We start from the raw sequence: 133420 nt of genomic DNA, 5'->3' as shown, positions 1-133420 counted from the left end.
CTGGAATTGTCCCTTGTCCCCTCACAGGTCAATGGGAACAAGCCCCACACACACCACTGGGGATCATTAAGGGGATTGACCCTCCCAGGCTTGATGGGGTTTTAATTAAAGGCTTTTAAAGGTTTATTGGAGCCTTGGAGGATCCGCATTCACTCCAGGAAGGATCTGCTGGAGTGGAAAACCCATGGTGGGTTTGGTCTGTGTGCTCTGGGTCAGAGTTTGGGAATGTAGGAGCTGTTCTCCCACCCTCACCTGGAGGCCAAAATGCTCCTTCACCATAAATCCTCCCTTAATCCATACAATGGCACAGAATTGCAGCTTCTGGTGCTCCTCTCCCACTTTTCCATGGCCTCCAGGAGCCCAAGCAAAGCTGGAGATCCAGTGGAAAACCAATTCCAGCCTGGCAGAGCTCCCAGCTGTTTGTTTTATTGGGAATTTAACAAATAAATAACAAAAAAACTCATTAAAGAAAAATCCATTTTTCCCATTACTGCTCACTGAGCAAACCAGAATCAGGAGTGAAATTGGCAACTCCCAAGGAATCCATGTGGAAATAGGGATGGAAACAGGGAATGTTCCTGTGCTGCCTCCAGCTGGAACGACCAAACAGCAGCTGGAACTCACCTGGGGCTGCAGGAGCTGGGGGGGCACTGGGCTTCCCTCACTCCTGTGGCTGCTCCAGGGGGCAAATCCTGGAGATTTCCTGGGATGCTGAAGCAGGATTGGGCTCCAGGAGTTCCTGCAGTGCCTCCCTGAGGAGGGGAATTAGCAGGACAGGAGAGCCAAGGACCAGTGTGGGGCTTTTGGTTTGTTATTGCAGAGGTTCCAGTCCTGGAATGGTTTGAGTTAAAATCCTGGAATGGTTTGGGATGGGAAGGACCTTAAAGCCCACCTGTCATGGCAGGGACAACTTCCACTGTCCCAGGTTGCTCCAAGCCCTGTCTAACCTGGCCTTGGGCACTTCAAGGGATCCAGGGGCAGCCACAGCTGCTCTGGGAATTCCATCCCAGCCCCTCCCCACCCCCACAGGGAACAATTCTCTTCCCAAAATCCCACCTAAATCCATCCATCTGTTTTGCACATGGCTGAATCCCAACTTTATCTGCCTTATTTTCCATGAGCAGAACCATCCCAGAGCTCTCCATATGGAATGTGAATTATTGAAGCCTCTAAAGAGACAAGAAATTTACAAATTGGGGCAAACCCAACTGGGGCACAAAGGAGAAAATTCCAAAGAGCTCAAACACCTGAGCAAGGGCTGCCTTGCTCATCCCTGGCTCCCAAAAATCATCTCCCACATGGAGAACCCAAGGAATGTCTCACCAGGGAATCTAAACCCTAAATCAGCCTTAGGGATCATCATTCCCAGGGAATGGTCATGGCCCCAAGACTTGGATAACGCTCCCAGGCCAGGGTGGGATTGTTGAGGTGTCTGGGCAGGGCCAGGATTGGGAATGGTTGATCCCTGGGGATCCCTCCCAGCCCTGGATATTCCCTGATCCTCCTCTCAGCCCCACTCAGTGGAGCTCAGCCCTGAGCTTTGGTGGAAAGCACAGATCCATGTCCGAGTCTTCCATGGTCACTTTGCCACCAGCCAGACATCTTGAGGCTCCACAAAGATTCCCACGTGTCTTGGGAGGGATTTGGGATTTTGGGAGGGATTTGCCCCTGGAGAAGGCTCTCCATGGATGGCCCAGGGCAGAGGAGGAGGGAAAGGATTTAATTCGTTATCCAGGAGGGCAGGAAAGGGCAGCAAAGGCAAGTGAGGGCTGGGAGTGTTGGGAAGGGGGAAGAAGCTCCTGAGGACAACCAGATTCCATCTCTCAGTGGAGGTGACCTCTGGAACTATCTGGGGACAAGAAACCCCCTGAGCTTTCCCAGGGTTCCCAAAGCAGAGGCACAGTTGAGGCACAGAGTGAAATCCTGGGCCAGGTTTGGGATCCCAGCCCTGCTTCCATGGCCAAGGAGGCTCCAAACATTCCACAGCCAAGGCCACCTCAGGCCAGCTGATCCAGATGTCACCCGTGCCACCAGTGCCACTGGTGACAGCTCTGCCAAGCCCAGCAGCCTCAGCTCCTCCTCTTCTTCCTCACCCCAGAGCAGCTCCTTGGCTTGGGAAGATCCTACAAAACTCAGCAGGGCATAAATCCCCCGTTCCCCTCCCAGGGCATCCCAAATCCCCTCTGCTCCACCTCCCTAAAAACCCTTTCCCACCTATTTTTCACTGCCTTAAACATTTCGCTTGCTTTCCCTTTTGCCACTAAAAGCGCTGGAGAAGCCCCTCAGGGATCATTTCCTCAGCTGAGAAAGGTTGGGATGAATCCAGCAGGAGGTCCCCTGCCCTCAGCTCCATTGGAATCCCACCAGGGAATGGTTTCATCCCAAACTCCCTCCAAATTTAATGGACGAGGTCTCCAGCCTTCGGGCCATGGATGGGCTGGGCTGCAGCAAGCAGAGGATGGGAGACAAACTGTGCCAGGAGCCACAATTCCAGCCTTTCCTTCATGGAAACTTCCAGATTAGGAGGGGTTTTCATAGGCTTGCGTTGGAAGGGCCTTAAGGATCATCCCAAAATTAGGGATAATTCCCTCGTGGTTCTTACAGCTCTCAGGAAAGCCTGAAGGATGCAATAAAGGAACAACGTCTTTCCTTCTGGGGTTGTCCAAAAAGTTTGGGAGGGGCACAGCAGAGATTCTGGCATCCATGGCAATGGATGGTCCTGGGTGGTGTCCAGTCATTCCTTGGGCACTGCCAGGGATCCGGGGGCAGCCACAGCTGCTCTGGGATCTGCGCCAGGGCCTGCCCACCCTCCAGGATGGGATGTGAGGGAAATGATCCCACAGAGGGACGGGACAGCGTGGAGTGGTGGAAGTGGCCATGAAAGAGAAGTGGGAGAGTCCAAAGGAAGGGCTTGGGTTAGGTGGGATATTGGGAAGGAATTCCCAGAGCAGCTGTGGTGCCCCTGGATCCCTGGCAGTGCCCAAGGCCAGGTTGGACGGGGCTTGGAGCAGCCTGGGACAGTGGGAGGTGTCCCTGCCATGGCAGGGGTGGGACTGGGTAGATTTAAGGTCCCTCCCAACCCAAATAATTTTGGAATTCTCTGAATCCCTATTCCCAGACAATTTCTGCCTTTTGAGAACATTGCCTCTGTATTCCAAACCTGCAATCCCACAACCACCACCTTCAACTCCCCATGGGAGGTTGTTCCAACCATCCCTGCAAACACCCTATAATAAAATAAAAACATAAAACATTTTTATTTCCCTCTAAGAACTCTGAGAAAGCTCATTCCACAACATTCCCACCCCTTTCTTCTCTTTCTTTCTATTGGCATGGCAGGAATAAAATCCACATTGAGTGGTTTAATTTGTTTATTATCAAACCAAACCCTGAGCTTTTGCTCTTGGATCATTTTTTCCTTCAGGAAGGTTCACCCCAAGAGGTAAAATCCTGCCAGCAGCTGCCTGGGATACATTTTTCCAGACCAAAGGAATATTAAGATGATGGAAGGAGGGATTTCCTTTACCCCAGAGCTGGAGCAGGAAGAGCAGAACCTGGGGTGAAGCTCGGAGGCCCCCAACAGAGGAGTTCAAACAGAACTGAGCTGATTTTAAAGAGCTGCTTCATTTTCTCTTTTACTTTATAAAGCAGAAAAAAAGTCTCTGCTCCCTTCAAAGGTGCTGCAGAACAGGGAGAGCCACATTCCCACTTTAATACCATGAATCCCATTAATTCCATGAATATAATCGATGTCCAGACTGCCCCAAGACCCAAAGTTCTGCCTCCAGAACCTGCTACAAAGCAACCTGCTCCAGGGAATTCCCTCCTCCCTGTTTTCTGGAATTGTTTATATTGGAAAACTCCTTTAAAGCTGAGTCCAGCCAGCCCCAGAACTGCCAGGGCCATCACTGATCCCTGTCCCCAGGTGCCACATCCACATGGATATTAAATCCCACCAGGAACGGGGACTCCAGCCCTGCCCTGGGCAGCCTTTCCCCATTCCATGGAGAAATTCTCCCTGGAATGAACCCTAAACCTGCCCTGGGGAGGTTTCCTCTTGTCTTGTCTCTTATTCTGGGGGGAAGGAGCCTGATCCCCCCTGGATTCACCTCCCAAAGTTTTACAGATTTGCTCCCCAATGGACGCTCAGCACAAACACAGGGTTGGTTTGGGGCAGAGGAATAAAAGGAAGGAGCAGAGGGATAAAAGGCAGGAAAAAAGGAGTAAAAAGAAAGAAGAGAGGACAATCTGCCTTCCCAGGATGCAGCTAGACCCTTGGAAATGCTTTTCCTTATCCACCAGTTAAGGCCTCCCTTGCATCCTCTATCCAGAGCTGCTGAAATTCCAGGCCCAGAGCATGGGGGTATTTATCCAACATTAAATACTGATGGGGGGGAAAAATGGCTCCTCCCATCCTGGAGAAAGGATTTTCTTGGCAGTGGGTGATGAATGAATCCCAGGAACAGGACAGGCCCAGGATCACTCTGCTCTGCAGGTGCCAGCAAAATTCTGGGCATTGAAAGAAAGATCTGAAGAAACAATGAAATGTTCAATATTCCAAGCCTGATTTCAGTTTTTACTCAGGATGGAGGAGAACAGAGGGGAGGAAGAGGAGTTTGTAAAATATTTAAAAGCCAGCCAGGAGCAGCAATCCAGACTTGCTAGGACTCTTTGATAAAGAGCAGAAAGCCTGAAAAAACCTCACAGAACCTTCCAGGAGTTTCTGGGGGATTGTGGTTCCAGAGAAAATGAGTGCCAAGGGCTGAAAATCCAGGAATGGCAAAACAGGGAGAGCTGAGGAGCTGGAAAGGGGCAGAACTCCTTTGTGGTTCAGAGGTGAATTCAGCACTGGGAACCTGTGCAGGATACCCAGGGCAGAGTTTGGGGTATCCCTAGATACCCCAAACCTCAACTCACCATCCCGGGATTCTCCAGCATCGGGATGGGACTCCATGTCCAGCTGGCAGGGTGAGTTCTTCTCTGGAGGGGTGGCAGGAGATGGGATCTTCCCCCTGCTGCTGCTCTGCTTAGCAAAAAGCACCTGAACATCCCTGGATCCAAGAGAAATCCTGCCCTGACGCCCCTGGGAGCTTCCTCACCAAGGAGAAAGAATTCCAGGATGGACTGGCTTGGAAGGGACCTTAAACCCCACCCAGTGCCACCCCTGCCATAGTAGGGACACCTCTCACTGTCCCAGGCTGCTCCAACCTGCACTGCCAGGGATCCAGGGGCAGCCACAGCTGCTCTGGGCACCCTGTGCCAGGGCCTGCCCACCCTCCCAGGGAACAATTCCCGATTCCCAATCTCCCATCCATCCCTGCCCTCTGGCAGTGGGAGCCATTCCCTGGGTCCTGTCCCTCCATCCCTTGTCCCCAGTCCCTCTCCAGCTCTCCTGGAGCCCCTTTGGGCCCTGCAAAGGGCTCTGAGCTCTCCCTGGAGCTTCTCCTCTCCAGGTGAACATTCCCAGTTGTCCAATCTGTAAATCAGCACCACAGGGAGCCTCCCCCAGAATGGGCTGGGATGGCCGAGGTAGGGAAAGGAAGCAGGAGCGTATCCACATGGGATGAGGCAGGAATGTCCTTCTGGATCACCGCACTCCGTCTAAACCAGCTCAATCGCAGCCTCTCAGCAGCGCCATCGGTGCGGCCTTCCCTGCCCCGCTGGGGGATGCTCCCAGGAATTCCCTCTGGGGAAAGCTCAGGGAATTCCCTCTGGGAATGCTCCCGGCCATTCCCGCTGGCTCCGTACCCCCAGGGACAGGAGGGGCCGCGACCCCGGCCCGCTCCCAGCAGGCTGGCACTGGGATCTGGCTGCCCTTTCCCGCAGAGAGCTGATCCCAGATGGAGCAGGAGGAGCAGAGCAGCCATTTCCCGTGTCCTGGGGAAGCGCCGGCTCCCATCCCGGCAGGGACGGAGCGGTGACACCACTGTGCTCTCTCCTCCCGGCTGCTTCCACCTGCATGCCACCAGCTTGTCCAATTCAAAGGGATTTGGCTGAGGAAGTGCAAAGGATTGGAGAGATCCTGACAAAAAAAAAAAGTAGGGAAATAAATGCTCAAACATTCCCTCCTCCTCCAGCGTGCCCAGCTTTCATACTGGATCCGTTCTGGATCTGTTTCCTGTTGTTTTCCATAAAAATTGTCCCTTTTGGGGACCCCCTTTGGGTGTTTATGCCCCACCAGCCCGCTGTGCTGAATGTGTTAATTTCCTGATTGTTCCCTCATCCCAGGGTTTGTCTTCACATCCTCACGTGGGGCACGAATCCCAGAATCCCAGAATGGGATGGAAGGGACTTTAAAGCCCACCCAGTGGCCCGGGCAGGGTGCTCCAGCCTGGCCTTTGGGACACCCCAGCACCAGCAGCAGCACCAAGAACATTCCCACCCCTTTCATCCATGCCATGATCCCACTCCTCCCAAGGCCATCCCTGAATCCCTGCAGTGACATTTCCCAGGGATTTGCACTTAGCCCAGATGAGCACTTGACTAAAATCAGGAGCTATGAACATCTCCAGCCCCTAATTTAGCAATTCCATCAAAAATGTCATTAAGTTTGTCCAGCCTGATTTACTCCTCATAAACCCAAGCTCTGTTCTGCTCCTGGTGCTCAGAGCCATCAGTATTAGCCCAGCAATTTTGCTGGGATTTGAACAAAGATTCCCAGGAAGTCTTATCCATTATCTAATTAACAAACAACACTAATCCAAGAGAGCAGTCAGTGAGCAGTGCCCGGCTTTTGCAGGGAATTAATTCTGCCTCCAGTCCCTGCCTCTCCCTCTAGTTCCGTGGGAATGCTGGCAGGGAGGCTCTGGCTTGGTCCTCGAACCAAGAAGGGATGGAAAATTGTGGAAAACTGGGATATCCTGAGGTGGAAGTGACCCACGGGGATCCTCCAGTGCCACTCCTGGCCCTGCACAGACACCCCAACAATCCCTGCAGGAGAGCTGTCCAAATATTCCTGCCTTGGGCTGTGACCATTCCCTGGGATCCTCAGGTCAGAGGCACCTCAGACCAATATCCCCGTGTCCCCATGTCCCCATGTCCCCCTGTCCCCATATCCCTGTCTCCATGTCCCCATGTCCCCATGTCCCTGTGTCCCTGTGTCCCCCTGTCCCCATGTTGCCATGTCTCCATGTCCCTGTGTCCCTATGTCCCCCGTTCCCATGTCCCCCTGTCCCCATGTCCCTGTGTCTCCATGCCTCCATGTCCCCATGTCCTCATGTCCCCATGTTCCCATGTCCCTGTGTCCCCGTGTCCCCCTGTCCCTGTGTCCCCGTGTGCCCCTGATCCCATGTCCCTGTGTCCCCATGACCCCCTGTCCCTATGTCTCCATGTCCCTGTGTCCCCCTGTCCCCATGTCCCCATGTCCCTGTGTCCCCGTGTCCCCCTGTCCCTGTGTCCCCGTGTGCCCCTGATCCCATGTCCCTGTGTCCCCATGACCCCCTGTCCCTATGTCTCCATGTCCCTGTGTCCCCCTGTCCCCATGTCCCCATGTCCCTGTGTCCCCCTGTCCCCCTGTCCCCCTGTCCCCCTGTCCCCCTGTCCCCCTGTCCCCATGTCTCCATGTCCCCATATCCCCATGTCCCTATGTACCCCATCCCCATGTCCCTGTGTCCCCATATCCCCATATCCCCATGTTCCCATGTCCCTGTGTCTCCATGTCCCCATGTCCCTGTGTCCCATGTCCCTGTGTCCCCATGTCCCTGTGTCTCTCTGCCCCCATGTCCCCATATCCCCATGTCCCTGTGTCTCCCTGCCCCCATGTCCCCATATCCCCATGTCCCCATGTCCCTGTGTCTCCATGTCCCCATGTCCCCCTGTCCCCATATCCCCATGTCCCTGTGTCCCCGTGTCCCTAGTTCCCATGGTCCATGGTTGTCTGGGGAGGAGGAGCAGATGGAGAATGTCCCCAGCTGTCCCCTCCCGGCTCCAGATGTCCCCTGGGGCTGTTGGTGCTTTGGGGACATCCCGAGCCAGCCTCCCACCTTGTCCTGCCCACATTCTGCTCCGAGATCCCACCTCCTGCTCAGACCAGGAGTGTTCCTGCTCTTCCCCCTGCTGGATTCCAGCCCCTCCTAACCCTTATGTTCTCCCTGGAAGGGAATTAACACCTCCACAGGATTGTTAAAGATTTGGGGACACCAAACTGCCCCGAGTGCTTTCTGGGAGAGCACCAGGAAACCAAACTTCCTGTGGATCCGTGTCTGTTTTCTATCCCATATCCCACACTAGACCTTGATCCCACATCCTGCATTTCCAGGTTTTCTCCTGCACATCCAGAACTTCCGGGTCCCACCCAGAGCATCCAGGTCCCTCCATCTCCTCCCCCACAAAGGACTCTCCTTGGACCCCTCTTGCAGCAGCAGAAGGTTCCCAGCTCCTTTGGAGATCGATTTCCCAGGAATTCAGCCCCATGGATGGCTAATTTGTCCATGCAAACCGTGACTCGGTAACAGATTAAATAAATGTCACCCAGGTCACCGCGTGCTGGGAGAGCAGGTGACACGAGCCAGCTGCCCCCTTCACCCCTGCACAGCTCTGATCACACCTTGGAATATCTCCAGGGAAACACAGGCAAGGACAGCTGGAAATAGAAATCAAGGCAAGGGAGGGCTACAAATTAAGTTTTTGATGGGAATTTGGCATTTCAGCAGGAGGAAAACATGCACAGAAACAGCGAAGAATAAGAATAAGAATAAGAATAAGAATAAGAATAAGAATAAGAATAAGAATAAGAATAAGAATAAGAATAATAGCAATAATAACACTAAGAATCCAATAATAAATCCAGGAGAAGGTCATGGTTTTTTGGAAGTTATTTTATTTTTTCTTCCAGATCAAAGCCCACATTTCCTGGAGAAACCCTGCAGCTCCAGTCTGGTGCTGGCCAGAGGCTCCAGACATTCCATCCTGGGATGGGAAGGAGATGCTGAGCCCAGCCTGGAATCAGGGATGGCTCCAGATGGAGGGAACAATGGACAGCCCCAGAGCCAGTCTGGGATCCCAAGGGATCCAGAGGGCTGCAGCAGAGGGCAACACGCGGAAAAAACTTCTGGGATACAGCAGGATTGAAGTGGGAGGACAAGCAGGGACATTCACATCCCACCAGGAGAATGGGGAAAATCCCTCCTCTTGGAAAATCCCTTCCCTTTCTCTTGGAATATCTGAATTTAGGGATTGATTCATGGATGAGCAGCTCTAGGAGTGAGATTATCCCACTGAGGGACCAGGAGGATCCTGGACAGTGAGGGGCTGGAGCGTGTCCAGGGCAGGGAACGGATCTGGGAAGGGGCTGGAACCCCAGGAGTGGCTGAGGGAGCTGGGAAGGGGCTCAGCCTGGAGTAAAGGAGGCTCAGGGGGGCCCTTCTGGCTCTGCACAACTCCTGACAGGAGGGGACAGCCGGGGTGGTCGGGCTGTGCTGCCAGGGAACAGGGACAGGAGGAGAGGGAACGGCCTCAGGCTGGGCCAGGGGAGGTCAGGGTGGACAGCAGCAGGAATTTCCCCATGGAAAGGGGGCTCAGACCTTGGCAGGGGCTGCCCAGGGAGGTTTGGAGTGCCCATCCCTGGAGGTGTCCAAGGAAGGCCTGGATGTGGCACTCAGGGCTCTGGGCTGGGGACAAGGTGGGGATCAGGCACAGCTGGGACTCGGTGATCCTGGAGGGCCTTTCCAACCTCAGTGATCCTGGGATTCTGTGAGCTGCTCAGCAAAATTCATATATTTTGGGGATCTGAGCCAAAATTCCCCCACAACTGCTCCACAGCCCCTTCCTCATCCCCTGGAGCTGGTGCTGGAGGATCCTGTGCCCTGCTCCCTGCTCCCTATTCCCTGTTGCCTCTTCTCTGTTTCCCATTTGATATTCCCTGTCCCTGTTCCCTATTCCCTGCCCCTGTTCCCTATTCCCTGTTCCTTATTCCATGTTCCCTATTCCCTGTTTCCTATTCTCGTCCCTGTCCCTGTTCCCTGTCCCTGTTCCCTGTTCCCTGTTTCCTATTCCCTGTCCCTGTTCCCTATTCCCCATTCCCTATTCCATGTTCCTTGTCCCTGTTCCCGATTTCCTATTCCCTGTTCCCTCTCCCTGTTTCCTATTCCCAATTCCCTGTTCCCTGTTTCCTATTCCCAATTCCCTGTTCCCTATTCCCTATTCCCTGTTCCCATTCCCTGTCTGTTTTCCCTGCTCCCTGCTCTCCCCCTCCCATCCCTCCGCACTCCAATGAATTTAAAGGAGCATTTATATCCCAAAGTCCATGTTTACAATTTCTAATGGAGTTCCAATTATGGGCTGGGGCAGCAGCTGCAATGGAGCCTGTCTCCAGAATTTATGGGCAGTGCAATCCCAACCCAACGGATCCCTCTCGGGAAGAACAGGAACATTTGTCTCCGGAGCCCCGGCAGCAATTCCTCATGCTAATAGAGTCTGTGATCCAAGGGAAATAATCCTGCCCAGGGACAGCAGCATCCCGAGGGATCTAGAGGGCTGGAGCAGAGGGCAACAGGCTGCAAAAGCTTCTGGGATACACCAGGATTGAGGTGGGAGGACGAGCAGGGGCATCCACGTCCCACCAGGAGAATGGAAAAAATCCCTCCTCTTGGAAAATCCCTTCCCTGCCTCTTGGAATATCTGAATTTAGGGATGGGCTCGTGCCCCTGTGACAGCCCAGTTTTCTCCAGGCTGTTTCTCCAAGGGGAACCAGGCCAGCAGGGACTTGGACATGGGGCCTGGTGGCCTTTAGGACACCTGAAATTCAGATCTGCCGCGGCTGCCCTTTCCAGGCTGGATGAACCCAAGGCTCCCAACTCCTCCTGCAGAGTCCCAGGAGCGGAATCCCAAAGCCGGCAGATCTCAGGAACATTTTGGGAGTAGAAACCTTGTCCTGATGTGTCCCTGCCATGGCAGGGACACCTCCCACTGCCCCAGGCTGCTCCAAACTCTGTCCAACCCTGAACAATTCCAGGGATCCAGGGGCAGCCACATCTGCTCTGGGCACCCTGCCAGGTCCTCCCCATCCTCACAGCCAGGAATTCCTTCCCAATATCCCATCGAAACCCTCAGTATCTCAATTTGAAGGATATCATTTATATTAAAAAGACATTTTTGGCTCAATAGGGCCCATGAGGAGCAAGATTCCCAAATAAACCCTCCCCACTCTCCTCCAATCTCTCCCCCCAGGGCTCTGCCAGGTTGAAGAAGAGCAGCAGCGCTGGGACATCATCTCCATCTCCATCTTGATGACCTTGATTTTGCATGACAAGCTGCATATTAATTAATTAAAGAACAAGCCCAGCGTTCCTTGGAAAGGGCCATTCTTTTAATCCTGACAGGTAATTACAGCAGCAGAAATGATAAATCTTCCCAGGCACTGTTTGTCTTTAGGAGAGGCTTTAATTATGGAGGTTTAAAGGCTGGAGGGAGCTGGGGATGTGTCAGGGGATGAAGGAAGGCTCAGGACCACCTGGAGTGCAACTCCTTGATCCAGCCCCATCCCTGCCTTTCTTCCCAATCCGTGGGAGGAATGCTCTGCTGAAGGAAGCAGGAGGGAGCAGGCAAATAAAATCCACTGGAGAAATTCCTAAGAGCAGGACAGAGCTCCGGAAGTCATTGCCATCATCTGTCACCTGGCAGGGTCTGAGGAGGGATCTCCCTTTCATGGGGATAATGGGAAAATCCATATTTATAGAAAAGAGGGAAAAAGAAAACCAAGATATTCTGTGAGGAGTGGAAATCACTGCCTGGTTTCTCATGCACTGCTGTGACCTTAAAACATCCCACAGGAATTCCAGCTCCTCTTGGTGTCCTCCAGAAGGAAAGGAAACCCCCAGCTCACTCAAGCCACCACCAAAGTCTTGGGCAAGGAAGGAATTTGGGGCTTTCTTTATCCAGCCAAGAATCTCCATAAAGCTGGAGGATCTCTAGCAGCCCATCGGGGTCTGCAGGATCTCCACCAGCCATGGACAGGGACCAGGCCCTGCTGTCCTTGAATCCCATATCCCAGGGCATCCCAAAATCCTAGGTGACTTTTTAAGCTGCCATGGCCAAGTTCTTCCTTGTTTCTCACATACCCCTGCTCAGCTCTGAGAGGGAATTCACACTGGGAAGTGACAAATCCAAGTCCTCAAAGCACCGGGATCAGCCAGGAAAGGGCTTTGGCTCCTAGTTGGCCTGGGAAGAGCAGCTCCAAGGGCTCCAGTGGGCTCCAGGTGAGGAGCCAAAGCAGACACCAACACACAGAAAACGTGGGCATGTCCAATTAAAGGCTCATTAAAGGTCCATTGGTATCTTCTGAGGAATATTTACCTGTCCCATCCCTGGAAGAGTCCAAGGCCAGGCTGGATGGGGCTTGGAGCAGCCAGGGATAGTGGGAGGTGTCCCAGTGAGCGGCAGTGGATGGGCTTTAAGTTCCCTTCCAACCCAAACAATTCCACATTGAACATTGCCCCTTCCTGGAAAATATTAAATCCACAGAGTTCCCTCTCGTTTTCTCTCCCATCTTTGCAATGATCACACACCAGAAATGGAATCATTCCCTCCATGTGCTGCTCCAAGGGGCTCCCATGTGCCAGGACTCGCTGGAATTCCAAACCCACGGGAAGAGCCCAGCCCGTATCCAGACAGGAGGTGCTGCGGGATGGAGCAGGAGTTGGTGGGATGCAGGAACAGCCTCTGGAAAACACCCGGCCGAGGAGATGGTGCTGTCACGATGATGGTCCCGTCCCGACCCTTCGACTCCAGGCATTCCCCGCCTGGCTGTCGGGACAAGCCAAGGCAGCCGGAGGAGTCATTAGCAAGGCAATTAGCGCTCGCTCGGCTCGGAACCCTCATTGAGAGCTCAATCAATCAATCAGAGCTGAGGGGACATCAAAGCCAGGCCTCCCGCGGAGGTGACAGCCGGGACAGCCCGCCATGGGGCCATTCCTGGTTTTTACAGTTTAAAATTGGGATTAAACTAAAGGATTGAGGAGCCTGTGATCAGTCAGTGCCAGAGCCCCGAGTGCTCCGGGAAGTGTTGGCGCAGGGATCAGGATCCAGCACCATCCCAGCTCCATCTGCGCTCACCGGGAGGGTTTATCTCATCCCGGAAAAAGCCGGATTCGGCTGCGGGAAAAGCCAGTTTTCCCAGGCTGGCAGCGCGTGGAATCGCAGAGTAACGGAATGTTTTGGCTGGAAGGGACCTTAAATATCACCCAGTTCCATGGGCGGGGACACCTTCCAAGGGATCCAGGCTGATCCAGGGAGGGGCCGGTGGGGTCAGATCCTGTGGAATCCACAAGATCCCCACTGTGCATTCCTGCAACTCCATTCCCGTGGAGGGCTCTTCCCTGGTTACCAATCCTAGATCCTGAATTCTGCCGGATCCTAATTCGTGCCAGATCCTGATCCCTGCTGGATCCTGATCCCAGCTAGAGGTTGATCCCTGCTGGATCCTGATTCCTGCTAGATGCTGATTCCTGCTGGATCCTGGCTTCTGCTGGATTCTGAGCTCCCCACCCCCTGGAGGCGCTGCCCTCCGGCCCCTCCCCATGCTCTATGGCAGTGCAGGACCCCTCCCTTTTCTATCCACAATTTCCAGACACAACATTGACACATCCCAGGAAAATCCCGAATTCCCTGCAAACCACCGGGAGGGTTTCCACATGGCCCAGAGGAGCCCATCCTGATGTCCCCTGGGGCCATGTCCTGCCCTTGGGCATTGTCCCACCCACGAATGTGCCAAGGGAAGCATCCCTGGGTATTTCTCCTGAGCCATAATCCCCCTGGAGCCACTTCAGTTCTCTTGGAACAGAAACAAAGGATAAATCCAAACTGGGAACCCTCTCTATCCCTCCCTGTCCCCAGGCACAGGGAGGAGGGATGAGGTGTCACCAACCACGGGGATGTCCCCGTGAAACCCAGCTGGGGCTGAGCAAGGATGAGCCACCAGCCGTGGACACTCCTGGCCTGGGCTTTTGTCCCCAGCCAGGATGACCACACCAAGATTTGAGGCTTTCAGGGGGTTTTGGTGGCCACTTCACTTGGAGTTTCTGTCCTGAGGAGGAGGGGACAGCAGTGCTCCTGTGCAGGGACATTCCAGGGATGAAAGTGGTCCAGTGAGCCTGGAGCTGGTGAGACATTGCCATGGAAACAGGAGCTCCAGCATCTGAGCAGCCCTGGAGGAGAAGGTGGAGGGAGCAGAGAGGGGCAGGAGAACAGGGGAGATGCTCCAACCTCAGCCAGGCAGGAGGAGGAGGGAGGAAAACTGGGAAGAGAGGAAGCAAAGGAGATGGAAAAGGGAGGAGAGCTCCACTGGGAGGGACAGAGGGACATGGGGCCACCTGCAGCTCCTGTGTGACTTCATGGCTAGGAAAGAGAGAAGTGGCTGTCCCTTGAGGAGGTGATGTCCCCATGCTCATCTCCTGCAGAGCAAATCCCACCAGCCCAGCAGCGTGTCCAGGGAAGGATGGACTGAGATCCAGAGGCACCCTGGAGGAAGGTCTGGCCTGTCCCTGGTGTGAGGACAATCATGCCGGGCAGACACATCCCCAGGATCTGCAGTCTCCTGGTGCCCACCCTTCTCCTCATCCCAGGGATGTTCACCCTTGAGACCTTCCCAGCACCACTCCCATAAATCCTGTGGGAATGAAGGCGCTCCCAAACCCTCTGGGCTCAGCAGGAAATCCCATCTCTTCCTTCAGATGTGTTGAACCTCCCCCTGCTGGAATGACCTCGTTCCTCCCCCCATTCCCTCCCAGCCACCACTCCACCTTGCTCCTTATCCCGCTGGATGTTCAGCTCTTCCAGGGATGCACCCACTGGAATACGAACACCTCCCAGTCTTCTTTTTGAGGAGCTGAACAGTTCAAACTCTTTTTTCCCCCCATCAGATCCTTTCTCCTTTTCCCCCATCAGATCCTTTCTCCTTTCCCCTCATCCCTAAAAATAGAAAATAAAGGGATTTATTCTCCTTCTTCCCAAGCCCTGATCTTTGTAAAGTTGTTTTTTATTTCTCACCTGCACGAAAATTGCTCCCACAGGTGTTTGAGGGCTCAGAAAAGCAACTTTATCATTTAAGCATTGAAGGATTTCAAATCTCTCAATTATCCCCAATTCTGAGTGGATTGAAGGAGCCAAGGAGCAGCAGCTCCATAACAATCAACACAAAAGCAGCTTCCAAGTGTCTCTTTAATGTGGTTTTGTCCATGATTGTGGCAGGACGATAAATTCTGGAATTTATTCCCTCTAATCCAGGCAGGCAGCAATTGATGGGTTTTTAGGAGGGTGAAAATGGCTGTGGGATGTTCCAATGTTTATGGGCTGCTAAATTTGATTTATAGGGAATTATCAGAGCTGCCATTGGGAAGAGTCCAGGGAGCTTAATATGATTTGCATTGATGAGATTAATAGCAATTAACAGCTGCCAGGTTTGTGGAGCGCAGCTGAGGCCTGATTCCCAACGGCTCCAGCTCCTGATTCCCAACGGCTCCAGCCCCTGATTCCCAATGGCTCCAGCTCCTGATTCCCAACGGCTCCAGCCCCTGATTCCCAATGGCTCCAGCTCCTGATTCCCAACGGCTCCAGCTCCTGATTCCCAATGGCTCCAGCCCCTGATTCCCAATGGCTCCAGCTCCTGATTCCCAACGGCTCCAGCCCCTGATTCCCAATGGATCCAGCTCCTGATTCCCAATGGCTCCAGCTCCTGATTCCCAATGGCTCCAGCCCCTGATTCCCAATGGCTCCAGCTCCTGATTCCCAATGGATCCAGCTCCTGATTCCCAATGGCTCCAGTTCCTGATTTCCGATGGCTCCAACCCCTTATTCCCAATGGCTCCAGCCCCTGATTCCCGATAGATCCAGCTCCTGATTTCTGATGGCTCCAGCCCCTGATTCCCAATGGCTCCAGTTCCTGATTCCCAATGGATCCAGCTCCTGATTCCCAATGGCTCCAACCCTGGCAGGGTTGGGAGTGAAGGGGATTTTGCTCTGCAGATGTTTGACCTCACCCCCACAAATCCCGAGGGGTTTGATTGGTTTTCTCTGGTCCCAGCCCCAGAAATCCCAGCTGTGCTCGTGCTCCCCTCATTTAAGGGGATGCAATTCCAGGGAAGGGCCCGGGATGGACACGGATTCCATGGGGTGGGGCAGGGGCAGTCTCGGGATATGTCTGCTCCACTCTGAGCCCAGAGGAAGGGGCAGAAGGGACTTTGGAGCTCCCAACCATTGTGGTGTTTCAGGGCCCTCTTGTGCCCAAATTTACGGGGGCACTGAGCCCAGAATGCATCTCCTCAATGGTTTTGGGAAAAGGGAAGAAGATTTTCCATTGGGACCAACCCCTTTAGTGTGATCCCGAAACTCTGAAGATATAAAACCCCAGAAAAATTTGGTTTAATGCTTTAAACACCGGGAGCTCTGAGCCACGAAGGGTCCCCCATGGCTGAGAGGGAAGAGGGGACTTGTGGTGCCTCCCAGTGACAATCCGGGTGTGAGAGGAAGCAGCAGGGCTGGAATTGGTGCCAGGGATGTGCCAGGAGACCCAGCTGCCCTGGCAGAGTGGGTGCAGCTTCCTGGCACGGGGTACCCAGGATTTGGGCCATTAGCAGGTGATTGAAGGTTCTGCTTCTTTTCCCTTCAGAATCTCTTGGCTCAGCAGGAAAATCCATCCCAGTCCTGTTCCATGGCACCAAACATTACCCACCCCAAGCCCTGACCCACGGGACGGAGGGGACAGGGAGGGGCTGTCCCCCCTCTCCAGGCAACACAACCCATCCCGAGCCCAGCACACACGGATGGAGTCTGGGAGGCTCCAGAGCCACTCTGGAGGCTTCCAGGGCCCAAGGACAGCCCTGTGGGGAAAAGACAAAGTCAGAGGGATTCAAGAGATGAATTCCCAACATCCCTTTGATTCTCCCTGACAGAAAGACCTTCCCTGCCCAGGAGAATCATTTAAAACCGGAGTTACCAGGGTGGCAACCCAAAGTTTTATCGTGTGCCTTGTGTGAGAGCTGTGTCCCAGCTTGGACCAGCTGCAGCTGGGATAGACTGGGATAGGCTGGGATAGGCAAGGGCTCGTGGTTGGATGGAGATTGTGCAGCAGCCAAGCTGGGGATGGATGAAAAGCAGGGAATTTCCTTCCCAAATGAGGAGCACACATGCCCAGGTGAGGGGAGTGTAAGAGTCCGTCTGAAGCCCCTCATTTTCCATTCTGCCTTCCGATTGCCACGAGAAAGAATCCCTTCCCCCACTGCAGTTCCGGCTTAGAACAGGACACAGTGCAGGTGCAACCACTGAACCGTCATGCTAGCTGTTCCGAACAAGGCCTGGCAAGAACTTGGCAAGGACTTGGCAAGGACTTGGCAAAGACCTGACGTGGACCCAGCACGGGACAGCCTGATGCGCGGCCTGCTTCTAATCTCCGTTCTTAAGCCAAATGAACTTTTGGGGTGACTCCTATGGTCCTTCATTGAAGACCCTTCACCTGCCTCGTTACCACTGTGACAAACAAAGAATGAGAACCCTCCTCCCAAGGACTGAGACTGAGACCCCTGCTATAGGGAGGAGGGGAAATTGGTGGTCTGACCACTAATGACATGACCTGTTTCCCTTCAGTGATTCAAATGGACTTATTCTTCATTGTATTCGTCTTGCTTTGGTGGTTTCTGTGGACTCACCTGTTCCCTCGGGGCGATTACAATGGACTTTCATTGTTACACTTGTTCCCCCCTCTTTCCTCTGTGGACTATAATTGGACCCCGAGTTGACCAGAACTTCGAAGACTTCCCCGACACGACAGACGGATCCCCATCGTCCGGACCACTGAGGATCTCGCCTGTGTTGGTAGCTATTCCCATACCCCTCTTCTCTCTCTCTCTCTATCCTTCTATCTCCTTTCTGATCCCCACTATCGCATTTACTGTTTTGGCCCCTAATAAAGGTGCATTTGTTGTGATTAACTGATAGTCCCTTGTTGTTTGCCTTGGTTGCACTTTTGGGATCGGTGAAAAGAACCATCACGACACCCCGCAATAAGCGGATTGTGACAGGGAGTGACATGCTCTGAGCTTGGAATCTGCTCCACACTGCTGGGAGAAGGGAATGGTTTGGGCTGGGAGAGCTTGAAACCCAATAAGTACCACCAGGGACACCTCCCACTGTCCCAGGCTGCTCCAAGCCCTGTCCACTTTGGCCTGGGACACTTCCAGGGATCCAGGGGCAGCCACAGCTGCTCTGGGAATTCCATCCCAGCCGCTTCCCACTTCTCTCATGGAGAGACATCCAAGGCTTGCACCCATCCAGCTGCTCCAAGAAATGAAGCCTGCCATGGAATCTGCAGAGCCCAGGCTGTGGTGGTGGTCCCACAGTGTCCCTCAGTCCTCCCTCTGGAGCACAGCTTTGTCTGGAATCTCTGCAGGGCTCCGGGCCCTTCCTTGGCAGGACCATCACCAAACCATCGTGCTCCTGCTGCTTTCCTCCTCCACCACCTGGGGCAGTTTTCCAGCCCTAGGAGTGTTTTTGTGGAATATCCCCTTCCATCCCCAAGGTACGGAGTGGCCATGGGCACGGATTTGGAATAACCTCAAAGAGGGAGTTTTAAATGAAAAATGTGCACAGGATGTTCCTGATTTTCCATCCAGAGGGGAAGATTCCCTGGTCCCTGCAGACAGCCAGGAACAAGCACCTTCCCAGGCAAGCACTGAGCCTCACCTAGGCTAATTAACAGGGTCTGGTTAATTGGGCTTCAGCCTAATAATAGAGGAGAAGGCAGAGTAATCACCTTTAACCACCACAGAAATGATCCTTTAATCAGCATCCTCTGGGTTTATCCTGAGCTGGCACCTGCTGGCTGCTAGGAAAGTTCCTCATTTCCAGAGGAATTCCAGCAAAGCCATTCATTGCTGGGGTCTCCATGTCTTGGAAAATGTCCCAGGAGGAAGGGACTGAAACCAGCACCTGAGGAAGGGAGAGGACGGAGCCTGGAGGAGCTCCAGGGAGGGAAAACAGGAAGGAGGCTTTTCCAAAGCGCCTGATGAGCCCTGGAAGTGGAGTGGAGCAGGAAGGTGCTGCAGGCAGCACAGCAAAGACACCCTGCTGAGGACTGGGAATACTTCCAGAGGTGTTTTTCTGCCGGGAAAATTGAGCTGTGGTTCTTTGAGAGCCTTTGCCCCAGGCAGGGGAAGCTCCTGCTGGCAGCAGCACTTTGGGATGGAGCAGTTCCCACTCCAGCAGGGGCAGGAACACTGAGGAGAGAGGGAAAAAGGTGGGGAAAGCAACTTCCTGAAGGTCATTCAGCCAGGCAGGGATGGGAGGAGGACCCGATGTCCTGGGGTGTCCCCAAGCCCTGGGACTTTCCATGGCCTCAGGTAAGACAACAGGAATGACAACAGAGCTGGAAAAGTAATAAAGCCCTAATCCTCACAATCCCTGCCTGATTTCCCTGCAGCCCCATCCCTTCTGCATCCCAGAGGGATGGCTGGGACCTGCCTGGAGAGAGAGAAATCAGGCTCAGCTCAAGCCTTGTCCTTGCCCACCTGGTTTCCAGCTTATTTTGCTTTGGAAGCATAGCCTCCATTTCAGTAAAAGCAAAAAATCCATCAGGAGAGGCTTCTCCAGTTCAGATTTTTTCTTACCTACGAGTGGGAAAAGGAGCTCTAGATCCTGGAGAATTGTTTTCCTATGGGAAAGGGAAAGAGTGCCCAGCACAGCCCTCTCTGAAGGAAGCAGGAAAATCATCTCAGTGACTGAAGAGCAGAGCCCTGGGTGTCCCCCAGGGAATAAACCCTTGTCCCCACTGCTGTCCCACGGAGCCACCAGGAACGAGACGGACAAATCCCACTGAGGGCTTGAGCCCTGTAAGGGGAAAAGGAGCCTTTTCCAACCTTTAACACACAGGAGTTCTGCTCAGAGGAGGGTCTTCAGTGACACCCACGATGTGAGGAGGCTCAGCTGTCACCTGCGCCCTGTGCCTGGGGTGTTGTGGTGAAGCCACTGCAGGGGATAGTCACTGTCACTTTTCCTGACCATCCTTGTTCCTGGACATACAGGGACTAGGCAAGACACAAACTGCCCCAAAATCCTGGAAACCTCCCCAAAACCATGGGGCTGGGATGAAAGTCATCAACTACACCTGCAGTGAGAGTGTGATGCCAGCCTAGGATAGACTCAGCAGGTGAGGAATTCCTGGGCACGGGGCGGGCTCTGGGCATCTCTGAGTGCCCTGTGGCAGCATCCAGAAGTTCCAGCCTTTCCCGGGATTTCCCTGAGGGTCACCAGCGGCTCAGATCGCCCCGGGACAGGGTTTGGTTGCCTCTATTGAGGTGTCAGCCCTTCCGAAGGGTTTTAGTGATGGTTCAAGCGCGCTGTGGGAGCGTCCAGGTGCGGCTGCAGAGCAGGAGGGTTTGGAAACACAGCCCTGAACCCCCGTGGTATGCCCGGACTGAGGGATTTTCCGGGAATTTTGGGAATTTCGGGGCTTTTGCTCCGACCCGACCGCGGAGCGCATCCCTGCGGCGCCCCCTGGCGGCCGCGCTGCGGAACAGCCGCGACCCCCGGGACCACCGGGAACAGCGGGAACAGCGGGAACAGCGGGAACACTGAGAACACCGGGAACACTGAGAACACCGGGAACAGCGGGAACACTGGGAACACCGGGAACAGCGGGAACACCGGGAACACTGAGAACACTGGGAACACTCCGAACAGCGGGAACAGCGGGAACACTGAGAACACCTGGAACAGCAGGAACACCAGGAACACTGAGAACACCGGGAACAACGGGAACACTGAGAACAGTGGGAACAGCGGGAACACTGAGAACAGCGGGAACAGCGGGAACACCGGGAACACTGAGAACACTGGGAACACTGCGAACAGCGGGAACAGCGGGAACACTGAGAACACCGGGAACAGCGGGAACACCAGGAACACTGAGAACACCGGGAACAACGGGAACACTGAGAACAGTGGGAACAGCGGGAACACTGAGAACAGCGGGAACAGCGGGAACACCGGGAACACTGAGAACACTGGGAACACTGCGAACAGCGGGAACAGCGGGAACACTGAGAACACCGGGAACAGCGGGAACACCAGGAACACTGAGAACACCGGGAACAACGGGAACACTGAGAACAGTGGGAACAGCGGGAACACCGGGAACACTGAGAACACCAGGAACAGCAGGAACACTGAGAACACTGAGAACACCGAGAACACTGAGAACACCGGGTACAGCGGGAACACTGAGAACACCGGGAACACTGAGAACACCGGGAACAGCGGGAACACTGAGAACACTAGGAACAGCGGGAACAGTGGGAACACCGGAACTGCTGAGAACACCGAGAACACTGGGAACACCCCGAACACCAGGAACAGTGGGAACAACGAGAACACTGAGAACACCGGGACCGCTGAGAACACCGAGAACACTGGGAACACCAGGACAACCGAGAACAGCGGGAACAGTGGGAACAACGAGAACACCGAGAACACCGGGACCGCCGAGAACAGCGGGAACACTGGGAACAGAGGGAACACCAGGACCGCCGAGAACACTGGGACCACTGGGACCGCTGAGAACAGCGGAACCACCGGGACCCCTGAGAACACCGAGACCCCTGGGACCCCTGAGAACACTGAGACCACCGGGATCCCCAGGTCCACCAGGACCACTGGGACCCCAGAGAACATCGAGACACCCATGGCCTCCTGACTCTCAGGACCACCACGACCCCCGAGACCCCCACGACCCCGGGGCCCCCGAGACACTCCGACCTCCGCGTGGGCCTGAGACCCCTGTGATCACCGCGAGCCCCGCGATCCCCGGGACCGCTTAGACCCCAGGGACCCCCACGATCACAGAGACTCCCGGGACCCCCAAGATTCCCGCAGGTGCCGCGCACCCCGCAGCCCTCCCCAGGTGTGTGCGTGACCCCCCGGCTCCTCACACACACAGCCGAGCTCTGCCCGTGCCGCGGTGACCCCCGTGTCCCCCTGTCCCGCACCTGCACACACGCGTGTGCAAACACTTGAGGCGCGAACACACGGGCCCTCACACCCGTTAGGTGTGCAAACACCCCCGTGCATCTGTGTCACTCACACGGGTCACTCACAGCCGTGCCACACACACATCTGTGTCAGACCTACACCTGTGTCACTCACACACCTGCACAGACATACCTGTGTCACACACACACCTGTAGCAATGCACACACACACCTCCTGTTGGACTCGTGCTGCACACACACATATGTTCACACACAGGTGCTCACACACACAGGTGTTCACACACACACACAGGTGTTCACACACACACACACAGGTGTTCACACACAGGTGTTCACAGACACACACACACACATATGTTCACACACAGGTGCTCACACACACAGGTGTTCACACACACACACCCCCTCACGTGCACACAAGTGCACACATGTGTACATGGCACATGCCACACACGTTGACGTCACTCACGCTACGTCACACGCACGGGCTGGGGGTGGAGCCTCTGCCGGAGTGGGCGGAACTCCCGGATGTGCGCGCGGCGCCGCGGGCGTGGCACTGCGGGGCGGGGCCTGAGGCGGGATGTGGGCGGGGCTATGCCGGGGCGGGGCTAAGCAGGGGCGGGGCATGAGGCGCTGTGGGGGCGGGGCCTGAGGCGGCGGGCGCGGAGTCGTTCCCGTTCCCCTTCCCCTTCCTTCCCGTTCCGCCGGCGCCGCCGCCGGGGCCTCCCCGCCCCGTCCCGTCCCGTCCCGTCCGCTGCGGCCCCGCCATGGCCGGGCGCGGCGCCTTCCCGCTCAGCCCGCTGCCCCCCTCCGCCGCCCCGCCGGCCCCGGGGCCCGGCACCGCCCTGCTGCGCGGCCCCAGCCCCGCGCCCGCCGCCGCCCCGGGCTACCGCGCCATGGGCCCGGCCGCCGCGCAGTACCAGGTGAGAGAGAGCCCCGGGGCGGCGGGAGGGCCGCGGGGGGCACCCAGGGGCCCGGGCCAGCGCCGGGGTGGCCGGGCGGGCCGGCGGGGCCTTCCCGGGGCAGCGCGGCCGGGCCTGGCTGGCATCGCCCGGAGCGGGCCCGGCCGCCCCGGTGGGGCCGTTCTGCTGCCCCTTTCAGTCGGGACTCCTCCCTCTTCCCCGCTCCCACTTTGCACCCTCAAAGTCCGGTGGAAGTTGGGCCGGGCCCGTCCCCGTCCCCTCCCGCAGCGGGTGAGCCGGGCCCGGGCCCGGGCCGGGGTCGCTGCCGCGGGCCCCGAGCCCGGTCCGTCTCCGCAGCCATCCCGGCCCTGCCCGGGCCCTGCCCCGCCACGGACCCGCCGAGAGCACGCTTATGTCCTTGTCAAAGGCGGCGGTAACGCGTGGTGTGCAGATGTAACCTCGGAGTATCCTCGGAGTGTCCTCCGGAAGGACCGGGGCTTGCTTAGTGGTGGGAGAGGAGAGCAGGCGCTCGGCAATATTGGGGAAAGTAAATCGGAACAACGAGCAGCCCTCCAAGAGCACGTGAAATCACTCGTTTTTCAGCCTGGCATCTTTTACAAGTAAATTCAGGAAGTAAGAACTGTGTTTACAAGTGCCTGGAGGGACAAGCACAGGGAATGGCTCCCACTGCCAGAGGGCAGGGATGGATGGGATATCGGGAATTGGGAATTGTTCCCTGGGAGGGTGGGCAGGCCCTGGCACAGGGTGCCCAGAGCAGCTGTGGCTGCCCCTGGACCCCTGGCGGTGCCCAAGGCCAGGCTGGACAGTGCTTGGAGCAGCCTGGGACAGTGGGAGGTGTCCCTGCCATCGCAGGGGTGGCACTGGGTGGATTTAAGGTCCCTTCCCACCCAAATCACTCCATGTTTCTATACTATTCCAGCAGTAAGAAGTATATCCTGACACACATTCCTGCTCCCCCTTGGACACTTGCCTTCTCAGTTCACTCCCAAGCTTGTGCTGATTATTTTGGGAATGAGTTTTCAGATGTAAAGCTCAGTTTTCCAGGCAGGCTGGAAATGGAGGCACCCAGTTGTGCAACACATTCTCCTGGGCCACCGCTGCCTCCTCCAGAGCTGTGCCTGATTGGCATGATTTAAAACTCAGGAAATAAACCAAGCTCAGGGAAAATCTGGCTCCTTAACACAGGAGAAGGAAACAACTTCCTTCTGCAGCCTTCAAAACGCCAGAAAATGGTGTTGGAAGCTGAGCTGGCCGGGTGTGAGCTGCTGGTAACTCGAGGCGGGGGCACTGCCTGACCTTCCATGTGCAGGGTGCAAAATCCAGCTGGGAGGCTGGAGCCAGCTGGGAGCAGCCGGGTAAACAGGCTGGCAGATGCTGCTTCCCCCACGGCTGGGCTGGCAGCAGGTGTCAGGAGCAGGGGGTGATGTCCCCGTGGTGATGTCCCCGTGGTGATGTCCCCACGGTGCAGGCACAGCGGGATCAGCCCCCGGGCTGGTGTTGAGTGGCCTCTCCCTGAGCCTGGGAGAGGATCCAGAGGGTCTGCCCTTTGTTTTGCAATTCCCAGGCTGAGCAAAACAGCCCCTCCCATCTCTGCCATCCCCCCAGGGCTTGGTTCTGTCCCAGTTTTAGGAAGGGCTGCGTTGTTTGGGTACCAGGAGACAGAAGAGGCCCTGGCCAGGCCAGCAAGGGCTTAGGAGCTCTAATCTTGGGATTATTAAACATATGCTCGTCCTTCGGATATCCTTGTGTGCCTGCTGGGGATTTCCTGGCAGCCCAGGCAAGGAATCCAGGGGGCTCCTCTGGTGGGAGCTGATGTTTCCAGAGCAGCCAGGGGCCGGTGCCATGCCTGGAGCAGGAAGGAGAGGAGCAGGAACATCAGGCGTGGTGGGGGGTGTGGGCAGATCTCCCAACCTGATCCCTCTTTCTGCCGCTGGAGCAGCCAGGATACCCAGGCTGAGCCCCAGCAGCCAGGTTCCGTGGAAGTTCAGCAGGAAGGAGCCTTCCTGGTTTTTCGGGTGCTGGTTTCAGGTTTAGGAGAGTTTTTCCCAAGTTTTGGGATTAACGCCGTGGCCTGGAGTAGCGTGGAGTTGTGTGGGATGAGACCTTGGAATTCAGCGCTCTGGCCTTGCTGATGCTTCCCTGGTGCAGAATTAGGTCCCCATTAAATGGATTTTATTGGCACGTGTTGGGAAGGCAGAGCCTGGATTCCCTGGCCAGGAGGCTGCTGCAGGCCAACAGCTCCCAAGCCTGGAAGCAGCTCTGTGATCCTGTCCCTGGGCAGATGGCAGTGGGAAGGAAAGTTGTGCTTCATGGAGAAATCCATGGAGGAGCTGAAGAAGCATGGAATGTTGTGCCAGTTGAAACTAGGGAGGCCTGGACATGCTGGAGAGGGAGAAATCCACCCCTTGGGGAGCAGGGAGAGCAGTGTTCCTGCTCATGCAGTGGTGGGGACTGGCTTGGAGGGAGCCAGGGGCCGACAGCCAGGGCTAGAGCTGTTCCAGAAGGCTCGTGCTGGATAACCCCACCCTTCCCCAGGGAGAGGCTTTCCAAGGCAGGTTTCATCAGAGCCCGAGCCTGGAGCTGCTTCCAGCCTGATCCAAAGCAGATGGACACTGTCCTTTGGAGCAGGGGAGGAGGGCAGAGCAGGGCCCAGGCACGCTCTGCTGCTCCTGGGAAACGTGACAGAGAAAGGGGAGCAGCAGCACCTCCAGCCCTGCTGCTCCCTGTGCTTCCACAGCGCCTTCCTGGGAGCCCTCCAGAAAGTTTGGCCCCGCAGGAACACCACAGGCAGGGTTTGTGCCAGGCCCATCTCCCCAGGAGGATCCAACACCTTTGTTCCTTGTTCCTGCTGCTGTTCCTGCCCCTGTGGCATGTGAATCCCTGTGACCTCTCCTTTCCCTGCCCTGGAACATTCAGGGCTCCAGCTACGGGGCTGTGGACAGGCAGGTTTGTCCAGCCCAGACAGCTCTGCTGCTGCTGGAGACATTCCAGGATGTGTCCTGGATCTGCTGGGGGCTGTGTCTGTGCTGTGCCCTTTTCCCTTTGATTTACTACTTCCTCATGTCAACTTTACAGCCGAGATCAGGCTCCTGGAGCTCCTCCTATGTCAAACACAGAGGTTTTCCAAGTGTGGGGAATTTGGGGGCTTGCAGGGAGCTGCAGCAGAGTTTGCAGCAGCAGCATCTCCATCCCAGCAGCACCTCCCAGCTGAAGGTCTGTGCCAGCACCAGCCCAGGCTCTCCCTGGCACCCTCCCAAGAGGGATTTGCTCACAGATAAAGAGGAACAAAGGAGAAAATCACTCTTTTGGGTGTGCAGGCGGCTCATGATCCCAATCCACGCAAAGCCCTGGGCAGCAGAGCTCTCCTGGAGCCCAGCCCGATGTGGAGCTGGAACCTTGTTTGAACAGGGATTGTTTCTGTATCCCGGTGGGAAGTGCTGCTGCCTGGGCACGAGGGGAAGAACTTGCAGGAAGAGCTCTTGGTGCTGGGCCAGGCTCTGCTCCAGAGCCCTGGGTGAGGATGGATGTGGGCTCTGGCTCCCTGGTTCCCTGTCAGTGTGCAGAGCTGGATCCTGGAGCAGGACAGGAGGGGGTGTGGGGAGGTGCAGGGAAGAGCCAGGATCCTGGAAGGGACATGAAGAGGCTCTGGAGCTGTTTGCAGAATTCCTGCTTTGCCTCAAGTTCTCTCTCCAGCCCAGCTTCTTCGTGCAGATCCATCCTGGGATTTATTGCTTCTCCTTTCTGCTACCAGCCCCGGATTTCTGGGCTGCCCTTCCTCGAGAAGGGGCCTTTGGCAGGCTCAGAGGCTCCTGCCATGCCAGCAAACATCCCTCAGGAGCCCTCCCAGGCTCCTGTTGGATTCAGCCAGAGCCGGTTCCGGGCAGAGCTACCCCAGGCCCATGGGCTGAGCGGTGCCCTGGGATGAACCCCGAGCACAGCCCCGTCCCTGTCCCTGGCAGCGAGCAGACACGGGCTGTTCACTGTCCCATTTCCAGAGGCTCCGCAGGGAGTGCTGGATGGGATCCAGGCTGTTCCTCCCGCTGAGCTTGCAGGGTTTGCCCTTTGTCTGCCCCTCCGAGGGGAGGGGATGGGGCGGGCCCTGGGGGTGGCACAGGGACTGGGGGTGCTGGGCAGGAATGAGCTCCTGCTTGGAGCTGGTTTAATCAAATTTCCTGAGTTTAAGCCCTCTGCATCCTGGGAATTTCCTGGCTTTCCAAGAGGGGCTGGAGACAGGCTTCACCCTGGGGCTGTGGTGTTGCTTTCTGACTCTGGTTTTAGGCTGGGCTTGTGTGAGAAGGGTTTGGGAGCCTTTGGGGCAAGTCTGCCTCAGGCACTGGTGACTGGTTGAGCCAAGAGGCTTCTCTGTTGCAAATTTGAAAATCCTGAGAGTAAACTGAGAGGAAAATTCCATGTGGAGGATTCTGCCCTCCCCTTTTTGCTCAGCCAGGCAATCCAGTGTGGGTCCTTGGTGGGCTGGAAGTCGCTCCCTGGCAGCTGAGCTGTGGCTGATGGTTCTCAGATGGTTTGGGAGGTGATGGTGAAGTTAAGGTGTGACAAATCTGTTTATCCATGTGCTGAACCTCTCCCTGCTGATGGAATTGTCTCAATGGAGCCTTGGAAAGAGCAGCTGGACACACAAGAGACCTTGCCCAGGACGTGGAGCTGTCAAAGACTCTCTGAAGCCTCCAAATCTCTCACTGCAGGGATAGATCTGAAATGTGCTCCATGGAGTGGCAGAGGGTGGGAGGAGAGACCTCAGGGCTGCTCTGACCAAAGGACAGGAGCTCGGCATGGCTGGGTCAGCTCCAAGCAAGCTCCTGACAGCATTGCCAGGGCAGGGAATGTCTCTGGAGCTGTGGAACCTCCCTGGCCTTCCAGGCACTGAAAAACACCAGGGGCAGGGTTTCCCTGGGAGCCATTTCCTGCTCCTGGTGGCTCCAGGGAATGCAGGCTCTGCTTCCAGCCTGGGCTCTGCGCTCAGCTGCTCTGGGGGCCCAGGAATTTCAAAGTAAAAGTTTCCCAGCTCTTTCTGGGAGTTTCTCTGCTTTTCTGTGTGTCAGCACAGGCTTGGGTTCCACAGGGGTTCCACAGTCCTGCTGGAACTGAACTGCAGAACAACATTTACTGTGGTTTGTCGTGTTACACAGGCTGTGGGTCCACCCGGCCCTGCCACAACGGATTTCTTGATAAACCCAAAGAAACTGGGGCCTGGCCTTGTGGTTTTGGCACAGAGAGGTGCTGCTGGCCCTGCTCACCCCCGGTGCTGCTGCCGGAGTCACGAGGAGCTGCACAAATGGGGCTGAGCAGGAGGAGAGGAACATCTGGGAGGAGGAAAAAGGAGCCTCCTGCCCTGGGGAAGGGAGGGTCAGAGCCCGGGCTCTGGGCTTGCTGCTTCAAAGGCTCTGGAGCCTGTGTGGTTGTGTTTGTTGTATAACAGGCTCAGCCTGGGCCTGGGGGGGTTTGAGCTTCCATGTGCAGCGCTAATCCTGGGGCCTTGCTGCTGCCCTGACCCTGCCTGGAACACTTCTCCTCTTGGGATCTGGCACTGGCAGAGGCACCTGGGGCAGCTCAAAACTCTTGGCTTTGTGTCTATCAGCTTTTCACGGAGGTGGGGGTGTTTTTTAGGGTTTTTTTGGCTGCAGCTCCATCAAACCAAGCCCTGCTACAGCTCTGAGCTGTGGAGGGCAGGCCGGCTGCATCCCATATTCCGAACCCCGCATCCAGGGTTTGCTCCCAGATGTGTCCCTGTGTGCAGGGAATGAGGTGTTTCCTTGGCTCCCTGCCCTGCAGGGCTGTGGGGATGTCCTGACATGTCAGGAACCTGGGGCAGGGCAGAAATGTTGCTCTGCTGGCTCTCCCAGCCTCCTACCTTGGCAGGGGGAACTGAGGATCAGAGGATCCTGGGAAGCTGCTGGATCAGCCCCAGGGTGGAGCAGGGAGGAGCAGGAGAGGTGGCTGCTGAGTCCTGGGGGGCTGGGAGCGATTGTCCCCAGGGGGACAACCTGGTGGCACCTGAGGCACCAGTGGTGCTGCCAAATCAGTACTCTGAGGGTGCAGAGGGGCTGCCAGGGCTGGCACCCCTCGGGGTTTTGTTGTGGCTCCCAAATTCCCTGTGTGTGTCCTTGGAAGGGGAAGGACGGGAGCTGGCTGCTGACAGGGAGGAGCTGCTGCTTCCTCCATCCCTCACCTCCTTCTTGCCTGGGGGAGGAAGTGGGATTGCCCTGCTCACCCCTCCTGTGCTGCTTTCCAGAGAGGAACCCACGAGGTCCCCAGGATGGGGACATTGCTGGCAGTGTCCTCGTGCTGCTGCAGCTCGGGGGTGGCGGCACAGGGCCACCAGCCTGGCTTTGGCTCCACTGCTGCCAGGCCAGGCTTCCCTGCACTCCTCAGCTTCTCCTGTTCCTGCTTTCCCATCGCTTCCTGCAGCTCCTGCTGGCATTTCCTGAGGCCTGCCCTGGCCCAGGATGCACCCTCAGGAAGAGGTGGCAGCCAGGGTGGATGGCACCATGGCCAGGGCCCCGTTTAACCCGTCCCTGTTGTCCAGCAGCGCCCCGGGATGCCCCCTGGGGGCAGGATGCCCATGGCAGGGCTGCAGGTGGGACCCCCGGGAGCCCCCCCGTACGGAGCAGCGACCCCGCTGAGGCCCGGCCTGCCCCAGGCCATGATGGATCCCTTCCGGAAGCGCCTGCTGACCCCCCAGGCACAGCCACCCATGGCCACCCCGAGGAGAGGGTAAGGCTGGGATGTCCCGTCCTGGAGGGATCCCCACGGGAGGACGGGGGGGTCTTGCTGGGTCCTGGTTGCACTTTGTAAAATCACAGAGTGGGTGGGGTAGAAGGACCTCAAAGCCCATCCAGTCCCACCCCAGGGTGCTCCAAGCTCCTTGAACATTCCCAGCACTACCACACTAATCCTTGCTGACAGGGAGCTGCCTCCCTGCTTCTCAGTGCATCCAGGTTGTGTTTCACCTCCTGTTTTCCATCTGAACTGAGCTGGGAGCTGCTTGCTTCAAACCAGGCACAATAATTCATTCCCAACAGGATCTTCTGCTGGGAAACTTCTCCAGAGCACAGCAGAGCCCTGTTCTGGAAATACCTATATAAAGAGAAATAATACCTAATATCAATGAGATGTCACTGCAGATACAGAGCTGTAAAAAGATGGATATAATTTCATTCAGGACAGGGATCCCAGGGCTGTGTTCAGTCAGTGTTTGACTCTCTTCGAGACCCCAAAGCCTCTCCAGGTCTCCATTCAAGTGTCACCTCATGCAGGGTGCCACAGCTCCTGTCCTGCTGCAGAGGGGGGGGACCAGCAGGGTTTTCCTCCAGCCTGGCACCTACCAGAGCTTGGGAGTGGGATGTTTTGGGATGGAGGCAGAGATTCCTCAGTTTGCAGCTTCCTCTCACTCTGACCTCCACACCAGGAACCAAAGAGCCTCGTGGGGTCCCCAGCAGCAGCTCCTGGGGGTCTTCTTTGTCCTCCCAGGGGTCCCTGATGGCTCTGGCAGGCACAGATGTGGCTGGAAGTATGGGGTGGGGCTGGCAGATTTTAGGGGAGTATGGGATGGGGCTGGCAGATTTTAGGGAAGTATGGGATGGGGCTGGAAGATTTTAGGGATGCTCCCTGGAGCTTCAGTCAGGGCAGGACTCTTTGTTTGGGCTCTGCCAGCAGCTCCTCGCTGGTTCCCAGCCCTGCTGATCCCTCTCTGTGGGGGCTGTTTGGCTCCTAGAATCTCCAGGCAGGATCCCTTGGTGCTCATGGATGCTCAGGTCCCATTCCCTTCCCTGGCAGCTCCATTGGCTTCCTGATCCCTCCTGGGCCATCCCAGCACTGCACAGCTGGAGCAAGCTGGGGCTGGGGACAGGGACAGCCTGGCAGCCACAGGGACATCAGGGCCATCCCATCAGGGCTGGGGACTGGGATCAGAGATCAGCCAGGCTCGTGGCTGGGCATTCCCTGCTCCCAGCCGCTGGATCAAGGGATTAGGAGCTTCCAGCTGCTCTGGGGTGTCCAGACCCTGCAGGCAGGGGGGGTTGGATGGGGCAGGCATTGCTGCAAAGCAGGGCTCTGGCCTCTCCTGGAGTGTTCTCCTGGAGCATGCAGTGTGCCCAGGGCCCCTCCCGTGTCATCCTGCTGCTCCAGGTGCAGCTGGAGAAACGGGAATTCCCTGTGCTGCTGAAGCCTGCCCCATCTCCCGGGCAGGAAAACAGGAGAGCATTCCCTGCTGTGCCCAGGCTGAGCAGGAGCTGGCTGGGCACTGGGATGGGCTCGGGGTGATGGGAATCTGCAGTGGGCAGGGTTGGATCCAGCCCAGCTGAATTTTCCCAGGATTTCAGCCCCACCACAGCAGGGTTTGGTTTGAGTTGGGTTTGAGGGAGTTCCTGGCAGTGGCTTTGGTTTGGAGCACTGGGAGAATGGGATGGCTGCTTTCAGAGGGGAAATTTGGGAATTCTGTCCTGCAGCCCTGCCTTTGCCTTGTTATCACCTTTGCTTTCTCCAGCATATCCTGATGTCAGGCTGCAACATCCAACACCTTCCCCCCAGGAGTATCCTGAGTGGGAATGGACCCCCAGTCCCACCCCTGGCCCTGCCCAGACCCTCCAACAATCCCACCCTGGGCACCCCTGGCAGCGCTGTCCAAACCCTCCTGGAGCTCTGGCAGCCTCGGGGCTGTGCCCATTCCCTGGGGAGCCTGGGCAGTGCCAGCACCTCTGGGGGAAGAACCTTTCCCAGTATCCATCCCCCAGCAGGCAGGCAGCAGGGTGTCCTGTGGGAGCTGTAACTTTTCCTGTTTCCCAGGGTGAAGAGGAGGAAGATGGCTGACAAGGTGCTGCCACAGAGGGTGAGTGTCACCTCAGCCCGGGGAACAGAGCTGAGCTGCTGCAGGTGATGGGGGGTCCACAAAAAGGGAGGATCTCCCTGAGTTCCCTCCTGCCCACTGGGAATTTCTGTTCAATCCCAAACCACCCTGGAATGTTTCTGTCTCTCCCTCTGGCATGGCAGGAGAGGGTTGGGGTGGGGTCAGACTCTGAGCAAGCGAGGAGCAGGAGTGGGGTGGGATGGAGATCTCAGTAGGTCCCTAAGAGTCCCTCCTGAGATTCCAGGGTTCCATTCCATGCAGGAATGCTGCTGGGAACAGTGACAGGCTCCAGACTGGTTTGGGCAGAGCTTTGCAGGGCTCCAGGCTGGGTTTAAAATAAAAACTGGATGCTGGACTTGTCATCTGGTGTCTCCCTGGCTGCTGAGGCTGTGGGGGGGATCCAGCCCATCCCAGCACACTGGGATTGGCCATTCCTGTGTCCAGATCCGGGAGCTGGTCCCAGAATCCCAGGCCTACATGGACCTCCTGGCCTTCGAGCGCAAGCTGGACCAAACCATTGCTCGGAAGAGGATGGAGATCCAGGAAGCCATCAAGAAACCCCTGACAGTGAGCTGGGGGACTGGGAGAGGGCTGGAAATCATGGAATTGTGGGAAACTTAAGGTTGGAAAAATCCTCTGAGGTCAATCCAGTCCAACCATCACCCTAAGCCATGTCCCCAGGTGGGATAGCCACACATTTCTGGGACACTTCAGGGATGGGGGATTCCACCTCTGCCCAGGGCAGCCCTTTCCAATGTTTTACAACCCTTTCTGTGGATAAATGTTCCCTAATACCAATCTAAATTTCCCCTGAGGCCGTTTCCTCTCATGCTGACATGGAGATGGGTGCTGCAGTCCCCTCTCACTCCGTCCATCCCTCTCTCTGTTCCCATTCCACAGCAAAAGCGGAAGCTCAGGATTTACATCTCCAACACCTTCACCCCGGCCAAGGAGGAGGGAGAGGGGGGGGAGCGTGTGGCCTCCTGGGAGCTCCGTGTGGAGGGGAAACTGCTGGAGGATGTGAGGATCCAGCAGGGCTGGAGGGAGGGCAGGAGGAGCTCTGGTCCATCAGGAGCATCCAGAGGGAGGGAGGGAGCAGCTGGTCTGTCAGGATCCAGGAGGGATGGAGTGGTGGTGGTGGGAGGAGCTGGTCTATGGGGAGCATCCAGGAGGGATGAGGTGCTGGTGGGAGGAACTTTGGTCCATCAGGACTCAGGAGGGATCCATGATGGTGGGAGGAGGAGCACTGGGCCATGAGGAGGTGCTGGGAGGAGGAGCACTGGGCCATGAGGAGGTGCTGGGAGCACTGGTGCTGTGCTGAGAGCTCAGCTGGGGCAGCACCCGCCCCACTCCGGGGTCTGGGGCTGGATTTGGGATCAGGAATCTCTGCTGCCCTGTCTGCAGCCCAGCAAGCAGAAGAGGAAGTTCTCCTCCTTCTTCAAGAGCCTCGTGATCGAGCTGGACAAGGAGCTCTATGGGCCGGACAATCACCTGGTGGAGGTGAGGTGGGAGGGGATCCCAGTGGGGAATGGGGGCACATTCCCCTGCTGCTCCCCCTCTGGATGTTCAGCTCCCAGGCCAGGGCCTGTCCTGCTGGGAGAGGGGCCTGAGCAGGTTTTTGGGGCTGGGCGCAGTGCCAAGCCCTCCATGGGGACCACGCTCTCCTGCTTTCCCAGCTCAGGTTTAGGGATGCCTTTTCTCCCCTGGCAGAGCTTGGCTCTGAGCCCTCACAGCCCAAATCCTGAGCCAGCACTGGAGCTGTGGTGTGTGGGGACAGGGACGTGGCCCCAGAGGCAGCTTGCCCCCCAGCCTGGCACAGAGGGTCCCCATGGGGTGCTGATCCCACAGGAGGCTCACCCCAGTGCCCTGTGGGAAGAAGGATTTGCACTCCTGCCTGTCCCTGAGCTGGTGGGTCCTTGGAGGTTTAAGCCATGCCTGGCAGAGGGATCAGACCTTTTTTGGGTGCTCCTGCCTGGAGCTCTCCCTGCACCCAGCTCATGCTTTTGCCCTGGGAGATTCTGTGGAGAGGCTGAATCCCCTTCCAGGGGAAGCTGGGAGAGGCTCTGATGCACATTCCTGCAGGATTGATCCAGAAGCTGTGGGAGCCCTGCACCCCAAGCACTCAGGGCTGGAACTGCCCCAGTCCATCCCAGTGCTGGAGCACAGCCCGGGATGGGATGGACTGGGAGAGCTCTGAGCTGCCACCCTGGGATCAGGAACTGCCAGGGGTGTGTGGCTGTGTGGCTGTGCCAGCCCCAGAGCCCCAGCCCAGCTGTGCAGACACAGACCCTGCTGGCAGGGTTGGTTCCATGGTCCTGGCCTCAGCAATGTCCCCGTTGTCCCTCACAGTGGCACCGGATGCCCACGACCCAGGAGACCGACGGCTTCCAGGTGAAGCGTCCTGGGGATGTCAATGTGAAGTGCACGCTGCTGCTCATGTTGGACCACCAGGTACAGCCTGGGGCCACCTGGGGGCCACCCAGGAGCAGGGATGGGCTGGGACAGGGCTTCGGATGAGGGTGTGGGCATGTAGGGATTGAAAGGAGCACGGGGAGCTCCAGGCATGGACCCGCAGTGACACGGGCTGTGGGGGACTCCCGAGGGCCCCCCCTCTTCTTCAGGCAGCAGGAGGAATTCCTCTGTGGAAAGGTAGTTAAAAACTGGGACAGGGCCTTGGATGAGGGTTTGGGGCATGCAGGGATCGAAAGGTGCACAGGGAGCTCTGGGAAAGGGAGTTAAAAACTGGGACAAGCTGCCCAGAGGGTGCTGGAGTCCCCATCCCTTCTGCTGTCCCAGGAGCACTCAGTGCTCCGGGCTGGGGACAGGACAGGGGTGGGTCAGGCTGGGCTCTGCTCTGGGGGATGCTTTTCCAGCCTGGCTGCTTCCATGGCTGACCCCTGCTGTCCCCACAGCCCCCCCAGTACAAGCTGGACCCACGGCTGGCCCGGCTGCTGGGGGTGCACACCCAGACCAGGGCCAGCATCATGCAGGCCCTGTGGCTCTACATCAAACACAACAAACTGCAGGACAGCCACGAGAAGGAGTTCATCAACTGCAACCGCTACTTCCGCCAGGTACCTGCGCATTCCCACCTCAGCCAGCTGGGAGAAGCCTCTCACCAGTTCCCACAGCCCTTCCAGGCTCTGGCTGTGCCCCTTCCCTGGGCTCTGGCTCACACCACCAGCTTGGGGATGCCCCACCTCACTGCACAGGTGAGGGGTGACCCTGCCATGGGTGCCAAAGGCTCTGCTTCACCCCCTAGATCTTCAACTGTGTCCGCATGCGCTTCTCCGAGATCCCTATGAAGCTGGCAGGGCTGCTGCAGCACCCAGACCCCATCATCATCAACCACACCATCAGGTGGGGGCACAGCGTGGGCATGGCCCTGAGGGGCTCTGGGCTGGGCACTGGGTGGGCAATGGCTCCAGGGCTGAAGGGGCTCCATGGGATGGGGAGTGGGCAGTGTCCCTGGGACTGGGGGTGCTCAGTAGGGTGGGGAGTAAGCCAAGCACTGTCCCCAGGGCTCGGGGGGCTCCGTGGGCTGGGGCCACAGCAGGCTTTGAGGTCTCCAGCCTGAAGGACTAGCACAAGTCACCTGGGAGGGGAAGAACCACCAAATCTGAGGCTTCTTGGGGCACTGGTGGTGTTGTTGGGGGTCTGTCCACCCCCAGACAGGTGGGGGCTCAGCAGGTCCCCCAACCCCATTCCCCCAGTGTGGACCCCAATGACCAGAAGAAGACAGCCTGCTATGACATCGACGTGGAGGTGGACGATCCCCTCAAAGCCCAGATGAGCAATTTCCTGGCCTCGACCACCAACCAGCAGGAAATCGCCTCCCTGGATGCCAAGGTGGGAGAGGACACTGCCAGGGGGCAGCTGTGTCCTGTGGGGGGAACACAGCTCCTCTGACCCCTGTCACCTGCCCAGATCCACGAGACCATCGAGTCCATCAACCAGCTGAAGACACAGAGGGATTTCATGCTGAGCTTCAGCAACAACCCCCAGGATTTCATCCAGGAATGGATCAAATCCCAGAGGAGGGACCTCAAGGTAAAGGGGAACAATTGCTAGGGAGGTTTAGGTTGGATATTGGGAAAAATTTCTTCCTGGAAGGGGTTGTCCAGTGCTGGCACAGCTGCTGAGGGCAGTGGTGGAATCCCCAGCCTTGGAGGGGTTCAGAACCATGGATGTGGCCCTTGGGGACATGGGTCAGTGGTAAACGTGGCAGTGGTGTTGGGGTAAGGGTTGAAGGTCTTTCCCCAACCCTACCAATTCCATGATTCTGAAGCCCTGGGGCTGGGCAGAGTGGGGAGGCTGGGAGAGGTCTGGGTCCCTTGTGGATCCCTCACTCCTGGTGCCCCGTCCCCTTTGGGTCAGATCATCACGGATGTGATCGGGAACCCCGAGGAGGAGCGGCGGGCCGAGTTTTACCAACAGCCCTGGGCGCAGGAGGCCGTGGGCAGACACATCTTTGCCAAGGTGAGTTGGGATGGCAGTGACAGAGCCCTAGGAGTCCGGGCAGCGTCCCCTGTCCCTCCCTGACCCCGCGTTGTCCCCAGGTCCAGCAGCGCCGGCAGGAACTGGAACAAGTGCTCGGGATCCGCCTCACTTAAGGCGGGCGGGGCCCGGGGGCGCTCCCGCCCCGCTGCCCGAGCCGGACGGTACCGACTGGAAGCCACAGCACTTGCACAAACCCGATGTGCCTGGAGGGACGGGGGCTCCCCGGGCCGAGCACAGCGGAGTCCCCGCTCCCCCAGGCCCCCGCAGCGCCTCCTCCGCTTTGCATCGCGCCCCTCCCCGCGCAGCCCCCGCGGGTTCCCCGCTCCCCTCCCGTTCCCAAAAACGCCCCGGGAGCCGGGAAGCGCTGCCCGTGCCCATGGGGAGGAGCTGCCAGCCCCACCCCGAGCCCCGCAGGCCCCGCCCTGCCCCTCTTCAACCAAAGTTCGTCATTCCAAACGCCAGTTCCCCCCGACGTTTTGCACTATTTTTGTGAACAGGTTTTATATAAAAAAAGAAAAAAACACGAAAAAAGGCAGCGTTTTGTACAGTGGGTTTGTATTTGATTAATTAATTAATATATTGATTGAGTTCCTCTTCCTGCACTGGGCTCTGCAGGGGCTCAGGGAGGCTCCCAGGGCTGTTCTGGGGATACAGAACCGAGGGCTGAGGTTTAGTTTGTGACAATCAGTTTATTCCTTTCCCCCCACCCCCCGCTGTTTTACATAATTCCATAATTAACCACTTGTCTTGACGAGGTTTGGGGGCAGAGGGGCTGGCTCTGCCCCAGGAGCCTGTGGGGGCACAGGGGCACCAAGAACTGGAGATACTAGGGAGGAGGGAGGGGACCATGGGGGCAGTGCCACCACTGCCACCCCCACTGAAGTGCCTTTGCCCCCCTGCAGGCTCCGAGGTGGGGGGGCGTTTACAGATTCCCAGGGTTGGGCTCAGGGGTTCCTGCTCTGCCTCTTGTGTAACCAGTTTTTGTCTATTTTGGATCTTTTCTAATAAAAGCAGTTAGCAGCAGCTCTGTGGGGTGTGTGCCGTGTCCTGCAGCCCCCACCCCATCCCCAAATCAGTCCCCAGCCCAGTGCCTGGGCCTGGCCACAGCAGCTCTTTACTGACAGCACAGAGGGAGCAGCTCCAGCCTCACCATTACTTCCACAGCTTCTTGATAGACATGTTCTTCTCGCTGTCCTTCTGCATCACCTGGGGGGGAGGGCACAGGGGTGGGTCCAACATTCAGTGCCCAAATTGGGTATTAATTACCCCACAAACACCCCAAGACCAAGTGTCAGCCGTGCACAGGGAAGGTTGCCTCTCCCATGTCACTCACGGTGACAATCCCCCTGTTTGTGCTCCTGGCAAACGCTATCCAGGACACTGTGTGCCCCCATCACCCCCCACTGTCACCTCTCCCATGGCACCCACCTTGGCCACGGCCATCTCGAAGTCCTCCTGCGTGACGTGCACTCTCCTCTCCCTCAGCGCATACATCCCTGCCTCTGTGCACACGCCCTGAGGGGACAGGAGGGGAACATCAGCCAGTGCCCCTCTTGGCAGCCCCCATGTCCCCAGAGTCCCCAGCTCACCTTCACCTCAGCCCCTGAGGCCCCCGGCATCAGCTCCGCGATTTTCCGCAGGTTGATGCCCCGGGTCAGGTTCATCTTCCGGGAATGGATCTTGAGGATGTCCAGGCGGGCCTGGAGCAGGGGCACAGGGAGGGTTGGAGCCCAGGAATGGCTCCCAGGGAGAGGGTGGGGACAGCAGGGACAAAGGGTGGCTCTGGTACCTCCTCGTTGGGAGGGGGGAATTCGATTTTCCTGTCGATGCGGCCAGGGCGCAGCAGGGCCGAGTCCAGGATGTCGATCCTGTTGGTGGCCATGATCACCTGCACAGGGGGACAGCTGTCACCACCCTGTGCACCGTGGGGCTGGCAAGACCCCAGGCAGGGCCGGCCCCTCTACCTTGATGTTCTTGGTGGCCTCGAAGCCGTCGAGCTGGTTGAGGAGCTCGAGCATGGTGCGCTGCACCTCGCTATCCCCGCCAGAGCCGCCCTCCAGGCGGGACGAGCCGATGGAGTCGATCTCGTCCATGAAGATGATGGAGGGCGCGTGTTCCCGCGCCATCACGAACAGCTCCCGCACCATGCGGGCCCCTGCGGGCACCGGGCTCAGCCTGGGCCCGAGCCCAGCCAGCCCCGAGGAGCCCCGGAGCCGCCCCCGCCCCGTTACCTTCCCCGATGAACTTCTGCACCAGCTCGGAGCCGGACACGCGGATGAAGGTGCAGTCGGTGTGGTGGGCCACCGCCCTGGCCAGCAGCGTCTTCCCCGTGCCGGGGGGGCCGTAGAGCAGCACCCCCTGCAACGGCCACGCGGCCCCTCAGAGCCTGCCTGGGGACACGGGGCCAGCCTGTGCTCCCCCAGAGCAGCACTTGCCTTGGGCTGGGCAATGCCCAGCGCCTCGAAGAGCTCCGGGTGCTTCACGGGCAGCTCGATGACCTCCTTGATCTCCTTAATCTGCTTGTCCAGGCCCCCGATCATCTCGTAAGTGGAGTCTGGGACCTTCTCCACCATCATGAGGGACACGAGCGGGTCCACCTTGTTGGGCAGGATCTTGTGCAGGGTGTAGCTGTCGTTGCGCAGCGCCACGCGGCAGTTGGGGGTCACCTGTGGGGACAGCACGGGGCTGGGTGTCCCTGCCAGCCCTGGGGACCCCCCACAGCCCTGGGGCACTCACATCATTGATGTCGATGTTCTTGTCCACATCCACAACAAACTTCCCCTCTGGGTGCACCTGTAAAGGAGCAAAGACCCCTGGGAGTTGTTTCCCTGGGAATTCCCTGCTGAGGAACACCCCCGTGGCCTGGGAGGAGCAGGAGCCAGGAGCTCCAACCTCACTGGCCACCCCAGGGCAGCCCCAAGCCCAGCAGAGCCATCCCATAGAGCTCCTCTGCACAAGGAGCTCCCACCCCATGTCCCTGAGCTGTCCCATCCCCTGTGGGGACACGGGGCTGTCCCACAGCCCCCAGCCCAGCCCTGTCACCTGGGGGCAGCTCAGCCTCGTACCTTAACCAGCACCTTCTTCTTGTCCATGGCTCTCACCACCTCTCCCACATAGGATCCCTGCTCCTGCAGCAGCTGCAGCTCCTCCCGCAGCAGCCGCACTGGGGGAGGGACAGCTCAGCATCAGCCCTGGGCGTGAGGGCTGTCACCCCCAGGCCCGGCCCAGAGCCCTCCAGACCTGGCCCAGAACCCCCCAAGCCCAGCCCAGAGCCCTCCAGACCTGGCCCAGAGCACCCCAAGCCCGGCCCAGAGCCCCCAGGCCCAGCCCCAGGAGAGCAGGGGGAGCTCCAGGCCGTACCCTTGGCGTTGAGCTCGTTCCTCTGCGCCTGCAGCCGCCGCAGGTTCTGGCTCTTCTCGTTCACGATGAGCTGAAGGGAAAGGCTTTGCTGAGCGGCCTCGGGCTCAGCCTCACCCAGCACACGGCTTCCAGCAGGGAATTACCGAATGGTTTGCATCGGTAAAGACTTCAGAGCTCATCTCGTCCCACCCCTGCCATGGCAGGGACACCTCCCACTGTCCCAGGCGGCTCCAGCCCCAGTGTCCAACCTGGCCTTGGGCACTGCCAGGGATCCAGGGGCAGCCCCAGCTGCTCTGGGCACCCTCTGCCAGGGCCTCACAGCCTCCCAGGTAGCAATTCCCCATTCCCAATATTCCATCCAGCCCTGTTCTCTGGCAGCTGGGACAGGAGCAGCCCCAGCTCAGGGCACAGCCCCGGCTCGTGTTCCCAGCGCCCCAGGGCGGGTCCTGCCTGCCCCCAGCCCTGGGACAGGGGTAGGGACACGGCCACACCGCCCCGGCCGGAAGCACAGGGACACGGTCCCGCTGTCCCCTGCAGCTGTGCTCACCTGCAGCTCCTCGATCTTGGACAGGTAATACTGCCGGAGCCCCGAGCCGCCCTTGCCGTCGTCCATCTCCATCTGGGACAGCAGAGCTCAGCGGCCGCCGACAGCCCCGCACCCCGCCGGTCCCGGGGCAGCCCCGCAGGGCCCCGATGCCCCCAACGCCACCGCCGGGCCGGGTCCTGGCTCCCCTTTTCCCTCCTCCCGTCCTGGTCCCAGTCCCCGATTCCTTCTCCCGCCGGGCCCCGAGTGTCCCTTCCGTCCCCTCACTCCCTCCCCTCACCCCCAAGCCGAGTCCTGGGTGCCCCGTGTCCCGTCCTCCCAGGTGCCCACAGCAGTCCCAGCTCCCGTTCCCCTGCAAGCCCCCACGTCCCGATCCCGATCTCGTCCCGGTCCCGGTCCCGTCCCGCCGCTCAGGCTCCGCCGCCTTCCCGAGACCCACCTAGTCACGACGCTGCCAGGCCCCGAGCAGCCCCGGCCGCAGCACACCCCTCGGGCAGCACGAAGCGCCCCGAGTCCCTCCCCGAGCTCCGCCGCTTCCCCCCAGCCCGGTCCCGGCCCGCCCGCACCTGCTCGGGCCCGTCCAGCGCCATCTTCTCCGCCGGCATCGGGCCCCAACAAAGATGGCGGCCGCCGGCTTCCGCTGCCCGCCCCTGCCGCCCGGCTTGATGGCGTCACTTCCTCTTCCGGAAGGCACACGGCCGGGTGGCACAGCGCGCATGCACAATAGAGGATCACTCGTGTCGGGGGTGCGCTGCCATCTTGGAGCGGTCAAAGGCGATGTGTCCGTGTGGGAAAGCGCCGGAGGGGAAGGACTGGCTTGTGATCGCGCCACCAAGCGGGCCCGTTACTGTTTCCCGCACCTCCGAGGGATTCGTCATCCTTCCCCTTCTTCCGCCCGCAGGCTGCAGAGGAAAGGGTGCGCCACTCCTAAAATGGCGGCCAGAGCAGGAGGAAGCGGAAGCTGACTGGTTCGCGCAGGGCACGCCGGGAAGGCGCTGTAGGCACGTGGCGGGACCGGGACCGGGGCCGGGATCAGGAGCAGGAACGGGAACGGGGTCTGGATCGGGGCCGGGGTCTGGATCGGGCTGGGTCGGTGCCCCGAGGGCGGCGGCTCGGGCTGGGGAAGGGGGTACGGGGGTGTCAGGGCGAGGGGACGTGGAGCCCGGGTGGTCCGAGGCTTCAGGGGACCGAAATGCGCCGCGGGGGCAGCGGGGCGCGGCTGGGCCTGAGGGGGCAGTGCCGGCAGCAATGAGGGGGCGCTGGGGGGGCAGTGAGGGAGGAAGCGGAGGGGCACTGGGAGGGGTAACGCGGGGACCACTCAGAGAGAGCTGGAGAGACACAGGGGGCACTCAGGGAGCACCGAGGGAGCTCGGGGCTCCCCCGCAGTGCCTCGGGGGCCCCAGGCCGCCCCTCAGCCCCGTTTCCCCCCCAGGCCCGAGCCCTTGGCTGACAGCACGTCCCACCCCCCCGAGGGGCCGCCCCGCCACCAACATGGGCAAGAAAAGCAAACTGGGCAAGAGCCGGCGGGACAAGTTCTACCACCTGGCCAAGGAGACGGGTGAGGGCCGTGCCCGGCGCTGGGGACAGGAGGCTGCGATCCCGGGCACCCCCAGAACCAGCCTCCTGCTCCCCCCCAGGCTTCCGCTCCCGCTCCTCCTTCAAGCTGCTGCAGCTCAATAGGAAGTTCCAGTTCCTGCAGAAGGCCCGGGCCTTGCTGGACCTGTGTGCGGCCCCCGGCGGCTGGTGAGTGGGGACAGGCCAGCCACAGTGCCACCAGCCGGCCCGGGGGGTCCTGTGTGATCCCTGCTGGCCCCGTGCTCCGTGCCAAGCCCGGGGAGTGCAGTCCCAGGTGAGAGCTCTCCTGGGGTGCTGCTGCAGCCTTGCTCCCCTCTGTTCTTCCCAGGCTTCAGGTGGCTTCCAAGTTCATGCCGGTGTCCAGCCTGATCATCGGTGAGCGGTGGCATCTGTCCCCAGAGCCGGGGCCAGTCCCTGCCTGTGACAGAGGGGATCCTGGGAGGAGGAGGGGCTGGGTGGGGAGGCCACTTGGGACGGGCTGGGTCCCTCTTGAGGGGATTTGCTGTGTTTCTTCAACCAGGGGTGGATTTGGTGCCCATCAAGCCCATTCCCAACGTGGTGACGCTGCAGGAGGACATCACCACCGAGAAGTGCCGCCAGGTACTGTCCCAGGGTCACCTGCTGCCCTTGGTGGCAGCGGGGTCACAGGGGATGGGCTGGGGTCCTCGGAGAGGGACAAAGGGGTGTCCCTGTCCCACAGGCCCTACGCAAGGAGCTGCAGACGTGGAAGGTGGACGTGGTGCTGAACGATGGAGCGCCCAACGTGGGAGCCAGCTGGGTGCACGACGCCTACTCCCAGGGTGGGGACAGCTCACTGCCTCAGAGAGTTCCAGGCTGGTGTGGGCTGGGGGGGACCTTAAAGCCCATTCAGTGCCAGCCCCAGCCATGGGCCAGGACACCTTCTCCTGTCACAGGGTGCTCCGAGCCCTGTCCAACCTGGCCTTGGGGATGGGGTAGCCACAGCTTCTCTGGGAAGCCCATTCCAGCCTGTCTCCACCCTCCCAGGGAAGGGCCATTCCCTGACTCCCTGCTCTCTCCTGCTGCAGCCAACCTGACCCTCATGGCTCTGAAGTTGGCCTGTGAGTTCCTGTGCAAGGGTGGCTGGTTCATCACCAAGGTTTTCCGTTCCCGGGATTACCAGCCCCTCCTGTGGATCTTCCAGCAGTTCTTCCAGAAGGTCCAGGCCACCAAGCCCCAGGCTTCCCGCAACGAGTCTGCCGAGATCTTTGTGGTGTGCCAGGGTGAGCAGCCAGGGGGACCTGGAGTGGCTGGGATGGGGCTGGGAGAACCTGCTGCTGGCTCTGATGCCTCCATGCCAGCAGGAGTGGTTTTGATGCCTTCATCCTGGGAGGAATGGCTCTGATGGCTGTGATTACTCCATCCCAGCAGGAGTGGTTTTGATGGATCTGATTCCTCCTGGGATGGTGGAATGGCTCTGAGCCCTCTCCCCAGAAAAGTAGCTCTCATTCCTCCATCCCAGGAGGAATGGCTCTGATTCCTCTATTCTGGTTGGTTCTGATCCCTCTATCCCAGAGGAATGTCTCTCACGGCTCTCATCTCTCCATCCCAGGTTATCAGGCTCCAGACAAAATTGACAGCAAGTTTTTTGATCCCAAGTATGCTTTCAAAGATGTGGAGATTGCCACCAAGTCTGTCAGTGAGCTGGTCAGCAAAAAGAAGCCCAAGGTATGAGCAAGGCCAGATACAAATGCGACTGGGCCTAAAGAGCTTGTGAGAATTAAAATTGTTCAGGAGAATGCAAGATTTTTGGGAGGGGAAGTGTTGGAAAAACCAGATTGGGGCAGGTTTGGAGCCCTAAAGTCACTGAAGTGCTGAAGTGGGGATTGTGAGGCTGGGGCTGGGTCAGTTAAACCCGACAGGGGTTGACCACAGGGTTTGTGTCTCTCTGAGGTGGCTTTAGGACAGTCAGTCTGTGTCACGTGGTCTCAGCTGAGCATGAAGCTGACACAAACCTGCCGTTGTCAGCTCTTGTGTCTGAGCTGGGGCTGGGAGCTGCTGCTGGGCTGGGGCTGGTGACTTCTTCTAGCTCAGGCTGAGGTCGGAAACAATTTCTAAAGTCCTCGAGGACAGCCCACAGGCACACCAGGGTGGCCACTGCAGCACGACACGAGTTAGGTGACCCCATCCACCATTCAGGGCTGGTGGTATCTGCCTGTCTGTCCCCTGCCCTGGCTGCCACAGCCCCTTTTCCCCCCAGGCCGAAGGCTATGCCGAGGGTGACACCACCCTGTACCACCGCTTCACCCTCATGGACTTCCTCAAGGCTCCCAACCCCGTGGACTTCCTCTCCAAGGCCAACGAGGTGAGTGCCTGGAAGGGCTCCCTGTCCCTTTTCTGTGGAGGGAAGGCTGGGATTTAAATTTAAATCTCTTTTCCTGTGCCAGATCACACTGGGGGATGGGGAGCTGGAGAATCACAGTTCCACCACGGAGGAGCTGCGCCAGTGCTGCAGGGACATCCGAGTGCTGGGCCGCAAGGAGCTCAGGTGCTGGGGGACACTGGGACAGCCAGCAGGCCCCAGCTGGGCCTGGGGGGCAGCCACAGCCCCCAGCTGGGCCTGCTGGCTGTCCCTAACAGCTGCCACCCCACCCAGGGCCCTGCTGAACTGGAGAACAAAGCTGCGGCGGTTTCTGGCCAAGAAGCTGAAGGAGCAGGCAAAGGAGTTGGATATCAAGTAGGGCCAGGGAGCAGGGCTGTCCCCAGGTTGGGGTGGGCTGTCCCCAGCACAGTTCCTCTGAGCTCCTTTCTTTTGGCAGCCTGAGCTCTGGTGAGGAGGAAGAGGGCAGGGAGGAGGAGAAGAAGGAGAAGATGGAGGCGAAAGCTGCAGCTGCTGAAGAGGCGAAGGAGCAAGAGGAGGTGGAGCTGGCCTTGGCAGAGATGAAGGCCAAAGAGCTGGCAGAGCTGAAGAGGTAGAAAGAAGAGGAGAGATGGGATTGCCGTCATGGAGACAGCGGGTGGCATTGTCAGCCTGTCCCTCTGCTGAGGGGGTTTGTGGGTCTGGGGTCCTTGGGCTCCTCTGCTCCTCCAGGCAAGGTGTTCCAGGCTGTCCCAGCACTGGGGACCCCTCACAGGGGGTTGGCAGTGCTGTGGCAGGGGCTGAGCTTGTGGGGTGCTTGTGTGTGATGGGGACAGTGTGGTCTCATTCCTTTGCCTTCTCCAGGAAGAAGAAGAAGATCCTGAAGGAGCAGAGGAAGCAGCGGGAGCGTGTGGAGCTGAAGATGGACCTGCCTGGAGTGTCCATCGCTGACGATGGTGACACCAGCATGTTCTCCCTGAAGAGCATCCACAGGACCCCGGTGGGTGGGGAGCTCCTGGGGACAGCGGGGTGAGACAGGGACTGGCTTGTCACTTGTGTCACCCGTGTGATTGTAACCTGTGCTGCAGCTGCTGGATGAGCTGTCCCGCGGGGACATGGCCTCGGCCGACACCCTGCTGGAGATCAGCCCTGGGGACGATGACATTTATGTGTCGGATCACGACGAAGAGGACGACGTGTCCCTGGCCAGCGACCTGGACCCAGAGGAGCTGTTGGAGATCGAGGCCCGGCAGCGGAAGCTGCAACGGGAGCAGGGGGGAAAGAGGTGAGAGGGGAGAGGTCTCCTGAGGCAGGGGCTGCCCTGGGAGCAGCTCCAGGACCCAGCCAGGGCTGGGGACACTGAGCCTGCTGCTCCGGGTTACAGGGCAAGGTTTAAGCAGAAGGAAGAGGAGGAGGAGGATGAGGAAGGGCAGGATGTGGAGAATCCCTTGCTGGTGCCCCTGGAGGAGAAGTCAGTGCTGGAGGAGCGACAGACCAGCCTGTGGTTCGGGAAGGTGAGTCCCACTTGTGGGGCAGGGGATGATGGAGCAGCTTCAGCCCCAGCAGCTTCCCCAGACTGTCCTGGGGCTGACCCCCTTCCCTCCCTGGGGCTGACCCTCCCCTTCCCTGGGGCTGACCCCCCCCCTTCCCTGGGGCTGGCCCCCTGCCCAGGCCTTCCCTGGGGCTGACCCCACTGTTCCCCACGCTAGGACGCTTTTGCTGGCATCGAGGATGACGCCGACGAGGAGCTGGAGCTGGGCCAGGCCCAGATGTTGGCTGAGAGGCAGCGTGAGGCTCAGAGAGGTGAGGGGACACAGAGGGACAGTCCCTCAGTCTCCTGTGGGGCACTGGGTCCAGCCTCAAGGGGGATGCTGTCCTGAGTAGCAGCATGGAATGGTTTGGGCTGGAAAGTACCTCAAAGAGCACCCAATTCCAAGCCTGGCAGGAGCAGCTGCCACTAGACCAGAGAGTGTTCCCAGTCTGTGTCACTAACAAGCTGTCATTAATGCCGTGTTAACGAGCAGGATCTCTAGAGGAGGGTCTGCAGCAGGGTCTGCCTTGGCTCTGCCTCACCCAGTGCTTCCCATTCCCAGACAAAACAACAAAGAAAGGGCAGAAGAAGAAGCAGGTGGCCCAGGAGGAGGCTCCAGCCGAGCCCACCCCTGCAGCAGCCACAGCTCCCGATGCCAGTGAAGCTCAGGAGGAGCAGAGCAGTGATGATGACAGCAGCAGTGAAGATGAGAGGTGAGGGCTGAGAGTGGTCTGGTGTCCCTTCATCTCCACAGTCCTGGAGAGCTGAGGGACCCCAGCTCTGCTCGTTCCTCTCCCCAGGCCACTGGCACTGGTGGGGAGGAAGCAGGGCCGTGTCGAGCCCTGTGGCTTTGAGGTGGTGCCTATTGAGAACCCAGGTGAGTGGGGGGCCCTGGAGATCCCTTGGGAGGGACAGGAGATGGGGGGCAGGGACAGACCTGGGGGTCCCTCAGGAGGGACAGGAGATGGGGGCAGGCACAGACCATGCTCCCCAGGGCTGTTCCCTGGCTCTTGGGCTGCAGCCAGGCCAAGCTGTCCCATGTCCCACAGTGAAAAGAGTCCTGGATGCAGAGGGCCTGGCCCTTGGCTCTGTCATTGCCACCTCCAAAAAGGCCCGGCGGGACCTCATCGACGATTCCTTCAACAGGTACCAGCTGGGGCTGCAGGGTTTGGTCCCCAGCGGGGACAGGTGTAGTGGGGCCCCATGTCCTGCTCACAGGTCACCTGGCCCCATCCAGGTACTCCTACAATGAGGAGGAGGGGGAGCTGCCCGAGTGGTTCACGGAGGAGGAGCGGCAGCACCGGCGCCGGCAGCTGCCCGTGGACAAGCAGACGGTCGAGGCCTATCGGCAGCGCTGGAAGGAGATCAACGCCCGCCCCATCAAGAAGGTGGCGGAGGCCAAGGCCCGCAAGAAGCGAAGGGTGAGTAGGGTTGGGCTCCCAGGAGTGCCCTGAGCCCTGACTCCTCTCCCAGGGCCTCAGTCCTCCCTCTGACCTCCTTGTCCCTCCTCCAAAGCCCCTGGCCCATGTCTGATACCCCATCCTTTTCTGATGCCCTGTCCCATCTCTGACCCCCCTGTTCCTTCTCTGATCCCGCTGTCCCACGTCTGACCCCCTATCCTTCTTCTGACTCCCCTGTCCCTCCTCTGACCCAATGTCCCCCCTGGCTGTCCCTCAGATGCTGAAGAAGCTGGAGCAGATGAAGAAGAAGGCCGAGGCTGTGGTGAGCACCGTGGACATCTCGGAGCGGGAGAAGGTGGCCCAGCTGCGCCGGTGAGTGGCCAAGCCAGGATCCAGCTCATCCCTTTGTGGCTGGGCTGGCTGCTGGGGCCGTGTCCCTGCAGCCACTGGGACAGCTCTGTCCAGCCAGGCTGATCCAGGGGTGGCACAGCCAGAGGAGGAGTGGGACCCGATGTTGCAGAGGAGGAGTGGGACCCGATGTTGTCCCAACACTGTGTTTGGTTTTTGTCCCACCCAAACTCACTCTGACTTTTGTCCTTCTCCTGCAGCATCTACAAGAAGGCCGGGCTGGCCAAGGAGAAGCGCCAGGTCACCTACCTGGTGGCCAAGAAGGGCGTGGGACGCCGGGTGCGGCGTCCCCCCGGCGTCAAGGGCCAGTTCAAGGTGGTCGACAGCCGCCTCAAGAAGGACGTGAGGGCTCAGAAGCGCAAAGAGCAGAAGAAAAAGCGCCACAAGTGAGGTGGGAGTGGCTCCATCCCCAGCAAGGGACTCGGCTTGGGGCACAGGGCTGGCTCCTGTGCTCCACTGCCACCTCAGGAGCCCTGGGGACACGGTGGGGCTTGGCCACACCTTGCTTAGTCGTGCCTTGCTGTGACAGTGTATGTGGCCTCCCCTGGGGCACAGAGGGGTCATTTGGCCCCAGTGCTGTGGCCCCGGCCCCTGGCCACAGCTCCAGGTGTCACCAGGCTGGTTCTGCTGGGTGACTCCCCCTGGGGACATGACAGGAGCATCCAAGTCAGCCCCAGCTGTCCCCAGGGAGGGTGTGGCTCTGGGAGACACCCCTGGGCCAGATTTGTCACTGAGGTGGCAGAATAGTGGTGCCTCTGCCTGGAGCAGCTGCTCAGGACAGCAGAGTTTAACCTGCCTGAGGCTGCCCAGGGCTGTGTCATGCATCTGGGTGCAGTGAGGGACCCGTGCTGGCACTGCCATGTCCCCTTGTGCCATGTCACAGGCAGAGAGGGCACTGCTGGGTGTGTTCTGTACAGCTGCTCATGCCCCAAGAGGCCACCCAGCTTTGTCTGACAGGGATTGATTCTCCTGACCTTCACCTGCTGCCCCTGGCCACCCCAGCCACGCTGTCCCCTCTGTCCCCACCCCCTTTTGGCGTGGGACCCTCAAGGAAAAGAAAGTCCAAGAGTAAAGAAGTGCTTGACTGTATGGCTTTATTTAGACCCAGGCCCTAGCTTCTCTCTAAGAGGCACCTGACTGGTTTGTGCTGGGATTGCAGTGTCCCCAAGTCCCTTGGGGTGACACTGGCATTGTGTCAGTGCTGGGGAGGGGGCACTGTGGATCCCAGGGGGGTGAGGGGTGGTGGGGACCTGCCAGGGAAGCTCTGGCACAAGGGAGGAGCTCTGGGTCCCCTTCAGGTGCTGTGGGGAGGGGAGAGGCCAGAGCTGGCACCCCAGAGCCCCCGTGCAGGGTTGGCAGGAGGTGGCCCGGGGGTGTCCCTGTGCCTGTGTCCCCACTGTGGCTGCTCAGCCGCGTCCATCGTGTGGCCGGCTGCAGAAGCCATGTGTGTCCTTGGGCCTGCAGGAGCCCCTTGGCTGCACATCCTGGCGGGGAGCTGTGTCTCCATCCAGAGGGGCCCTGCTGGAGGCCAGTGCTGCTGGGAGGGTCTCTGGGCCATCTCCTGCCCCTGTGGAGGGTCAGGACCGTGGCCAGGGTGGGAGCAGAGACCCTCAGCTGTCCCCGTCCTCGGTGGCTGCAGGTGCTGGGGCAGGGGCAGGGATGGGCTGCTAGTCTCCAGGCTGAGTTAGACATTTTCCTTGTCCTCTTCAAAAGGGAATATGGGAATGCTGTGAGAGGAGTGGCCCCAGCACTCGCCCCCCCACCACTGCCCTTGCTTGCCCTGACCCTCTGGCTGAGCCCCATCCCTTGGAGCTCAGTGTCCCAGCCCCTGTGTGACCCCAGAGCCCCTCAAACTCAAGCTGGAGGAAGGCCGGGGCTGATGAGGGCTGAGCCCCTCAAAGAGGGCACAGCATCTCCTGCACACCTGGGCAGGCTGCCAGTGCCAGTCCCTGACCTCTGCCCCCGAGCTCTGGTCGGCAAATGCCCAACAATCAGGGCAGGACTCCGGGTTGGGCTCCTGTGTCCCCACTCCCTGCCGTCCTTCCCCTGGGGCCCTCCAGGTCCCCATCAGGATCCCAAGGGTGGGGTGACCTCTGGCCTGGCAGGCTCAGCCCCTACCTGAGCTGGGGGGTGCGGTGTAGGCCACATCCACACGGTCACCTGCAATGGGAGAAGTGGTGACCACAGGCCTGGGAGGAGCTGCTCCCTTAACAAGCCAAAGTTCATCAGTGGGAGCTGGGAGATCAGCCAGACCCCACTGAGCCCCTGGGGCTGCAGGGCTGGCAGCGGGGCTAGGGGACACGGCCCTGCAGGGCTCACCTGTCTCATAGTAGTCGTACAGGGACACAGTGGCCGGCTGGAGGTTGCTCACCAGGAAGTCCTGCTGGGCTCGGAAGGAAAAGGTCTCCTCCTTCTTGTTCAGCTGTGGAGACAGCCCAGGGGGGAGGTGTAGCCACCCACCATGGGGGAACCCCCCCACATCCCAGGGCTCCTGTCCCCATCTCACCTGGTCTAGGTAAATGGTCACCTGGTCAGGCTGCACCTCCACTTTCTTCACCAGGTTCTGCCTCTTCAGCTGCAGGGACACAGCTCAGGAGGGGCCACAGCTGCTCCATGGGTGGCCAGCACCCCGAGCAGGTGTCCTCTGTGTCCTACAGCCCCAGGCAGGGACTTGTGGGATGGAGTATCCCAAAGGGGGGTGGGGGGCTCCTCACCTCCACCATGGATTTCTTGTCCGGGCTGTAGCCTGATGGTAGCTTGGCCTCGATGACAACCATGTTGGTGGCAGGACGCTCCCCACTGTACCTGCAAGGGCAGAGCCCCAGCGTGGGCTTAGGGATTCCCTGTCTCCCTGGCTGCTGCTGTCCTCCCCAAACCCGGGACAGCCCCGGTCCCTACCGTGCCCAGAGGCGGAGCAGGAACTGCGGGTTCGGTGTGCCCGGCAGCGGCTCTGTCTCCACCCGCAGCTCAAATGCCCCCGTGCTGGGAGGGGGGGGCACGTTATAGCGCAGGGTCACCTGGGGGACAGCACAGGGTGAGCCCAGTGAGGGCACAGGGACAGGGCCAAGGACAGGGAGCCCAGGCTGTACCCACCTGTGCCAGGGCACAGCCCTGCCCGCGGGCTCGCAGCCCGTAGGTGCCCGGCAGCTTGGGCAGGGCCGCCTGCTGCAGCACCAGCCGGTTGCTGCTGTCCAGCACAAAGTCCTGCACCGTCCCTGAGGGCGATGTCACTGTCACTGTGATGTCCCCATTGCTGCCATAGGTCAGAGCGGCGTATTTGGCCAGGGCTTGCAGGGCCACCACGGTGTCCTGTGCATGGGGACAGCGCCAGGCTCACCCCTGAGCACAGCTCCTGGGAGGGGCCAGTTTAGAGCAGCCCGTGGAGCCCAGGGCAAGTACCTGCGTGGAGGCAAAGCCCCCGTAGGGGTTCTGCTGCTTGCAGAGCCAGCGGACAATCTGGGATGCTGTTCCCAGGTCAGCAGGAGACACTGAGGGCTGGGACAGGTAGGCCAGCAGGACATAAGCTGTCATCTCCACCTCGGCCGGCGCAGCCGCGGCCCAGGACAGTTCCGAGGGCTTCTGAGCTTGCTCCTTCCTCCGCCAGTAGAGCAGCCCTTCTGCGGGAGAAAGGGCAGCAGCTCAGCCCCTGCTGCGGGCTGGGCTGGGGTCCCTCCCAGAGGTGGCACTGCCCACGGTGCCCTGCCTGGGCAATACCTGCACTGACGCTGTGCTGGGCCAGGCGCTGCAGCTGCGCCTGCTGCTGCTCCCGCAGCCCCACCAGCCCGAACACGTAGGCGAGCAAGGCTTGTGTGTAGGGGTCGTCCGTGGGAGAAGCCTCCAGGCACTTGAGGGCTGAGCGCACCACTGGCTCCTGGCATGGCAGCAGAGTTGGGAGCCAGCCCAGGGCATAGGACTCACTCAGTGCTGCCCAGTGTGGCCAGCTGTGCCCAATTTGTGCTGCGAGGTGGCCTGGAATGGCCAATCCCCTGTCCCAGCAGCTGTCCCCACCCCACCAGTCCCTGTGGGGAAGAAGGGTCCATCCTCACCAGCTTGGGCAGTCCCAGCTCCAGCATCGCTGCCGTCACGTACGCCGAGAGTGAGAGTTCATCCGAGACACCACCCTGCAAGGGGACAGGGGGACACGGGTCTGGCTGGGCTGTGACACCAACACAGCAACACCCCCACTGCCCAGACCACACTCTTGAGTCCCCACCCCAGCCCTGCCCCACCTGCAGGGCGTTGTTGAAGAGTTTCCCCATGCTCTGGAAGCAGCCGCTCTTCTTCTGGCGCTGCTGCAGCCACCGCAGCGCGTCGGTGATGTGCCGCTCCTCGATGGCCACGTAGGCTCGGGCCTGCCCGAAGGACTTGAGGACAAACGCTGTCAGCCTGGAGCCAGGGAGACATCAGAGGGCTGAGGGTCAGCACCGGGGCTCCCTGCATGGCAGGAGGAGCCCTGGATGCAGCTGCAGAGCCCTCACCAGGTATTGCCCTCAGAATCACTCTTCCCAAAAGCGCTGTAGGAGCCATCGTCGTGTTTGTACAGCAGCTCCCGCTGGTACCCTGCAGGAGGACATGGGGACCGGCCACTATTTCTGTGCCCAGGGGAGCCAGGTGGAGTGAGGAGGGCGCTGTGGGACTCCCAGGCAGGGAGTCGGGGTCCCACTGACCACTCTGCAGGAACCCCTGTGCCTTGGCGCGGATGTCGGGCAGCAGCTGCCCGGTCTTCTCCAGGTACTGCTGGATGTAGATGTTGGGGGCAAAGCAAACCATGTTCTGCTCCCCACAGCCGTAGGGCATGGCCAGGAGACTGTCCAGGTTCTGCAGGGCATTGCCCAGGATGTCACCTGTGCCAGGGGCACACATCATCAGCTGTGCCCCTGGCACCAGCACCCGTGTCCCCTTCCGTGTCAGCTCGGGGTGGTCCCACGTCCTGCTGAGCCTGGGGACCTCTGCACCCACCCTGTCCCCCGTGGTCCCCAGGGTCCCCCGGCCTGTCCCTTACCCATCACGGCGATGTGGGCTCTCTGGGAGCTCTCCAGGATGTTTGCAGGAATCTCCAAGGACACTTCTTCAGCACCTGTGGGGACAGAGGGCCGCGACAGTGGGAATGCCTGACTCTTCCTAGCCTGTCCCATGGCAGCCTCATCCACCCTGTTCCTGCCTAGGCACCCTGACCCTTGGCTCCTCTGGACTGGTGGCCCTTGTGCCCAGTGGCCAAGCACCCCTGACCCACATCCCACGGCACTGCCCGACCCCTCTGTCCAGTCCTACCTTCCTGACAGAGCAGGGAGCTGTGAGTCTTCTCCACCAGGATCCCCCCGGGCTGTGAGGAAGCAGCACCAGAGTCAGTCAGGAGCAGGGACCTGCCTGTCCCCTAGTCCCTTTGGTCACCGCTGCCTTCATGTCTGGGTGCTTTCCCACTGCCCCCCGAGGGCTGTTTGCACCCTGCTCCCAAATCCATCCCATTTTCCTCCTCCACAACCCTCTGACCTGCACCAGCAGGGGCTTTATCACGGTGTCCACACGGCCCTGGGCCGGCACCAGGGGCAGCTCGTTGCCACAAGGCTCGGTGGAGCTGAGGGCTTCAGTGCTCACAGTGATGTTCACCTCCCCTGACGGTGCAAACATGGCCCTCAGTCCCCAGGGAACCCCCAAACCTGAGCATAGCCCCCTGCGCTTGGGGTGGGGCTGGCTGGACTAGGCTTGGGGTCCCCAGGAAGGGTGGGAGTGGAGCGAGGGAGAACTCCCCAGATGCTGTGGGGTTCCTGCCCTCCCTTCCCACCTAACCCCATCCCTTGAGGGGGTCCCTGGGCAGCAGGATGGAGTGGTGACAGCTCTGTACCCAGGCTGGTGGCTCGCACGCCCCACTGGAAAGTCTTGGCTTCATCTGCACAGACACAGCTGCTGTAGGTGTCCCCAGCACTCAGTGACACCTCCAGCTCCGCCGACTCTGCCAGCGTCACCTGAACCTGCAGGGCAGTGCCATGGCTCCATCAGCCCCAGAGCCAGGGTCACCTCCCCAGCCTCACCTGAACCTGCCAGAGCACAGCACAGCTCCATCAGGGTCCCTGCCCATCCCGGCTCACCCGCAGGCACTGGCGCAGGTAGTTGAAGACGGTGGCCCTGAGGGTGAAGGTCTCGTGGCGCACCACGGCGTAGGGCAGCGCCAGCTCCACGAAGAATGGCTGGAAGGCCGTGAGGGTGACAGCAGGGGACAACCCCAGGCCCTGTGGGGCCATACAGAACATCCCGGCCTCCCACTCTGTGATGGCATCGGGCACTGTCACCGTCACCTCGGCAGAGCCGCCCTCCCTGCATGGAGAACAACATGAGGCCACCCCACGATGGCTGGTGGCATCGCCTGAGTGGCACCGCTGTGACACTGCTGGTGCCAGCCCACAGGGAGAAGGAGCCCTGAGGTCCCCAGCTCCCTTCCCTTGGGAGCTGTCCTCTCACCCCACAGGCACCAGGTCCCATAGCCACGTCTCTGGGAAGTACATCCTGGGTGCTGGGGGCTCTTCCACATCCTTGATGCCTGGGATGGCTTGGCTGTACACTGTCTTAATTTCTGGATAAATATTGCTTCCCCCCACTACACGGGATTCTTCCCACTCTCCTGGAAAAGGCAGAGCAGAATTTGAGGGCCTCAGGTCTCAGCTGGAGCCAGTACAAGGGCGACCAAAATCCTTTTCCATCCTCTTCCACCCTCTTTGGTGCCCCTTTGTGTTTTCTGGGTGGCTCCAAGTCCCTGAGAACACGGCAGCCAGAACTGGCCACCAGCTCTTTGCTCCTTTCAGCACAAGGGCTGTGCTCACCTCCAGGACCCGGCATTCCAACGATGGGGGGCCTGGGTGGGCAGTGCTCCCTGGTCTTGGCATTGGTGAAGAGCTTCAGTGTTGCACCCTGTGAAAAAGCAGAGGTTGTCCAGCTCCACAGCCAGCAGGAGGAATATCCCTATTCCAGCACTGAGTAGTCCCAGGACTACAGAAAACAAGTGGAGAAGGAGCCTGGGCTCAGCAGGAAAGGGAAGTCCTTTGCCACAGGTGAAGCTTTCCCAGCACTTGTGAGAAGCACGGGTGGATCCTGGATGGGGAGGAACCAGGAGGCCCAGGTGGGCAGGGGCTTCACCTGGAATAACTTGTAGGTTTCCATCTTGGAGTCCCGCCAGTAAAAGCCACATGGTTCATCCTGGATGCTGCGGGGGTAGTTGAATTCAGGCAGTGCTTTGTAGACCTGGGAATAAAAACATACAAATCTTCATTTTCAGAGCACAGGGCTCTGCCCACTGCATCTCTGGGTCCATCTGAGGGACACTTGAGCCAACATCATCCCACCCCCAGCCCAGGCTGCTCCTGAGGCTGCAGGGGGACCCCAGGCAGGGCCAGCACTCACGGCCTCAGCGTTGAGCTCAGCCTCAGGCTTCAGAAGCAGCACGCTGCGATCCACAGCTCGGACAGCACACAGGGAGCCCGGGGCAGCCCCCAGCTGCAGCCTGAGCACTGCCCCAGGCAGGGCCCTGGCCTCGGAAAACGCCATCTTCACCTGCACAGGGACACCAGGGGACAGGGCCAGAGGGCAGTCACCTCCTGTGGAGGGCAGGACCGAGCCCCAGGTAGGGAAGGCTCTTCTCAGAGGGTTTGGGGAGCAGGGAATGGTTTGGGAGACCGTGACACTGCGATGCTCCTGGAGCGGGATGGATCCCAAGGCAGGCAGCCATGGACAACCCAACTCCTCTCACCTGGTTGGGGAAGCACTTGGCCACGTAGAGCTCAGTGAAATCAGCCACCATCTCGCCGTTGGGTAGCACCACATAGACCAGAAGCCTGGCCATGGGTGCCAGCTCATGCCCGATGGGCAGCTCCAGGGAGAGGGAGGCTCTCTGTCCTGGGCCATGGAAAGGGGAGAGATGTTACCCAGACAAAGTGTGGCTGCTCCAGCCCTGGAAGTGTCCAAGGCCAGGTTGGACAGAGCTTGGAGCACCCTGGGAGAGTGCAAGGTCACCCCAGGGCAGGGGGATGGAATGGGATGGGCTTGGAGGCCCCTTCTAACCCAAACCATTCCATGGTTCTGTGAGGAGCAGGCACAGGGAGCAGAGCCCTGCACAGCCCCTCCGTGCCATGGGACGTACCAGGCTTTGCAGTGACCTCTTTCCTGAAGATGCTGGTAATGGTCCCCTTGGCCAGGACCTGCAGAGGAGGGGGTGAAAACAAAACAGATACTGAGTGTGGAATCAAAGTGCCCTGGTGGAGGACGGACCTACAATGAGAGTTCTGGGATGCTCGGTCTCCAGTCCCTCAACAGTTCCCATGGGGGTGCAGGCCCAACAGTGGCAGTAGCCACCTCCTCTGACAGGTCCCTCAGTCTCTCCAGGACAGGTTGTTCCTTGTCCTGTCCCTGGGGACAGCACCATGAACAACGTGTGTGGAGATGTGGCCCTTCCCACACAACCCCCCTGATTCCTGCTGCCCTCCTGCCCTGGGCTGGGGCTCACCATGAAAACCAGATCCAGGTTCTCCAGCTCACTGCCTAAAGCCTCCTTGCCAAAGATGGAATCCACGTGGACCTGCTGGGAATGGCCGCAGGGCAGCTCCCCCTCTGGGTCACGGATGTGCAGGAAGCTCCCGCTCTTGGACGAGTAGGGCATGACTGTCAGAAAGGCACCTTGGGACCTGAGTCTTGCCGAGCCTTCCTGGTTCTCAGCTGTCCTGCTGACTTGAGCCTGAGGTGGGAATCGGGGTGAATCCACCAGCACCCCCGAGGCTGGTGCAGCTCCAAGGCCCCACCCCACTGGAGAAAGCAGCTCCAGGACCTCCCGGGGGGGGGACAAGGGTGGGGCACTTACCCTCAAGGAGACCAAGTCACTCCAACCAGAGGGGTCCAGCTGGAAGGAGGCTCTCCCTGAGCTGTCCGTCAGGAAGCTTTGTGTCCTCTCTTTTCCCTGGTTCCTGACTGAGAGCAGGACCTGCCTCTGGGGCAGCCCAGAGCCATCGGCTCCCTGCAGCCGGATCTGTGCAGGAGGGAAGGGGGGATGCCACGACTGGGGCTGCAGCTGTGGCAGAACAAGGCTGGGGTGGGCAGGAGCAGGGCTGGGAGCAGCAGGGGCAGGTGAGCCCCATGGGGAAGAGGGGATTCTCCGTTACCATCCCGGTGTAGGGGAGGCCCCGCTTGTAGACGTGATCGGGGTTCTCAAAGGTGACCGTGACTGTTCTGCGTAAAACCTTGCAGCTCTTGGTGCTCTTCATCTCCAGCCCTGCGGAGAGCGAGCGGGGAGCTCAGGGCGTGCAGGACACAGCTTAGCTCCAGCCAGTGGCCCTGTCCCCATGCAGGAAAGGTCCCCGGACATTTGGGCTTTCCTCCTGCAGCTCCCAGCACAGTTTGCATCTCCTACAAGAGCAGCACAAGCCCTGTGGAATATTTCAGACCTAAAGCCAGGGTGCAGCTGGGGGCAGACACTTCAGAAAAGGCTCCTCACCAAAGTACCACCATGAGGAGCCCCCTGGGGCGCTGGGCACAGGGACAAGCCCTGCTCTCCTCTCTCCAGCCAGGCTGGGCACTCCTGGTGTAGCGGGGTGGTGAGTGAGGGACGAGCTGGGAGGCAAAGCCACCCCACCAGCCTGGCTGAACACAACCTCTCTGCACTGCCAGGACTCAGCTCCCAGCACTGCCAGAGCTGCTGGATCTTGGAATGGCATTTTTCCTCCACGTGGAATTCCAAGTCTTGCTAGGCTGACCTGACTCACACCCGCACCCAAACCCCATCCCTGCGTGTGCATCCCTAAATCCCAGCAGCGCTTTTGGGTGGGAACACCAATCCCTTGGGAGCACGTAAGGATGGCCACACCCCCATCCCCACCTGTCCCATCCTCCACCAGCGATGCCTCGACTTCAAGTTCCTTCCTGAACCCCAAAGCCATCTCCTTTAAGGCGGCCAATGAAACCTCTGTGGAAAAGCAGCCGTTCTTCTCTGTCTGGAGGGAAGATCAACCCCATCAGCAGCATTCCCAGGAAGGAGCCAGCCCAGTGACACCCCCAGTCCCGGCCACACTCACCTGCCCAGTAACCTGGGTGCAGGTCTCCTGCCTCTGGTAAGACCAGAGCCTCTGGCTGAGGCACAAGTCAGCCTGGACCTTCCCCTGGACGGGCTTCCCATAGGTGTAGCTGTGTGGGGACAGGGGAGAGGCTGTGCTGCGGGCCCCCACCCCGCTGGACCCCCCCATCCCCCCCATTCCCCGTTCCCATCTCACCGCCCGCAAATCTCCACCGGGAACTTCTCGTCCTGCTCCCACAGCACGCTGGGGAGATGAATGGTTACCTCAAACTTGGGCAGCACTAGTGGACAGGCACAAGGACACAGCGTGGTCACTCCCAGGACAGTGACAACATCTCCTGGGTGGCTGCAGGGGGTCAAGACCTGCTGCCCATGGTGGGATCCCACTTCCCAGTGCCCATGTACCATATTCCTCCACACTGAAGGAATGGCTCTTCCCCTCCACACTGATGGTATAGGTGCCCAGGGCCGGCTCCGAGGCCAGCGGGAGGGACAAATCCACAATTCCCTGCCGAGGGCTCAGCTCCCGCCACTGTGCGATGCGATTCCCGCTGGGGTCCTGACAGGGACACACGGGATCAGCACCCGGGGAGCCGGCAAACAGCCCCTGGCTGTGCCCTGTGCCCCCTCTCCCCACCCCCCGAGCCCACCCCACCCCCTGGGGGTCCCAAACTGACCTTCAGGAACACCAGGGGCAGCTGGAAGGCAAAGAGAGGATGGTCAGGGGAGCAATTCCATTCTTTGGGGTCTCAGCGGGGCGGGCACAACCGTGGGTGGGGCAGAGCGGGGGAGGGATGCCGTGAGCTTCCCAGCCCTCAAGATGCTTTGGGATGGATTTTGAGCCTGGCTCAGGCAGGGTTGAGCCGAGGGCACTGCCAGCATGACACAGAGAGGTGGCATCTCCCAGTGCCTTAGGAAGGGTCCAGAACCCCTTTAATCTGGGAATATCCTGCACTTCCAGAGACCCCAGTGATTGCTCAGGAGTGCCAGAGGCTGAGCCTGCCTGCCGGTATTCCTGGTGTCTGGTGCCTTGATGGATATCAGCACATTCCCCACTGCCCACTCAGCAGGGCTGCATCCCTAACCGGGAGCTGGCACGGGCACATTCCCGTGTCACACGTGCCCTCTGCTTTCTCCTGATCCCGCTGCACCCCTGCCCAGCACAGGGCATCCCTGCCCCGGGGGCAGCTCCACGGGCAGAGCTGGCCGGGGCAGCATTCCCGAGGGGAAAGGTGACTCCCACACCTCTCCCACGGCCGGCTGGGACACTGCAGGGAGCCCTTGGCACCTCCCCGCGTCCCAGCCCTGTTCTCACCTTCTGCTTGCTGGGGGTCAGGTCTTTATCCAAAGAGACAACTCGGAACTTCACTGGGAAAGGAAACGGAGATGGAGGAGTGGCTTCATCCGCAGGGAGGGGATTCCCCGTGGGAAGGTGGATGAAAACCCACCCTGAGCCCTGCACTGCCCCGCAGCAGCACGGCCTCCAGCGAGCCCTGGCACTGCCCTGTGACATTCCAGGACATCCCGGGATAACCCCTCCCGTTTCCAGGCAGTGCAGGAGCAAGGCTCGGCCCCCTCACCCCTCTCCTCACACCAGGGCTGTCCCCAGGGCAGGGTGGTTCCTCCTGCCCCCTCACCTTCCTGCCCAGGCTTGTAGACAGCCTTGTCCGTCTGGATGAAGATCCCGGGTCTCAGAGCTCTCAGCATCACCTTCTTCGACTCGGAGACATCCAGGGAATCTCCTTGGATGGAGACGTGCAGGGCCACGATTTCCTCCTTCCCTTTGGCAGGGGCTGGAGCCTGCGGGGGGATCAGCAAGCTCCGGGAGAGGATAAGGATGGTGCCCGGGGGACCCAGAGCACCCCCAGCCCCAGGAGCCCCCCACAGCCAGGGTCTCCCAGCACCCTGCAGCTCTGCAGATGGGATCACTCCAGCCGGGATAACCGGCTGAGCCTGGCTTTGTCAGTGAGAGGGGTGAGACCCTGCCACAAGATGGGGAAGCCACATCTGTCCCCAGTCCTGATGGAAACGGCCTGGAGGCCACCCAGGCCCCCCCTGCCTGCTCCCGGCTGCTTTGGGGTGACACTGGGGTGACACTCACAGGGAAGGTGACGTTCAGGTGCAGATGAGGCTCCAGGACCTTTCTCCTCAGCAGGGTGGTGGGAGGGGTCCCACTGTCCCCCTGCAGCTGCACGTGGACCTGGACAGGCCCCTGGAGGTCACTGAGGTGCACCCAGAGCGTGGCAGGGTGAGGGTGGTACAGCACGGCCGGGGACACCACCACATAACTCCTGGCAGGGACAAGGGACAGAAGAGCCCTGGGGCTGAGGCACATCCAGCACGGCCCCACGGAGACCTGGAAAAGCCCCATGGAGCACAGGAACCCCCCCAGCCTACCCTCTCTGCTTCTGGGCTGTCCTGGGCTCCTCAGCTCAGCTCTGCAGGTGAGGGCACAACAGCTCCCCAGAGCCACCAGGGCCACCAGGGCCACCGGGGCTGTGTCCTCAGTGCTCCTGGGCAAGGAGAGCCTGAGCAGCTGGGACACCCTGGGCAGCAACCAGGGCACAGGAGGGATTGAATCCCACCAAGAATTTCCAAAAGGCTGAAGCTCAACCATCCTACCAGACATAGGAGGGATTGAATCCCACCAGGAACTGCCAGGAGCCAAGGTCAAACCACCCCAGCAAGCACAGGAGGGATTGAATCCCACCAGGAATTGCCAAGGAGCCAAGGTCAAACCACCCCAGGAGGCACAGATGGACACAGAGGGGACTCACGGTGCTCCAGAGGCCCCGGCTGAGAGGAGCAGGATGGTGAAGAGAATGGGAAGGGCTGGAGACATCGTGTCTCCAGCAGGATGTGGATGTTGGGAACAGCCACAGCCTCCCCCCGCAGCTCTTGGATCACTCTGGATCTGTGTCTGATCCGCTGCAGGCTCTGAAATGGGGTCCTTGTGTCCCACCCGGTGAGGAAAGCGGGGCTGGCAGAGGACCCTGGGCACCTGTAGATAAAGTCCAGGCAATGTTTGCCCTCTGCCCACAGCTTCTGGGGGTCAGTGACTCCAGGGATGTTTGCAATACTGGGAAAGGTCCCTGGAGTTTCAGTCTGGGCCAGGACTCCACACAGATTTGCTGGGAAGTGATGCCAGAAGGCAGCAGGAAATGAAAACAGGGAGTACAGCCTGAGGAGGGGCTGGGAGCTGGGGGTGATTTCTCAGAAATGAAAAATGTACTTCCAATTTAAAAAGGTATTTCCAATTTAACCAGATTTGGGCAGATCACATGTCCCAGGCTGGCTTTTTGCCCAGTTTTCTCCAGTCTGGACAGCGAAACAGGACAGTGTGGGGATGTGGCATCACTCATCTGCTCCCATTCCACTCATGGGGGCTGGACACCTGCCAGGGCAGGGCCAAGCTGCTTCCTGTGGATTCTTCACTTCTTTTTTCTCTTAAGGTTGGGATCAAATGCACAAGACAGTATTTTTTGTTTGGACCCAAATGTTTATTATTTCTTATCTATGTTACAGTGTCACAAACCATGAGTTCTGCAGCACTTAACTCTAACAAGCTAGAAATGAAGTCGTATCTCTCTCCTTAAAAGGCCTTTTAAGGATAAAATGTCCAATTAAGAAATGACACCTAAATTATTTTTACTTTTAACCCTATAACCAACCACCCATGGCCTGTAATGTGGACTTTTTTATCCAATTACGCCAAACCACCTAAACCCACGGAGAAGGTGAAGGAGAAGGTGAAGAAGAAGGTGGAGAAGAAGGTGGAGAAGAAGAAGGTGAAGAAGGAGCAGCTTCCACCCCAAAACCTCCATCTTACTTTTTATATATTACTGTATTCTAAACCCTTAACCTCTAAGTTTTCCACCCTGTGATATCACACACTTCTATTCAAACTCCACCCCCACAATCCCAGTTCTACCATTCAATTTTGGAAGCTTCTCCACAGCCTCAGGTCAAATGCAGTGTTCTCCTGGGGGTCAGTGCCTGGCAACACATAAAGTCTGAAATTCTCAGTTTCCAGGTTCAAATAGCTTCCCTCTGTCCTGGTGGGAATGTGGGACAGTTGAGGAGCTTCACGACAGTCCCACAGTATCCTGAGCACATCCCCTGCTCTGGGGCCTTGCAGTTCCCTTCCCTTTGAGGCTGTGGGAACCACAGAATCACAGAATGGTTTGGGTTGGAAGGGACCTTAAAGCACTTCCACCCCTGCCATGGCAGGGACACCTCCCACTGTCCCAGGCTGCTCCATCCAGCCTGGCCTTGGGCACTGCCAGGGATCCAGGGGCAGCCTCAGCTGCTCTGGGAATCTGTGCCAGGGCCTTCCAGGAAGCCACAGATGGGGCTGAACTTTTCCATGGGATCTCAGATGACCAGGGCTCTGTGCCCACCTCCCTGCCCTTTGGAGCAGCCCCAGAGGATGTGGGTGGCCGGAGGGGGCTGGACCTGCCACCCCCAAGGACACGAGGCAGGAGCACGGCCCAAGGTCATCCAGTCCTGCCAGGAAGTGGGCAGGGGTCAGTGCCCTGCCAGACATCCTGGATGGGACGAGGAACTCACGGCTCCCGCAGCACTGCCAAGGCCACCACTGACCCCTGTCCCCATGTGCCACATCCACTGTGAAACCCCTCCTGGGGTGGGGACCCAGCACTGCCCTGGGCAGCTGTGCCAGGGCTGGGTACCCAAAGCAGCTAGGCAGGGCAGGCCTTGGAGAACCAGGAAAAGCAAGGTGTTCCCAGAGACCCCATGCCAAGGTTTTTTCCTCTTCTCAAGCTTTCACCTCCCACTGACAGTGGAAAATCCAGGGAGGGCTCTGGCTGGGCCCCGGCCCTCCAGGCAGGACAAGGTTTTGCCCAGAGCAGCTGTGGCTGCCCCTGGATCCCTGGCAGTGCCCAAGGCCAGGCTGGACAGGGCTTGGAGCAGCCTGGGACAGTGGGAGCTGTCCCTGCCATGGCAGAACTGGATGGGCTTTATGGTTCCTCCCACCCAAACCATTACATGGTTCCATTGATGCTCAACCCCCCAAACCCAAACTTTGGGCAGGCAAACCACCCTCAGGGGTGGGGGTGTGGTGGGACCCCCAGGCCAGCTCAGAGCTGACAGACTGTGCCACATGTTTGGAATCCTGGGAAGCAGGAAAGGATTAAAGGGGCTTTCTGGGACGTGGGACCTTCCTGTGCCCTTGGCCATGTCCATGTGGCATCTCCTGATCCCATGGGTTGTTCCTCATGGGAAGCCTCTTTGCTGTTTGGTGTCAGACGATTGCAACAGATTTGAAGGATTTCCTCCATAATCCAGCTCTCCTGAGAGCAGGACTGGTGTCAAACCAGAGCTCTGTGCCCGTGGTTTGCACCTTTTATCCCAGCATGGGAGGGGAAGCCTTGCCCACCCTGCTCCCCACAAGGGGACAGCCACAGCCTGCCCTGTCCCTGCCCTGCTGCCACCCTGGGGTGCTGGCACAGGAGCTGCTCAGCTGGGAAGGAACCAGGAGATCCCAAATCCCTGCCTGGCTGCAGGGAACCACCCAGCTGTCAGATGGGTCATGGTCCAGAGGCCATGGAGAGTCACCTCCAGGTGGGATCGTGTCCAGGTGGGCACGATCCAGGTATTGCTGGGAATTTGAGGCTTCAATGGATGCTCTTCTTGTGCATTTACTGCACAGGGAGAGCTCTGCCTCAGGGGCAGACCCAGACCTGGGTAACCCTCACCCTGCCATGTGCTCCTCACACCATCCCTGGAGGGGAGATGCTCCATGTGAAGGGTGCTCAGTGTGCAGGGTGCTGCCTGTGCAGGATGCTCAGTGTGCAGGGTGCTGCCTGTGCAGGATGCTCTGTGTGCTGGGTGCTCCCTGTGCAGGGTGCTCAGTGTGCTGGGTGCTCCCTGTGCAGGGTGCTCTGTGTACTGGGTGCTCCCTGTGCAGGCTGCTCAGTGTGCAGGGTGCTCAGTGTGCAGGGTGCTCCCTGTGCAGGATGCTCTGTGTGCTGGGTGCTCCCTGTGCAGGGTGCTCAGTGTGCTGGGTGCTCCCTGTGCAGGGTGCTCTGTGTACTGGGTGCTCCCTGTGCAGGCTGCTCAGTGTGCAGGGTGCTCAGTGTGCAGGGTGCTCAGTGTGCAGGGTGCTCCCTGTGCAGGATGCTCTGTGTGCTGGGTGCTCCCTGTGCAGGGTGCTCAGTGTGCAGGGTGCTCAGTGTGCAGGGTGCTCTGTGTGCTGGGTGCTCCCTGTGCAGGATGCTCTGTGTGCTGGGTGCTCCCTGTGCAGGGTGCTCAGTGTGCAGGGTGCTCCGTGTGCAGGATGTTCCCTGTGCAGGATGCTCTGTCTGCAGGGTGCTCCGTGTGCAGGATGTTCCCTGTGCAGGGTGCTCTGTCTGCAGGGTGCTCCCTGTGCAGGGTACTCCCTGTGCAGGGGTGAAGTCTCCCCAAGGAGATGGATCCCCCTCCCCCTCAGCCCCTCAGCACAGCCAGGACACAGCACCAGCTCCAGACTCTTTAATGTCCCACCCTTGGCTCACAGTTCAGCACCAAGGATGCTCTCCTCCCCCCGTGGGATGCTCTCCCCCATCCCCGTGGGATGCAACCTCCCCTGGATCTCGTGTATCCCCCAGGCTGCACACTCTGGGCCCCTCCCCAGAGCTGGCTGCACCCAAACAGCATTTCCAGCTTGTAGGAGCCTCTGGAAGGAGAATCCATGGGGGAACCCAACAATCAGGGGTGGAAAATGGGGCTGTGAACCCCCAGCCCTGCCTGGAGCATCCTTGCCCTGCCCAGCAAGTAGGCAGGAGTCATCCTGGGGGACAGCCACAGCTCCAGGGGGACAGCCACAGCTCCAGGTCTGGAAGAGGGACATCCAGGGGATGCACAGTCACAACGAGGGGTTTTAGGGGGCACCTTCCTCTCTTTTAGGGTGCACCTTGCTCTGTTTTGGGGGCACTTTGCTCTGTTTTGGGGGTGCTGCCTGGTCCCCATCCTGCCCCGCTCTGCTCCCCTTAGGGCACCGTCCTGCTGGGGTGGTGGCAGGGCTGCAGGACACCTCCTCAGGGGACAAGGGACACCTCCTTAGTGTTCCCAAGGGACTCACTCCCTCTGCCTATTTCCTGCTCCTGGCTGTGTCCCCCTGGCCCTGGGGGCTGTCCCTGTCCTCCCCTAGCCCCAGCAGAGGCTGCTCCATGTTCTGGTCCCCGTGGTCACCCATGGACATCTCAGCCAGGGCCTCAGCCATGGCCTGGCGGACACTCTCGGTCAGTTTGGGGACGTCCTTTGGGCTCAGGCCCCACGTTTCCACCCTGGGGAGGACTTGGATGGCGCAGGTCCCTGGGAGAGGAGGGAAAAGCCAGGGATGTGTTAGAGGACCCATGAACTGGGTATTCCCCTGGGTATCTTCCACCCCAGCTGCCTCCCCATCCTTCAAGTGTCCCTCAGACACCCCCAGGTGCCTCATCCCCAGTGCCAGCCCTGCCCTCTGCCATGGCAATTCCTGTCCATCCCTTACCAGAGGTGAATCTCTTCTCCTTGGGGCTGAAGAAGTCCCAGTACGGGGAGATCACAATGGGGACAATGGGAACCTGCAGGACATGGAGGGTCAGCGGGGCCCCCAGAGAGAGCCCTCCCCAGGTGGGACTCCTGCTCCTGCCTGTCCCTCCCTGGTGCTGCCTAGCACCATGGCCATCGCTGGGGACCAAAACCCCCCATCCCTGGGGACCAAACCCCCCAACCCTGGAGACCAAACCTCCCCATCCCTGGGGACCAAACCTCCCCATCCCTCTGTGCCAGGGTTCACACCCACCCCGCTCCATCCAGGGTGAGCCAAAGGGGAAGGAATCATTTTGGAAAAGGCCTCCAAGACCATTGAGTCCAACATTTGATTGACCATAAGAGTTCCCTTACCTGGGCCTGCACGGCCAGGTGGAAAGCCCCACGCTTGAAGGGCAGCATGGATTTGCCCGGGTTCCTGGTGCCTTCTGGAAAAACCCACACACGGAGCTGCAGGGACAAGGACAAGAGGTGACCCCCATGTCTTAGGTTACAAGATGTGGCTGGGGGTGTGTTCCATTGCCATCTGTCAGAGCTGGGGCAGCTCTCTGCTGCTCTTTGGGCAGTTTTCATTCTCTCTCCCACAGCCAATCCTCCCTCCAGGAGATCTCTGCTGTTCATGGCCACTGAGTGTCCCTGCATGGCTGAGAAAATTCCATCATCCCATGGGGAGAGGCTCTGCCCAGGGGAGGAGCCAAGCATTCCTACCTGGATCCAATCTGACCTTGGAACAGCACAGCAGCCTTTGGCCACTGCATTCCCAGAGGAGCAGCTTCCTTCCCCACTGCATTCCCAGAGGAGCAGCTTTCTTCCCCACTGCATTCCCAGAGGGAGCCCAGGCCCATCTCCAGCAGCCCTGGAGCTTCAGAGGAAAACTCCAGCCTTGTCCAGGATCCTGCTCCAGCAGAAGCACAGCTGGCACTGCAGGAGGGCTGAGCCACCATGGAATGGGACTTCTGCCACCACCCTGACCCACAGCCTGCCAGGGCCTGCTCTGACTCTGGCACTGGTTTGTTTTCTTTTTTTGTACTATTACATTTGTATTTTTATGTTTCCTAGTAAAGAACTGTTATTTCTAGTCCCATATCTTCACCTGAGAGCCCCTTAATTCCAAAATCACAATAATTCAGAGGGAGGGGGTTTGCATTTTCCATTTCAGGGGAGGCTCCTGCCTTCCTTAGCAGACACCTGTCTGTTCAAACCAAGACACCCCGGCCTCAGCCGGGTCAGTCCTGCCCACAGCCCCTCACGCCCCAGTGTTTCTCTCACGTTCTCTTGCCGCATGGCACTGGCGGTGCGGGAGATGACCTCGATGGCCGTGTCCCTGCAGTGGCGGTCAATGAAGATGATGCCACTGAGCCAGCAGGCCCAGCCCACCGTGCCCAGGTACAGCAGCTCCCGCTTGGCGATGGGCACGCAGCGCTCGGGAATCACCTCCACCATTCCTGGGGTATGGACAACACCCATTAACACCTTCCCAACCTCAGAAATATCACCTGGGAAAACTGCTTGTAAGTAGAACCCCAGGTTGGACAAACCAGCTGGATATCAGCAATAAATTTTGCAGCTCAGCCAGTCCTGAGAGGTGATAACTACAGAGAGGAACTCTCTGGAGAGGCCAAGTTACATCAGTGCACAGATTAATTAATCATTTATACCCTAATATAATTTATACTCTAATTAATCATCCATACCCTAATATAGGACTAGGTTGGGGTTATTTTAGCCTTGACTTGGTGGACTTTAAGCTGTCCCCAGACTCAGTACCACCCTGTGGCATCACCTCCCGTTGTCCCTCCTCTCCCTGCAGCACAGCCCTTTCCCAAAAGCTCTCCTGGTCCGTTCCCACCACACATCCCTGCCCTAATCCCGGTGCTGAGTCCCCAGAGCGATCCTGGTGCGCCCCTGGAGCCCCCAGAGGCACCGGGGATCCCCCCACGCTGCCCCCACGCACCCATGAGGTCGAGGGAAGCCTGATGGTTGCAGACGATCACGAAGGGCCCCGGCAGCCGCAGCCGCTCGGAGCCCCTCACCTCCATCCTGATGCCGTAGAAGCGCTTGAGGGGCAGGAGCGCGGCCCGCAGGAGCCTGCCAGAGATAAGAGGCGAGATAAGGGACGAGATAAGGCGGAGGGACACGTGTGGGGAGCGGCTCTGCACCGGCCTGGGCGGGCTGGGTTAGGCTGGGCTGCGCTGCTGGAGCCGGGCTCAGGCTCAGGGAGGCTCGCATTTCTCACATATTTGCAGCCCGTGAGGCTCGGAACTCGCCCGGCTCCCACCTGAGCTGGGCCCAGCTCCTGGCTCAGAGCAGAGGGAGCTGCTGAGGAGGGAGAGTGGCCAGCACGAGGTGGTGGCAGGGAAAAAGCAGGACTTTGATGATGGGAAAGCAAAAAGAGAAGGGGATGGAGATGGGGAAGGGGACGGGATCTTCATATCCCAACGAGGACAATCTGTCTCTGGCCGGGGGAGGCTCCCCAGGTGCTCAGCTGGATCCGTGTGTGGACGGAAATCCAGATCCCAGACTCCTAAAGCCAGAGGCACATTCCAGCCGAGAGGAGCTGAGCTGGGCATGGATGAGCCCCGGGGATGGATGGCAGAGGGACAGGCAGATCCCCAGGGACGTGGGGGACCCCAGGGACTGTCCCTGCTCTGCTTTGTGCGGCAGGGGGAAGGGAAAACCAGCCTCATCCATTCCTATGGGGAATCACAAATCACTCCACCGGACTTGCAGTGTCGGGAAGAGATGGATCTGAGCGGAAAAAGTGGTGCCACATCCCAGGAGGGTTGGACAGGAGGAGGAATATCGGGATGGCAGAGATGGGTGATGCTCAGTATGGGAATAATGAGAAGAGTGGAGGAAGGAGGGAGCACCAGGGATTCCAGCAGCCGTGGAGATAAAATCCTGAGACACGTCGGTGTTGGAATGGGGCACTGTCCAACCCACAGAGGGTCTGTGCCAGGGTCCCCACATCTGCCACTGCCCCCAGGGGACAGCACAGGGTGCAGGGAAGAGCTCAGCACCAGGCAGGGTGGGAAGGGAGAAGGAGGCACAGGGTCCGTGGTATCGCCCCCATCCCTCGGGAGCCGCAGGCTCGGAGATCCCTGAGGATCCGAGGAGAAACAGTGCCCCAAAGCCAGGACTAATGACAGGGGAATGCTCCGAGCCGCAGGCTTTGGGATTCGGAGGAGAGGGAGCTGGGCGTGCTGCGCCGGGCACGGAGCTGTTGGTGGGACAAGATAAGGCAGCGCTGATAAGGCGGGTGAGTCACAGCCTCCCTCGGGGATTTCCACTAAGCCGGAAGCCTTGGCTTTGGAGCAGCCCTGGATGCGCCCAGCATTCCGGCAGGGAAGGGCCTGGGAGAGACTGCAGCACCTCCGGCACCACCAAACCTCTGCACTGGTAACACTGAATTTCGGACTGGTAACACCAAACCTCTGCACTGGTAACACGAATTTCGGAGTGATAACACCAAACCTCTGCACTGGTAACACTGAATTTCGGACTGGTAACACCGAACCTCGGACCGGTAGCACTGAACTTCAGATCGGTGACACCGAACCTTGGACTGATAACACAGAACCTCGGACTGGTACCACCGAACCTTGGACCACGCTCCCACCGAGGGCCAGGATCCCTCGGCACAAATCCTCAGTGAGTTTCTCAAGCTGGGATATTTTCCCTGTGTAATTACATCCCTCCTGGTGTGCTCATCCTGCCCGGGAATCCAGCAACGGGATTGCAACACCCTGAGAGCGCCCGGACCTTCCTCCGGTGTTGCACAGCGATGTTATCTCCCTGGTGTTATCTCCCTGCTTCCACCCTCGGGAGCAGAGTCGGGACATGGCTGTGATCAGGACATGGCTGTGATGGGGACAGGGCTGTGCCCCTGCCAGGTAATGGCACCAAGACATCCCAAAACCATAAAAACATGGAATAGTTTGGGTTGGAAGGGGCCTTAAACCCACCCAGTATCACCCCCAGCCATGGACAGGGACACCTCCCACTGTCCCAGGCTGCTCCAAGCCCTGTCCAGCCTGGCCTGGGACACTTCCAGGGATGGGGCAGCCATGGAATACTCTGTGCCAGGGCCTCTCCACCCTCAATCCCTCTGCCAAAGTGCTGTTCCTGGGTGTCTCATGGGCAAAACCAGAGCCAGCGACACAGAACTGGGCATGTATTTGCCCCCTGCCCTGACGGCACCTCCAAACCCCCTGTTACCCACCCAATGATGACCCCAACGTTGCCATGGGCAGGAATGACCCCATTTATGTTATTTCATCCCTCAGAGACCATAGATTCCAACTCCAGCATGACCTGACCCTCCCTGGGTACAGCCAGCACCTCTCACACCACAAGCTGCACTTCACTGCCCCACAGATGTGACCACAGCCCTGGCCTTGGCCCCAGGGCTCTGCCACCAGCTGTGACCCAGCTGTGGCTCCAGCCAGGGCAGGGCAGAGCCTGTGGCCACAAACCACGGGATTTCCTCCAGCTGAGCCAAGCCCCAGCCAGCTCCCCCCATCCCCAGCCCACACTCACCTCATGTTCTCCACGGAGCGTCCCCGGAGGGCGGCCAAGGGGGACAGCAGGGTGGCCAAGGCCACGATCCAGCAGTTGAAAAAGGCCACCTTGCAGAGGAACTGGAAGCGGGGGCTGCACCTGTAGAGCAGCAGTGCTGCCAGGGGCAGGAGCAGCAGCCCGTGCAGCAGCAGCAGGTCCATGGTGCCGCCCCGAGCTCAGCCCGGGCCGGGCCGGGAGAGTGGCCGAGGCTGCCGGGAGCGGGGCAGGTGAATCAGGAGGATCCTGCGTGGGCGGCCGGGGCTGGCCCAGGGGAAGGCTCGCTGTGGATCTCATCCCCAGGATGGAGTGGCTCAGGTGGAAGCGGGACACCCACCCAAGGGTGGAGAGTGGCCATGAGTCACACGGGGACCCTGAGTCACCCGAGCTGTCACCGCTGTCACCTCCTGGGCTATTGAAAGCCATGGCAGTGACTCTCAATTGGGGAGCTCAGACCTGCTGCTCACAAAAGTGTCCCTGTCCCAGGAACCTCTCCTGGCCACGGGGCTGCCAGCCCTGAGAAAGGGAGTCTCGGCTGGTGGGGACAGCAGGAGCTGCTCCTGGTCCATGGCCATCACCCCAGCCAGGCTGGGCACAGTCACCTGCTGGCACCCAAACCTCACCCTGCAGAGCATCAAAGTATTGGAAGACATCTCCCACCTGGAATGACAGCAGGAATGAGGCACCACTGCTCCCCATCCCTTGCTCAATTTGGGCAGTAGGAGCCCCTCTGTCCTTCCCCTCCCAAAGCTCAGCATCTGTCCCCAGGGTCCCACAGTGCCTGGGGGGCCGGGCTCTGCCACCCCCCACTGCCAGCCCAGCCTGCAGGAGGTGCCAGCCCTTGGCCCAGTTGGCAGCCAGGAGCTGTGTTGCATGAGGTGTTTTCACGGGTGCAATTAGCACAGGCTGTAATTAACCTCTCCTCCTGCTCTGGTGCCTTGCAGGATCCAGGCCAGCCCCCTGGAAACTCCTGGAACCAAGTCCTTGTCACAGCAGGGACACTGGGCTGGTGTCAGCCCCCAGCAGCTTCTCCCAGCCCTGCTGGTCCATGGCCCAGATCAGGGAATCCCAGAATTCTGGGAGGGTTTGGGTGGGACGGACCTCAGAGCCCATCCAGTGCCAGCCCTGCCATGGCAGGGACACCTCCCACCATCCCAGGGTGCTCCAAGCCCCGTCCCACCCGGCCTGGGACACCTCCAGGGGTGGGGAAGGAGGGGCATCCCTGTGCTGCTGCCCAGGGCCATCGGCTCAGCCCTGACCTCGGGCCAGGAGCTGGGAGCAGCGAGATCCCCTTGTGCCTCCCCATAACAACCCCAGCGGGTTGTCTCGGGGGTCTCGGGGGTCTCCCAGTCACCCCAGGCCACTCCTGGGCAGGTGTCACCTCTGCTGGGACCAGCCCAGCCCTCCTGCCTCACCGGGCAGGACCTGCCCTCAGCCCAACCTCTCTGCATCGCTGCCCCGCCGTGCCCAGGGCTGCCCTTCCACCCACGCCTTCCCCTGTCCCCTGGAGGTGACAGAGATGTCCCCAGGCTCTGGCCATGCTGGAGGGTGCCCCAGTTTGACCAGTAACCCCGGGGTTACGTCCACCAGGGGTGTTGCAATGCCCATTGCTTCACCCTCCCATTCCTCTCATTATTCTCATATTAAAGCAAAGATTGGGTCACATCTCGAGCCCACCCTTCCTGTCCAGCCCATTCCGGGTGACTCTTCACCTCCTCCTTCCCATTCTGTGTTCATGGGGGAATCTTGGACACCAGCCTGGTCTCCCATCAAACCCAGCTTTGCTTTTGGATGCCTCCTTCAGTCCCTCCCAGCTGGAGGAGCTGGACCTTCCTGTTGGAATCCAACGTGATCCTCCTGCTCCACATTTGGGAGCTCCTCCAGGGGCCAGGCCGGGGAAGACCTGCCCACTCCAGAGCACAGGGAAGGTAAATCCTGCCTTCCACTGGGCAGAGGAGAGGCAGGGCAGTCCAAGGAGGGGGTTTAAGGTGCCTTTCTGCATCCTCAGAGCTCCAGAGCACCGGCCCCAAGGTCTCCTGCCAGGAGCTCTGCTCCAGGGAAAAGCCTGGAACCCCCCTAGGGCACAGCAGGGCTGGCACCCCTCTATGGGGCTGGTGAGGTGGCACAGGCAGGGGACAGCTCCCAGCACCCAAAAGCCTTCACTCTCCACTTCCTCCTGCTTCCTGGGGAACAGAGGGGTCGCTGAATCCTGGGAAACTCCGGGATTTCCCTCTCAGGCTGCTCTCCAGACCACATCCCCACCAAGACGCAGCTCTGCCTGTGCTCAGCCAGGAGATCTCACTCTGGAGCTCCAGCACCACCCCAGCACCCCCTCACCCCCCAGACCTGACAGACCCCCCAGCACCCCCTCACCCCCCAGACCTGACTGACCCCCCAGGACTCCTCTCAGTCCCCCAGGCACTGCCAGACCCCCTCCCCCCCATGGCTCTGGGTGCCCCCAGCCCCGAGGGAGCCCCTGCACTCAGGCACGGAGCCACCAGCCCATGTAATTACAGATGCTTAATTAGCAACAGCAGGACGCTCTCTTAACAAAGCAAATTACAGGCAATGTTGCATTGAGAGCTGGAGGGACTAATGAAGGCTGGGACCATCCTCTGTCCCCTCCCCCGGGGACACAGCACAGCCTGTGCCACTCCGGCCTGGTGGCTTGGTGGGGGAGCAGGGCCCGGCTGGCACGGGGCTGTCCCTGGGGCTGTGACAGGGCTGGGGGGCTGTGACAGGGCCGGGGTGTCCCCGGGGCTGTGCCACCCCTGCCCTGGGGCCACCCCAAAGCACGGGAATCACGGAGCATCCATCCGGGATCGAGGGAGGCAGAGCTCACAGCCCCCGCTCCTCCGCGCTGTAGAACTCTGTGGAGACAAGGATGGGATGGGATGGGATGGGATGGGATGGGATGGGATGGGATGGGATGGGATGGGATGGGATGGGATGGGATGGGATGGGATGGGGACAGGGAGCAGGGAAGCTCAGCCTGGGGTGATGGAAGCCTGAGGGAAAGCTGCTCCTGTCGGGAGCCGTGGGGACAATGTCCCCCAGGCTGTCCTTACCCGCTGCTGGGGGGACTCCGGGTCCCACTGTCCCGGTGGCACTGGGGGGCGGCGGGGGGGGCACAGCTCTGCTGGAGAGGAGCGAGGACAGGTCAGTGACGGATGGATGGTGTCCCCTGGAGGGGCTGCCCCACCGGGGTGGCACCGAGCCCCACCCCGGCACTCACCGCCCGTCCCCAAGTGAGGAGCGCAGGAATCGCACGGGGGCCGGGCCGGGCACGGGCCAGGGGATGTAGTGATGGTGGAAAACCACGGCCTCCTCTTCCTCCTTGCCCTGCGAAGGCTCCGCCAGCGCCTGCGGGGAGGGGAACAGAGGCAGGGCTGGGCCGGGCTCCGGGGCTCCCAAAGCGCCGCTTGCCAGGGATCGCACCCGGCCGCTCCCGCTGGGTGGGCTCGGTTCCACACAAAGCCCCGGGGGCAGCCGCGTGGGAACGCGGCTGCCGGGGACACGGGGGGTGGCAGCCCCACAGATGGGACCAAAAGCCCGTGGGAAGAGCCCTTTGATCTGCCTGAGACCCGTTTGAGCAGACAGGGTCCAGTCCTGGCTGTCCCTGCACTGGTGGCACTGGGAGGGCAGGGGCTGAGTGCCTGGAGCTGCCAGCTGGCAGCAAACTCAGCAGCTGCCAGAGCCCAGCCCTGCCCCAAAAGCTGTTTTGTTCCCCCCAAGGAGATGAAAAGTTTCATACTGTTTTGGTTCAAGATGGATTTTTAAATGGCAGCCCCTGCAGAGCCTTCCTGCCGGGTTGGGCTGCACTTCCAGAGGCTCCCGGCTCTTCCCAGCTGGGCTGAACCTCTTCCCGAGGCCTGGCTGGTGTTTGAGCTGTCAGAGCCGGGGTCCAAAGCAAGCCCCAAACCCCCAAAGGGCTGCTCGGAGCTGGGCTGGAACCACCCAGGTGCTGCAGGCAGAAGGTCCCAAAGCACCCTCAAAGGTCCCCAGGCAGCACGTGGTGATCCTGAGGAGTCCTGGGCACGTCCCTCTGCCCCCTCTTGGGTCCCTTTGCCCACCCAGCCCCACCCCCGAGCCTCACCTGGGCAGGGGCTGGGGCTGGCCCCGCACCAAGGGGCATCAGAGCTGCCACGGCCAGGCCATGCATCAACAGCTGGTGCATTTGGGAGGTTTGAATCAGCATCAGCTCTATCAAATCTGCCAGGGAATTGGAGATTCTGCATCAGAGAGAGAGCAGATGGAGGGCAGGAGGAGCAGAGCCTGGGATAGGTGCCTGGGATGGGGCGGCCCCATGGCTCCTCCCTGTTCCCAAGCAGTGGGAGCAAAGCCAGGCTTCCCCCGCCCCAGTTTGGAAGCCTCATGTGGTGTTTAAAAATTATTTTGCTTGGATAAAGCTTGAAAATTGCCATATTTGAGCCTTTTCTTCCTTGCAAACATCTGGGCTGCCTCACGAGGGGTGATTACTGGGGCTGGAGGCACCAGACTTTCCTCCCATTCTGGGGAGAATTTCTCCAAGCCTGGAAGTGCTCGGGGCTTTGGGAAACACCTGCCCTAGCAGCAGCTGGCAGAGGCAGCGTTGAGAGCACACCAGGGTCAGCCCTGCTCTGTGCACAGGGCTCAGAGCCCCCCGAGGGGCAGGAGCTGGGGGTGAGCCCAGGATCCCAATCCCCACTCCTGGGAGCTGGATCCAGGTGAGGAGCAGGGTGGGGATGCTCAGTGCCTCCTCAGCTCCTGCCTGCTCCACATGAGGAGCTGGGCCCAGGGCAGTGTCCCTATTCCCTTGGCTGGAGGCCACACTGAGGGTGGCTGCTGAGGCCCATCCACACAGAGGAAGTCCCAAATCTGGCTCTGCACCCCCAAAAAATGCCCCCACTTCCTGCAGGTGTGAAATTCCCACAGAAGATCCTTATAAACCTGCTGGATTCCCCTGAGATCCTGCTGGCTTCATCCACCCTGAGGAGCTGTGGTGCCCCTGGATCCCTGACAGTGCCCAAGGCCAGGTTGGAGGGGGCTTGGAGCCCCCTGGGACAGTTGGAGGTGTCCCTGCCCTGGCAGGGGTGGCACTGGGTGATCCTTAAGGTCCCTTCCAGTCCAAACCATTCTGGGATTCCCTGGTTCCATGACCTGGAGTAAAGAAGGTTTTGCACCATCCTGTAGCCCATGTGCCAGATCCCCAAAGGCTCCAGAGCTGCCAGGCTGGCTCCCAGGACACCAGGAGGTGGCTGTCCCTCCGGGCAGGAGCACCCAGCACCTCCTGGGACTCTGCTGAGCTGGGGCCGGGAGCAGGGAGTGCCCCAGGGATTGGACCAGGCTGGGACACGGGGTGCTGGCAGCTCTGAGCAGATCCACCCGCCCCACAGGGGCCAGCCTGGCTCTCTCTTTTCTTTCCACACTGATTTGCAGCATCCTTTTTCCTTCCCGGATTTTTAAGGCCAGCTCCACCTTCCCCCTCCCCACAGCACAAGGTGACTTTGCCCGTGGCGTGTCCCCAGTGATGGTAGCCCTTTGTCCCTGCTGTCCCTGCTGTCCCCAGTGACCACAGCCCCCTGGCCCTGCACTGACCACAGCCCCCTGGCCCTGCTGCCAGCACCCCCAGCCCAGATTGCAGCCTGGGGGCAGCAGGGTGGGTGAAGCCCCTCCGGGCAGTGCCACAGCCCAGGGTTCCAGTTCCACTCAATCCCACCGTGCAGTTCAAGGAGCCTGTCGAGCCCCGGCGTTCCCTGGGGATGCCAGCAGGAAATCGGGTTTTGGAGAACAAAAACGGGTGAATTAAAAAAAAAAAAAAAAAAAAAAGAACCAGCCCCAAATTGTTCCCCGGGAGCATCTTGGAGCTTGGAGCCCAGATTTGGTAAAACCCCCAAAATTCGCACCCCGTGGGGCTGAACGTCCATCCACTCAGGACATTCCTGAGTGTGGCTCAGCCCCCTGCCTCTCACCCTGGAAAAGGCTGAAGCCAAGCCGGGTTTGGCGCTGCCCTCCCGCAGCTCTGCCCGCACGCACCTCCCCGGACGGGCGGGGGTCCCGGGGGGGCGGCCCCGGGCCCGGGCAGCTGCTGCAGGATCAGCACCGGGACGGCTCCGGGGGGCGATCCCATGGCGCGGGGCTGGAAGGCAGGAGGGGAAGGAGAAGCCCAGGATTGCACATTCAAGGGTTAATCCAGCCGCGGGGCAGGAGGGGACAGAGGGGACACGGCTGGGGGCAGGCGGGAGGGGGACAGTGATAGTGGCGGGGAGGAGAGGGGACGGGGGTGGGAGCAGGACAGAGGGGACGGGGCTGGTGGCGGGACAGAAGGGACGGGGGTGGTGGCCGGAGAAGCGGGTGGCCCGAGGGGGAGCAGGACGAGAGCCCTGGAGGAGGGAATGGTCGCTCTCCCCTGGTTTTTCCAGGGACACCGCCCTCCCATCCTGGGTGACTTCCAGACCTGGAGAGTCCCCGCCTCTGGGGACAGGTCCCTGGGCACGGATGGCCGCTCAGGGTCTGCAGGGCGTTTGCAAACCCCCGGTGCCCACCCTTTGGGCACCCCCGAGCCCAACCCCTCTCCCATCTCTACCCTAATCCCATCAGTCCTGAGGCGGAAGCGCTCCGGGGCTCACCCTGGGTGGGACAAGGCAGGTCCCTGCCGGGGGGGGCCCCCAGAGCCCGCGGGGGTCCCCGGCCGCTCCCCCCTGCATGGCTCGGGTGCGAGGGGAGCGGAGCTGCGGCCGGAGCCGGGATGGTCTCCAGGGCTCCCGGGGGAAACAAACCCTGCCCGGAGGGAGGCTCGGCCGCGCCAGGAATGTGCCCGGGCTGCTTCTCCCGGCAGGAAATCCCCAGGAAACGCCCTGGGGATACCGGGCTGGGGTGTTCGTGTGTCCCCACGGGGCTGGGCCGTGTCTCTGGCCCTGTGCCTCGTGGTGAGGGGGCTGAAAGGAGCAGTTTACAGCATCTGAGCCTCATTAGGGAATGGGAGGGACATGGGATTAATTAAGTCTATGAAAGTTATGGATAGGACCCCCAAAGTCTCCCCTAAAATTTGGGTGGCAACCCCAGAGACCTCCAAAATTCTCAACTAGAATTGCAGTTGGGAACCACAGAAACTTCCTCAAAATCTCCTCAAATTTGGGGATTGGACACCCAAAGTCTCCCCAAAATTGGGGATGGGACCCTCAGAGACCGCTGTAAAATTTGGGATGGGATCCTTAAACATCTCCCCTAATACTAGGGGATGGGACTCCTAGAAACCCCCAGAAGTCTCCCCAAAATTTGGGATGGTCCCCAGGATATCACCCAACCCCGGTGCCACCCCAGGGCTGCTCCCCAGGATGTCACAGCCTCGGTGCCACCTGGGGTCCCCGGGGTGTCCTTGTCACCGTGCCAGGTCCCCCGGGGCTGTGTCCCAGCTCCCTGCACCTCATCCTCAGGGATGCAGTGACCACGGGAATGAGCAGGAAGTGCTGGCAGCAGAGCCTGGCTCCAGGCTGCTGCTGGATCCTCCCCAAAATTTGGGATGAGACCTTCAGAAACATCCCCCAAAACTGGGGATGAGAACCACAGAACACCCCCAAAATCTCCCCAAAACCGGGGACAAGAACTAAACGTCTTCCCTAAAATTTGGATAGGAAATCCCAGAGACCTCCAAAAGTCTCCCCAAAATTGAGGGTGGGAACCACAGAACTCCCCCAAAACCTCCCCAGTGTTTGGGAGCCCCAGAGAACCTGCCTCAGGTCCTTCCCAGGATGCTGCCGAGGGGATTTGTGCCCAGCAGAGCACAGCCAGCTCCCGGCAGAGAGCTCAGCGTGTCCCGCTCATCCCAGGAAATCCTGGGAATGGGGAGTCTGCAGGAAACACTGGATTCCAGCAAAATGCACCCTGCGCCCCTAGCGACCCCAGCCCATGCCACCCCCAGCCTCAGGCCGCTCCCTCCGCCCCGCCCGCCCCTCCCAGGCCGCTCCTCTGAGTGATTTCCATGGATATCACATCCCCAATCTGCCGTGCCCCAGAGCCGACCTGGGAACTTTTCCCAGGGTTTCAGCCCGCGGCCAGCTCTGCTCGGGAAAAAATCTCTCCCAAAACTCTCGTTCTGCCCCAGAACGGTACCGGAGACCCCCCCGCAAATCCTCCCCCAGCCCCCAAATCCCCATCCCCTCCCACCCCCCGCCCCCAAGCCCGAGCCCGGCTGCCTCAGCCCGCAGCCCTTGGCTCCAGTCCGGGCTATTTTCTGCTTGATTGTTTTTTTCTCTGTGTTCCTAATTTTTCCGACCCCCTCTGGATTGCTTTTCTGCCTTTTGTTATAATCCTAAATTCCCATTATTTGCCATTTAATTACTGTGCTGTTTCCTGCCCGTTTTGGCAGAGCCCGGCTGGGCTGATCCCGATCTTATCTCCCCTTAGGAGGGATTCAAGCACCGGGATGGGGGTGAGGAGTCCAAGGGAGCCTCGTGCCAGGGCTGGGACATGAGGGGTGACAGGGACCTGCTTGGAATATCCTCAGCCCCCCCATGGCAGCCTGAGCCCCTCTGGGGGGATATTACTGACAGAGGGGAGGGGAGGAGGAGAAGAGAAGGAGACGGAGGAGGAGGAGGAGGAGGAGGAGGAGGAGGAGGAGGAGGAGGAGGAGGAGGAGGAGGAGGAGGGCAGGGCTCAGGCCGGACTCAACTCTGGGCTGTGCCTGGCTCCAGCCTGTCCCCTGTCCCCTGTCCCCTATCCCTTTTCAATTCCCCCAGAACATCCCCTCAGCCCAGCTCCTAAACCTGTTCAAAGGCCAGGGTCATGGAATTAGGGCTGCACGTTGGGTGGGGACAGCCCCACGGCAGGAGCACTCCTGGCCCTTCAGAGGAGCAGGAGGAGGAGCAGGAGGATCCATGGCAGAGGGACCTGAGTGGCAGGGCAGGAGCTGGCCAGGAAAGCAGAGCCTGGGCACAGGGATGTGCCAGTGTCGAGGTGGGATGGGGACAAAGGCAGCTGTGGCTGTGCTGTGCCCAGGTCACCTTCCTCAGGTGGGAATGATGCCCCAGCTGGAGGTGCCACCTCTGTTCCCCCCCCCCCATCTGACTCAGCCACACTGGCAGAGGTGACAGCGACAGCCCTGGACTGGTTTGTGTTCCCACCTTGGAGTGTCAGTGGGGACACACAAAACATCCACTGGGAAAACCCAGGAGGGATCAGAGGATTTTCCAGCTCCAATGAGGACAGATCCTGCTGTTCCCTGGAAGAGCCACCCAGTGCCAAGGGCACCCTGAGGGTGCCCAGCAGAGAATTTGCTGCCTTTGGAAGCTCTGGAGCCCCTCTCTTACAGCAGCTCTGGGATTTCTTCTGGAAACCCTTAAAAACTGCCCCCTACCCCCAGCCCAGGGCCGGGATCCCAGCCCTGTCCCCTCTCAGGCACAGGGTGAGTCCCAGGAGCAGGAATTTTCCTTGTCAGGACCAAGGCCTTGGGATGGGGCCAGTCCCTGGGGATCAGGACGGACAGGGACCAGGAGGGACAGGGACCCTCTGCCACCCCTTGGGCTGTGTGGGTGCTGCTGCAGCTCCTGGAATGGGATCAGTGGGATGCAGCCCCTCTCTGCGGAGCATCAGCCAACTCTGGCAACATAAGAGAGCAGAGGCAGGGCATGGGGGCGGGAGCACCGGGAGCACCGGGGAGGGGAGGAACTGAGCTGCCCTGGAGGTGATAGCACATCCCTTTTGCCACTTCCCTTCCCGGAAAACCAAGTGGAGCCAGGGAGATTCCCAAAGTGAGGAAACCCCGGCAGGATCAGCAGCCTTGCCCAAGCCTCGGGGGAGGTGAAGAAACACTGAAGGTGAGGCAACACATCCCCCCCAACCCTGCTGCCTCCCAGGGGCTCCCAAAACCAGTCCCAGACCAGTTTGTCACTGCACACAGGGACAAACCCTGGCTATGGGGTGGCAGAGTGGGAGCTGCTGTCCCCTGGGCTGTCCACCATCACACAGTCACATTCAGGCACTCAGGACACACCTCTGGGGACGCTCTCTGTGTCCGGAACTGTGAATGGGTTTAAGCTCCTCATTCTGAACGATAGCTACAAAAAATCCCCTTTCCCTTTCCAGGAGGTCTCACGCTGCCAGTGCTTTGATCGTCATCGTCCCCAAGCTGTCACCCAGCCATCGAGGGCTCCTCTTCCTCCGAGTTCCCCTTCCCAGACTTGCCTCCTTCCACGGAGGAAAAATCCAGGCAGAGGCACATCCCCGGTGGGATGAAGGCGGCACAATCAGTGATCCCAGCCCTCCCTAAATGAGCGTTTGTCACCTGCAGGAAGAGTCCCGGCAGTGACTTCCTTTGCTTTGGAGGCGGCTGAGTCATGCCGAGTTGGCGGCGGGATCAATGGGAAGGGCCGTGGTTGCAGGGCCTCTGGGGACATTCCCGGGGCCTCGGCAGGGACACAACCGCCGGTCCCCGCACCCGGCCGTGCTGCCACACCGCAGCTGTGTGCCAGAGGCAAATCCTCCTGTCCTGTCCTGTCCTGTCCTGTCCCCTCTGCCCGTCACCACTGTCACTGCCACATGGAATGGACACGGCCACCCCAAATGGGACCCCTGGTGGGGGCCCAGAGGAGCGGGCTGGGTTTGGATCCGGGATTTGCAATCCAGAGAGTTTGTCCTCGCTTCTGTCCCTCTCGCTGCTGCCGAAGGGGACAATGAGCCCTGGCCAGCAGGCCGGGTAGGTCACCCCTGCCGGGAGCAGGTCAGGCCACCAGCGCTGCCGCAGCTCCTCCTCGCTGCGGGAAGAGCGGGAGCAGCTCGGGAATGTGGGCTGGGAACCGCCCGAAGGACCCCGGGGCTCTCCATCCTCCTGGGAAGGGGGAGAGGGGCTCCCACCCCCCAGCGATGCTCTCCCCATTTCCTCTGGCATTCCAACCAGCCCGGCCACCTCCCGGCCTGGGCACAGAGCCCGCAGCCCGTTTGCCACGTGATGGCACCAAATTGGCCTTGTGGGGACACCCGGGGCACCCCGAGCCACCCCCCACCCCAAAGCAGCCCCCGTGGGGCCGTGCCAGGGGGTGTTAATACTTTCCTCCACAGCCCTCTGGAGTTACAAGGCTAGCCCAGATCTGAGAGAGCTTTGGTAGAAAATATTACAGGGTTATGGCAAAAGATTCCAAAAGAGGCTCTAACACCCATTGTGGTCAAAGACGTTTATTCCATAGGAGGAAGAGGGAAAAAGGGAAAGAGAGAAAGAGAGCAGGCACAAGCATGGGCAAGAGAGCGAACAGTGGAGGAGCAGGGCATTATCTGCCCTCCTGTTCAGGAAGGGACAATTGGCTCCCAGCCAGTTGCGTCCAGAAAGGAAGGAAGGGTTAAACTAACATGGCTACAGCTACAGGGGTCTCTGTGGGGAGGGGCGGGGAACCCATTCCCCAGAGCGATGCAACAAAGGGGGGCGCAGGGTTCTTCCAGCAGGGACAGTTTAATTCGGGCTTTAGGCTCCATCCCAAGTGTTTATGTTACGGCTGCTGGAAAATTAAATGATTAATTTGGGTGGTTCCGTTTCAGATGTTAATGAGCCTGGCCCGACCTCGGCAGCTTTGGTGTCAGCGTAACCCCGGGCTCAGCCTTTGCTCCTCATCACGGCCCTGAGGGCTTGGAGCCATCGCGGACCCGGCTCTTCCACCCGCGTCTGTTAGGGCGATCTCATTTACAGAGAACTTCCTAATGAGACCTCCCAAAACTGGGGATGGGATCCCCAGAGACTGCCCCAAAACTGGTAATGGGACCCCTAAATATCTCCCCTAATATTGGGGATGGGGCTCCCAGAAACCCCCAAAAGTCTCCCCAAAATTGGGGATGGGACCCACAGAGACCCCCCCCAACATTGGAGATGGAACCCCTAAAGTCTCCCCTAAAGTTTGGATGGCAACTCCAGAGACCCATAAAATTTTTCCCAAAAATGGGGGTGGAAACCAGAGAAATTTCCTCATAGTCTCCCCAAAATTTGGGATGGGAACCCAAAAGTCTCCCCAAAATTGGACACGGGATCCCTAAAGTCTTCTCATAATTGGGAGTCCCACTACTAAAATAATTAAATGGTGACATTTGAGTCAAAATTCCCCTTGCTGATTGGGCTGGGGCTTTCCAGCCGAGAGAATTCTAGAAACACATTTATTTTACATATCCCCAATACAATATTTATATCGATTTAATCCATATTTATATATTTACAGATACATAATTTTATTTTTTTCTGTAAGAAGAGCTCAGGTGATGCTTGGGGGTCTGGATGCAAGGGCAGCCCCATCCCTGGGGGAGACTCAGGAATGCAGCTCCAGGCGTTCCCTGCAGCTCCAGGCATTCCCTGCTCTGTGTCCATCCCAGGTTGTTTCTGGGGTCCCCCAAAACCTTCCCTGCTCTGTTCCGCTCTGGCACCGAGGTGACAACACCTGGCACACACCAAACGCCAAAATCGCGCCCCCAAACCCAGGGCTGGGCAGAGCTGGGGTCAATCTGCAGAGGGGGTGGGGCTGTCACACCCCCAGAGCCCACCCCAGGAATTCCTGGGTAGGGGGAATATCGGGAGGGGTTCGGGGTGTCCCGGGGAGGGGAGGCAGGATGGGACAGGGCTGGCACGGGGACGGCAGCGCTGCCGGTCATCCTGGGGCCAGCAGAGTCACCCTGGGGCCAGCAGAGCCACCCTGGGGCAGGGCTGGAGGGAGCGCCCCTGTCCCCGCCAAGGGAGGTGACCCCTGGCACCCCGCACGCCGTCCCGGCTGTGCCTCCATTCCCGCAGCCTTTCTCCAGCGGTTTTCCAGCCCGGCGGCACCCGAGGAACCGGGAAGGGCTCGGTGTCCCCGCTGGGCACCCCCGGGCTCGGCTGGGGGTCCCGAGGGGCCGGTGGTGCTGGGGGGCAGTGCCAGCCTGGGGTCCCTCCCGAGCTGCTCCATCCAACCCCAGCGGAGGGAGGAGCCTCCCGGTGCCGGATCCCGAGCGGTGACATCCAGGCTGGCGGAGAGACGGAGCCCAGCGGCGACAGGGACAGCCACAGCGGGGGACACGGGCAGAGACACCCGGGCGGGACCGAGACCCACGGCACGGAAGGGTCCTGAGGGACACGGGACAGGACAGAGCTGGGAAGGGCAGAGGGGAGAGGGCAGGGAGGTGCTGGGGCACCCCCGGAGCCCCGGCTCGTGGAGGAGGAGCTGGGCTGTCCCCAGACCCTCGGGGACAGAACCGAGAGCCCACTGGCTGCAGCCATGGGAGGTCTTTGGCAGCTGCCCTGGCCCCGCTCGCTGCTGCTCCTGCTGTTCCTCCCCACGCTTCAGGTGAGTGGCCCTGGGGACAACGCGGGGACAGGTGGGGGGCACTGGCAGTCCCCCCCTGCCAACCACCTCCCACTGCTGGGAGCAGTGAAAGGTCCTCCTGCCCAGGATGGGGGCTGCACATCCCATCCCCCATCCCATCCCATCCCATCCCATCCCATCCCATCCCATCCCATCCCATCCCCATCTCTCTGCTCCCAACCTGGGGGATGCCTTGCGAGCTCCCCTTGGGGACTTTCTCACAGCTCCTGGGGACAATGGGGTGACAAGGGTGGTGCTGGGACCCCGCAGGACCAGGCAGTGCTCAGGGACCCCCCAGGGCAGAGGTCCCAGGAATGATCCCTTGGGAACGGATCCTCCACCCCACATCACCCAGAGTCCTACACCCCTGGAGGAGCCCTGAGCTCCCTGGGGAGCGCCCACAGGCACAAGGGTTGGGGTGACTGGGGGGGCAGGGGACAGGGACAGCCGAGGGTGATCCCCATCCCAGGACAGGGCCATGGGAATGGCTGGCACCAAATCCCCGTGGGAATGGGGGGCACTGGGGTGGTTGTGCTGCCAGAGTGAGTGAAACACTCCTGAGCTGGTCAGGCTGCTCTGGGGAAAAGGGGAGGGAAAGGGAAAGGGAAAAAAGGGAAAAAAGGGGAAAAAAAGGGAAAAAAGGGGAAAAAAAGGAAAAAAAGGGGAAAAAGGGAAAAAAGGGGAAAAAGGGAAAAAAGGGAAAAGGAAAGGGGAAAAAGGGGAAGGGAAAAAGGGAAATAGAAAGGAAAAGGGAAAAAAGGGAATGGGAAAAAAGGGGAAGGGGAAGCTGGGCAGTGGGAGCACTGGAAGCTTGGAGGGTTTTAGAGACTGATGGCATCAGGGGAAACTGAGGAGCAGCAGTAATTCCCTGCCCTGCAGGTAGCTCGGAAGGGAGCCCTGCACATTCCCTGTTCCTGGAAACAGCGTCCTGGCCCAGCTGCCATAAATAACAAATCAAACCCAGCAAAAGAGGGGTGAGAGAAATCCCCCTGCCCCATCCATGTTCTCCATCACTGGCAGACTGGAGGAGGAGAATTTCTGGGCCTTCCTGGTACTGTGCCCAGAGCCATCCCCAAAATGACTTTTCCGGGCTGGAAATTCCCTTGAAATCTTGTGTTCAGCAGGAAAAGGAAACAAAATCTCCTGGGGGAGGTGAAGGGACCCTGAGGAGCAGCTGCATGGCCAGGACAGGGCAGGGCAAGGTTCAGCCAAGGGGTGCTCCAATGTCCCACACTTCCCTCTGTGGTGAAGTTCTGGGATCCACCCTCATCTCTCTGTTTCTCCAGCTTTTACATCTTTGGCCCTCACCTAAAACAATCAGCAACCCAACCCCAGGTGTTGGCCCCAGATCCCTGTCCCAGACAGCCCTGAACCTGGACACTGCTGGGATGCTTGGGATGGGCAGAGATGTGTGGGAATGGACATGGATGGATGCTTGGGAATGGGCAGGGATACCTGGGAATGGGCAGGAACACTTGGGAATGGGCAGGGATACCTGAGAATGGGCAGGCAGAGTTCCTGGCCTGCTCCCAGTTCAGCCTCAGTCTCCCGGTTCTCCAGCTGGGAGCTGAGGAGGCAAATCCCAAAGCAGGGATTCCCAGACAATCCAATCCCTGCAGCCACCACGTCTCTCAAATCTTTAGGATCTGGACATTCTCCCTGGTGTTCCATCAGCTCTGCTGGCAAAGCCCAGAGCTGGGAATGTGGGGTTGCTGTGCCCACATCCCACTGGGACAGTGGGAGGTGTCCGTGCCCCTGGCAGGGGGGCACTGGGATGGGTTTGCAGCACCTTCCAACCCAGCTCCATGACTCCATTTCCACAATTCCATTATTCTCCTGCCTGCCCTTTCTCCTCCCCAAGGTGCAGGGAACTCATCCTGACTGCTCCGTGGTTCTTCACTTCCAGAAGCGAGAGGCGGAATGTCTGCAGAGGATCCGGAACGAGAGCCACAGCCCGGGCCAGGCAGGGCAGGGTGAGCCTGGGATCAGCTCCCTTGGCAGCAGGGAAAATTTCCTGAGGGGTCCCTGGAGGGTGACCCATGGTGGGGATTGCTGAGTACGCATGGATTTGGGATTTCCAGGGACATGGAGAGCAGCACCAAGGCAAAGGTCAAGGAGAAACCCTGGAGAGCCCCCAAAATGCTGTTGGGATAGGATAGAGAGGATTGAGGGACACAAGCAACAGCCAGAACTCAGCCCTGGTGGACATACAGAATCATGGAATGGTTTGGGATCAGGAGGGACCTTGAAGCCCACCCAGTGCCACCCCTGCCATGGCAGGGACAGCTCCCACTGTCCCAGGCTGCTCCCAGCCCTGTCCAGCCTGGCCTTGGGCACTGCAGGGATCCAGGGGCAGCCACAGCTGCTCTGGGCACCCTGTGCCAGGGCCTGCCCACCCTCCCAGGGAACAATTCCCGATTCCCAATCTCCCATCCATCCCTGCCCTCTGGCAGTGGGAGCCATTCCCTGGGTCCTGTCCCTCCATCCCTTGTCCCCAGTCCCTCTCCAGCTCTCCTGGAGCCCCTTTGGGCCCTGCAAGGGGCTCTGAGCTCTCCTTGGAGCCTTCTCACCCCCACAGGGAGGGATTCATGGAATATAGCAGTGCTGCATTGGTCCATGCCCCTGGCAGAGTCCCCTCGATCCCCCTGCACCAATGCCAGGGCTGTGGCCACCAGCACCAGGGTCATGCCGTGGTGTCACCATCTCACATCTGCTCCCCTTCCTAATTAAGTAAATTTTACTGCCAAACTTTTTTTGAGCAGCTCAATTTTCCCATATCTGGGATTTTAAACAAATTAACTGGTTGAAAAAACAAATTTCAAGTGCTGCTTTTGGACATCCTTTTTAAAATTGCATCTCAGTTTCCATCCAAAAGTGGAATGGCCCAAATCCCAGGCAAAAATTGTCACCTGGAGAATAAGGAATGCATAATTCCAAGGGTTTCATCTCATAGCAGTGGAAAAATTAAACAATAAATGCATATGGAGATGCATAAATTCTTAAGTAACTCTGCAGAGATGTCATTTATCCTTCAGCTTAGCAGGGAAAAGCCAAATTGATTGGAAAAGGTCCATTTTACAATCTGAATTGTGCCAGCCAAGGGGAAGGAATCTCATGGCAGGAAAATATCCGAGAAGCGGGAATGCATAATTAAAATCTGGATTTAATCCTGGGTTCCTGCTGCCCCCGTCCACCTGAGCTGCATTCATCCCTTTCCCTGCATGCACCAGCATGGGGAGCATGACTCCAGGACAGGCTCAGATCCCATGGACAGGGTGGGAGGGCTCTGGGATCTCTTTATTCCTGCCCAATATCCCATCCTTCCCTGCCCTCTGGCAGTGGGAGCCATTCCCTGTATCTTGTCCCTCCATCCCTGGAGCTTCTCCTCTCCAGGTGAGCAGCTCCAGCTCTCCCAGCCTTTCCTCTTCCATTCCTTGCACCATTTCTGTGACATCCTCTGGATTATGGGGGCTACAGATTCCAGAGGAGTCCCTGGAGAGGCTCCAAAGGCTCCTTTGGACCCAGGCTGGGAGAGCTGGGGTGCTCACCTGGAGAGGAGAAGCCCCAGGGAGAGCTCAGAGCCCTGCCAGGACACAAAAGGGCTCCAGGAAAGCTGGAGAGGGACTTGGGACAAGGCAGGGAGGGACAGGACACAGGGAATGGCTCCCACTGCCAGAGGGCAGGGATGGATCGGATATTGGGCAGGAATTGTTCCCTGGGAGGGTGGGCAGGCCCTGGCACAGGGTGCCCAGATCAGCTGTGGCTGCCCCTGGATCCCTGGGAGTGCCCAAGGCCAGGTTGGAGCAGCCTGGGACAGTGGGAGGTGTCCCTGCCCATGGCAGGGGTGGCACTGAATGGGCTTTAAGGTCCCTTCCAACCCAAACCATTCCAGGATTCCCTGCTCCCACAACCCCAAGAAATGAAGTGACTGCTCTCAGTGCTGATCCCAATTCTGTGCTCGCTTCCCTGATCCTCCAGAGCAAAAACCAAGCCCCACTTTGGCATTGTGGATGCAAATCCCACCCTGCCAGGACTGACATCCCCAGGCTGAAATCAGGGCAAATTCATCAGACCTGTCCAGTTCCACATTCCCTGGCTGGGAATGGACATGGCTCCATGAATAATGTAGATCTGCAGGGTTAATGATGGAGCTGTGCTGGGACAGGAGTTGGTCTGGAATGGGATGTCCTTGTCCCATCCTGGGCTGCTACATCACGAATTCCCCCAGCCCCAAGTCTGCCTGGCTGTGCTCATTCCCAGGAAAATTGGAGAATTATTTAAACAGGAATTCAGTGCTGGATTGGGAAGCAAAAATTGTTTAAGCTGGTGACTCGCAGCAAGCCTTGCATGACTGCCTTCTGTCCTTGGGGACACATCCCGAGTTTAGCCTCCAGGTGCAAAAATCCAGCATAAATCTGGGTTATTTTAGGAGCCACGGGCAAATCCCAGCCCATCCCATACGCAGGGTGTTCCCACAGGAGGTCGGTCTGACGCAGCCCCAGGAGCTCCCAGGTCCCGCGCTGAAAGGGAATCCCAGCACCGGGAGGGGATCCCGAGGTTCTCAGGAGCAGAGCCAGGATGCTCCCGGTTCCTGCGGGCACGGCCCGGCCCCGGATCGGGGACAGCGGTGGCGCGGGGCCGGGGCTGCTGTGTCACCCGCGTGTCCCCTCCTGGTGTCACCGCCGTCCTCTCCCTCCCCAGGCTGCCTGACCGAGTGGGACGGGGTCAGCTGCTGGCCCGGCCTGCCCCTTGGCCAGACCCGAGGTGTCGCCTGTCCCGAGATCCTGAACGTCTTCAAGAAGTCCAAAGGTCTGAATCCAGCGGCGATCGCTCATCCCACGGACCCACCCACCCTGCCAGGGCCCCCTGAGCCACCGCAGCCCTTCCCTCCCAGCCCACAGCTCCTGCCTCTCCAAACAAACGTCCTCGGTGTAAACTGCAGTCCCGGCAGGGACAGGGAAAGCAGAGATTCAGGGAGCTGCCACAGCAGGACCCAAATCCTTCCATCCCTCTGTGGATGGAGCTCTTGGTGTCCTCATCCTCCATCCTGGTGACACCAGGACAGTCCCCTTGCTGCACTCCTCTCCCACACACCATCCCAGTGATCCCAAGCTGCCTCCATCCCTCCTGGAGGGTGGGAAGGAGAGCTCCCTCCCGAACATTCCAGCACTTCCTCAGACAGGAGTAATTTGGGAAATGCTGGGAAACGTTTGCTTTGGAGCAGGAACAGCTCAGGAGAGGCTCAATGGAGCCCTCACAGGATGAAAGAGCACTTTTATAGCTTTAATTCCCAATTCCCTTCTGCTGGAGGGATCTGGGCTTGCTTTCACACCCTGTCCAAAGTTTTCCTGGCAGCTCCAGGCACGGGGCCAGAGGGGGCAATGGGATCCAGAAAGGATGGGGTAGCAAGGGTAGCAATGGGATTTGGGATGGAGGGATGGGGCCTGGGAGGGAAGGGGCAGTGATAGGGGCCAGAAGGAGCAATGGGGTCTGGGAGGGATGGGACAGCCCATGGGTATCACGCTGCTGTCCCTGTCTGTTCCAGGCCGGGCATTTTGGAGGTGCCATCAGAGGTGACACCTGTGGCTCCCCTGAGCTCCCTCCTTGTCCTGCAGGGCTGATCCAGAGGAACTGCACCGAGTGGGGCTGGAGCCCCCCCAGCCCCCCCTACCACAGTGCCTGCCAGCTGGAGACCCTTGGCAGCAACAATGACACTGAGGCCAAGGCACGTGGGACCCCTGGGGCTGTGGGGAACTGTCCCCATGTCCCCATGCCCCCCATGTTCCCACACCCCATGCCTCCATGTCCCCATGTCCCTGTGTCCCCATATTACCCTGTCCCCTTGTCCCCATATTCCCCTGTCCCCATGTCTGCATGTCTCCATGTCCCCCTGTCTCCATGTCTCTATGTCCCCATGTTCCCCTGTCCCCATGTCCTCATGGCCCCATGTCCCCATGTCCCCGCACCGCCCACTGTGCAAAGAACCATGGAGATGCTCCCAGGTTATCCCATTGCCTCCCAGCTGTCGCTGCTTGTCCCTCACCAGCACTTCCCAGTCCCTGTGCCCTCACTCCACTGGTGCTGTCCCTTCCAGAGAGGCCATTTTGTCACCATAAAGGTGCTCTACACCTGTGGCTACTCCATGTCGCTGGCAGCGCTGCTCCTGGCCATTGGCATCTTCTGCTGCTTCAGGTAGGGCTGGGAGCTGCTCCAGCTCCACGGGCTGGAGGGACAAGGGATAAATCCCAGCAGGAAGGGCTGCCTCCAGCCTGGCCCCTCCTGGAGCAGCCAGGACCCATCCCAGCCAACAGGAAAACTGGGAAGGCAGGAGAGGAATGGCACCGTTCCCTAGTGGTCCTCTCGAGTTCTGGTTCTGCAGATGTCCTTTTGCTGCAGGTTTGGGCTCTCCAGAGGTTTCTGGGATGTTCCCTTGTCCTTGAGCAGCTCCAAGCACAGCACAACCCTGCTCTTCCTGATTTTAGAGCAGGAAAGCTTCTCCAGGGCTTTGTGACCATCACCAGCAGTGATCCCTGGGGAGGGGACACCAAAGCACCTCCTATGCCCCTGTTCAGGCCCAGCCCATCTGTCCCTCCTGCAGGAAGCTGCACTGCACCAGGAATTCCATCCACATCCACTTCTTCACCTCCTTCATCCTGCGGGGCACGGCCGTGTTCATCAAGGACCGCGTCCTCTTCTCGGATGAGTCCATCGACCACTGCACCATGTCCACGGTAAATCCCAAACCCCAGCCCTGGAGCACGGCAGGGAGAGCAGCAGGGGCTCCTTGCTGGGACCCGGGGGAATTTATCACTGCAGAGAGGAGAGAGAGAGCCTGTGGGATGGAGGAAATTCTGTCCTGGGTGGCCCTGGGGAGGTTCAGCATTTCTGCATTTCCCTCCGTGCAGGGCACAAGTTCTGTCCTCAAAACTGCCACTGGCCTCAGGCTGAGTGTCCCCAGTGGTGTCCCCAGTGGGGCTAAAGCTCAGCACAGCCCACCAGCACCAGGTACTGCTCAGATCTGAGCTTTTCATTCAAATCAGGAACCCCTGAATGAAGATACAACACTGAGAAAACCACAGACACAGCCACGGGGTTTTTAAAGATCCTACAAAACCAGCCCGTGGTCAGCTGCCCGTGGGGCCAGGCAGAGCAGAACCTGCTGCAGGTGGGACAGAGTCACTGGGGCTGCACTGAAAGGTCATCACTGGAAGGTCATCACAGGTGTCCTCAAGAGGGTGGGTGGGAGGGTGACCATCCCCTGTGCCCCCAGGACAGGGTGGCTGCACCCTGAGCCATCCCCTCCTCCCCTGGCAGGTGACCTGCAAAGCAGCCATTGCCTTCTTCCAGTACTCAGTGCTGGCCAACTTCTACTGGCTGCTGGTGGAGGGGCTGTACCTGCAGACGCTGCTGCTGCTCACCTTCACCTGCGACAGGAGCTACACCTGGGGCTACGTCCTCATGGGCTGGGGTGAGCCTGGGGACAGCCGGACGTCCCTGCACATCCCCGGGCAGGAACCACCTGGGAATGGCCTGATCTGAGACCCACCTGGCCAGAGGTCCCCAGCCAGATGTCCCCAGGGCTGTTCCCAGCATGTCCCCACCCCAACATCTCCTGCATGGCCTTGGTGGGCACCCAGCTGCTCCTGCCAGACCCCAAAGCTGTTGGGGAAGCGTGGCCTGACCAGGACAGGTCCTCCCTTCTTCCCACACCCACCTGGGGCTGGGAACATCTATGCCAGGTGCCTGGGTGTGATGGAAGAGTGTGGGGGCAGGAAAGTGGCCAGGAGGTGACACAGACACAGCACCATCAGTGGGCACCTTTTCCTTCTCCTGGAGAAGGCGGGAAGGTTGTCACCTTCCTGCCACATCCAGAACTGAGCTAGACACATGTTTCTGGGGACAAGGGACAGAGGGGTGGCACAGGGGCTTCCCAGAGCACTGGAGGGGCCATCCCTGCCTGTGTCCTGTCCTTGCAGGCGTCCCCATGGTCACAGTTGTGGTGTGGGTGCTCACCAGGCTCCAGTATGACAACCATGGGTAAGAGCAGCTGCCCCTTGGCCTTGCCCAGGCCACCTCAGCCACGTGTCCCAGTCCAAGTGCTGGGAAATGAACCTTTGGCATGGGATGCTCAGGAGGGGAGGACTGGGCCAGGACTGTATTTAAATGTAGCTTCTGTTTTCTGGTGGGTGCTGTGGCAAGAGGAGTGCAAAGGGGTCTGGCCAAAGAAATGGCAGAGGGACAGCTGGGCCACGCGGGTCCCAGCGGGTGCCAGAGCCATCTCCTGTCCCATAGGTGCTGGGACGACTACTCCAGCCTGTACTGGTGGGTGATCAAGGCTCCCATCCTCCTGGCCATATTTGTGAGTGTGTCCCCTGAGAGACCCACCCCAGAGCCAGGGTCCCACACGGCCAGGGGACCTGGCCAGGGGCTGTGCAGAGCCTGAGACGTGGCCTTCTGGGATAGGTGAACTTCCTCATCTTCCTCAACGTCACCAGGATGTTGGCACAGAAGATCCGGTGCCCGGACCTCAGCAGAACCCACAAGCAGCAGTACATGTAAGGGGACAGGGCTGTGCCCACCCTGGGGTCTGGGGTCCCAGGGCAGAGGGACCCTCCTTGGAGGAGCACAGAGGACAGTCTTGGAGCCTCCAAGACCTGCCTTTCACAGAGAACTTGCTTGGGGTCAAGGCCAGGTTTTGGGGAGGTCTCACAGGGCAGCAGGAGCACCCAGACCCCTCTCACTCTCCACAGGAGGTTGACCAAGTCCACGCTGCTGCTCATCCCCCTCTTCGGGGTGCACTACGTGGTGTTCGCGCTCTTCCCCGAGCACGTGGGCGTGGACGCCCGGCTCTACTTCGAGCTGGTGCTCGGCTCCTACCAGGTGAGACGGGCAGGGAACAGCCCCAAGGCCCCACCCCAAATCACACCAGGAGCCCCTGGAATGTGGGGCTTGGGCCTCTTTTGGGAGAGGGTGCGCCCAAACACCTGGGGCAGGGCACAAGGGTTGGGCCTGGAGAACCCGGCACTGATTTCCTCTGTGGTGGGTCAGAGGTGTGGCAGGAGGTAAAGGCAGGGAGAAGATGAGCATGGAGGGGTCCAGCCCCTTCCTCTGGGTGAAAATTGCTCTGCCTGTCCTCTCCAGGGCTTCCTGGTGGCTCTGCTCTACTGTTTCCTCAATGGGGAGGTGAGTGTGTGTCCCCACCCCAACCCCGGGCACCACAGCAGGCACAGGGACACCCCGAGGGTGCCCCAAAGCCAGAGGTGGGCAGGGACATTTCCCCCTCCCCTTGGCCCCCCATTCCTGTCCGTTGGGTGCTGCTCGGTGTCCCTGGGTGCCAGCACCACCCGTGGTGTTGGTGCAGGTCCAGGCTGAGATCAGGAGGAACTGGGGCACGTGGCAGAGGTCCATGGAGAGCAACGTCTTCAACCTGGCCACCCAGGACTTCACAGCATGACCAGGACAGCATTCCTGGAGTGGTGCTGCTGGAGGAGCAGCTCCATGGCTGCAGCCCCAGAAAGACCCAAGCTCTCCTGATTTTGGGGGTTCTGGGTCTGACACCCTCTGAGGGTGTTTGGAATAACCAGAAAGAATCAAGCTCTCCTGATTTTGGGGGTTTTGGGTCTGACACCCTCAGAAGGTGTTGGGAACAACCATGGGAGAGGCTCTGCCTGCTCGCTGCTGGTGGATCTTGCACCCTGTGGTAGCACCTCACCCCTGGAGCTCTCACTGTTCACTGAGAAGCAGGCAAAGAGAAGTTCTCCACTTTTCTGCCTGAAACTGGGAAGGAAACACAAAAAATCCTTCACTGAAGGATGGCTGGTGGTGAAGGACTCTGAAAGAAAAGGAGCAGCACCAATACTGAAGGGATTCACTGATGGATGCTTTCCCCCTTCTTTGGTTTAGAAAATCATTTCCCTTCTGGGAAGATTCCCCCCTGGGATGGAGGAAGGATACAGAGAGAGGCAAAACCCCACACCTCTACAAGGGATCCCCAATGGCCTCCAGACCCAGTTCCTCCCCAGTTCCCAAAATGTTTCCCTTTCTCCTGTGGGTCGATTGAACTGGAGATGTTCCCTTGCCAGGAGAGCTCTCCCTGTCCTTTGCTCTGAGGAATGGGACTCACCTGGCTTCCCTGGGGGGTCTTTTTCCACAGATAAAGAAGGGTTTTGCCAATAAAATCTCATTCTCCAGTCCAGCCTCACTTTTCAGAGGGTTGGTTTGTTCCACAAGCCCAGAGAATTTGGGACTGGGGGTGCTGCAGGATGAAAACCCTGCCCATGATGGAATGCCTGGAAGTACCTCCCAGGCAATCTCTGCTTTCCCCCTGCCTGGTGAAGCTCACAGAGAGAAAATGGAGGAGGAAGGTGAGGAAGAGCTCAAGGTGGGGGCACCATGAGCTGTCCCAGAGGTCCTGGGGTGCCCTGCCCCCTCTGGGTCACAGCTGCCCCCACCACCCCACAGCCTGTTCCACCACCATGAACATACTTCATCCTCCCAGACTGAGCTCCCACCCTGGCAAATGGTGCCCCAGGGGCGAGAGAGGCCCCAGATGCCCTTTTGCCAAACTTCCTGGCCTCTCCCATGCTCCTGAGACCGGAGCCACCCAATCCCGGCCTTGCTTCTCACTCTGCCTGGGTTGTCATTTCTCAGTGGTGCCACATGTCCTTCCCTAAATAAACCCCACTTGCTGGCCCCTGTCCAGATTGCAGGATCTCCAGAGATCCCATCTGTGAGGGAAACAGAGCCCCAGAGCTGATTTGAGGTGAGATAGGAGATGTTCCATTACAAACCCCTCCAGAGCCAGCACATCCTGAATGATCAGGAACCCTCCAGAGGAGCTCAGGAGCTGTTAAATAAATCCCTGTCTGCAGCCAGGAAGGGATCAGAGGTCGATAGAATCCCTCTCCATCATCAGTGAGGATGGGATGCTTGCAGGGATGAGCAGCAGCAGATTGAGCAGGACTGGGGATGCTCAGTGGAAACTCCTGTTGCCATAAAACTTTGGAAAACTCTGGATTTGCACCTATTTCCAGCTGCAGATGGGGTTTTGGGGTGATAAATGACCCCAAATGACCCTCTCTGGGGTTTGCTGGGCTTTGAAACCCATGGGACTCTGAAGCCCCTGCAGGACAGGAGGCCAGTGTGGGTCCAGGAGGGGACTGGGAATCACCCTCAGCCTGCAGGAAAGGTTTTCCAAAGGCTCCCAGCATGGACCCCACCCTGCAGCTGCAAAAGCTCATGGAAAGGGATCTTAAAAGTGTTGAAAGAGACCTTAAAGCTCATGGGCAGGGACACCTCCCACTGTCCCAGGCTGCTCCAAGCCCCGTCCAGCCTGGCCTTGGGCACTGCCAAGGATCCACGGGCAGCCACAGCTGCTCTGGGTACCTGTGCCAGGGCCTGCCCACCCTCACAGGAAGGAATTTCTTCCGAAGATCCTCACGTTCTCAGAGATTTTTTTTCCACCCTAGACGATCCTGAGCCTGTGTTTGGGGGTTCTGGGTCGAACACCCGCACCCCTTCCCCAGCATGGCCGCAGTGCCACAGCCTGGCACCCTCCCCCACCCAGCGTGCCCCCGAGGTCCCGAGTGTCCCCGCAGGCCCGAGCGGTGTCCGGGAGTTTTGCCCGAAGCCGGAGGGTGGCACTGCGGCCCCTCTGCAGCGGCGGCAGCGGCAGAGGGGCAGCGCTGGAGCGCGGCGTCCCCACGGGGCACAGCGGGGCACCCGGGGTGACAGCGGCCACTGACCCCGGCTCCGTGAGCCCCAGCGAGCGAGGTAAAGGTCACACTGCTCTGGGCACTCGCGAAGAGCTGGGACAGCCCGGCAGCCCCGGCCAGGTGCGGGTTAATCCGCGGCGGGATGGGAACAGGGCCGGGCTGGGGGCGCGGTGCCTGGGGCTGCTGCCTGTGCCCGCGGTCCCCGACCCTCCGCAACTGCCAGGACTCCCTGCCTGGGCACAGAGGGTGCCCCTGGGCTTCCATCCGCTCCTCCATCTCGCTCCGGGATGGTCCCGGCTCTGCAGCTCGGGGAATTGGCCCTCCCCGAGTCCCTTCCCCTGCCTGCACAGGGACCAGCAGGGACAGCGCTGGCACTGAGGAGAGCTGGAGAGGGACTGGGAACAAGCGATGGGGTGCCAGGACACAGGGAATGGCTCCCACTGCCAGAGGGCAGGGATGCATGGGAGATTGGGAATTAGGAATTGTTCCCTGGGAGGGTGGGCAGGCCCTGGCACAGGGTGCCCAGAGCACCTGTGGCTGCCCCTGGATCCCTGGCAGTGCCCAAGGCCAGGCTGGACAGGGCTTGGAGCAGCCTGGGACAGTGGGAGGTGTCCCTGCCCATGGCAGGGGGTGGCACTGGATGGGCTTCAAGGTCCCTCCTGATCCCAAACCATTCCCTGATTCTGTGATCATGTGGTGGATCCAGCACCACAAGCCAGGGCACCTCAGATACCCAAAGCTGGACCAAGCGTGGCCCGAATTCCACCCTGGAAACCCAAGGACACATTTTTCCACCCTGATCAGTGTGGTCAGTACCTCTGGGTGCCCCAAGCTCCCATTTTCATTGGGATTTCCTTGGTTTTGCAGACAGAACTGTGCCCCTGTGCCCTGCTGGGGACCCTTGGTGTCCCCACATCCCACAGGGCAGGAGACACATCCCAGGGTTTCCAGCCTCACTCCAGGCCTGCTCAAAGCAAAAATGGACCTGTGCAGCTGGAAAAGTCTCCCCGTGGTGACAAGGCTGGGCTTAGGGCAGCTGCTGGGAGCCACCAAACATCCCTTGAATTCCTCGCTGTGACCAACAGAGCAAGTGGAAAGTCCCTACAGGCACAGCAGGAGGGTGTCCCTGTCCCTGCTGTCCCCACCAGCCAAGCCCACTGACCCCAGGACACACAAGGAACACTCTGTGGCCCTGGATCGTGGCTGTTGCTCTGCTGCTCAGCCCCCAGTGGGCTCCTGTTGGATTAAGCCCTTTTCTGTCTCAGACATGGGGTAACTGAGAGGAGTTTTAAAATCTTTTATTCTCAGTCTCACATGAAGGGTGAGACAACACAGGTCAGAATCTAACTGTCCACAGGCTCCCAGTGCCAGCCACGCCTGCAGCCACCCCTGGGAGCTTCTCTGGGCTCTTCCTTCCCTCCTTGCCCCAGCTTTATCCCCTCTGAGCCTCCTCAGGGCTCCAAGCCAGCCAGCAGAGCCCTGGTTTTTAACTGAAGAGATCCAAGTGATGTCTCCCAAAGCACACCTTGGGCCTCCCCTGCATGGAGCTCATCCTGCACCACTTTTCCCTGGAGAGCTGAAACGGCTCCTGCTCTGCCTCATTCCCACAGCCTCACACAGGACACGAAAATTGTGGAGTCAGAAGCAGAACCAGTCCAAGGACCTTCACTTCCCAGCTCCGTGGTCAGGGCTGCAGGCCTGGCCATGGATGTCCTGATTGTGGAGGATGCTGGAGGAGACAGGGGTGAGGGGCTGGGCAGGGATGGGGATTCCCGTGGCATTCCAGGCTGGCAAAGTCAGGCGCTGCAGCTCCACTGAAGCCACCCAAACACTGGGAAGTTTCAGTGTTTTGGCACTGGAAAAGCAGAAATTATTCACAGGAACAGTGGTTTTGGGGAGGTCATGAACCCCTCTGACCAGGCTGAGTGCTGGGGTGGCTGCTCCACCCCCAACACAGCCCTGAGCACCCCAAAAGTGGTGACCCAGCAAGCTGGGTGCCCCTACACCCTCTCCTCCTGACCCTGGGGGCACCCCGGGCACCCCACGGACCCCAGAAGTGCCTGGGCTTGGCAGGAGAATCCAAAGGCCCCATCAGGAAGCACAAAAAGGGGACAACCCCACTCAGGCTGTTTCTGTGTCACCCCGCTTGTGGCTCCCGGGGTCCCCGTGGGCAGGACACGTGAGGGACATCCCCATCGGATGCTCCTGCGATGTTCTGGTGCAAGAGGGTGCGAGGGGGGGACAAAAAAGTGACAGACACTCCTGGTTTGCCAGCAAGGGGAGGAGCGTGGCCGCTCCTGGGCGCTGAACAATGGGAATGACGCTCCCGAAGAGCCACGGGGTCGGGGAGAGCGCTGGCAGCGGCGTTGGCACCGGGTGCCCTCCCGCTCTCGCAGTAGTCCCGCTGCTCTTTCCAGCGCCTGCCACTGCCGGGGAGGCGCTGGCCAGGGTCGCTCCCACCTCCCCTCCACCTCCCCGCGTCCCTTCGGGTGCCAAAGCCGTCCCAGAGCCGCCTCCACACCTGGGGCGCTCCGCCGTGCCCGGGCAGGGGCTCCCCGCGGGCAGCGCCCGGGGCCGGGGGCGATGGGGCCGCGGGGGCTCCGGCCCCGCCAGCGCCGTGATTGGCGCGGCGGGGAACGAATGCCACGGCTGAGACGGGCCAGGCTACCTGAAGGACCCCGCATGTCCTCAGGTTTCACTCATGACCATCTGACAGCAGCAGCAGCTGCTCTGCCAACTCGCCGAGCCAAAGCCTCCAGGAGTCGAAGGAGAGGGAAATTCTGGCCCTAAAAGGTCTCTCCCTGGGATTTCACACTCTCCACCCAACAGTAAGTACTGGGGTCAGCCCTGGGCTGCTGCCAGGCCCCCGGGCAGGGCTGCAGGGTCTGAGATGTGCCCAGGTTTGTCGCTGTCGCCGTGCCTGGAGCGGTACCGGCATTGTCCCGGGATTTGCGGTCCAAGCGCTGGAGGTGGACGGGCCCAGGATGGACTCTGTTGGCTCTGGGGGGTGTTTAGGGCTGGAGGCACCTGCTGGACCCCCCTGCATGGAAAACTGTCCGGGACAAAGCCTCCACAAAGGTGCAGGCAGGGCACGGGGAAAGGGTGGCAGCAGCCAACGGGCCCTCAGTGGCCACAGGGCTGTGTCGGGATGAGAGGGGACAGTCAGGGACGTGGCAGGCAATTGGTTCCCGAGCCACCTTTCCCGTTGCAGTAAAGGAGCCACGGGCAGGGCTCACAAGTCGCAAGGCTCCTTTCTCCTGGCTTCTCCTCCTGGAGGTCTAAATATAAACCCCTGCCTGGACAAGCCAAGGTTGCAGGAAAGGTCTGCGGGTGCTCCCAGCGTCTCCTTTCAGGAAGGGCCCTGTCCCTGCAGAGCCCCCGTGCTACGTGGGGCAGCAGGGGGGGGTCCCTGAGGGCAGAGGGGCGGTGGGACCCCCGTGCCACGTGGGAATGTCGGGGTGGGGTGGCAGGGAAGGGGAGGCTGTTCCCACACTGGGGCTGTGGGCACACAGGCGCAGCCAAAAGGGTGCCAGGATGAGCCCAGGGTGGGGTCCAGAGCTGGATCCCCCATGGCAATCAGGCAGTGCCAGGCTGGGGTACAGCTCGGGGTTTTGGGTGCTGTATTCCCCCTGTGCCAGCTCCCATCACCCGCTGCATGGGCAGGGCCCACTCTGCACCCACAGAGCCCTTTTGGGGTTTGTCCAGGGGCAGTCAGGCCCCGTTCCCCCATTCCCCCATTCCCCCATCCCTGCAGAGGGAAGTTTTCCAAGGAGCACAAGCATTTCCTGCCCTGTCCTCAGGGCACTGATGGAGATGTCAGGGATCAGCCCGCAGCAGGCGAGGGGTGGAGCTGCAGCTGCCAGCAAGGGACAACAATTCCACAAAGCCCTGGGAACAGCAGGACGTCCCAGTCAGTCCCATTATCCCGGGGAGACCCTGGATGGGTTGATGCAATGCTGGAGCTGCGCCCTCTTTCCAGGAAAAATATTGAATTTATAATGGTTTGAGGGGGAAAGAGCATATTTACAGGAACTGGTTAATGAGCACAAAGTTTTGCCTTGACTCTGCTGTGCTAATACTTAAATAGCATTTTCTGTTTTCTGACGTGTGCAGAAGGGTCCAGTTCAGGATTTTGCCTGGCTCTGTGGAATCCCTTGGGCAGCTCCAGCTCCACTCAGGGAAATTTGCTGGATTTGGGGTAGGAGAGTGAGCGGCGGAGCCACGAGGAGACACCCAGCACCGTTTCTGTTTGCAGCAGGTTGGATTAATGAGGTTCTGTTTGCAGCAGGTTGGATTGATGAGGTGGTTTCTGTGCAGGGCAGAAAGGGGAGAAGGTGGTGGACGCTTTGGGAAGTTGTGAGGGAAAAGATCCCAGTTTAACTCGGGAGAGAGCAGGGAGGATGCTCAGCCTCTGTGCCTGTGCCTGTCCTGCTGCCTCCCTCCGGGGATCCATAAAATCCTGGGAACATCTCGTCTTTGGGGCCCCCTTCTCCATTTCCAGGTGGATCTGAATGAGATCCCTGGGGCTGTGGGGCTCGGCATCTGTGGCAGCTCCAGGTGCCCCGTGCTGGTCCTGCTTTGCAGGTGTCTGCTCCAGGGAATTGGGATCCAGAGGCTGCAATGGGAAAAGAGGGATCTTCCAGCGCTGGGAAGTTGCAGGGCTCCCAGTATTGCAAATCCCATGGGAGCAGCAGGTCTGGGACCTGCTCCTGGTGCTGTGCTGGGGATCCTTGCGGGAGCTGCTGTCTCTCCTGGCATCCCCCAGGGTTGGGGGCATCCCTGCCCCCCGTGCCCCCGAGCCTGGGGGGACAGCAGGTCACTGCAGCCGCACGCCACTCTCCCTTCCCCCTCGCTGTCCCCTCGCTGCCTTCCCGTCACTGCTCACATCTTTTCCAAGCCTGACACGGGAGCTGCTGGCAGGGAGGAGCCGCAGCTCTGGATGACACCCGAGTGCAAGGTGGGCAGTGGGCAAGCGCAGGGTCTCCACTTTAACCCTTCCCTCGCTGCTCAAGCCTCCAGCACTGCCAACTCCCCCCAAAATAACCCCGAGCCACCACCCAGTCGTGGCGTGTGTGGGTGTCTCCTTTCCAGCAATGCCCTGTCCCCCAGCAGGGAGAGCAGGAGTGGGGATGGGGTGGCACCCCCGGCTCCCGGCAGGAACGGGTCAGTGCGTGGCTGCAGGATGGTGCAACCTCCTATTTCCATCTGTGCCCGGGGAGAGCATCCCAGGATTTCACAGCTCCCGGGCTGTGTGTGCCACCCCCACGCTGAGCACAGCAGGTACAGCCTGAGGGCACCGAGCCCCGGGAGCTGCAGGGCAGCGGCGATCCGGGAATTGCAGGGAATTCATTCCCACGTACCTCTGATGCTGCTGCAGTAGCGGAGGTGCCTCTGCAGGGCTGGATTTTTGGGATTGATGTCCCTGGAGGAGCCGTGCCCCCTTGGAGGTTCAGCATGGCGGATTTGGCTTTCCAAAGGAAGGCAGAGCCGCGATGGGCTCGGCTGAGCCTTTGCAAGGAGCTGGAGGAGGGAGCAGCTCCCTTTGTGGCAGGTGCAGAGCCCCCAGAGCAGTGCAGAGCCCACGGAAGGTGCTGCTGGAATGGGACACAATTCCAAAGGAACTTTGTATCCATCCCATTCCATGGAAAACCCCAGTGCCAGCACAGCTGCGGGGTGTCCTTGTCCCAGTGCAGCACCAGGCTGGAGCAGTTTGGCTGCCAGGAAAAGGCTGGAGAGTGTTGGGGGGCTCCTCTCTGCTCGAGACAGGCAAAAGGCAGTGGAGATGCATCGTTCCCATAGCAGGGAATTCATTCTCCGTGGGCTTAAAATCATGAAATCAGGGAATGGTTTGGGTTGGAAAGACCATAAAGCTCATCCCATTCCATAGCAGGGACACCTTCCACTGTCCCAAGATGCTCCAAGCTCCATCCAACCTGGCCTTGGGCACTGCCAGGGATCCAGGGGCAGCCACAGCTGCTCTGGGAATTCTATCCCAGTCCCTCCCCATCCTCCCAGGGAACAATTCCTTCCCAATCTCCCATGCATCCCTGCCCTCTGGCAGTGGGAGCCATTCCCTGTGTCCTGTCCCTCCATCCCTTGTCCCCAGTCCCTCCCCAGCCCTGGGTGCCCTGTGGGTGACAAGCAGTGGCCTGGCTGGGGGACAGTGGTGGCACGTGAGGAGCAGGAGCTGCTGCAGCATCTCAGCGTCCCTGCTGTGGCTGGGAAAATGCATCCAGCAGTGCAGGGCTGGCTCTGGAATCATTTCCCGAGGACCTTCCCTTTGGCTGGGCTCGGGTGCATTCCGGGCAGCCCATGGTGACGGATGCACTTGGAAACATCCCTCATTCCTGCTGGCATGCTTGGCTTGGGCCACACTGCAGGCAGAGCAACAAACCCCACCCAGAGCAGGGCAAAGAGCCGCAGTGGTGACAGGAACCGGCTCTGGGGACGTGTCACTCACGGGAGCCACCGGTGCCAGGGGTGCCTGAGCCACATGGCCCCGCCGAGCGCTTAGAAACATCTGCAGGCCAAAGGATAATGCTGGAAAATGAAAAATTACTTTTTTTTTTCTCACTCCAACTCTTCTGAGCCCACCACTATTTTAAAATAGAGTGGGAAAAGGCTTGGGGTCACTTAATTTTCTTAATGGTGTTGTTTTCTTGTGAAAATCACCCACCCTCTGCCTTTAAAGCAGCCTAAAACCCAGCGAGTTTCCAGAACCACCGTGGTGCTGGAATTCCTGCATCCCACAGCAGCATCCTAAAAGCCTTTCATGTGTGAAAGGAGATTCTGGAGATTTCCAGTCTCTTTCCAGATGTTTTTTGTAATGGAGTTACAGCACAGAATTAAGGGACCACAATTTCTCCAGGGATGGAAGCATCAAACTCTAAAATGGCACAGAAAGGAATGTAAATTTGTTTATAAAATGGTTGATTTTGTCTGGCACAACTGAGGGTGCTTATCTGGGCTCCATAATCCTGAAAATTCCAAAGCCCTGCCCAGCCCCTGGGAAATCTGCAGGCGCTGAAATGAATCTCTCCCACCTGCAGGGTTGGAGTTCTCCACCTCCTGTGCCACTTGTGGATAAAAAAAAAAACATTTCACATCAGATTTTTCCATCTTCCGATGTTTTTTCCTAAAACATGGGAAATACAGTAGGAACTAAACAAATAAACAGCCCATAGGACTTCTGCAGGCCATGGCATCCCTGGGACTACACCAGGAGGGTTTTCTGCAGCCATCAGATTTCCAACACAGCTCCTGTCACCCTGCAGGCTTCTGCTGCCCTGGCTGGGTTTGGAGAAAATTTGCGTTTTCCTGGCAGCTTAATCCATGGAATTTTGTGGGGTTTTAAAACCTGTTCAATGCATGCAGGGTGGGGAGGGGGTTTCCTGGACACACAGAAGGTTTGGGAATGGTTCAGGGATCTGATAATCATGGAAGGGGCTGGGTCAGAAGGGACTTTAAAAACCATTTAATCCCACCCCTGCCATGAGCAGAGACACCTCCCACTGTCCCAGGTGCTCCCAGCCCGGCCTTGGGCACTGCCAGGGATCCAGGGCAGCCACAGCTGCTCTGGGCTCCCTGTGCCAGGGCCTGCCCACCCTCCCAGGGAACAATTCCTAATTCCCAATCTCCCATCCATCCCTGCCCTCTGGCAGTGGGAGCCATTCCCTGTGTCCTGTCCCTCCATCCCTTGTCCCCAGTCCCTCTCCAGCTCTCCTGGAGCCCCTTTAGGCCCTGCAAGGGGCTCTGAGCTCTCCCTGGAGCTTCTCCTCTCCAGGGGAGCACCCCCAGCTCTCCCAGCCTGGCTCCAGAGGGGCTCCAGTCCTGGAGCAGCCCCAGGGCCTCCTCTGGACTCATCCCACACCCCTCTGATGTCGGGATGGATGCAGAATCCACACCCTCCCTTTCCTGTCGCCCAGGGAACGCAGCCCAGGACAGGACCGGGAGGCAAAGCTGCTCCTGGAGGCCGGGGATGTGCAAGGGAGGGGGGTGGTGTCCATGGCAGCGCCGGGGACATCCCGAGCTCCCGGGGCTGAGCTGTGACTCAGCCCCAAACCCTGCGGGACCAGCTGGGCCCTGCTGCCCCACCCTGCCCCAGCCCGGCTGGGATGATCGGGATGCAGAGGGAGGGGTTTTCCTGCGGGGTGGAAGTGGCACCTGCAGGACGTTCTGGGAGGCACGGAGCGGGTGCTGTAGGGTTGTGCTGGGCTGGTTTGGGCTCTCCCACCCTCTGCCTTTAAAGCAGTCTAAAAACCCAGTGAGTTTCCAGAACCACCGTGGTGCTGGAATTCCTGCATCCCACAGCAGCGTCCTAAGAGCCGTTTGTGTGTGAAAGGAAATTCTGGAGATTTCCTGTCTCTTTCCAGATGGTTTTTGTAGTGGAATTACAGCACAGAATTAAGGGACCACAATTTCTCCAGGGATGGAAGCATCAAACTCTAAAATTGCACAGAAAGGAATGTAAATTTGTTTATAAAATGGTTGATTTTGTCTGGCACAACTGAGGGTGCTTATCCAGGCTCCTGAGACAAACTCCTGTAATCCTGAAAATTCCAAAGCCCTGCCCAGCCCCTGGGAAATCTGCAGGAGCTGAGGTGAATCTCTGGTTTCCTGAGGGCTGGGTGCTAACACAGCTCCCGAGGTAGGGCAGCCCCACACCCTTGGCACAGCCTGTCCCCTCCCTGCCCTGGGCACACGAGTCCCTTGTCCCACACTAATCCCCGCTGCAGGGCCCCAGGCTCGGCTGCTGCTGCTGAGTGAAGCTCATTTACACCTGCTCGGGCCATTCCGGCTATTTGCTCTCCTGGACTCGTGTCCCTGTTGGTCTCCATGGGGTTTTTCCAGAGTGTCCCAAGAGGATGAACCTTGCAGGGCGGGTTTGCAGGTGAACTCCTCTTAGAGCAGCTCAGGCCACATCCTTGAGCTGTGTTTGAATGGTCAGGACATCCCAGAGCTGTTCCCTATGTCCAGAGGGCTGCGATCTCCTCTAAAATATCTAGTCTTATTTGCAAAGTCATTATTTAAAACTTGTTTCTACTTTTATTTCTCTCTCAATAATATCTGTCCTATTCCATGACATTTCTAAGTCAACATTTTTTATCTCAAAGTTTACATACAGATACATTGGTGTGAACTTTCTATCCAACTTTGAGAATTCCCTACAAATTAATTTCCCACACCCCCCGGAGCAGCATCCCCCTGGCACACTCCCAGCTGTGCCTGTCCTCACCCACCCAGCCCTGTGTGCCTGGGGGAAAGCTGCATCTCTCTGGCCTGGTTCTCTGGGAAACTCCAGGGCTGCAGGTGCCCCCCAGAGCACAGGAGGCTCCAGGTTTGCAGGTGACCCCCAGAAAAATAAATGCCTTAAGGAGGGAGAAGCTGGACCTGGGTCAGGCAGGTGGGGGGAGATCCCAAGCCCTGTGTCCCCCAGAGCCAAGAATGTCCTCTCCCTCTGTTCCCCAGCCCATGGGAGGTTATTTTCTGGCCAGAATGAAGTGCCTGGATGAGGTGACTTTTCCAGCAGCCTCAGACAGGACCTGCCCCCACTATCCTGTTACACAGAACCTTTTACACAGCATCCCTGGCAGCTCCCAAACCAGCCCTGTTCTTTTGGTGCCCGATTCCTTTGTGTGTCCACAGCAGTAGAAGTATCAGAGGGAACTGAATTTCTCTCCATGTGCAGCCTGGGCACTCCTGAGCTGGGAGCTGCTCCCAGTTCCCTGCTGGCAATTCCTGGTGCAGGAACTGGGGGTTGAGATGCTCATCCAGGACATGCCGTGGGCAGGGTCCCAGAGCTGCAGCCCACCTGTGTCATGTCACAGCAGCAGGCCTGGCCAGGTAATTATTGGCATTGACCCCGTGATTCACAGCAGGCTGATCAATCTCTTTATTATTATGTCATTATTAAGGAACCCATTGCTTTTATAGACAGTTACAATACACCTGGACTTAATTGGTCCTTTAATTAAAACACCGTCGCCATTGGCTAATTAAGAAACAACCCAGTGGTAAACAAATCTCCCTAACACATTCCACAGGTTCACAATAATAGGTGCAGCAAGCTAAGATAAGAATTATTTCTCATTATTTTCTCTGATCTTCTCACAGCCTTTCCCAGAAAGGCCTGGGAAAGTTCTCTGTTGCTCTCTGTGGCCACAGAGCTGCTGCCACAGTGTCACAGCAAAAAGGAGTCATTCATCTTAGCTGAGTGGCCAAAATTTAAGAAGCAAATAAATCAGTACTCTGTAGAGACATTTTAAATGATTGATTTCCCAGCAGGAAAGATGATGGTGCAGGGATTTTCTTTAATCAGAGACTCTTGGAGGACTCAGGTGCTGGAGAGCTGGGCCAGAGCCCCGAGGGACCTCGTGGGTGATTTGTGCACTGGGCCTGGCACTGGGCACTGGGCCTGGACTGCCTTTACCTATGGAAGCGCAAGGAGTTTGGTCTGGGTTATTCATAGGGGCTGCTACAAATGGGCCAGGATGGGCCAGGGGCTGCTCCTCCTGTTCCCATGGCCAGGGGCTGGTGCCAGGGTGGCACCCTTCACTGGGGCTGGTGGGGCCCAGCCATGTGCCCCACCCTGTGCCCCCCTGTGGGGCTGGGCTCACTGGGGACAGAGGGGTGCTGGGCTGAGCCCCCACAGAGCCTGGGCTTGGCTTTGCTTCCAAGTCTGGGAGGCAAGCAGAGGTGCCAGTGGCTTCTCGACTGTGGTGTGTGGGGTCTGGACATGGGATTAGGACTGCTCCTGCTCCCTGAGGCCATCCCATCCTTTCTGGGCAGCCCCAAAGGGCTCAGAGCAGCACCAGGAGCTGCAAAGGACCCCAAAAAGCCACAAAGAATTCCCATGCCAGGGGCAACACCCTCTTTGAGCCTCCCAGTGTAATCTCAGGCAGTGCTGCCCTGCCCCAGCATCTCCCCCGGCGGCTGCCAGCCCGATCCTGGTGCTGCCAGCCCGATCCTGGTGCTGCCAGGCGCTGCTCCATCGGCCGGGGAGCGGCTCGGTGGCTCCAGCCCAGCGGCAGGAGAGGGGATGGGGCAGGACAGGGGATGGGGCAGGACAGGGGATGGGGCAGGACAGGGACAAGGGCAGGAGAGGGGATGGGGCAGGAGAGGGGACCGGGCAGGAGAAGGGACGGGGCAGGAGCAGAGCTGGGGCTGCTCGCGGCGGCTCCCCGGGACAGGAATGAGCAGAGTCATGGGGCTGCAGAAACCTGAGCCCGGCGCTGATCGCTGGCGGCAGCTGGAGGCAGGGCCACCTCCGGCAGCGGGGACAGCGCTGGGGGACCGCAGCGGCAGCACCCCCTGCCCTGAGCGGGGGACAGCAGCTCTGGCACAGCCCGTGGCACAGGCTGGTCCTGACAGCTCTGCGAATCCCGATTTCCAGGGAAACTGAGGCTGCCCGGAGTGACGAGTTCCTCTGAGCCCTCAGAGCTGCCAGAGATGAGGTGGGAACATCAAGGTGCATCAAGGGAAATATAGGTTGGATATTTGGAAAAAGTTTTTACAGAAAGGGTGATGAAGTTCTAGAATGGCTGCCCGGGGATGTGGTGGAATCCCCATCCCTGGAGGTGTTTAACAAAGCCTGGATGTGGCACTGGGTGCCAGGGTTTAGCTGAGATGTTGGGGCTGGGCTGGACTCGATGGTCTTGGAGGTTTCTTCCAACCTGGTGATTCTGTGATTCTGTGAATTCTGTGAGGGTCCCCCATGGGCGCTGTGGGTCCTGCTGGAGCATGGGTGCTGCTCCCTCTGATGATCCCAATGGATCCATTCCCAGCTGGAGGTGTTCTGTGATCCCCTGCACCAGTGCATTTCCACTGGGATTTAGGGCGATAAAACCAGCCACAGCCCTTTACTTCTTGGCTTTTTTGAGCTCCCTGTTATTGAGGGGAAGGTTCCGGAGCTGCTCAAGTGGAGCAGGAACTGGGTGTAAGTCCAGAGTAATTCCATGAGAAGCAGTACTGGTGGCACCTCTGCCTCCTGCCCAGGCATTGTCCCCTCTCAGAGACACCTGGGACCCCAAATTCCCTTTCTGTTTGCTTTGATGAGGTCCCACCTCTGGGGTCCATCCCCCACCCGTGGGGGACCTGCTCTGGGCTCTGTTCTGCAGCAGTCAGGGCCACAAGCTGGGCTGGGACCAGGCTCTACTTTGCAGTGATGTGACTCAGTTTGTGCCATTAAATAACCCTGCTCAGCAAGGACAGAGCTCTCCCTAAAGCAGATGGAGTCAGAGAATCCTTCAGGTTGGAAAAGCCCTCTGAGATCATCAAGTCCAACTGTTCCCCCAGCACTGCCAAGGCCACCACTGTCCCCTGTCCCCAAGTGCCACATCCACAAGGTTTTTAAACCCCTCCAGGGATGGGGACTCCATCCCTGCCCTGGGCAGCCTGTTCCAAAGTCTGACCAACTTTTCCATGAAGAAATTTTCCCAACACCCAATTTAAACCTGCCCTGGCACAGTCGTTCCCTTTCCTCCTGTCCCTGTTCCCTGGCAGCAGAGCCCAACTTCCCCCCAGCTGTCCCCTCCTGGCAGGAGTTGTGCAGAGCCAGAAGGGCCCCCCTGAGCCTCCTTTTCTCCAGGCTAAGCCCCCCCCCCCCCAGCTCCATTTCCAGTCTCTTTTCCCATCAGGGCTGTAAATGTCCAATTCTCCCTAACCCCAAAGGCCTGAGGGTTTCCAGCTCTCAGCACGGCAGGGGCTGGGGCTCTGGGGAGATCCTGAAGGTTTTTTTGTGCTTCCCATGGCTGGGAGCTGTGCCAGAGCCACAGCCCTGCAGGACCCAGCTCCTCTGGCTGAGGAACCTCCTGTTTGAGGGACCACAGGCCCCTTGCAGGAGCTGCAGGAGCAAAGTTGTTGATGCTCTGCCAAGGGGAGGCAGTTGGAGCAGGGCTGCTGCTTCCCAAGGTGTTTGGGGTGCAAAATTGTGTCTGGCACTGCCAAGTGGTGACTGGGACACCACATGTCCCAGCCTCATGATGCCTCCTGACTGGAGATGGAATCACAGAATCACAGAATCACAGAATCACAGAATTCATGAGGTTGGAAAAGACCGTTGAGATTTTCAAGTCCAATCCATGATCCAATACCCCCTTGTCACCCTGACCATGGCTCTCAGTGCCATATCCAGGCTTTCCTTAAGCACCTCCAGGGATGGTGACTACACCACCTCCCTGGGCAGCCCCTTCCAATGCCCTGTCTTTCTGGGAAAAAATTTCTCCTGATGTCCAGCATAAACTTCCCCTGGTGCAGCTCAAGGTTGTGTCCCTTTGTCCTGTCACTGCTCCTGGGAGCAGAGCCCAACCTACTCCTGGCAGCACCCTCCTGTCAGGGAGTTGTGGAGTTGTGTCCCCCCTGAGCCTCCTCCAGGCTGAGGTTTCCCAGCTCCAGATGGGAATAGGGGTCTGTGAGGAGCAGGAACACCCGGGGTGCTCCGTGATCCACGCACAATAATCTTCCCTGAGGGCTCAGCATTTCTGCCATAAATGCATTTGTTAAAACCCCACTGAGATCCTGCCACCAAATGGCCCCGAGCTGTCCCCAGGTGGATTCCAGCCCCTTGTCCCCACAGGCTGGGCACGGCTGGCCCAGGAGCAGAATGAGAGGATGGCCGGCCTGCCGCACATTCCGGGCCCCGAGAACCTGCGCCCCTTCACCCCAGCCTCGCTGGCCGCCATCGAGCAGCGCATGGCCGAGGCCGAGGCGCTCCGGATAAAGCGGCAGCAGGTGGAGATGCCTGAGGAAGAGGAGGTCAAGCCCAGCAGTGACCTGGAGGCCGGCAAGAACTTGCCCCTCATCTATGGTGACCCACCCGTGGAGCTCATTGGGACCCCCCTGGAGGACCTGGACCCTTTCTACAAGGACAAGAAGGTGAGGGCCAGAGCTTTGCCCGTGGTAGGCTTGGCCTTAGGTGTGAGTCCCAAGCAAAAGACCCAAGCAGGGACCTCCTGTGCTCTCCACAGTGCTTACCTGAGCCCATCCTGGTGATCCACCACCCCAGACTGCTGCGGTTGCTTCTCTTCCAAGGCAGAGAGTATCTCCATGCCTTTGGATCTCCAAACACACAGAGGTCTCCCCTCTGAGGGCAGCCCTTGGTCCGTGCTGTTTTGGGGGGTGTAGAAGGACTAACCCCCCCCCTCCTCTCTTCTCTCCACAGACCTTCATAGTCCTCAACAAGGGCAAGTCCATCTTCCGCTTCTCGGCCACCCCTGCCCTCTACATGCTGGGGCCCTTCAACCCCATCCGCAGAGGAGCCATCAAAGTCCTCATCCATTCATATCCTTGATCTCTGGGATGCTGCTCCATGACCAGGCCAAACCCTGGTGTTCAGAGTCCAAACAGCCCCAGGAGAGGGACAAGTGAAGGGGTTCATGATAGGGTGGTGTGGAAGCCTCCTGGGCCCCCAGCACAGCCAGGACCTGCTGTCCAGAGCTTTACTCCAAGGAGTAGGTTCTTGATGGGCTCCTTGGAGGCACGAAAAGCTTGCTTCTGGTTGGAGAAGGGAGGAATTAGTTTGGATGGAGAAGGGAAGAAGCCCAAGAGGTGAAGCTTCCTAGGGAGAGGCTGAAGGGTTTTGAGGTCTGGGGAGACTTGGGAAGGAAGAGAAATGTTCATGGGTCATGAGATCTGGTCCCACTGGGAAGGGCGTGAGCAGGGGAGCTCCAAGGAGGCTTTGGGACAGGGAAGCAGAGGAACCAGGACAGAGAAAGGCAGGAAAGGAGCCCAAGAGCACGAGGGGCATGGCAGGGTGGGTGGAAATGATTCCAGCAGAGCTCTGGAAGAAGTGGGGGTCCATGGCCATGAGGGAGGAGGAAAAGAGGGAGGTTTTGCAGCAGAGTGGGCTAAGCCTAAGAGTTAGAGCTTTCTAGAAAGAGGTTGAAGGTTTTTGAGGTCTGGAGAGACTATGAAGGGAAGGGAAAGCTGTATCCAAAGGTGACAGAGAAAAAGGAGCACAGGGAACAGAAAGGGAGGCAGAGCATGCACCACAGAGCTGGGAAGGGGATCAGAAAGGAAGGAAAGGGGCTGGGACCACGCACGGCAGCAGAGAGGAAAAGAGGGAAGTGTGAACACAGGACTGAGGCAGGAGAGCAGCAGGAGGAGCAGGGCAGGGTGAGGGACCAAGGTGGCAACCAGGACAAGAGGAACAGGGACACTTGGCTTCCTGACCATGGGGAGGGGGGATCCAGGCACCATCCAGAGCATTTGTCCTTGACCAGGTTTTAAATTATTCAGCATGTTCATCATGATCACCATTTTAACCAACTGTGTGTTTATGACGATGAGCAACCCTCCAGCATGGTCCAAGAATGTGGAGTGAGTCCTGAGACCTCCCCTGGCCATGGGGACAGCCCAGCTTGGCAATGTCCCTCAGGAGGGACAAGACCAAGGCTGAGAGAGGGGGGTGGGGATCCAGGCACCCTTCAGCACAGGGGAGGTGTCACTGGGTGGCCCTCGGAAGGGACGTCCACACTCTTCGTATGGCATTGAAGAGTGAGAACGTTTCAGAGCTGCCCAAAATCTGGTGGGGTCCCCATGTCTGGAGAGCCTTGAAGAGCAGGTTGGTCTGGGCTGGGTCAGCACTGTCAGTCTGGAGAGGCCGAGCTGATCCACTTGTCCAGGGACCATGGATAACCCAGGGGAGAGGGGAAATCCAGCATTTTCTGCTGTGGTTCTGCATAGTCAGGTTTCAGCAGGGCTTTACAGAGAGTGTGGGGGTGGTGGGGCATCAGCAGGGACAGAGGTGCTGCAGAATGGTCACCAGAGGGATTGGTACCTCGAGATGTCCCAGCCCACCTCACGAGGTGAGGAGAAAACCTCTCCTAGTGCCGAAAAAACCCATCAGCCCCCAGAGTCAGCTCCTCAAGATATTCCCCCTGGGAGGGGGGGACAAAACCTTGGACCTGGGTAAGTGTGTCCCGAATGACCAGTCCCGTCTCAGATACGCCTTCACTGGGATCTACACCTTCGAGTCTCTCATCAAGATCCTGTCGAGGGGCTTCTGCATCGACGACTTCACATTCCTGCGTGACCCCTGGAACTGGCTGGACTTCATGGTCATCTCCATGGCGTGAGTCCGGTGGGAGGGGGAGGACAGGAGGGAAATTTGGAGGAACAAGGAGTGTTCTGGGCAGAGCCCCTGGAGCTCTTCCCTCTCCTGCCCCACAGCTACATTACCGAGTTCGTGGACCTGGGGAACATCTCCGCTCTCAGGACCTTCCGTGTCCTCCGTGCCTTGAAAACCATCACGGTGATACCAGGTGGGACTCAGAGAAGGGGCCTCCCCTCCGTGCCTTCCCCTGAGCTCAGGTATTCCCACCGTTCCCAGCAATTCCTGGTTCTTTTGGCAGCTCCAAGAGAAAACAGAGGAAATGAGGTATTCCATAAATTTTCCACGTAAATTCGGCTTTTGGGCCAGGTTCTGCTGATTTTGCATCTTGAAATCAGCTGCACTCATCAGGTTGTTTGGCAGCCCCTGAAGAGGCAGATGTGATGTTTTTAAGGCTCCTTGAAGATGAATTAAGGGAATTTGTGCTCCCAGTGGATTTATGGGTTTGATAAATCAAATCTCTCCATTTTTGAAGCTATGGACTCAATTCTGTGCCCATTGTTGACTGTCTGGTGCTGAGGCTGAGGTATTTAACAGGTATTGGTTTAACATCACCCAAAACATCCAGACTCGTGTGAGGAGCACCTTATCAAATCCCTCTGATTGCTGATTTCCAAATTTGATACCATTTCAACATCGTGCTTTCAACACCTGCTGCAAGCACACAGAAATCTGAAGTGTGAGATTGAACTGAAAATGAGAATTCCTTGTGGTGAATAAATCCTTGTAGTGTCCCTGCAGACTCCAGATCGTGAGGGTTTACTTTTGAATGTTTTTTTCCTTCATCAAACTAAAAATTGCATTGAGCAAAATGTAAACTGCTGGTTCTTTCTGGAAATACATCCCCAAGGGCTCTGCAGAAATAGCAGCGGCAAAAATAAGCTGGTTTAGAACATCTGACCTTGGTCAGGCCCTCAGAGAACAGGATTTTACCTAAATAGTTTAGGGAATGAGGAGCTGGAAGAAGGACAGGTCTAAAAATCATTTCCTTGGAGAATTTCTCTATGTGAGAAAGCTCTGGACTCAGAGAAGCTCTAAAGATGAACATTGGGATGTCCCAGCATTGCCCATTATCCATGTAGACCTTGGCTGACAGGAACCCCATCCTCCGTGGGAAAACCCCGCTGAGGATCTATGGATGAGCCTCCCTGGGGAGGGAACGGTGATGTTGTGGGGAGAGATGAGTTAATCCAGGTGCAGGTGCCACTTTGTCACCTTTACTTGGGCACACTAGGGATGTCCCAGCTTGAAGAGATCAGGATGAGGGGTCTGGCAGGGCTCCCAAACCCCCAGGGACAGCAATAAGGCCACAGAGGCTTTTCTGGAGCTGGGAGAGGTGCACAGCATCGTACAGCTGGGCCGGCAAGGAGCTTCTCCACGTCCCACTCTGAAGTGCTTCACTCCAGTGGTTTGGTACCAAAAAATGCCAGATTGTGGCATTTAGGGAAGAAAGAAAATCCTAAGGAATTGATGGCTGCCAGACTGGGGTGGGCTTTGGTTTGGATATCCCAAGGCTGAGATGGAGAAGTCACCAGCACCAACCCAAGGGTGACCCCAAATTGTGGGGGGCCCAGCCGTGTGTGGGGACAGAGCTGGGATGTGATTGATGTGATGTGATGTGATGTGATGTGATGTGATGTGATGTGATGTGATGTGATTGATGTGATGTGGGCTGAACTCAGGGGGTGACACGCGTCCCCACCACAGCCAGCACCTGTTGGGGCCACCGCAAATTAACCAAGGAGCAATCAGCTCAGTGGTGACACCTCCCCCCAGGGCTGAAGACGATCGTGGGGGCTCTGATCCAGTCGGTGAAGAAGCTCTCGGACGTGATGATCCTCACGGTTTTCTGCCTGAGCGTCTTCGCCCTCATCGGCCTCCAGCTCTTCATGGGCAACCTCCGGCAGAAGTGTGTGCGCTGGCCTCCCCCCAACAGCACCTTCCTGCAGGATCTGGGGCTGGACAACGACACCTCAGTCAACTCAACCTTCTACGGCTTCATGGATGACTTTACCGGGAACTTCACTGGGAACTTCACCGGGAACTTCACCGGGAACAGCACCTTTGACTTCGAGGCCTACATCAGCGATGAAGGTAAAGCTCCTGCAGCCCCTTCTCCTCTGACCCCTCACCCCAGTCTGCTCCTCAGTTTCCTGCTCCTCCTGGCCACTCCAAGGTTTGCTCACAGGGATCTTCCTGCCAAAGCTGGTGGGTGGAACAGCCTGTGCATCTTCACTGAAGGGACAGATGGGATCAAATCCCCCTGGACAGGGACAGTGAGGTCCACTTGGGCAAGCTGAGCTCTTCCAGGAAGGTTTCACAACAAGAAGGTTTGGATGGAGCAGTCTCCATCTCTCTCACTTACTGGTCAGGGCCAATGTGCCATTGGTGTGGTTACAGCAGGGACACCAAACCCTTGAGGACCAGGTGGAACTTTGGGTGGAAAACCAGAGGAAAAGATGCAGGAATGACATTTTGAAGCCACTTTTCACTATCTGGATCTTTCCCCAGGTACCACAGTGCCCAGTGAACCCTTTATGCAACACCACAAAAGCCACAGGAGGGGAGGGAGAGAGAGAGGGAGAGGTAGGACCAGCACAGCTCCTCAGGAAGGTCTACCTTTCTCCTTTCCTACTCCTTCTGTGAAAATTTTCCCAAAGTGTGGTTTTTGTTTGTTCTTCAGTTTTGAGTTTTTAAACTCCACAAGAATGTAAAAATCTAGCAAATCTGCCTGGTAGAGCTGCAGGGTGGCAGGGTGCCCTACAGGGATGCGTCACATCTCATTCAGGACACAGAATGAATCCTGGGTCTAGCTCAGAAGGTCGGGCTGGGTCTCAGCTGAGCTGCTTGGCTCAAAAATCAGCTCCAGCATTCATTACAGGAAGGTTTTGGCAGGGGACGAGTTCCATCCATGGGATCTGATGAGCTCTGAGCAAAGAGGAGCTGCCCGAGGCCATGAGTGCAGCAGAGCAGCTGCTGGGGCCGGCCCAAAACCCCGGAATTGCACAAACAGGGTATTTCCTCCCTGAGCCCCCACAGGATAAAGAGAAGCCCCATGGCAAGAAGGCAGGCAGAGCCAGGGAGGATCCAAGAAGCCCCAGAATCCTGGGAGGGCTGTGCTGGGTGATGTTCAGGATTGGATCCAACTGCCTTCTGCCACCTCCAAGTGTGGCTGTCTGCAGGTGCTCCTCTGTGTCCCTGGGCAGGTCACCTGGGGTGGCACTGCTTGGCAGCTCCTGTGGCTCCAGATCTGTGCCCGAGTCCTAAGGAAGAGCTGTTGGGACCCCTGGGGTCTCCACCAGTGATGGGAGCAGCAGAAGGTGCAGGCATGGAGCAAGAGCATTCTCCCCAGGTTTTCTTGGGACTCCTGTGGTGCCCCATGCTTGGTGCTTCCTGCAAATGCCCCCATTTCCCAGGAAAACAGGCCAGCCCTGATCCTTTGACCTCACATTAACCCATTTTCCAAGTGGCCTGGCCCTGACCAGATCCAGAGGGATTTCCAGGCTTGGGAGGGACCTGGTTGGATTTACGAAACAATCCCAGGAGCTCCCTGTGACAGAGCCAAGACAAACAACAAAATCAACAGACAGTAGATAAGCACGTGCCTGACAAAAAATTCCGCTGGGATTCAAGGAATTTCCCTGACAGCAAGTTGCACCCAAGAGTTTGAAAAAAATTCCGCTGGGATTCAAGGAATTTCCTTGACAGCAAGTTGCACCCAAGAGTTTGAAAATCAGTGTTTGTGCTTATTTATTTATTTATTCATTCATTTTTATTCCTTGCTTTTTCCCCACCTGCAAAGCCAATTACTACTTCCTGGAGGGAGCCCTGGATGCCCTGCTCTGCGGGAACAGCAGCGACGCTGGGTGAGTGAGACCCACTCCCTCTGGACCCCGGGGACAGGGAACTGGCACAGCTCGTGGGACCCCTGGTGCTTGGGATGGGACAGGGTTGGGGCTGGGAATGTGGCTCTGCAGGGGAACAGTCCAGGAATCCCAGTGGATCAGCTTGGGGAACACCCTGAAGGTTGGATCAGTTGGATCATCCCAATGGTACCAGCTCGAGGATATCAGTCTGGGCATCACAACTGAATCAGCTTCAGCTGGAAACTGTTCAGGCATCCCAGATTTATCAGCTTGAGGGCTCTCAGTCTGAGAACCTGCCTGTGTCAGCTTTGGGGGGGCATCAGCTATCAGACAGGGGCAGGTGGTGTCAGCCCAGGCATCCCACCTGTGCCATCCTGGAGGGGAGCATCCCCCCGCTGCACCCCCTCTCCGTAGGGATGGGTTTGGCTGCGGGGCTGTGCCAGGGTCTCATCCCTGCTGCCCCCCTGGCAGGAAGTGCCCCGAGGGCTACGAGTGCATGAAGGCCGGGAGGAACCCCAACTATGGCTACACCAGCTACGACACCTTCAGCTGGGCCTTCCTGGCCCTCTTCCGCCTCATGACCCAGGACTTCTGGGAGAACCTTTTCCAGCTGGTAGGCACTGCCCCTCCACCCCTGAGCAAGTGTTCCTCTTGTCTCCATGCTGCCCCTGAGGTGGAAAGTCACTGACTGGAACCTTGTGGGTCCTTCTCCTGTGGTTTGTGGATCCAGCCAGGATCAGTGGAGCTGGGGATGGTCCCATTTACTGCTTCCCTAACATGGGAGTGCAGTGTATTTCCCAGGGTGCTGTCAGCTTGAGCATGGAAATAAGGGATTTATAAGATTGTCCAGAGCATCTCTGGCTCAAGCTGAGGGACAGGATAAGAAGAAGCCAGGTCACTTGTCCCCTCATTGAGTTTTCCCCTAGGGAGCCACCACAAAACCCCAGCTGACCCCGGCTCCAGAGGCTGGCCAGGTAAAAGGGATCCTAAGGCTTCAAAATGTCATTCCAGGGAACCTAAGGCTACCCCTGTCCTCTGGGAAGGTTTGCCCAGCTGATCAGAGTCAGAAAAGGGCCATGCTGTCCTGAAGGTGAGCCCTGAGAAGGTGGGGGCTGAGCAAAGCAAGTCAGTGATGGAATATTGGTCCCACCTCCATCAATCCCAGCCCTTGGGAACCAAGGCTTCTCTCTGCCTCCCACCAGTCCCAGCCCAGTGCCAGGGCCTGCGAGAAGGTCCCTTGGGCAATGACCAACCCTTGGAGAAGGCAGAAGCAGAATATTTCCCTCCTACCACAACCAGGAGGGGCAGCACCTTCTCTTGGGAGCGTCACCAAAGTGACATCGTGACATCCCTGCCATCTCTCCCCACAGACACTGCGCGCAGCAGGGAAAACCTACATGATCTTCTTCGTGGTGGTCATCTTCCTGGGCTCCTTCTACCTCATCAACCTCATCCTGGCCGTGGTGGCCATGGCTTACGCCGAGCAGAACGACGCCACCATGCTGGAGGAGCAGCAGAAGGAGGAGGAATTCCAGCAGCTCATGGAACAGCTGAAGAAGCAGCAAGAGGAGCAGGAAAGGCTGGTGAGTTGGAACAGTGGAGGCCAAAATGAGAGGTCTTGGGGATAGGGAGAGGACATGGAGGCAGCAACAAGTATGGTGTAAAATCCACATAAAAACTCCATTTGGTCCAAAACGGAAAAATGAAAGAAAAAATGGAGTGACTGTTTTGGGCATCACATCTGAATCAAAAAAACTGAGATACTATCATGGGTGGGGACAAAAAGACTGAAAAGATCAAATTTTTACATCCAAATTCCTGCCCAGGGTGCACTGGGAGGCAGCAGAGAGGAGCAGCACAGGGATGTTTGAGAGGAGGAGGAGGTGGGGACATAAAAGGCTTCAGAAGGTCCAGTGGATCTCCTGCAGCAGCCGGGCAGCAGCCTGGCAGGAGCCCAGCTCGGTGTCACCAGGGCACACAGGAGGCACTCAGGGGCAGCTGCAGCACAGCTCAATGTGTCAGCAAACCCTTGGCTTTGGAGACACAACCAAGGGCTCGAGACACCCTGAGCCTCACCAGGGAGGTCCTTATGGGAGCCAAGGAAACCGGAATGGTGGAAGTGTCCATGCTCATTGCAGGAGGGTTGGAAACGAATGGTCTTCCTGGTCCTTTCCAACCCAAACCACCATGGGATTCAATGAACACCAGCTGGGAAGGGCCCTCCAGGATCATCTGTTCCAGCCTTGCTTGGCCAAAGCACAGCCTGGACAAGACATGTCCCGTTGTGGTGCCAGGTCCTTGGGAAGGTTTTTCAGTACAACATTCCTATAAAAACATGGCCAAAAGCCTCTGGTGCTGCAGCCCAGCCACTTTCCAGCTCTAACCATTCTTTTGGTCCATGTCAGCAGCATCCATCTGTAGGAGACATCCCTGAAAATCTCCTTGTCTGGGCAAGCCACCACCTCCTTCACATGTAGAGAGGCACAAACCAATGTTTGACTCTCTCCAGAGCCTCTTATCTCTCTTCTCTTATCTGTCCAGAGCTACAGCATCCCCTGGGAAGTGGCTGTTCCTCTCTGGCTGCTGCTATTTGCAGGAAGGGTCTGAGCCAGCCCTGCCCGAGGGTCAGGCTGGTGCTGAGGCCCCTTCCCTGAAAAATCCAACAGGGAAGTGCCCAAAGGCTTTGTTAAGGAATGTCTTCCTTTATAGTCACACAGAGAAATGAGAAAGACAGAGGGAATTAAGCTGAGAGTGAGGGCAAAGCACTTACAAGAAATGGGGGCTTGGATCTATTTAATATCTCATGATTAAAGGTGGAAAATGTCCTGGATTTCAGCAATGTGCTGTGAGAACAGAGAAGTTCCCACTCTGCTGTGGCATCCTCAGTGCTATGAGAGGTGTAATAAATTTCAAATTTTAATAGTACTGTTGAAAAGAAAAAAATAAAGGACAAAAAAGGACTTTCTTTTTTTTTGCATGCAATGGAAATTTGTTAATACAAAACTTAGTGCAAGTGCAAAAATCCTGGAGGTGACATTTCAGTAAGAGCCTTGAGAACTTTGCTTCTTTGCCATTTTGGATGAGAGCTAACTGCAAAGGGCAAAGTTTCCTGCTTGAGACCAAGGTTTGCTCAGTTTTGTCCTTAGGAATTCTTCTCCCTGACCAAATCTGAACAGACCTAACTCAGCTGTGGAGAGCTGAGTGCAGGGGGTGCAAGAGAAAGGGAAAACTGTAATTTGTGTAATTCTGTGTAAAACTGTAATTCTTTTTTATTTGTAATAATAGAAGTGGTTAGAGGTGGTGTTGTAGTGGGAGGTCGGTGGTTTCAATGGTTATAAAATGGTGTTTGTTGTATTGTGTATGTTTGGTATTGGGGGTTGTTATTTTGTTGTATGGTAACTTTTTGTAAGGGAAAGGAAAAGGAAAGGAAAAGGAAAAGGAAAAGGAAAAGGAAAAGGAAAAGGAAAAGGAAAAGGAAAGGAAAGGAAAAGGAAAAGGAAAAGGAAAAGGCTTGGAAATCCAGGACGGCTTGGGTTGGAAGGGACATGAAAGCTCATCCAGTCCCCCCCTGCCATGGGACACCTCTCACTACCCCAGGTTGCTCCAAGCCTTCTCCATCCACCACTTCCAGGGAGGGAAGGAATTTTCCCAGCCCCTGGAGCCCTCAGCCACCGTGGGATGTCCCCAGGGCTGCGGACACAGGGGTGACGGGGACGGGCTTGTGCAGTTGCAGGAGCACTCGTCCAGCAGCAATTCCCTGCCCAGCAGCGTGGCCGGGAAGGGACACGACTCAGACCTCAACAGTGACCAGGACAAGGCTAAGGACTGCAACGGGCAGGTGGTGCCCAAGATCACCCTGCAGAGATCCGACACCGTGATTGATGTAGGTGCCAGCTCTGCCCCTGCCATCCCTCAGGGTGCCCAGCCTCCTGAGGCGCCAGGCTTGTGCCCACCTCGCCAGGGGTTGGGTCCTACAAGCCTTTTTGGGGTGCCCACCTTGCACTCAGAGGTCTCCCCAGACCATCCCCTGTTTTCTGCCTGCTCTGTCTTTCAGAGCATGGAATAACTCTGCATCTCTCCCTCCTCTCCTCCCAGTTCAACCCCACCTATGAGCTGGAGAAGCCAGACCTCAACCACCTCACTGTGGGCAACCAAGATGGGCCAGGGCTGGAGAAGAGGGTGGGAAGTGCTATCAGTGTCATCTCCAACGCTGTGGAAGGTATGTCCCGCTGGGTGAGGGTCCTGGTCAGTGCTGCAGGGCCTGGGTTGGTGACAGTGGCTGTCCCAAATTCCCAGCCCCACACAAGGGATGACTCCAGCCCTTGGGTCTCCATATGGGGTCAGTGAAGCTCAAACCAGACTTTTCACCCCAGCTCACTGGGATGATGCCTGGAGGCAATAATCCAATATTTCACACAAATTAAAGGTATTCCAGCTGATGAGTGGAATTTTCAGAGCCAACTAGGAACTGCTGAGCAGCTTCCCACGAGCTGCTGTGTCAGCTTCAGCAAAAAGCACCATGAACTCAGCAGGTCCTGTCCCCTGTCCCCCCAAGAACAGGCATGAAACCCTCTGGCCAGCCCAGAGCAGTCCCCTTGGATGTCCTGGCAATCTCAGGGTGGCAGGGACACCTCAAATCCTGCCCAGGGGCTGGGAGCAGGACTGGATCCACAGTTCCCTGGCTGATCTGCCTTTCCACCCCTCTCCAGTTCGGAGGGCCAGGTCTACATCATCTCTGTGCCTGGGCATGGGAAGGCTCCTCCTTTTAGCCCCTGTATTTTTTGGGTGCCACAATATAAAAAAGGTCTAAAGCTTTTTAAAAGTGTCCAAAGGAGGGCTAAGAAGATGATGGATGTGGAGAAGCCACATGAGGAGTGGCTGAGGTCACTTGGTTTGTTCAGCTGGAGAAGAGGAGCCTGAGGTGAGAACTCAGCTCCTCTCAAGGGGCAGCTCCAATCATTGCTGCTTGTGACCAAGGACAGGACAAGGGGACGAGCTTGTGCCAGGGGGATTTGGGATGGAGCTCAGGGAAAGGTTCTTCCCCCAGAGGTGCTGGCACTGCCCAGGCTCCCCAGGGAATGGTCCTGGCCCTGAGGCTGCCAGAGCTCCACGAGGGTTTGCACAGTGCTGCAAGGGACACCCAGGGTGGGATGTTGGGGTGTCTGGGCAGGGCCAGGAGCTGGATCAATGATCCCTGTGGGTGTCTTCCAGCTCAGGTTATCCCATGGTATTAAAATCATTGATTATCCAGAGCTGGTCCAGGACCTCAGGGGAACTTCTCCTGAAGGTCAGCACTTGCCCACCCAGGTGAGGACGAGATAATCCCACCCTTTTCCTTTCCCACCCTCAGAGCTGGAAGAAGCTCACCAGAAATGCCCACCCTGGTGGTACAAATTCGCCCACACATTCCTGGTCTGGAATTGCTGCCGTCCGTGGGTGAAGCTGAAGGAGTTTGTCAAGCTGGTGGTGATGGACCCCTTCGTGGACCTGGGCATCACCATCTGCATCGTGCTCAACACTCTCTTCATGGCCATGGAGCACTACCCCATGACGGAAGAGTTCGAGAATGTGCTGACTGTGGGGAACCTGGTAGGGAGCTCCATCCCTCCCTTTCAAACCCCCCCGCCCCAGAGGGCAGATCCCCCTCTGCTGCTGTGTGACACCTCCCAGGTGCTGCCAGAACACTGCAGGGCTCTGCCCACAGCATCCCTGCACAGGGCTGGGCCCTGGCATGGCCCAGACCAAGGGCACTGATGGGATCCACCATTCCCTGCTCCCCTCCTGCTGCACCCCTGCCAGGCTCGGTGCATCCTGAGCCACCCTCTGCATCACAACCCTGGGTGACACCACAGTGTCCCCACAGAAATGTTGGGTGCCACGGGGCAGAGCAGAGGGTGTTCCAGATTGTGGGAGCAAAAAGGTCCCCGCTAAGCAGGAAGCAACAATGCAGCATTAAAATTAATAATAATCAGGGATTTGTCCAGTGGAATCACTGCAAATCTCGGCCATCCTGATTTTATAGGTGCATTTAGTGGCTGCTCCTGCTTGGAGCTGGTGACAAATGTCTCTGAGCTGGATGGATCTGCTGCGGGAGCCCTCTGGCAGCGGTGGGCAGTGCACTGAGGAACGGGAGCGCTCCTATCTCCTGGGCTGCCCCTGTGCGCTGCTCCAGCACCTGCGGGGCCCTGGAAGCGCGGCCCTGGAGTGACAGACGCCGCTGCCCGTGCGGGCGGGACCGGCTCTGGTTTCATTCAGGAAATACAAGGGGATTAATGGGCCGGGGCTCAAGGCACGGCCGGGCAGAGGCGGCTCCAGAGCTTCCTTCGAGCCAGGAGCGGATCCTGGCTGCGGATGCAGCCCCGGGGGATGATCTAGGGGAAGGGCCAGGTGGGGATGGGAGCAGGAGGAGGAAATTCCCCTGAGCCGGGGCTGCCCCACATCCCCTGCCTGTGCCCGGGCTGGGAGCTGCCTGCGATGTACAGGACAAGGGCAGGGATCAGCTGGGAGGAGCAGGACAGGGGATGTTTGTGGGCTGGCATGCTGGGGACACGTGGGGACAATCCCCTGTGATACTGAAGCAGGACAAGGGATGTTTGTGGCTTGCTATGCTGGGGACACGTGGGGACAATCCCCTGGGATGCAGTTGCAGGAGCAGGACAGGAACATTTGTGGGCTGGCATGCAAGGGACATGTGGGGACACCCCCCGGGAAGCAGGAGCCTCCCTGCTGCTCCTCCCTGCTCCGTGAGGGACAGACCTGTCCCAACCCCGTCCCCAGTCAGGGCAGATCTGCCACAGGCCCTCTGCACATGCTGTGCCGTGGAATTGCAGCAGGGATGGCGACTGTCACCTGGCTGAGCCCTCTCTGCAGTGACACAATGCTGCAGGTGCTGCTGTGGTCCCAGGAAAGGAGCAGTGTGCAAAATCCAGCTCAGCTGTCACTGGGCTCAGGGAGGGACAGGGGCATCCCAGCAGCAGCCCAGCTCCCAGTGCTGGACATCTGTGATCTCCCAGTCATTCCAAAGGTGTCTCCTTGCCAAGGAGAATTTATTTTTAATTTTCAGCTGCCAACACTCACCTTTGTGTCCCTCCAGAGGAATCAGTCACTAGTATCCCCAGTCTGGCTTTACCAGACACACTGGGCAGCATCTGGGGAGCTTGTTCCCAGCTGGGACTGGCCCTAACAGGGTGAAATGCTTTGGGAATACACCAAAAAAGAGGGACAGTGCCCACCCCACCCCACAGCTCAGCACTGGTTTATGAAGAAGTGGTCAAGGGTGCTGCTTCCCACAGGTCTTCACAGGGATCTTCACGGCGGAGATGGTCCTGAAGCTCATTGCTCTGGATCCCTACGAGTATTTCCAGCAGGGCTGGAACATCTTTGACAGCTTCATCGTCACTCTGAGCCTGGTGGAGCTGGGCTTGGCCAACGTGCAGGGGCTCTCCGTGCTCCGCTCCTTCCGCCTGGTACGTGCCGGGGACACCTGGGCGGTGACAGGGACAGGGTGGAGGTGGCTTGTCCAACCTCCTTCATGGTGGAGGCTCAGCTTGGGAGGGCCCAACCTGGCCTGTTAAAGACAAGACTAAGTTAAATATTCAGGGAAGTTGGGAGTCAGAGCAGTTGTGGGTTTAACCCCTCCTGCCTTGGTCAAACAGCCCCGGAGGGTCAAATGGCAGTGGCACAGTCTTGTTGTGGCAATGACACCCCCAGCCACCCTCCTTCTCTCCTTGCCCCCCACAGCTGAGGGTTTTCAAGCTGGCCAAGTCCTGGCCCACTCTCAACATGCTCATCAAGATCATCGGCAACTCCGTGGGTGCCCTGGGCAACCTCACGCTGGTTCTGGCCATCATCGTCTTCATCTTCGCCGTGGTGGGGATGCAGCTCTTTGGCAAGAGCTACATCGAGTGCGTGTGCAAGATCTCGGTGGACTGCACCCTGCCCCGCTGGCACATGAATGACTTCTTCCACTCCTTCCTCATTGTCTTCCGCATCCTCTGCGGGGAGTGGATCGAGACCATGTGGGACTGCATGGAGGTGGCCGGCCAGACCATGTGCCTCATCGTCTTCATGATGGTCATGGTCATCGGGAACCTCGTGGTGAGGCTGGGGGCTGGGGCAGGGACACAGGGGGTGCTGGGGTGGGGACGCCTCTGTCCAGCTCAGCTCTTCCACAGGGCTCTGCCCGTGGCAGGGTCTGGTTGGAGCTGCAGGGAGCACAGGGATTCTCCTTCCTCCCCAGGCCCTTCAGGTGGGCTGTGCCAGCTCTGTGTAAAACAGAGGGAGGAATGATTCCTGAGGGACCTCCAGCTGAAATCAGACCAGGAACTGGGGAGAAACTGAGGCACAGAAAACACAAACGGGCTTTAGGCAGAGGCAGGAGCTACTCTAGGATAAAACAGCACTCAGCTTCAAGCTGCCCTGTGTCCTCCACTTGGCTTTTCCAGCTTTCCTGCCCCATTTCCTGCTCTCCTGATGAGGGATGGAGGCAGAGCTCCATCCATCATCCATCCATCCATCCATCCATCCATCCATCCATCCATCCATCCATCCATCCATCCATCCATCCATCCATCATCCATCCATCCATCCATCCATCCATCCATCCATCCATCCATCCATCCATCCATCCATCCATCCATCCATCCCATCCATCCATCCCATCATCCATCCATCCATCATCATCCATCCATCATCCATCCATCCATCCATCCATCCATCCATCCATCCATCCATCCATCCATCCATCCATCCATCCATCCATCCATCCATCCATCCATCCATCCATCCATCCATCCATCCATCCATCCATCCATCCATCATCCATCCATCCATCATCCATCATCCATCCATCCATCATCCATCCATCCATCATCCATCCATCCATCCATCATCCATCCATCCATCCATCCATCCATCCATCCATCCATCTATCCCTCCATCCATCCATAATCCATCCATCCATCATCCATCCCACTCTTTGCTCCAGGTGCTTTTGGGAGCAGCCCCCCCCCACTACAAAGCTTCTGCAGATCCTCAGCCTCCCCAGCCCTCACTGTGCTCCAGGTGGCATCTGGTGATAGCCAACCTTCTTCCCTGAGTTTGTAGGACCCCCTGCTCCCCTCGCCCCCATCCTACGCCCCACCCTCCCCATTGCTCCTGGCTGCCTGTGCAGCCAGAGCCGCAGGTTTGCGAGTTCCAGGCGAGCATGAAATCCTTTCTAAACTTGGTAACCCCATCGCTGGCATCTCTGGAGCTTGTTTTGCAGCCTGCGTGGGCCCTGCTCTCCCTTCTTGAGGAGCAGGGCAGGGGAGGGAAGCGCCGACTCGCTCCTATTACTTGCCGGGATTGGGTAATCCCTTTGGAATTTGCTTTGAAAAACTATCTGCCCCCGGGAGCTGCTGACCCCTGTCCCCAGGGAGGCTCTGAAAGGAGCCCGGGGAAAAGCCCAGAGCAGGCCCCGGCTCGGGTCAGCTTGGAGTGACCCAGTTTGAGGGCAGAAAGTTGGGGTTTGGGTGCCTCTTGGCTTCCCTGGCTCATGCCAGGGATTTGGGGCTTTGAAGGGAGAGCCCCTGCCTGCAGACCCTGCCCAGGGCAGTGCTGCCCCATGCCCCCCGGGCTGCCCATCTCCCACCAGCCAGCAAAGGCTTGTGATGCCACCTTTGCAGGGAATGGTGAGGCTGGGTCAGGCTGAAAATCACCCACAAGGGCACCGGTAAGGAGCAGGAGCCTGTCCAAAACCATCCACAGGGAGTGCAGGAGTTTGGACTGGGAATCCCAGCTGGGGCTCCCTGCAGATCCCTCCCAAAAGGAGCTCTGGAAGGTTTCCCTCTTCTGGAGCTCGTTTTTGGAGCAGCACAGTCCACCCACCTCTCTAGGGGACTGCTCTGGAGAAGACACGGGGGCAGCATAATTTCAGCTGGTGGGGTCAGTGACAGCCCTCCCAGAGGTGCGGGTGCCCCATCCCAGAGGTGCCATTGTCCCCTCCCAGAGGTGCAGGTGTCCCCATCCCAGAGGTTGGGTGTCCCCATCCCAGAGGTGCACCCCAGCCCTCAGGGCAGCTCTGCAGCTCTTGAACGGCTTCCATTTACAGCCCAGCAGAGAAACACAGAGCACAAACACGGCCAGAGCCCTCTGTGCCCTCCTCCTCCTCTCTGTCAGGCTCTCCTGGCCGTGCCTCAGGTATTTCCGAGCCCTGGAGCGCGTCCCAGAGGCTCCCAAGTCCCCCTCCCCCTGCAGGGAGGTGTGTGTTTCTCCGCGCTTCCCCTACGCAGGAAAAAGGTGACCTGTCCTTTGCTCTTAATGACACTTTGAGCATTTCCTTTGGGGTTATTCAGGGGAAAGGGAGGAAGTCAGTCGAGTGACAAGGTAATGGAGTCCTGTCCAACAAAGCCAGAGCCAGCGGCACCCATTAACTGTAACTGGTACTTAACCGGGACATTCGACTGCTGGGCCCGCGGGGATTTATTTAAAGACGTGGTTTAAGGCACATGGCATGAGCCATGTGAAAACAGCAGTGTCCTTGGATAGCAGCTAATTCCCGTCTCAGATGTGCTGCTGGCACCGCACAGCACGGTACAAACACCGACAGCTGTGGGCTGGCTCCGTCCCTGCTCTGCCCCGCGGGGGTGCCTATCCCACCCCTCTGCTCCCGAGCTGCTCCCGGTTCCTGGCAGGCAGCAACCCCAGCTGTGCCAGGAGAGGCTGTGGTGGGCTCCAGTCACGTTTTGGGATGGTGAAGTAGAAGGGGAAGCACACGAGCCCATGCTTGGAGTTGCTCAGAGCGTTTACTGGCTCGCGCTGAGGTGAAACCTCGCTTTGATGGAGCAGAGCAGTGTCCGGGACACAGGGATGGGGTCACAGCTGGGTCCACGCTCCTCCATGGTCCCAGGGTGTGGGAGACCCTCAGGAGCTTGCTGGGCATCTGGGCTACCAAAGGCAGGGAAGAGGGAGAAGAGAAGAAGAAAACTGCAGCTGAGAGGACAAGCAGGAGATTTCATTCTGAGCAGAAGGGACATAATCACAGAACCATGGAATCCCAGACTGGTTTGGGTTGGAAGGGACATTAAAGAGCACTCGGCCCCACCCTATGACATGGCCAGGGACACCTTCTACAATCCCAGGTTGCTCCAAGCCCCATCCAGCCTGGCCTTGGACACTTCCAGGGATCCAGGGGCAGCCACAAAAGCTGAGCTGCATCTCTGGGGCTGGTGGGGAGAAGCACCAGAGACTTGGGGAGTCCCCCATGGGATTCCTGGAGCTCCAAGAGAGCAAAGGAAGGGACACACTCACAGATCCACAGCAGAGCTTGAGAGAAGCTGAAACCATGACTGGCATCACTTGCAGAGGGATCTGCAGGATCGTGGGAGCCCAGGGTGAGGTGGAAGGCATCAGAGCCCAGGGGGTTTGAGGAGGAGCATGTCCATGTCCTCCAGGAACAGGGATCGGCACCTCTGCAGTCCCTAGAGCTGGTGAGGGCAGGGCAGAGCACATGAGATGCTCAGTGAAGGGGTTTGTCCAGAGCCACCAGTGATCCCTGCAGCTCCAGAGGGAAATCCTGAGGCTCAGAACCTGCTGGACCTCAGGGCTGGCGTTTGCTTTGTCCCCCCAGGTGCTAAACCTGTTCCTGGCTCTGCTGCTGAGCTCCTTCAGTGCCGACAGCCTGGCGGCGTCGGACGACGATGGGGAGATGAACAACCTGCAGATCGCCATTGGCCGCATCACCCGTGGCATCGCCTTCGCCAAGGCCTCGCTCCTGGCGCTGCTGCGCCGGCTCTGGAAGGGCAAGAAGGTGGCACCAGAGGAAGAGCAGGACCCCAGCAAGAGAGACAACTCTGTGCTCAACCACGTGGACATGGCCCTGGAGCCCAAGTCAGGGTACCTGGATGGCATCACAGGCAAGGAGCACATTTTCATGGATGAGCTGGACCACATGAATTTCATCAACAACCCCAACCTGACGGTGCAGGTCCCCATCGCCTCTGAGGAGTCCGACCTCTACGAGGAGACCAGCACCCAGTCTGATACCGAGGACACCACCAAGGTCGGGAAGGCGGGTGGAAGGGAAGGGTTTCACCCCAAAACTGGGACTGGCCTGTTCTTGCTGTGCTGCCCAAAGAGTGATGTTTGTTTGGGTCACTTTCACCCTTCTCACAGGGCATGGCATGGGCCAAACTTGGTATTTTCCAAGCTAACATTTCCCAGTGTCAGCTGGAGTGGAGGGGAGGGTCCAAGCAGGGTTTTGGCTGGTTTGGGTCAGACTACGGGGTTATTGCTGATGCCAGAGAGCCCCAGCACACCACGGGGGCAGTGCAAGGGTCAGAGCGCCCGTTTGGGGTTAAAGATGTCCCAGAGGAACCCGATGCCAGGAAATCTGCTGATGGCACTATCATTGGATCCACTGCTAATGCCTCGGAAAGCACCATCCTGGGGGGGCCTGAACCAGATGGGGGAGCTTAGCAGGGGTGAACGTGAAAGCGAGGGGTGTGGGAACCAAAGCTGAGACAGCTGAGCCTGCTCTCCAGGAGACTGCTGGGGTCCACTCGGAGGGTGGCGGGGGGACAAGAAACTTGGGAAGATCCAAGTGGACACAAAAGGGTGATGGTGTGGTGGGAAATTACTGCTCACTCCAAGGTCCTGGGGACACAGGGGGCAGGTGCTGAGGGGGACAGGAGCAGGTGCATCAGCCTGGGAAGGGGCTTTGTTTGGACAGTAGGACAGCTCTGAGCAGGGATTTGTTGTGACTGGATGGCAAACGTGTTCCAGGAGCTGAGGGAACTCTGGAAAGCTCCATCCCAACCAATCCTGCCAGGTCCGAGAGGCATCTGGTGCTGCTGAACACCTGGATGGGACTGCACAGGGAGCCCCAGAAAGGCTGGAAAATGAAGCAGGGCTCCCAAAACTGCAGAACCTCTCACCTCCCTCCCACCTGCAGGCTCCTCACAGCTCAGCACGGTGACAGGGACACAGCTTGGCACGACATGGGGCAAGGAGAGGGGACAGTCATGATTATTTAGTGATATCTGGGGCAATAGGGAGATTTCAGCATTTGGGGTGCAGAGGGGGACGGGAGGGGCTGGCCACTGTCCCTGCCAAGCCCTACAGAGGGGACAAACTTGCGTGGAGCACCTTGGTCAAGGGAATGGACCAGGGGGGTTGCTGCTCTCAATTCCCTCAGGGTTGCCACCAGGAGGGCTGAGAGTTGGCATTTCCCCCCACATTTTTCCTACTCAACCCCAGTCCCACAGCAGCAGTGCCCAGCACGCTGGGCGCACTGCAGAGATGATGCCAATGCCAGCCTGGCCACAATGGCAGGGGACACAGGGCTTAGCTCCCTGTCACCACAAAGTGCTTCCCAGCAGGTGGGAAAACCTTGGGGTGCAGTTATAGGACCCATCCTGGCACAGCTCTGGGCTTTAGGGCGTGTTCAGCAGAGAGCACCCGCTCCAAACACTGCATGGAGAAACTCTGAGCTCAGCAAAGGCAAAGGGCACCTCTCAACCAGTAAATACCAGTTCAGCCCATCGGGGCTGTTGGCTTTGGTGCCTAAATTCAGTCAAAGCTGACTCAGGTGGGAGCCAAGGGGGTGCATTAAAAACAGGGACCCTGCCCAGGCAGGGGGAATGATGGGCTGCAATTCATCATGAAATCACAAATTATTTGGGTTGGTGAGGGTCTCAAAGACCATGTAATTCCAATCTCCTGCCATGGCAGGGACACCTCCCACTGTCCCAGGCTGCTCCATCCAGCCTGGCCTTGGGCACTGCCAGGGATCCAGAGGCAGCCACAGCTGCTCTGGGCACCCTGTGCCAGGGCCTGCCCACTCTCCCAGGGAAAAATTCCTGCCCAATATCCCATCCAGCCCTGTCCTCTGGCAGTGGGAGCCATTCCCTGTGTCCTGTCCCTCCATCCCTTGTCCCCAGTCCCTCTCCAGCTCTCCTGGAGCCGGTTTGAGCAAGGGGCTGTGAGCTGTGCCAGACCCTCCCCTTCCCCAGGTGAACACCCCCTGCTCTCCCAGCCTGTATTCACAAGGTGAAATGACAATTATTTAATTTAGCACTCAGGTGCGAAAGGGCGACAGTTCCGGCAGTTCCGGGCTTGGTGCCGCCGGGTGCGTTCACACCGGGGATCAGCTCCAGATGGAGCCAGAGCCCCGCATAGCGCCTGCTCCGGGAACACTCCCACCGTGACCAGCCCGAGCCGCGCTGATAAACCCTCTCCCCTTCCAGAGCAGCTCCTTTCCAAGGAAAAGCTCTTTTTTCGGGGAAATGGCAGGGGCAGGATCATCGCAGCTACACTTCTGCGTCCTGTGGTTGATTTCTCTTTGCAGCTCAGAGCAGGGAGGAGGTGCCAGCCTGGGCTGTGGCTCTGCAGAAGCAGCGCAGGGCTCAGGGCTTTTCCAGGGGCTTCTTCCATGGGGATCCCACCCTGCTGGACACATGATATTATGATATGATATGGTATGATAATATATTTACACTGGCTAGACATTTTCAGTGTCTCTGATGAGAACTGTAAGTGTTCCACTGCCCTCACGAGCTGATTTCCTGCTCGCAATATTACAAGCTTTGTTATTTTAAGTTCTGCAGTTGGAAAAATACAAATTAGCTGAATGGCAAAATATCCAAAGGTGATCTTTCACTACTGTACTTAGGGAGGAAGGCCTAGCAATGGGATGTCCAAACTGCATCATTTGCATCTGCAAAGCAATGGTGGATATCATCTCCTGGTCTTGGAAAACTGGTAATAACTGAGAAGAAAGTCCAGTCTCAGTTACTCCATACTGAGTTGAAAGTAATTATTAAACACTTAATTGACTTAATACATCATACTTGTTCCTGCCCTGGAGGATGCAGGAAGAAAAAAAACCTGAGATGCTCCGGGCTCTGGTGCAGCACAGGGGTGTTGTCAGTGGAGCTGAGGGAGCTGGGGAGGCTCAGCCTGGAGAAAAGGAGGCTCAGGGGGGCCCTTCTGGCTCTGCACAACTCCTGACAGGAGGGGACAGCCGGGGGGTCGGGCTCTGCTGCCAGGGAACAGGGACAGGAGGAGAGGGAACGGCCTCAGGCTGGGCCAGGGGAGGTTTGGATTGAAGATTCGGGAAAATTCCTGCATGGAAAGGGGTGTACAGCTGCCCATGGCTGGGGTGGAGTCCCCATCCCTGGAGGGCTTTAAAAGCCATGTGCATGTGGCACTTGGGGACATGGTCAGTGGTGGCCTCGGCGGTGCTGGACTCAATGGTCTCGGAAGGCTTTTCCAACCTGAACAATTCTGTGGTCCTCAGGGCTGTGGGTTATGGGCTGAGTCAGGTGTGCAGTACCAAGGATGGGAAAGCCCCAGGCAGGCTGGAGATGCTGTGCCAGGTGGGGTGGAAATTGCCCTCCAAACCTGCTGCTTCCAGGAGAGGGAGGACTCAGGAGCCCCCAGGGATGGGTTTTATCCCTGTTCCCACCCAGCAGAACCTGCCCTGAGCTCCACCCATAGAACTCCTGGATTCCATGAGCCATCCAAGGGCCTTTTGGACCTTCCCCCACATCTCCAGGGCAGCTGCACTGGTTTGTCCCCACCCTGACCCTTTCTAAAGCTGTCCTGGAGGCAGATGGCTCCTGTGGGGTCACAGCTTGCCTGGCTCCGTGCTGAGCCTCCCTAATCCCCCTGGCCCTCCTGAGAGCTGGTGCCAGCCCTGCTGCTGTGTCCTCTCCTGCATGTCCCCAAAGGTCCCCCACAGCCACATCTTCTCACAGAGATGTGGCTGTGGCCCCAGAAGCTGTGGGCAGTGATGGTGCCTCAGTTTACCCCAGGGGCTTTTCCCTGGTTTTTGGAGAATGGAGCAGCTCCTTTATGGATTACCAAAAGCAGGAGCAGCCTGAGGGGAGGATTATCTCCTTCCCATGTAAGCCAGCACCTTCCTGTGCTGGAAATACCCATCCTGGATCCTCGGGTTCCTGCTGCTCCCAGGTAGGATAGGCAGGGCTGGGGATCTGCTCGTTCCTCAAGTGTTACACAAGGGCTTCTCAGAAAGCCAAAAAAAAAAAAAAAAAAAAAACAAAAAAAAAACCAGAGGAAAAAGAGTCCCAGGGGCTTGCCAAGGTTTTCTCTTGTTATCAGCCCCTCTGGCCTTGCTGAGTGGTGTCTGGGAAGGCAGCCAAGCTGAGCTCTGGAGCACGGTGGAGCTGGAGAGAGGTATTTGGGGTGCAGGTTTTGAACTTGGGTGAACCTCGGGCTGAGGAACCTTCAGCACGAGCTGAGCCAGAGGGAGGAGAGAGCAGAGGCTGCTTGGGTTTCTGCACCAAAGGGGGGTTGGCAGAGCAAGTCTGGGATGGGGACACACAGAGGAGGAGGAGGAGGAGGAGGAGGAGGCAGTGAGAAAATCAGCCTGAGGTGGTGGCACAGGTGGATGGGAGATGGAGCTGCTGTGCTGGGAGGAAGGCTGGGATCAGGGGACCTTCTGTTCCTCTGAACCTGGATGAGAAGCAAAGCTCAGGTACCAACAACCCTCCAAGGTTTGCATCCCTGGATGATTCAACAGCTTCTGGGCTGGGTGTCCATGGGAGGGGGACTCGGAGCATCCTCCAAACAAAGGGGTCCCACCACCCATCTGGTCCTGCCTGGGCTCTCTAGGGCACAAGGAGCATGGCTGGAGGCAGCCCAAGGTCAGGAGCCTGGCCTGAATTGCTGTCCCCCTGCAGAACCCCCTGTCCAGCGACAACGCCTCGTCCGTGTGCAGCACGGTGGATTACAAACCCCCCGCGCCCGAGGAGGAGGAGGTGGCAGAAGTGGCTGAGGAGAGCAACGAGCCCGAGGAGTGTTTCACTGAGGGTGAGGGACAGAGCAGGGCTGGAGACCCTGTGGGCAGGGGAGATGGGTGTGGAGCAGGGAAATGGGGGTGGAGGAGCCACTGCTAACCAGTTCTTGCAGCACAGGGACCCCCCAGGCTCCCTGAGCTCAGCCCCGACTCCAAATCCTCCTGTACCACCCCAGAGACGATCCCCATGGAGCTCCCCTCATGCACCGCACCTAAGCCCAGCAGGATCCTGGTCCAGCTTCCACCAGGGAGGGTTTAAAATGCCAATAAAACTGGGAATAGTGGGAACACCCTGGCCAGGAGTGACCTCCAGCCCCGTGTCCCCAGGCTGTGTGAAGAGGTTCCCCTGCCTCTACGTGGACATCACCAGTGAGAAGGGGAAGATTTGGTGGAACCTCAGGAAAACCTGCTTCCGCATCGTGGAGCACGACTGGTTCGAGACCTTCATCGTCTTCATGATCCTCCTCAGCAGCGGGGCACTGGTAGGTGCCACCTTTCCTCTGCCCCAAGGGCTCTGCAGCAGCTTCCCAGCCTGGGGGAGCTCAGGGAGGTGGCAGAGCCCAGGCTCTGGGCATCTCCTGTGCCAAATAATCCAGCTGTGGGCAGATGTTTGATTTCCAACCCCATTTGGCTCAGCTCTAACATCCTCCAGGAGTCCTGGTCACCTTCCCCAGCATTCCTGGACCATCATCCACAGGCTGTGGTCCATGGTCCATGGCTCCAGGGGATGCCACTGCCTACAGCCCCCACTCCTGCTCTTAATGCCAACTATGAACCATTTATTGAGCTTTGTGTGGTTCCTCATTTCACCACCACCATCACCGGCTGTCAGGAGGTGCTGGACAAACAGTTCATGGTTTTTATTTTGCTGTTCAGCACCTCCATCAATGCCTGGTGCCCCCTCTCAGAACCTGGGTGTTGTGTTAAATCAACCTAATTAATTACCAGAATTGGCCTGGTGCTCTTCTCCGAGTGTTTGGGCTGGATTTAACCCAGGAAATACCAACTTCTCTGCAGGTTTGGAGGTGAAGAGAGAGGGAAGGAGAACAGAGGGACTGAGAGGCTTTTCAGACACACTTTACATGTCTGCAGCTCGCTCTGAGGTGGTTGGGGTCGTCTGAGGTTGTAGCTGGTGCAGGAATTGAAAGCTGTGCTACCCCAGCTGTGCAGCACCTGGTCTCCACACCCATACCTCCAAGTGCTTACTCAACACGTGGGTGTAGCACTCACCCAAACTCCTCAGGGCATTTTCAAAACTCCCAAAGCACCCTAAGGTGTGGGTTGGTGTCCTAGGAAGTTTGAGCTGAGACACCTGGGAATTGGATGCAGCTGGACTTTGGCTTCAGTGAAGCTCTGCTTTGGGTCCAACCCTGCAAAGCCAACAGGGACCTGCAAACAGGAGCTGGACCCCATGTGGATGAGGTCCTCATGGACCAGCCATCCTTTGGCTCCCAGCCCTGGAGAGCAGGGAGATGCCAGCATGGGTGTGCTCTGGGATGCCACAGGACCCATGGAAGGATGTGACTGTCACGGAGCTCCGTGGGGCCCCATGGAAGGATGGGACTGTCATGGAGCTCCGTGGGGTCCCATGGAAGGATGGGACTGTCACAGAGCTCCATGCCCCTTGCAGGCTTTCGAGGACATCTACATCGAGCAGCGCAAGGTGATCCGCACCATCCTGGAATACGCAGACAAGGTCTTCTCCTACATCTTCGTCATCGAGATGCTGCTCAAGTGGGTGGCCTATGGCTTCAAGGTGTACTTCACCAATGCCTGGTGCTGGCTGGATTTCCTCATCGTGGATGTACGTGATGAGCAGGGCCAAGCCAAGGGGCCTGGGGGCATTAGGGGCTGTTGTAAATGAACCCAGATTGTATTTTAGAAGATATAGGGGTGGCTGTGGAATGAGGGCTTATAGCATTACTTAAAATAATGGTCCCTCACAGGAAGGAACACTTCATTCCTGGTTGCAGGAACCTTTCAAACCCTTCTGTTTTACACCCAGGCCAAGAACAGCCCCTGTAGTTCCACCAGGCCCAGTAGAGCTGTGAAGGGACACAGGGTCTCCCAAATGGTCCGTGACAGAGCAATCTGTCCTTTCTGTGCCCCACATCAATT

The 133420-nt window shown here is 58.6% G+C and overlaps 8 protein-coding genes across 18 annotated transcripts in view; 4 read left to right on the top strand and 4 right to left on the bottom strand.

Annotated features, from left to right (window-relative positions):
• Positions 1-22607: 22607 nt before the first annotated feature.
• SMARCD2 (SWI/SNF related, matrix associated, actin dependent regulator of chromatin, subfamily d, member 2) lies at positions 22608-37280 on the top strand. Of its 3 annotated transcripts, none has more exons than XM_053965325.1 (13): positions 22608-22894; positions 29439-29626; positions 31697-31739; positions 32202-32324; positions 32658-32777; positions 33162-33257; positions 34107-34208; positions 34670-34831; positions 35020-35117; positions 35471-35606; positions 35685-35807; positions 36135-36236; positions 36317-37280. In XM_053965325.1, the coding sequence occupies exons 1-13, from the start codon at positions 22739-22741 to the stop codon at positions 36368-36370; spliced, it is 1503 nt and encodes a 500-aa protein (XP_053821300.1). In that variant the 5' UTR covers positions 22608-22738; the 3' UTR covers positions 36371-37280. The 3 variants fall into 3 exon arrangements, with proteins under 3 accessions (XP_053821300.1, XP_053821302.1, XP_053821301.1); XM_053965326.1 differs by having other exon boundaries at positions 22609-22894; positions 29442-29626; XM_053965327.1 differs by lacking the exon at positions 32658-32777.
• On the bottom strand, positions 36795-40835 carry PSMC5 (proteasome 26S subunit, ATPase 5). Of its 2 annotated transcripts, none has more exons than XM_053965329.1 (13): positions 40728-40835; positions 40165-40236; positions 39618-39687; positions 39323-39420; positions 38994-39050; positions 38693-38923; positions 38489-38615; positions 38222-38412; positions 38047-38145; positions 37847-37957; positions 37686-37772; positions 37408-37463; positions 36795-36894 (listed from the first exon to the last, which is right to left on the bottom strand). In XM_053965329.1, the coding sequence occupies exons 1-12, from the start codon at positions 40764-40766 to the stop codon at positions 37410-37412; spliced, it is 1236 nt and encodes a 411-aa protein (XP_053821304.1). In that variant the 5' UTR covers positions 40767-40835; the 3' UTR covers positions 36795-36894; positions 37408-37409. The 2 variants fall into 2 exon arrangements, with proteins under 2 accessions (XP_053821304.1, XP_053821303.1); XM_053965328.1 differs by having other exon boundaries at positions 36798-36899; positions 40728-40834.
• A 24-nt stretch (positions 40836-40859) lies between these two features.
• Positions 40860-48468, top strand: FTSJ3 (FtsJ RNA 2'-O-methyltransferase 3). 4 transcript variants are annotated; one of them, XM_053965324.1, is made up of 23 exons: positions 40860-40907; positions 41063-41162; positions 41594-41719; positions 41799-41904; positions 42065-42111; positions 42257-42336; positions 42437-42536; positions 42783-42977; positions 43307-43422; positions 43955-44059; positions 44142-44242; positions 44351-44431; positions 44514-44666; positions 44918-45053; positions 45142-45338; positions 45438-45567; positions 45763-45856; positions 46147-46297; positions 46385-46461; positions 46634-46730; positions 46822-47005; positions 47262-47356; positions 47593-48468. In XM_053965324.1, exons 3-23 carry the CDS (start codon positions 41653-41655, stop codon positions 47780-47782), a joined length of 2502 nt encoding a protein of 833 aa, XP_053821299.1. In that variant the 5' UTR covers positions 40860-40907; positions 41063-41162; positions 41594-41652; the 3' UTR covers positions 47783-48468. The 4 variants fall into 4 exon arrangements, with proteins under 4 accessions (XP_053821299.1, XP_053821298.1, XP_053821296.1 ...); XM_053965323.1 differs by having other exon boundaries at positions 40896-40942; XM_053965321.1 differs by lacking the exon at positions 40860-40907 and having other exon boundaries at positions 40930-41162.
• A 1-nt stretch (position 48469) lies between these two features.
• Positions 48470-60423, bottom strand: LOC128800249 (alpha-2-macroglobulin-like protein 1). 4 transcript variants are annotated; one of them, XM_053965320.1, is made up of 36 exons: positions 60218-60423; positions 59542-59731; positions 59078-59240; positions 58756-58808; positions 58118-58138; positions 57846-57999; positions 57637-57721; positions 57442-57550; positions 57246-57360; positions 56533-56642; positions 56235-56399; positions 55884-56111; positions 55521-55578; positions 55131-55276; positions 54785-54934; positions 54521-54625; positions 54208-54295; positions 53849-54008; positions 53479-53704; positions 53235-53361; positions 52883-53004; positions 52664-52715; positions 52395-52469; positions 52060-52236; positions 51871-51952; positions 51622-51778; positions 51439-51513; positions 51107-51263; positions 50792-51009; positions 50486-50701; positions 50291-50409; positions 50107-50197; positions 49899-49967; positions 49712-49814; positions 49511-49552; positions 48470-48959 (listed from the first exon to the last, which is right to left on the bottom strand). In XM_053965320.1, the coding sequence occupies exons 1-36, from the start codon at positions 60280-60282 to the stop codon at positions 48799-48801; spliced, it is 4434 nt and encodes a 1477-aa protein (XP_053821295.1). In that variant the 5' UTR covers positions 60283-60423; the 3' UTR covers positions 48470-48798. The 4 variants fall into 4 exon arrangements, with proteins under 4 accessions (XP_053821295.1, XP_053821292.1, XP_053821294.1 ...); XM_053965317.1 differs by having other exon boundaries at positions 59542-60423; XM_053965318.1 differs by having other exon boundaries at positions 48873-49096; positions 59542-60423.
• A 3600-nt stretch (positions 60424-64023) lies between these two features.
• LOC128800350 (1-acyl-sn-glycerol-3-phosphate acyltransferase alpha-like) lies at positions 64024-71801 on the bottom strand. The gene is made up of 6 exons (XM_053965449.1): positions 69513-71801; positions 66928-67061; positions 66243-66418; positions 65328-65423; positions 64933-65005; positions 64024-64754 (listed from the first exon to the last, which is right to left on the bottom strand). The coding sequence occupies exons 1-6, from the start codon at positions 69692-69694 to the stop codon at positions 64531-64533; spliced, it is 885 nt and encodes a 294-aa protein (XP_053821424.1). The 5' UTR covers positions 69695-71801; the 3' UTR covers positions 64024-64530.
• A 234-nt stretch (positions 71802-72035) lies between these two features.
• On the bottom strand, positions 72036-80986 carry PRR29 (proline rich 29). Of its 2 annotated transcripts, none has more exons than XM_053965450.1 (6): positions 79792-80986; positions 75546-75648; positions 73627-73742; positions 72766-72893; positions 72599-72669; positions 72036-72400 (listed from the first exon to the last, which is right to left on the bottom strand). In XM_053965450.1, the coding sequence occupies exons 1-6, from the start codon at positions 79843-79845 to the stop codon at positions 72369-72371; spliced, it is 504 nt and encodes a 167-aa protein (XP_053821425.1). In that variant the 5' UTR covers positions 79846-80986; the 3' UTR covers positions 72036-72368. The 2 variants fall into 2 exon arrangements, with proteins under 2 accessions (XP_053821425.1, XP_053821426.1); XM_053965451.1 differs by having other exon boundaries at positions 72599-72666.
• Positions 80987-82619: 1633 nt separating this feature from the next.
• LOC128800180 (vasoactive intestinal polypeptide receptor 1-like) lies at positions 82620-92791 on the top strand. The gene is made up of 13 exons (XM_053965191.1): positions 82620-82798; positions 84678-84789; positions 87518-87625; positions 88432-88541; positions 88911-89008; positions 89415-89547; positions 90131-90284; positions 90793-90853; positions 91109-91175; positions 91280-91371; positions 91567-91696; positions 91958-91999; positions 92178-92791. Exons 1-13 carry the CDS (start codon positions 82730-82732, stop codon positions 92268-92270), a joined length of 1269 nt encoding a protein of 422 aa, XP_053821166.1. The 5' UTR covers positions 82620-82729; the 3' UTR covers positions 92271-92791.
• Positions 92792-98661: 5870 nt separating this feature from the next.
• Positions 98662-133420, top strand: part of SCN4A (sodium voltage-gated channel alpha subunit 4) — a 44090-nt gene continuing 9331 nt past the window's right edge. The window contains exons 1-19 of the mRNA XM_053965182.1: positions 98662-98788; positions 108104-108402; positions 108689-108807; positions 109756-109845; positions 110471-110599; positions 110698-110789; positions 112415-112732; positions 114441-114504; positions 114976-115117; positions 115875-116087; positions 118232-118387; positions 118600-118723; positions 119855-120093; positions 121797-121970; positions 122245-122601; positions 126113-126544; positions 131187-131316; positions 131630-131784; positions 132933-133106. Of these exons, the coding sequence (XP_053821157.1) occupies positions 108139-108402; positions 108689-108807; positions 109756-109845; positions 110471-110599; positions 110698-110789; positions 112415-112732; positions 114441-114504; positions 114976-115117; positions 115875-116087; positions 118232-118387; positions 118600-118723; positions 119855-120093; positions 121797-121970; positions 122245-122601; positions 126113-126544; positions 131187-131316; positions 131630-131784; positions 132933-133106 (3372 nt within the window). The 5' untranslated portion in view covers positions 98662-98788; positions 108104-108138. The remainder of the gene's footprint in view (positions 98789-108103; positions 108403-108688; positions 108808-109755; positions 109846-110470; positions 110600-110697; positions 110790-112414; positions 112733-114440; positions 114505-114975; positions 115118-115874; positions 116088-118231; positions 118388-118599; positions 118724-119854; positions 120094-121796; positions 121971-122244; positions 122602-126112; positions 126545-131186; positions 131317-131629; positions 131785-132932; positions 133107-133420) is intronic.

This window comes from Vidua chalybeata, chromosome 26 (genome assembly GCF_026979565.1).
Source record: "Vidua chalybeata isolate OUT-0048 chromosome 26, bVidCha1 merged haplotype, whole genome shotgun sequence".
Taxonomy (NCBI): domain Eukaryota; kingdom Metazoa; phylum Chordata; class Aves; order Passeriformes; family Viduidae; genus Vidua; species Vidua chalybeata.
Note: the sequence above shows the minus strand (reverse complement) of the source record. Positions and strands in the feature narration are given on the sequence as shown.

Bases quoted from the DNA above. Each gene is read 5' to 3' on its own strand.
- SMARCD2 (XM_053965325.1), top strand. From the start codon at position 22,739: ATGGCCGGGCGCGGCGCCTTCCCGCTCAGCCCGCTGCCCCCCTCCGCC. The intron at 29,627-31,696 runs GTAAGGCTGGGA...CCTGTTTCCCAG, and splicing joins ATGGCCACCCCGAGGAGAGG to GGTGAAGAGGAGGAAGATGG. The intron at 34,209-34,669 runs GTACAGCCTGGG...CTGTCCCCACAG, and splicing joins TGCTCATGTTGGACCACCAG to CCCCCCCAGTACAAGCTGGA.
- PRR29 (XM_053965450.1), bottom strand. From the start codon at position 79,845: ATGACTCAGCCGCCTCCAAAGCAAAGGAAGTCACTGCCGGGACTCTTC. The intron at 73,743-75,545 runs GTGCGTGCGGGC...ATTCCCTGGCAG, and splicing joins ACCCCCGCCCGTCCGGGGAG to ATTTGATAGAGCTGATGCTG. The intron at 72,670-72,765 runs GTGAGTGCCGGG...GCTCCTCTCCAG, and splicing joins TCCTCACTTGGGGACGGGCG to CAGAGCTGTGCCCCCCCCGC.
- LOC128800249 (XM_053965317.1), bottom strand. From the start codon at position 60,069: ATGTCTGGTAGGATGGTTGAGCTTCAGCCTTTTGGAAATTCTTGGTGG. The intron at 59,241-59,541 runs GTGAGTGTCACC...ATCCCCCCGCAG, and splicing joins ACCTGAACGTCACCTTCCCT to GCTCCAGCCCCTGCCAAAGG. The intron at 56,112-56,234 runs GTAAGTGCCCCA...TTCCCACCTCAG, and splicing joins GTGACTTGGTCTCCTTGAGG to GCTCAAGTCAGCAGGACAGC.
- LOC128800180 (XM_053965191.1), top strand. From the start codon at position 82,730: ATGGGAGGTCTTTGGCAGCTGCCCTGGCCCCGCTCGCTGCTGCTCCTG. The intron at 87,626-88,431 runs GTCTGAATCCAG...CTTGTCCTGCAG, and splicing joins CGTCTTCAAGAAGTCCAAAG to GGCTGATCCAGAGGAACTGC. The intron at 91,697-91,957 runs GTGAGACGGGCA...TGTCCTCTCCAG, and splicing joins TGGTGCTCGGCTCCTACCAG to GGCTTCCTGGTGGCTCTGCT.
- PSMC5 (XM_053965329.1), bottom strand. From the start codon at position 40,766: ATGCCGGCGGAGAAGATGGCGCTGGACGGGCCCGAGCAG. The intron at 39,051-39,322 runs GTACGAGGCTGA...GCTCCTTTACAG, and splicing joins AGAAGAAGGTGCTGGTTAAG to GTGCACCCAGAGGGGAAGTT. The intron at 38,924-38,993 runs GTGAGTGCCCCA...CTGTCCCCACAG, and splicing joins AGAACATCGACATCAATGAT to GTGACCCCCAACTGCCGCGT.
- FTSJ3 (XM_053965324.1), top strand. From the start codon at position 41,653: ATGGGCAAGAAAAGCAAACTGGGCAAGAGCCGGCGGGACAAGTTCTAC. The intron at 44,432-44,513 runs GTAGGGCCAGGG...TTCTTTTGGCAG, and splicing joins GCAAAGGAGTTGGATATCAA to CCTGAGCTCTGGTGAGGAGG. The intron at 46,731-46,821 runs GTACCAGCTGGG...GGCCCCATCCAG, and splicing joins ATCGACGATTCCTTCAACAG to GTACTCCTACAATGAGGAGG.
- LOC128800350 (XM_053965449.1), bottom strand. From the start codon at position 69,694: ATGGACCTGCTGCTGCTGCACGGGCTGCTGCTCCTGCCCCTGGCAGCA. The intron at 65,006-65,327 runs GTAAGGGAACTC...CATGTCCTGCAG, and splicing joins ACCTGGCCGTGCAGGCCCAG to GTTCCCATTGTCCCCATTGT. The intron at 64,755-64,932 runs GTAAGGGATGGA...CTCCTCTCCCAG, and splicing joins GGAGAAGAGATTCACCTCTG to GGACCTGCGCCATCCAAGTC.